General features: G+C 46.5%; 1 protein-coding gene, 1 long non-coding RNA gene and 2 pseudogenes across 4 annotated transcripts; 2 read left to right on the top strand and 2 right to left on the bottom strand.

Annotated features, from left to right (window-relative positions):
* Nucleotides 1–19522: 19522 nt before the first annotated feature.
* Nucleotides 19523–20060, top strand: LOC110546987 (small ribosomal subunit protein eS12-like; annotated as a pseudogene).
* A 1695-nt stretch (nt 20061–21755) lies between these two features.
* Cttnbp2nl (CTTNBP2 N-terminal like) lies at nt 21756–67715 on the bottom strand. 3 transcript variants are annotated; one of them, XM_021634210.2, is made up of 6 exons: nt 67612–67715; nt 53531–53650; nt 48838–48946; nt 30703–30933; nt 27293–27400; nt 21756–26014 (listed from the first exon to the last, which is right to left on the bottom strand). In XM_021634210.2, the coding sequence occupies exons 3-6, from the start codon at nt 48934–48936 to the stop codon at nt 24536–24538; spliced, it is 1917 nt and encodes a 638-aa protein (XP_021489885.1). In that variant the 5' UTR covers nt 48937–48946; nt 53531–53650; nt 67612–67715; the 3' UTR covers nt 21756–24535. The 3 variants fall into 3 exon arrangements, with proteins under 3 accessions (XP_021489885.1, XP_060248918.1, XP_060248917.1); XM_060392935.1 differs by lacking the exon at nt 67612–67715 and adding an exon at nt 66783–66803; XM_060392934.1 differs by lacking the exon at nt 67612–67715 and adding an exon at nt 66354–66375.
* Nucleotides 67716–69988: 2273 nt separating this feature from the next.
* LOC132657068 (uncharacterized) lies at nt 69989–85152 on the top strand. The gene is made up of 4 exons (XR_009594911.1): nt 69989–70163; nt 71929–71999; nt 80518–80587; nt 82402–85152. It is a non-coding gene; the product is annotated as an uncharacterized LOC132657068 (long non-coding RNA).
* Nucleotides 85153–112322: 27170 nt separating this feature from the next.
* On the bottom strand, nt 112323–113102 carry LOC132657067 (large ribosomal subunit protein eL8-like; annotated as a pseudogene).
* Nucleotides 113103–121896: the final 8794 nt, after the last annotated feature.

Genomic DNA, 121896 nt, shown 5'->3' with positions numbered 1-121896 from the left:
CTTGTGGGTGGGAGGTGGTATGGATGGTAATGAGCAGAGAGAGAGAGAGAGAGAGAGAGAGAGAGAGAGAGAGAGAAAGGCCAAGAAGGGGCTGGAGTTGGGGGGGTTGGATGAAAGTCAAGGAATTCCTGAGCTTACTACTTAAAGGAGGGGCCCCCCAGATGCCTTTCCTGAGATTTCTTTGCAGGCTAAGCCAGGTCTCCATTGATCTGAGGCCAGGTTCACACCGGGCTGGTGCCACGCCTCCTGGCCTGCAAAAGATACATGGCGAGAAGAGGGGACCCCCGAGAAGAGCCCAAGGATTTTAAGAGAGAATGGCGTGGGGATCTAGGCTTGCTGCACAGCCTAGCTGGCCTCTGCTCGGTATTTATGAGCTGCCAGGCGAGACATGGATCGTGTCTCAGAGATGATAGGACAATCAGGCTATTGGGGGGGGGGGGCACGGGAGGAAGGAACATCCAGCCCCAAATCAGGGGGCTCTGGGGCACAACATCCCTTTCCTTCCAGTTAGTAAGTGGCTGAACAGAGCAAATGTGTCCACAGAGGACCAAGAAGGGAGCAGGGACATCAGGAAAGGAGGACAAGGGAGATGGGACCTTGGCGGTGGGCTGGAGTCTTTCAGCACTTAGCTGTGAGTAGACTGGATCCAGGCAGCGGGCAGGCTGAGGGACATCTCCGGCAGGTGGCGCAGGGTATGCTGCCGGGGTCCTGGGTGGTCACTGACCAGCCACTCCTCAAAGGAAGGTTCCCATTTTTGCCTTCAACCCCGCTTTCTGATACAATGTGCCTGTATCAGATAGGCTGAGCACTGAACTTTTCTTTCTCGTGGCTTGTTCTGGGTCCCAGAGTGATGTGGATGATAGATTGTTCCCAGTGAGCCAGAATCTGCAGAGCCGTATGTCCCTCCCCAACCCCCAAGCTTGCCTTCTTCAGCTTTCATGCTTTCTACCCATCTCTTCTCTGGGGTGCTAGTCTCTAGGCTGTGTTTCTGTATCCGGTCTTATCCCACTCTCTAGGTTTGTTTCCCTGTCTTCATTTGTCTGGTTTTTCTTTCTGGTGAGATATTTTTCTGCCCCTCTTTCTCAGTTCTGTCACTGGCTACCTCCTGGTTGGCCTCTGTCTGTCTGTCTCCGTCTCCCTGTCCATTGGTCTCTCCCTCCCCGTCCCCTTTCATCTGTTTCCCCACGTCTTTTTAAAAACCAACCAACCAAAAAATGTCTTTGCGGCTTTCTAAATCTCCCTGGGTACCTGCCTGCCTGTCCCTATATGCTCTCTGATATGTGTCTTTCGTCTCTCTTTTGCCTACCACTCTTGCCCTTCAGCTCCTGCACACAAGATCGAGAAAAGATTAAAAAAAAAAAAAAAAAAGGCTTTCTTCCTTCAACTCGATAGTTATGTACTATTTACAAGCCTGTAAGTCAGTTTCCTGCTTTGGGCCTCAGTTTCCCCACAGATGGGACAGGTAGAATGGATGGAGAGCTAGTTTCTTCTGTGCAGCTTCATCCTCCGTCTTTATCTCTTCTTTGTAGCATACCCCATCCTGCTATGCCCTGAGGCCTCCGCTTCTCTGCTTCCTAAATTTGACCCTGAAGCCTGGGCTCTAGTGTCTTTCTAGTGTCTTAAATGCCAGTGGGGAGAGGTCTTGGCTATTGTCAGCTTAGCAAGGCCTGCCCTCAAAGGAAGATTCCTCACTCCTCCACTCCCTTAAACATCAGAGTAGACAGGGTCCCTTTCTGGGGCCATGTCTGGGATACAAACCAGATTAGCTCATCTTTCTAATCCTCTTTGTGCTGGAGCCTCTGCCAGGCAGGGACACCCACAGCGCTGTGTGTGTGTGTGTGTGTGTGTGTGTGTGTGTCCGCGTGTGCGCGTGAATTCTTGGAGAAGCAGGGCACACAGGGTTCTCTCCCTTGGTACACCCCCCTCCCCCCGCCTGTAAAGTCCAAATCAGCAGCCCTCCCTGTGTGAAAAAAAAGTCCGGAGCTTGAGCCAAGCTAGCCTCCCATCTCCATTCCAACCTCTTCTGCAGCCTCTCCAGGACTGGATTCTACCTTTCAGCCATCCCCCTGTTCCCGAACAGTCCCGAGTCCATCCGTCTTCAACACACATCCCACGGTCTAATTGTGTGTATTCTTCAGTCATCTTAGAAGGTCTTGGCAATCCCTTCTGAAAAGCCCAGAACTTCCAGAAGGACATAGGGAACATGGGGGAAGGGCAGGGGCAATCAGGCTGGCCCTCGGCTTTGCACTCCAAATTGGAAGCCTCCAGCCAGTCCCTGAGTTTTCCTTGGAGAGATCTCTCTGGGCTGATAAGATCAAAGCATTCCCTCTGCCAAATCATTACCTTATTTTCGAGGCAATTACAGAACTTATTGTATCAATTAGCCAGGTCTCCAGCTGCAGCTGTTTATCGCTGGCTTTTGGTGCGCTGGCTAACGGTCTGCCCGGCCCAGAAAGTTGGGAGACTTTCTGGACGGGCTCTGAGCCAGGAGCTTCCCGCTGCTGCCTACCGGAATGGGTGGCGGAGGGCAGGAGGGCACCGAGGAGAGTGGAACCCAGCGACCACTTTGGCCGCGATCGCTCTGTTCCGGGCGGCGTCACGCCGTGAGGACGTGGCCAGAGTGACTCCGCAGACCCCCAGGGGTGAGGCAGGCCGCCTGGCCGGGGCTGACCGAACCCATAAGCCCAGCCCTCCGAGATGCCCGCGGCCGCCTGGACCGCACCCCGTATGCAGGGCGCCCCGCCGTGGCGTTTTCTGGAAGGACAAGGAGGGCCGAGCTTCGTTGAGAGGATCTCTCAGTTTCGGACAGGGATAGACGTGGAGAAGGGAGGTGTTCCCAAGAGGGTCAGAGTGTGGTGTCCAAGGATTCCGCCAGGACCACGGCCTCTTCTTGTAGAACCAAATGCACCTAGATCCGGGTTGGTTGAGGGATCCCTGGATCCCTGGAGTCTCACACTTCTTGGTCTTAGAGACACAAATATTACCTAGGTTCCCCGCAAAAGCCTTTGTCTATGTGGGTTACAGTCACTCCCGTTAGATTAGCACGAACACAGGGCCCAACTGATAAAGCTCCGGATGGCCGAAGCGATCACGAGCAACAAAACGAAAACATTTCCGGGTAGTAACTCAAAGAATAAAACAAGCATCCTCAGGTCTGAACTAACAAACAACTGAACAAATAAATGAACAAACGGGGAAAGGACAGATCTCTCGTGTAGAAAGACTTCTAACTAACTTATGTAGACCCTGCGCCCTCAAGGACGCGGAGAACAATCCTAATCCTTAAGTGTGGGCTGCGTATTCTGACATCTTTCCAACGACACAGCTATGGAGTGCGGAGGGGAAAATGAACTTTACCGTGCTAAACGGCCCAGGGACTTGAGAAGCGTCATAGGAAACCGTGTAATCAAGCAATTGCACTCTCATTGGGATGGCCACACAAAAACCTGCACACAGAAGCGGATGGCCGCTCTCTCCGTAACTGCCAAGATTGAGGAGCAACTAACAGGCCACTCGGGCACGAATGGACACTTGAACTGTGCATGCGAAGAACGGAATTTTTTTTTAATATATTTTATTTAAGTTTATTTACTTTACGTCCCAAGGGTGCCCCCTTCTTCCTCTCCTCTCAGTCCCCCTCCCCTTCCTTCCCCTTTCTCCTCTCTCTTCCCCCCCCCAGAAAAGGGGAACACTCCCTCCCCATCCCCCCATCCCTCCCTATCAGCCCTCCCCAGCACATCCAGTCACATCAGGACTGAGCATATCCTAATCCAGGCAAGGCAGCCCTGCCAGGGGGAAGTGATCCAAAAGCAGGCAATAGAGTCCATGTTAGAAACAGCCGCACTCCCCCTCCCCCTCACCAGCCGACCCACATGAAGACCCAGCCACGCTTAGGCCACATCTGTGCAGGGGGCCTAGGTCCAGCCATGCTTGCTCCTTAGCTGACGTCTTATTCTTTATAAGCCCCCATGGGTCTGGGTTAGTTGTCTCTGTTGGTCTTCTTGTGGGGTTGAGCGGAATGTTTTTTAATGATAAAAGAGAATGAGCTATCAATGGGCACGGAAGAGCTTCCAGTGTATGTCAGCAGAAAGAAGCGGATCTGAAAGGCTGTGATTCCAACTGTGCACTTCTGGCAAAAGGCAAAACTCTGGAAATGACAGTGTCAGGATTTCTTCCTCTGTAATCCCAGTGTCATGAGGAATCATGAGAAAAATATCAGACAAATTCCTTCTGAGGACTTTTTTTTTTTTTTTTTTGAGACAGGTTCTTGCCTTTTGGTACAGGCTGGCCTTGAACTCTCAATCCTTCTGCCTCAGTCCACCACATTCTGGGAGTATTGATACACATCATTACATCCTGTTGAAAACACATTTCTTTTGTCTTTTTGTAACATGCTTGGGATATTATTTCCATAATGGAGCCTAGAAAATAAAATAATGAGGACATTAGGAGGAAATAGAGGAAATCTGTTTATGAAAACCTTATTTTTTATTTATTTAAAATTAGCAAGTTGGAGAGATTTCTCAGCAGCTAAAGGTTTCTGCCACCAAGCCCATACGGTAGGAGAGAGAACTGACTCTCAAAAGTTGTCCTTGACTGCCACCTGCACATGATGGCACAGGTGCAACACACATATACACACACACACACACACACACACACACACAAACACATACGCGATGGATAGATAGATAGGTAGATGGATGGATAGATGACACAAAATTACCAATAATAAATGTGTCATGAAGCTGGGTGTAGGGCATGCCTTCAATTCCAGCACTCTGAAGGCAGAGACAGGAGGAGCTCTGTAAGTTTAAGGCCAGTCCTGTCTACAAAGTGAGTTTCAGGAGAGCCAGGGTGCCGCAGAGAGACCCTCTCTCAAAAAAGAAAAATAAACAAATAGATAAATGAAGACCAACCTGGCTTAGTGGTGTGGTCCTATAACCTAGCGCTTGGGAGGTGGGGGCAGAAGGGTCAGCAATTCCAGGACATTCTCAGCTACATAGTGATTCTCACTCCAGCCTGGGTTACATGACGCCCCGTATTGAAATACAAACCAAAAAATTAGTAGTGATAAACTCATCAATATTAATATCCCAGTGTTACGAAAAATAAATATGATTTCCAAAACAAGAATAAGTTATTCTTATACCTATTTGTAGTTGCCATATGTACAAATATCATACTTTAATGTTCTGTTGATGAATGTCTAGGTTTACCATTGATATTGCATATATGTTTTCGATTAAATATACTTAGTGGATCTCCAGAAATGAATCTGCAAGGTCCATGGGCTTGCATATCCTAAGTTTTCACACACATTACAAAGAGGTTCTTTGAAATGACTGTACCGCTTTGCAATTTTAATCAGCCTACATGTCCAGCAGCTGTTGAATGGATAGTGAAAATTACCCATTCAGCTGTAAAAAGCAGTTTGGGGGGGAGAGGGTCACACTGAAACTGAGCACATGTATAAACATTAGGAGCCAGGATCAATATATGAGAGATGACGTGAGGCTCTTGTCTTCCTCAGCCTGGGGAATCTCATTTAACATGGCATCTTCTCCCTCCACCCATTTCCCCGGGGCTTTCGGTTTTCTTTGCTGTAGATGTTGATGGAGATGGCAAGGCAACCATGACGAATTCATACAGATAGTGACTTTAAAATGAAGACCGACTTTTAGCCAGGTGCTGGTGGAACGTGTCTTTAATCCCAGTAACTTGCAAAGCAGAGGCAGGTAGATCTCTGTGTTCGAGGCCATCCTGGTCTACAGAGCAAGTTCCGGGACAGCTAGAACTGCACAGGGAAACCAGGTCTCGAAAAGCCAAACAAACCAACAAAGCAATTACTTTTCCCCTGAAGAAAAATCACAGGGAATCTTTTTCTTTGCTTCTTGAAAAAAAAAAAAAAAAAAAAAAAAAAAAAAAAAAGCTCATTTATTCATTTTGTTTCTAGAGAGCAAAACTGAACGTCAAGGAACTTTCTGTCTCCACCCAGAGAGTGTGTGTATTGGTTGGTGGTCCTGTCCCTTCGGATCAGGGTCTACATCAGTTTTACAGTATAAATACTTGTACTGCCTTAATGATAAGGAGGCACTTAGTGCCCTCCTTAAAGTTCCATTTGCTAATGATTAATGCACTGTTTGGGCTGGCCAGTCTTCCATGCATGTAGCTTGACAATTGAGCACAGTCAGGCATTTGTATTAACATTTGCAAAACGGAAAAACAAAGTCAAAGCCTGTTCATACGGGGTCAGCATGTTAGTATAAATTATCAATAGCAGCCTTAGTGAAAACAAACAGGTTTAAAATTTGTTTACCTGAGGATGATGCCCAGAGAAAGGGGTCAAGGATAAACTAGTTGGCTCCATGCTGCATGCCTTGTACCACAGGGAAACGAATGTCAAGCTGTCAGCAGCCACGCAATGTTTTAATAAAAAATTTCCATCGAGGGAGCATCTTTAGACTCTGTTTTTAACACCCTTTCAACCATCATTCAGAGTTGGCTGTGGCTGTGGACTTCAGCGCTGCTGCTCAAGAAATTACACCCATTCTGGGTTGTAAATGCTAATCATTTTTCCCCAATAAAAAGACCATTAACTTAAAAAAAAAAAGCATTCTGGTTTAAACCATGGAGGGCTGCCACTGCCGAGCCTGGTACTGCCCAAGCCTCTGCCCATGCCAACACTGTAGCTGTGGGCACTTCTGAGTCTAATAAACCACAGGGGCCACTGGCCCATGGGGAAGGACCTTATTTTGTCTTACAACTCCTGTCATACTTCATCATCAAGGGAAGTCATGGGGCAAAAACCTGGAGGCAGGAACTGAAGCCGAAGCCACAGAGGAGTGCTGTTACTGGCTGCTCAGCATGCTTTCTTATTCAACTGCCCAGGGGTGCTACTACCTAGACATGGCCTGGGTCCTGCCACATCATAATCACTAAGAAAAGTAAAAAATACCCTACAGACTCTTCTACAGGCCTATCTGGAGGTATCTTCTTCTTTTTTAAAAAAAAAGATTTATTTATTTTATGTATATGACTGCTGTATCTGCGTGTACACCTGCACGCCAGAAGAGGGCACCAGATCACATTACAGATGGTCGTGAGCCACCATGTGGTTGCCAGGAATTGAATTCAGGACCTCTGGAAGAGCACACAGAGCTCTTACCACCGCTGAGCCTTCTCTCCAGCCCTGAAGGTATTTTCTTAGTTAAAGTCCCTCTTCCCAGCTAACTTTAGCTTGTGTAGAGTTCGCAGAAAAACCAACCAGGATATCTACGTAATCATATTTTTATTATCTAGTCTTCAGTTGACGGACACCTAGGCTAATTCCATATCCTACACGTGTAAGCGTCTCTTACACGTGTAAGAGTGGGATACAGAGTCCTCTGGGAGTATGCCCAGGGGCAGAACAGCTAGGTCATATAGGTAGTTCTATTTTCAGCATTTTGAGAGGCCTTCCCAAGGATTTCCTTGGTGGTTATACCAGGTCCATTCCCACCAACAGTGAGTAGGGGTTCCCCTTTCCTCCATTCTTTGTCAGCATTTGTTGTCATCTGGTCTCTTGATGACAGCCATTCTCATTGGGGTGAATAGAGCCTCAAAGTAGTTTTATTTTGCATTTCCTTGCTGGCTAAGGACATTAAACCATTTTAAAAACATTTATTGGTCTTTTTTTTTTCTGTTGAGAATTTGTTCTTCAGTCAGGGATGTATTTGGGTTTTAAAAAAGTATTTAATTTGTTTGTTTCTATGCAACTGCACGGGCATGTGTGCATTTGAGGCCAGAAGAGGGCACTAGCTGTCTTCCTCTGTCACTCTGTGCTTATTCCTTTGAGGCAGGGTCTCTCCCTAATCCTAGGGCTCATGCCTCGGTTAGGCTAGGCGCCAACAAAACGGTGGCTCTTATGTTTCTGCCCCCGTCTGAGATACAGTTACAGGCATTTGTGGGGTGCATCATGGCACAGCAAGGGCTCTTAACTGTTGAATCATCTTTCTAGCTCTCTCGTTTTGCTTTGTTTTGCTGTAGTTCATTACATGTTCTAGATATTAATCCTTTGACAGATGGATAGCTGGCAAAGATTTGCCCCTATTCTCCAGCCTATGTCTTTGTGTCCCCTAATTATTTTGTTTGCTGTACGGAGCTTTTTAATTTCATGGGGTCTTATTTGTTGGCTGTTGGCCATATTTTGAGAGTGAGTGATGGGTCCTCTTCAGAGGGTCACCACCTATGCTTATATCTTTGAGTGTTTTCTCCACTTTTCCCTCAGTTTCTGAGTTTCAGGTCTCATGTGAATGTCTTTGATCCACTTGGAGCTGTTTCATGGGGCAAAGTGAAAGATAAGACTCTAGTTTGGCCCTTGCACATGTAAATATCCATTTCCCCAGCACCACCTGTTTAAAGATACCGTTTCTCTTTAGTGTGTATTTGTCAAAAACCAGGCGGCCATAGCTGTGTGGGTAACATCTGGGCTTTATTCTATTCCATTGATCTATGTGTCTACTTTAGTGCCAGTATCACTTTTTTTTTTTTAATCACTGTGGCTTTGAATTATAACTTGAAATAAGATGATACCTCTAGCATCGTTTTTTTACATACGTTATGTATGTATTTTTGGCGTGGGCACACGTGCTTGGGTGCCATGGCACACATATGAAGGTTGTCAGAGTTGATTGCCCTTCAACCATGCAGATTCTGGGGACTTAACTCAGGCTGCTTGGCTTGGCAACAAGCACCTTTACCGCTGAGCAGCCTCATTGCCCTTGATAGCTATTATTTTAAATGTGAGCTGTGTTCACGGCCAGATGAGAACACAGGGGAGCTAACTGTTGGTCCAGGAAGATTTCCTAGAAGAGATTCTCTGACGTGGCCAGGAAGAATGGGTGGGATCTGATGTGGCAGAGACCCACCAAGGGAGGAGAAATGCAAGGTCATCCTTGGCTACAGAGTAAGTTCAAGGCTAGCCTGGGATACATGTGACCCTGTCTCAAAATGAAAACAACTGGAACATCCTATATGATTCAGGTTTTGATCCTTGTTTTTTGTTTTGTTTTGGTTTTGGTTTATACTGCTTCATTGTTAGTGTGAATATCTTATAAACTTATACTAATAAAAACAACATGCAATTCATTTATCATACACATAACCATATAAATGCATCGAAACCTACACAATTGACTACTTCGTTGCAATTATTATTTGGAATTAACTTTTGTCTGCTGATCAATCAAGAGTTTAAAAAAAAAGCTTTTTTTTTTTTCCTTTGTTTTTCCCTAGTCCTTTTATGATATTCTTCCTTTCTTGGTGGAGATGGGAGTTTTGGAGCTATATAATTTTACTTCTCTCTAAAGATTTTTTTTTTTTTTTTACTTAAAGGTTTTTAAAAAAACATTTATTTATTTTTATATATGTAAGTATCTTGCCTGCATGTATGTACTGCATCACATGTGTGCCTGGTGCCGTCAGGGGCCAGAAGAGGGTGTTGGATCCCCAGGAACTGGAGTTAGGGATGGTTGTGAGTCACCCACGTGGGTGCTGGGAATCAAACCTGGGTGTTCCAAACAGCTGAGCCATCTCTCCGGCCCCTGCCCGGGGACAGGGACGGTGGCGCTTGCGCTTGCACATCTTTAATCCCAGCACTTCAGAGGCTCAGGCAGGGAGGTTCCTATGAGCTAGAGATCAACACGGATTGCCTCGTGAGTTCCAGTCCAGCCGGGGCTACATAATGACTCCTGTCTAAAACAGACAAACAGGCACCAACCAACCAACCAACAAACAAAAAAACAACCAAACAACAAAATCTCCCTCTCCCCTCACAGCAAGCATAGTTTTGTTTATTCAATTTAACTTTGGGTCAGTTCCAAACATGCACACGCCTTTCACTCCAAGGCCAGCCATCCTGGAGAAGAGTGTTAACACTGGACAAGGAGCTAAAAGGGAAGCAGCGTGAGCGCCCTGTTGAGCTGGCTTTTGCATTTTACAAGGATGTGTTGACCACGTGGTTTGCACGCTTTAGGGTTTGGAAGGAGCTATGCTAGGGATGGACCTCGAGGCCTAATTTAGCTTTATCAGAAGTGCGCTTGCAGTGAGTTTGGATTCTGGGTGTCTCCCCAGCCAAAGCCCGCAGTGGCCCACAAATCCAGACTCTTCCCCCTGGGCAGAGCATGCCCTTCACTGTTCCCACTCAATTCTCCAAGTCCATGCTGCCCTCCCAAGGCTGCGCCGTGCTTACTAGTCTCTTGGTGTGGCGCTTAAGTGTTCCTCTGTCTTGGCGCTGGGATTGCACTCATCGCCTCATCTGGTTCTGCGGTCCTTACTGGCCCTTTACTCCTTGTTCACATCTGGTTCAAGACCAGGCCAAGCAGCATTTCCTCTGCAAGATCTTTGCTAACTTGACTGGCTAAATAAATGCAGCCACAGCTTTTTCCCTCTTCTTCTTTTTTCTTTTTCCTTTGTTTTGTTTTGTTCTCTTGAGACAGGGTTTCTCTGTGTAGGTCTGGCTTTCCTGGGACTCACTCTGTAGACCAGGGTGGCCTTGAACTCACAGAGATCTGCCTGCCTCTGCCTCCCAGGTACCAGGATTAAAGGCATGTGGCACTACCACCCCTAGGCTCTTTTTTTTTTTCTTTTAGCCCCTAGCACCAGAAACAAAAGGAAAAAAAGTTTCTAGGTGGCTTGGAACTTGCTTTGTAGACCAGGTGTGGGCTGTCATGCCTGTGGTCCAAATAACACTATATTTTGTATTTGTCTCATCACCAGTATCTAAAAGCCCCAAAGCATAGAAAGTTATTTATTCTTCCAAATGCCTATGTGGAAGTGCCTATTCTTCCAAGTGCCTGGTACCTAGCAGCAGCTGTGGCACCCACGTCTTCCCGGATGAATTCTTTGTGCTCGGTCCAGAGTGCTAGCTCTCCATTTTTGGCTTGGTTCTTGAAAACTGGGCACAGTGTCTCACGCTTGTAATCCCAGCTCTTGGGAGTAGAAACAGGAGGATTACTGCAAGTTCCAGGCCGGTTTGGGCTACAGAGCGAGAGCCTGTTTCAAAAAACAAAACAAACTAGGCACGGTGTCACGTGCCTGCAATCCCACATCTGGGAGGCTGCAGCAGGAGGATTGCTCTGAGTTTGAGTCCATCTTGGGCTACAGAGTGAGACCCAGTCCCCCAAACAAACACAAACAATAAAACAGAGTCGTGGATTTAGCTCAGTGGTAGAGCACTGGGTGGTGGTTTTAGCCCCTAGCACCAGAAACAAAGAAATAAAAACCCTCACTTTGTTAAGAGCTCTGTATGTGGAGTGTCGACACAGTATTCGTGAGACACCACGCAGTGGACGGATAAATAATAAATGCTGATGGTCACCCTGACGCCTCTAGCAGTAACGGAGCCTCTAAGGTGTTGGGCACTATCCCAGCACTTGGTGAGGGCTCCCTCTTGCCAGGAACTAGTTTCATTCTTAAACGTGCTTTGTTAAGACCCACAGCAAGCCAAGACTCGTGGTGTCGGCAGGCTGTAATCCCAGTTAGTTGGAATGCTTCGGCAGGAGGATCCCAAGTTCAGGGCCAGTCTTCACAACATAGTGCGAATGTGTCTTAAATTAAAAAGTATGTAAAAGGGCCAGGGATGTAGCTCATTGCTCCAGCGTTTGCACTTGCCCCGTGAATGTGAGACCTAGGTTTAACCCCCAGCACAGCGAAAACAAACAACAAAACCACAGTAATCCTGTGAGATGGTTTTATCATTTTCGCCCTTTTCCCCTTTTTTCCTTTTTCGCTTTTTCTGTCCCTCCCTCCTTTCCTCCCTCTTGGAGCTGCTACCTAGCAGAAGGCTGGTTCCCAAAGAAGCCCTCGCTCGCAGGCACAGGGCTCAGGCAGGTCCCACGTCGGCTCAGATGCAGCGCCCCCTCCTGGCCTCAGAGCACGTCGCTCTGGGTCGCTCAGGTTGACGCGCAGTCGCACTTCGTCCCGTCGAGGTTGTCCGTGTCTGAAACACCAGGGGGCGCGAGCAACTCAGCTTTCGGGAGCAGGGTGAGGCTGCCAGCCCGGAGGAGCCTGCTGGGCATTTGCGCCCAAGAGTGGCGTCAGGGCCAGAGTCCTCTAATCCAGACGAGCAAGCTCGTCCTCCCTGCCCCGCAACGCCGATGGACAAGGGCAGATAACCTGCGGAGTAGCTGCTGTGTGCTAGCGAGCAAACGCACATAAGAGTGTGAGCTATCCTTACTCCACGACAAACCAGCCCAGGCTGTCACTTATCAGGGTATGACAACGTCTCTTATGGTCCAAATGTCTCTGTGGTTCAAATGCCTTTTGCACTCTCTTGCTGTATATCATGCAAACCAAGACCCTCCCCCTTTTTTCGATCCCCCCTCCCTCCCCCAGACAACAGGTTTTCTCTGTGTAGCCCTGGCTGTCCTGGATTGGCTCTGTAGACCAGGCTGGCCTCATACTCACAGAGATCTGCCTGCCTCTGCCTCCCTGAGTGCACCCGGGCCGGGCCCCCGCCCTGCCCCTCCTATTTCTGTCTGTGTAAATTGTTTGCCTTTTCTTAGGTCTCAAAGTCCCTTTTAGGCTCTTGGACAGGCCCCACCCCCAGCCTACCTGTGTCTTGTCCTGGCATTACTGTGAGATGTCACTTCTGTGAGACTCATCCCACCACCAAGGTGTAAACTGCAGCTCTTAGCACTTAATAACCATAAACTGAATAAATGAGGGGCAGACACAGAGTGGTGTGAGAGTGTGTGTGTGTGTGTGTGTGTGTGTGTGTGTGTGTGTTTAGATCCGGCTCAGGGTTATGTAAGAACAGAAACAAACACCTGGTTTTCATCTGTGTTTATTTACTTTTTAGACAGTCTCTTGCTTTGTAGCCCAGGCTGGCCTTCAACTGGGGATCATAGACATATGCCAACAAACCAATAAATCCCTATGGGATATGCAAATGAGGAATCCCTAACGTATCATTTCTGTTTTGTTCTGTGTCCTACATGTCAACAGACAGCTGGGATTATCGACTCCCAGAAAGAAAGAGTGAGGAATGTGGACTGGTGTGGGTGCAGGGGAGTGTGGGGGACGTAAGGAGGCCAGGAGCAGGGAGCAGAGTTTTCCCATGGGGAGAATAAGGCTCACATAGAGAATGAGGGAGGGAGAGATGCCAAGATCTGAGTTATAGCAGAAGGAAGCTGAGCCCTGAATGGGAGCCTTGTGTGTGGCCCTGTGGTGCTGACTCACCAGGCTGAGAACAGCGAAAACACGCTAGCGATGAAGAAGGGGCCTGTGTGTGCCCTGTCACCACCTCCAAACCACCCTGCCGCTTTGGTCAGGGGCTTCCTGAGGACACCATCTGCCCTGAGGTACAAAGAGTCCTGGAAGGCTGTGATTTAGTTGGGACAGGCCGGGGGAGTGGGAGGGAGCACACAGCAGTGATAAGAGATGGGAAGTTTGGAGAATGCAAAAGGCTGCTTGAGCGGGAGCTTCATGGTTTAAGTTGCCTTGAAGAAAGGGCATCTCTCCCTAAGCATTTGGCCTCCTCTTCTCACAGGCAGGTGTGGCAATTCAGAGACGGAGCTGGGAGGGGACAGAAGCTTAGAGCTTCTGTGGCTTCCTGGCTCTTCCAGAGGAGCAAGCCTGCCTGTGAGGAAGTACTTGCCAGGGCTGAGGCCAGACAGAGAGGCCCAGCCTGGGAGCGAAAGCTTCTCATTCCTACCCTCACCTGGCTGTCAAACCTGTTCAGAGAAGAGGACAAGATTCTTGTGGCAATCAGGGTGGTAGGCAGAGGCAGCTCAGGTAGGCAAGACCGAAGCCAAGCATTATGGAGAAGCGTGGGGTGGAAGAGATGGAGGACGTGAAGGAGCAGTTAGGGCCAGGCTGGGAATTGCTGGTCCCAGGTCTGCTCAGGGGAAGCTGAGACAGAAGTGGTGGGTGGAGTGGGGCCTACAGAGTTGACTGCGTGGGCTTGCCATGGACCGGCTGTGTGAACTTGGCTAGTCACCTGACCTAAGGACTCATTCTCATTTGTGATTCAAGAGACCTGCAACAGCTTTCCTAAGTTTCTCTCATTTGATTCCATGGGAGTACACAAATTGTCCTTGTGTTGTCTTTCTCCTCATTAAAACCCAGTTTTTCCTGTGGCCTGTTCTCAGCTGAAGAGCTGAAAAGGAAAATAACCAGTGGACTCTGACTTCGGAATATGAATGACAATCAGCTAATGTCCAACTCCCCACATGCATTGCTGGTTTTGCTTGTTCTTGGTGCTGGGGATTTATATCCCAAGACCTTTTTTTTTTTTTTTTTTTTTGTCTTTCTAAGACTGGGTTTCTCTGTGTGTCCCTGGCTATCCTGGAACTGGATATGTAGACCAGGCCGGCTTCCAACTCAGAGATCCGAGCCATCACAGGCAATCCCAGCGCTTTCTAAAAGCTGAGTGTGCTCCATCTGTGAGCTGCAGCCCTTTGGCCTGTTCAGAAATGGTGGAGTGGCCAGTGGAAGGAATGTAGCCTGGAAAACCAATGGGTTTGGATCCCAGCTGCAGGGATGTAGATGGAGCTCAGCGGTGGACCCTAGGAGCACCCAAGCACAGCACAACACCAATCAGGCAAAGATTAGCAGCATTTCTCATCCAAGAGTGATCCACCCCACCCCCAAACCCTTGACTTGGAGCTGTGACTTTACAGCTCAGCCTGGCTCTGCTGTAGGACCTTTGGGGGATTAATTTACTGTTTTTTAGTTACTAGATCTCTTAGGTAGGATGATCACATTCAGTAGCTATGTAGAATAAAAGAAGTAACAAGTGTTGGCTTCTTGACAAACATCCTCTAAACCATATTCCCTCCTTTACAGGGTTTAATCAGGACCAAAAGGGAGATTGCAGCCTTGGCTAGAGAGGTGCTGGAAATTAGCTAGCTAGTTGGAAGCTAATCACACCAGGAAGTGGGAAGGGAAGGGGAGCAGCATGATAAGGGGAGGAACTGAGTTGCTCCCGTGTTTTAGACAGCCGCACTATTTATTGACTTTTGAATGTGTGCTGACGGTCCAATCCAGCGCCTCATGCATGCTAGGCAAAGCACTTTACCACTGAGCTGTACCCACAGCCCTCACGTGGTTTGGAAGCTGGGATGACTCTTCAGAGTTCTCCCTATCTGGGGCAAGGAGACAAGACAGTAAACTTGAGTCAGCACGGATGGGGTCCCAGCACTCGGGAGGCTGAATCATCCAGAGTGCTAGTTTAAGAACAAACTATGCATGTACACACACACACACACCCCTCACACCCAAAAAGTCTTTGGTATGAGCTGAACGTAGGAGAAATGGCCTTGGACGAGTTTTGTTTTTTTTCCTCCCTAGTAAAGGCATCTCCCATGATGCCTTTACAGAGCCTAGCCAACACTCTCTGTACCTAGAGAAGGAGGACATTCTGGTTGTTTAATCACACTGAGGTAGCTGAAGACTATTTTGCCATGCTGGAGGATTAAAGCCGGTGCCCGCGCCTCACATGCGCACTCTCTCCCACTGAGCGCTAAGCCAGCCTGTCAGAGTAAATTGGTGGCTTCCCAGGTTAAGGCCCATCTTAAGATTTCAGGGGGCTGCAGGGATGGCCCAGCAGTTAAACATGCTTGCTGGCCTTTCAGAGGACCTGAGTTCAGCATGCGCATCAGGTGGTTCACAATTACCTGTACCTCCAGCTCCAGGGGGCCCAACTCCCTCTATGGACACCCCTACTGTTGTGACATACACGTCAAGTGAAAATCTTTTAAAATTTCATTTGATGGGGCTGGAGAGTTGGCTTAGAGGTTAAGAGCACTGGCTGCTCTTCCAGAGGTCCTGAGGTTAATTCCTAGCAACCACATGATGGCTCACGACCATCTATAATGAGATCTGGTGTCCTCTTCTGGCGTGCAGGTGTACATGCAGACAGAACACTGTATACATAATAAATAAATAAATAAATAAATAAATAAATAAATAAATAAATAAATTTAAAAATATTCCACTTGAGGGTGGTGGTGCATGCCTTTAATTCCAGTACTCAGGAGGCAGAGGCAGATTGATATCTCTGAGATCCAGGCCAGCATGGTGTACAGAGTGAGTTCCAGGACAGCCAGGGCTATTAAAACAAAACAAAACAAAACCCTGTCTTGAAAAACAAAACAAAACAATCCAGCAGCTTCTTGGTGTCAGACACTCCACAGGGATGTGGAGGAGACAGTCTTTCCTGCCTCCTCTGTCTCAGCAATACGGACAGTAGCACTGAGGGGCAGAGACTTCCATCCTCCGAGCCACTTGCAAGGTCCCAAGAGAGCTCATCTGAGTCTTCACTAAGTCTATTTTTCATTGCTCTCTTTTGCTTAGAGATTTAGAGGTTAAGGATGGGAGATGTATTTTGCAGAACACAGCCTTTTCTGTCTAGCCCTGCCTTCTGCATAATCCTTACAAGTCACAGGACAGTGCTGTGGATTGGAGTCTCTTAAACCGGTCCCCACCCTTGCAAAAATTACACACAGGTGTCTTCCTCAAGCAAGACTGGGCTCTTGGTGCCTTTGGCACCATCTGCCCTCATACTTGAATCAAGGCAGGCTAAAACCTAAATCAAACGTGGGGAGATGAGGCAGAACCTCAGACAACTGCTTTGGAGACAGGCAACTTTACTGGTCTCCTAGTAAACTCCCCCTCTCCCTAATGGGATTTCTGGAGATTGGCAGGGCTTTTGGAGTGCTGAGGCTGCGCTATAGGGAAGTTCTCCTATTAGCACTCAGTAACTAGATGCCTTTATCAACTATTTTTATCCTTTAAGTTGGATGATCTCCATGTAGCCCAAACTGGCCTAGAACTAGATTCTCCTAGAATCAAGTAGCTCTCTCTCCTCTCTCTCTCTCTCTCCCTCCCTCTCTCTCTCTCTCTCTCTGTGTGTGTGTATAAGTGTGTAGGTCTTTTTTTTTTTTTCCCCAGCTAAATTGAGAGTACCCTGAGGGCGGGTAACAGGTTTAAACTTGTGTCTTTAATAGCTACTTTGGTTTCTGGCTCTCCTTGGATCCTTAAGAAACCTGTTGTTTGAGGGGAATTAATTAAGGCCGTTTGTTTTTGTTTCCTTTATCTGGAAGTCTCCAGGCTCTGGTTAGGTCTGATAAGGCCCTTGAGTGGTTTTCAGACTGCGTTCCATCTTCATCACTCAGCTAGAGCCCCATCTTGGCAGACGGAACCAGCAGTGAGCACCTGGCAATCTGTAGGTTTCCTCTGTGGGGATGGTGGCGGCTCTGTTTTTTCGAGACAGAATCTGCTATGCAGTCCATGCAGATACTCGAGTTTGCGGCAGTCCTGTCTCAGCTAGGATAATAGGCCAAGACAACCTCATTTGGGGAACACAGGTGCTTTAAGAGAAAAACATTTTGAGAGAGATTACAAGTGGCTCTTTTGGACGAGGTTCCAAAACCAGGTCCCAAAAGATCAGATTAAAAATCAAAACCACTCACACAGAAGCTCTGGCACCAAGTTAACTGTATCTTAACCATATCAGCCACAGTTTGTCTGATTCTGCCGCCCGGGCTCCTTGAGGCTGATTTGATTTTGTTTTGTCTTAGTCCCCACCTTGCACATAAAGTTACTTTGAAATGACCAAACTACTTCCTGTTTCTTTCAGCTGTGTAACCAACCCTCACAAACTCTTTGCTCCGTGCACTCCAACAACTTATTTTATATTTATGCTTGATTCTACAAGCACAAATAGGGCCAGTGAAGATCTTTAAGTTGTTATAATTTTGATATGAAGTTTTGGCAGGGCATGGTGTGGGGAGTTGGATCTAAGAGCTCATGCCCGATAACCATGAGCTAAAAAAAAGTTTTTATTTTATGTGCGTTGGCATTTTTCCTGCATGTAAATCTGCATAAGGGTGTTGGGTCCCCCAGAACTGAGGTTACAGATGGCTGAGCTGCAATGTGGGTGCTGGAAACTGAACCCAGGTCCTCTGGGGGCGCAGCCAGTGAGTGCTCTTAACCGCTGAGCCATCTCTCCGAGAGTCCCCCTGCCCCCACCCTTCTAAAGACAAGAGTCCCCCTGTGTGGCTGTGGTTGACCTGGAACTCACTCTGTGGACCCGGCCAGGCCTTTTAACGGGTTAAACCCAAACTCCTGGGATTGAGCAAGCTCTGCAACATGCAAGTTTACTGAGCCATTACAGACGCTGGCGGGAAAATATCAGAGACAAGCTCCCCCGGCAGCAGCAGCAGCGCTGGGGAGCAGTAGAAAAGCGGCCACCAGGCCCTGGGCTGAGGGGATTTTTACAGAGTATTCTTGTTCGTTATTGCTTGGTGGGTTTTAGGTTTCTTCTCGTGTGTGTGTGTGTGTGTGTGTGTGTGCATGAATGTCCTCAGAGGCCTCACTGGTCCCTCAGAGCTGGAGTTACAGGAAGACCTGGACCTCTGTAGGAGCAGCAAGCACTGTGAACCATTTCTTCCCCAGACAGATTCTCAAAAAAGCCAAGGCTGGCCTCAGACTCCGTAAGTAGCTGAGGTGACCTGGAACTTTGGATTCTTCTACTTCTTCCCAAGTCCAGTGGCTTTATGAACAGTGTTTCCATGGAACCTGCTTATCTGGTTATCTGATAAGAGGGCGCACTTCCTAGGAAGGCAGTCGATGGATGAAACTGTCAGTTCTGATTGTACTGAGTAGTTCCAAAAGTCTATGTACACGAGGGTGCCATCACCCAGTGGTGAGCCGCGAGACTTTAGCATACCCGAAGACTCTGAAGCCAGCCTACTCTTCATCGTGAGCTCCAGGTCAGCCAAGTCTGTGTAGTGAGACTGTTTTCAGCCTGGAACAGTTTTTAAGATTCTTTTTATGAGTGTTTTGCTGTTATGTATGTAGGTGCACCATATGCATGCGGTGCCTGCACAGGCCAGGAGGGGGCACTGGATCCTTTGGAGATGGTGTTTCAGGGTTAGCCACACTGGAGTGCTCCGAACTCAACCGAGTCCTCTGCAAGAGCTCCGAATGCTCCTAATCACAAGCTATTTCTCCAGCCACAAGCTCAGTTTTAACCTTCTCCTCTCCTTCCTTCCCCCTGCCCATCGTCCTGCAGTTGGTCATCACATTTAGGGCACCTGAGGTTTTCAGCAGCAGGTCGGAAATCCTGGTTGTCACCTAACCGGGAGTCTTTGTACAGATCTCTTGTCCTCAGCCACCTCATCAGCTCACTAGAGAGAAAAGACTCCCAGGAGGACCAGGAGAGTGGTATGCATGTCAAAGCATCACCATGGGGCTTTGGTACCCAAACTGGAATTCCTGACTCGCAACGTCACTGACATTCTGGCATGATTTCCTGAAACTAAGACATCTCCTTACATAATGGGCAAGTAAGTTTCCAGAGAACAAGGGAGGGATAGGAAGCATTACTTACCAGAACGTGGTCCTCAGACCGCACCAACAGTCATTTTTAGCAGGCTTCCCGGGTTATACACAAGTTTGAGGAGCCCCATCTGTTTCCTCCTTTTTCTGACGATTTGTCCACTGATAGGCAAGCAGACAGACGGACTCTCAAAACTTTCTCAACTAGTTCACGGATTAGTTAAAATTTAAAAACCACTCCCTCGGAACACTGCTCACTGCCTGCCTCTGGCTCACCACGCTGAAAACGTGGCCTGCACTGCTTCCCCTGCTGTTGCCTAGCTGCTCACAGGTGGAGGCTCAGCTGCCTCCAAGATCCGGCCTCAACTGTAACCCACCGCTGAGGAAGGGTAACCCACCGCTGAGGAAGGCATTGCTGCTGGAGGTGCAATGGACGTCAACAGTGCTCTACAAGACGTGCTGAAGCCCGCCCTCATGCACGAAGGCCTAGCACGTGGCATAGGAGATGCTACCAAGGCCTCAGACAAGTGCCAGGCCCGTCCTTGTGTGCTTGCATCCAACCGCGATGAGCCCATGTACTTCAGGCCGGTGGAGGCGCACTGTGACGAGCGCCAGATCAACCTGGTTAAGGCTGACCACAAGAAACCAGGGCAATGGGTAGGCTGCTTAAGGACTATGGCGAAGGATCTCAGGCCAAGGATGTCAGCAAGGAGTACTTCCAATGCAAGAAATGAATAAACATTTTGGCTCATTAAAAAAAAAAAGTTTCTCAACACACCCCAAAGCTGTGGATGGTACCCAGGGCTTAATACGTGCTAGGCAAGCATGTTACCAGAGCCACCTCAGCAGCCCTGCATCCCCTATTCCAAAAGTGCATTTCAAGACGCTGGAACTTGTGTTTCAAAGACGACCTACCCATTAGAAACACTGAATTCTCTCCCTCCCACCCTCCCTCCCTCTTTCACACACACACACACACACACACACACACACACACACACACACACGAGAGAGAGAGAGAGAGAGAGAGAGAGAGAGAGAGAGAGAGAGAGAGAGAGAGAGGAGGGGGGAGGCAGCAACTGCCAGAGGCTGTCATGGGAAACTGAATAGAGCCAGTGTTTGTTGAATGGATCATTAATGAGCTTACTTAAGATACGTAAACATCCACGCTGTCTGAGCATCTTTTGCACATCAAAGGCTTTTTGAGTACTTTCGTCTGGCTACAACTGACAATTGCAAACACGGAGCCACAGCAAAGGCATGGACTGGTAAACTTTAAGGGAAGCATTAGTCATTTGTGAAATGAGAGGGCAGGGCGAGGCTGGAACACATGAGTCACTGGTGGCTTCAGGTCTGCCTCCAGGAAGCCATTGGCCACATTTTGCATATAGACTTATCTATTTTCCCGGGAATACAAAACAGAGCTTTTCTAAGATTTTCAGAAGGGTTGTAAAGTTATTAGTAGCTGGTCTGGCAACGAATGCCCACGGGTATGTTAGTGGCAAAAATGTTCTAGTGGTAACTACTGCTTTCTGGTTGGAGTTAAGACCCGTCTCTCAGGAGAACCTATTGTTGTTTTGCTGAGAGGACATAATATCACCCTGCTTCCTAAATACGCATCCTTGCACACGTAGATTAGTGCGGCACCTCGAGGCCCCCATCAGAGGGGCTTCCTTGCATGGGGGGTCAGTGGTTATCACAGAAAACTCACAACTGTAGGAAGAATCGATGCAAGCGCAGTGCTCAGCTGTAAGTGGGACATTATGTCTCACGACTTCTCCCAAAGCTCAGGGGGACATCACAGAAGGGGAGGAAAGATTCTAGGAGTGAGAGGCTAGGGAGGGCGGGAAGAACTGTCTTCTGGGCTGGTGCACTCATAAACACTCCCACAGTGGACAGTGGCTGTGGCTGTCTGCAACACATCGGGCAGATCAACATTGTGGCAGGGGCTCTCAAGGTCTAGAGTACTAGAGAGGGAGTGACAGTTTTCCTTAGGCGTGTGGACTATGCTCCAGTGCACAGCCCTACAAATATACTCATGTGTATGCGGGCTGCATAGACCGGAACCAGCGGGATATTAAGGAGAAAAGAAAAGGCCGGGGTAGAAGTGGATCCAGTAGTGGTGATAAGTGGGGTAAATACGATGAAAATCTATTACATGCATGTATGAGATTCTCAATGAATAAAAAATATATTACAAGTTGTGAAAGACTACATTATTGAGACCTCCCCCCAGCTCAATGCTTCACAAGAAAGCCAGTGTCTAATCTTCTGCAGTTCTAATCTGGATGCCTTCATTGCATCCTTTGGGGTTTCAAACACACAACCAAGCGTTCCTTACATCACCCATTCCCCTCCCTAATCAAACAAGTCCGGACTGTACAACATTCTCCATTTTGAAGACAAGACTTTTTTTTTTCCCCAGATGGTGTGATTCAACTTGGTTTTAATGTAGTCTGCTATAAAAATGAAGACCTCTGCACGGCACATTTGGCCTTACAAATGTTAATGACTTGTTAATGCTTGTGTTACACTTGCACATCTTTAGATTCTGCTGACCAAGAACAGATTTTTCTGACATGGGTTAACACCCAAATTGTGAATCCTGGAACTTTTACTTAGCACACACACTCACAAGCTATTGCAAACTTAAATACTTATCTATAATATCTAGCTGAATTAGTGGATCCATTTCAGGATTTTGCTTGGTATCTCGGAAGATAGGCAACTAGCAAAAATACCCATTTCTTTTTGCATATCCCCACCCCCATATTACACTGTAAAAGAAATATTGTTCAGTGCACCTCCTAAGAAATAAACTTCCTTATAGTATTTCTCTCTTTATATATATCTATATATCTATCTCCAAACAGAGGAAGAGCACAACGCAACTCTTAAGATTACCATTTAAAGCAAGAGTGTGGCAAGTACTCTGGCACTGGAGTCTCCTGATTAGAAGGTTCAGCTTTTGACCATCACTGTTCTGTTTCGGCTCCACAGTAGGAATAAATTCAATGCAGGATTGCTGTGGGCAGTTTCACATGCCTCCACCATTTTGGTAGACGCCCTAGGACATCAGCCATGTCACGCATTTAATCATTCAAACTAGAAGCTGTAGAGTCAACAGCGTACTAAGCTCTTGACTCGCCCACCAAGATTTTTATTACCCGCCTCCTAGCCACTGACTCAACGGGTTAATAAAATATAATTAAAAAGTTACTAACAACTAAATTATTGGGAAGACCCCCCCCCAGCTCTATGGTTCTAAAGAAAACGAATGTTTAATTCCTTGTGAGTTATCAAACCTGGATGGGTTCACTGACTCCTTTGGTTTTTAAAACACACGATCGAGCGGTCACTGTGTCACTCATTCCCCTTCCCGATAAAATGGCTCAGCCCGCCAGTGGCTTCTGGATACAGCCTGGCTAGAACAATGTACGTAAAGATACCAAGGCCTTCCTCTCTCCAACTCTGCATACAAAACTGTAAGCAGTGTCACGAGCTGGTCTGTTTGAAGTTCTGCTTAACAAGAGGGGCCTGTCCTGCTCTGTGGACTTGGTCAGACGTAGCTGACACAGCAGAGAAGCCTGGAAGCTTCTGCCTATACATACTCTCTAGGAGGGAAACAGCGGAAATCCTAGGATGGATGAGGCTGCAGCTGAGTGGCTTGCAAGCTGAACTCGGCTGCAGCCATGTTTGTCTAATCAGAAGTGTTTAAAAACATTTTCCATCAGTTCCTGGTATTTAAAAAATGGAAATATTTTTGAACAAGAATTTTCTTGTGGGAATCTGAATTGCATGAGAGCTTGAGAACTTGTAACTTTGGTCTGGAAGTTTGGCATGGCAGCAGCTGGGCCCTATTGCACGGGCTGGGACATTACAGCTTGCTACAGCTCCTGCTACTCCAAACTAGTAGACAGCACTGGAGGGAGTGTAGTGTGTTGTCTCCCTCACTTATGTGGCCTGCTGAGTTCTGTGTCACTAGGACTAGTTTAGTGGTGCCTGGCTATGGAGCTGATGATTTGGGCTTCATTTGGGATTGGCCACTTCCCGGTGACACGGGTTCCTCTCTGTTGACTAACTGGCTCCAAGCCACATCCAGTTACTTTGGTAGGTAATCTTAACATGCGATTCTATTTGCAGACTCCCAAGATACAATCACACGAATATTTATGTGCTTAAGTGTGTGAATGCTGAACACATAAAAGGGGCATGGATCTATACAGATATAGGTAGGTATACTTCCATCTGGGCAGAAGTTAATTTGGTTCCACAGATACAAGTGCTGGCAGCATGGAGAATAAATGTAACAATTTGGTAAAATCTGTATAATTCTGACTTACAGTATCACAAAGAGTGACTTTTAAGTTATTGCTTTTTGATTACAGAATAAAGAGCTCATTATTCCTATTCAAGTAAAAGCAACCAGAATTGGAAGTTCCCATGGCCGGTGCTTGAAGATGGTTTGGAATGGAGACGTGATTTCACTGTTCAAGAACTGATGCAGGAAACTGAGAATGACTTAATTTTTCAAAAGTACAAGAAAATCAGCACCCAACTGTTTAGTGCTCGGAAGGGCGTCCCAAAGGCTTTAAAGAGCTCAGCCCGACAGAGTCCATGTCCCTTTAGAAGGATTTCTACTTATGCAAACCTCAGTTCAGGACACAAAGCTGGCATTAAACACAGTCAGAGAGGATTAAAAGCAGTGTTGGTTTTTTGACATTCAGATTCACAGGGGATCTCATTTTCTGCAATAAATGCTCTGTCTTTTGTTTCTGCCACAGAATCACACTCACGTGGCGGTCTGATTTCAGGCACTTTTTAAGACATGTTCATCTGGAATAAAAACCTGCGCGAACTGCTTCTGCATACTTTGAAATGGGTGCTGAGTAATTCTAGTTCCCAAATTGACAGCGGACTGCCACCTGGCTCTCAGTTAGCTTTCACGACACTTGGCGACTGCTGGGCTTTTCGACGTATGTCTGTGAGGTCCCCTTCTAGCTTAGTACAAAGAGGCGAGTCTTAAAAATCCGAAGTACTCAGTTTCTACTTAAAAAAAAAAATACAAAAAGGTACATACACTGAATGTATCATACAGACGGCTGTCGCTATTATCAAAATAAATAACATGATCTGGCCCCAAGGTTTAACTCTGAGCTCCTGGACGGAATCTGGTGGAATGTCAAACGTGGAGACCTGTTCTTAGGGACTAGCTGCTGGTAGGCAAAAGTATCTCAACATCTTTGCCGTTAGCCACCGCGGCGCTTGGGGAGCAGCTGCTGGCGAGGTCTTCCGCGGTGCTCAGCGAGGCTGCCTGGGAATGAGACTTGGTCACTGGAGTGGCGGCAGACTGGGAAGGGGCGAGGCCAGGCTTTTTGGGTGGGATCGGTGGCGGGTTTCCCCTCTCGGCTCTGGGGATGGTTGGGGACTTGATTCCCGGAGAGAGGGGGCTCAGGGGGCTGGACACTTTCCCTGGCGTTGGTGAATGGCTGGTGTCACCTCGTGGGTTGGCAGTACTGGCCAGATTTCGGTAGTCTGTCCCGAAGGGAGAGCTGTTGGGAGAGACTGGCTTGATGGGCCCTTGGTTAGTGAATCTGGAGAGCACCTGAGTGACCGTGTTTCGGGCCAGCTGCTTGGCAGCAGAGTTGTCTAACAGGGTAGGGGACAGGTCCCTGGACGGAGGGCTCTGGAGACCACTAGCTTGCTGATCTTGATCAGCTTGGGACTGAAATTTGTGCCGAGCTGCGTGGAACCGCTGGTTGATCCCTACTTGGTAGGAAGACTGGTAGCCGGGGCTGCTGACTGACGACCCCAGGAGACGCTTGGTTAGGACTGGTGAAGAGCAGGGAGATGACGTCAGAGAGGAGGAGGCAGTACTGCTGGGAGACAGTGAGCTGCCGCTGGAAGGGAGGTGACTGCTTATTGTGGCTGGAGTCTCAGTCCCTACAGGACCCCCACCATTCTCCACTGGTTTCTCCTGGGACGACAGCGCAGATTTCTCTCGTGGAGGCCCTTGGTTTTCTGTGCTGCTGCCTGAGGTCAAGTCCCTGGTAGTTTGTGTTTCCGGGTCACAGTGGCCATTAGCTTTTGCATAGGAGTAAGTAGGAGTGGTGGGACCCGGGAGACCAGTGTCTGTCAGCTTGGCTACGACGCTGCCGTGGCCTCTTTCTATCTGAATGCTCTCTGTCTGGCAGGACACGGACACTCGCACGGGGGACTCTGTGGCGGTGCCTCTGAGCGTGCTCACCGGCTCCTTGCACTGCTCCCCAGGGCTGCTGTGCCGCTGCGCTGCCTCCAGGTCTCTCACCAGCTTCTTCAAGCTTTCCATCTCCTCCTTCAGGGCTCTGGTCCGGTTCTCCTCTCGGTTCAGCTTGGCTCTCAGCTGCTCCCTCTCTATATCGAACTCAGACAACTGCTTCTCCACCTGGGCCTCCGTCTGCAGACCCCGCTTCCTCTCAGTGGCCAGCTCTTCCTCCAGCTTGCTCGCCCGGCTCTTCTCCTTCTCCAGTTTGAGGCTCAGCTCTCCTGCCTTCTGCCCTTCCTCGGCCGCCTTGCTGGTGGCCTTCTTGCACTCAAGCACCAGCATGGATGAGAGCTGCTTGTGGCGGGAGCGCTCCTCTTCCAACTGACTACACAGCTTCTTTTGTTCCTTCTCCAACTTTTTCACTTGTGACTTTTCAAATTCCAACTAGGGGGGGGAAAAGAAAAGCTGTCACCATACATCTTGATTAGAGTAGGAAGACGTAAATTATGATCATGTAGAGTGCCCATGCTGGCTGCTTTCTGGCGCATGGTATTAGCATGTATTTCATGGTACTTGGGCTAGTTAGTACTTTTGAAATTACGAGAACACCCCACACACTACGATTTAATCTTTTCGTGATGATTTGGGAGGCGTTTGAGCTCCTAACTGCCTCTGGGCGGGCAGTGGGAATATAAAGCACCGCTGTGTTTTAGGCGTGTGGAGAGGACGTAGAATCAGCCAAAACAATTAACGGAACACTGCGGGAGCTAGATCTGGGCATGGATGCTATTGAAAATCAATCTTAAAAGTTCCAGCAATCACGTTCTCTGATCTTAAAAAAAAAAAAAAACCAACACGCACAAATAGTTGCACTTAAATCCCACTTCTGCCGTTGTTTGCATTAGACAAGATCTTACTCCGAGACTCGATCTGAACTTGAACTCTTCCTTCCAAACGCTCGGAGAGGCATGCGCCACCATCCTTGCAGCTACACAAATGTAGTTGTTTGACTGTGTAGCATTATCATACAGACTCTGAATGAGAGGGAACAGGATGAGTGAACCCTTCTCCTCAGGAGATGCATTACTAGATGGAAAAACCAACTCAGTGAGCCATAATCACATTAAAAAAAAAATTTCTTTTAAAGGGTTCAAGTCTATCCTGATCTACATAGAGAGACTGAGAACATAAATTCATACTATAGGGATAAAGCGTTGTTTCAGGTCCTGTCATCTTTGCTTTAGGCATATTGGATTATGACAGGCCAGGTTGTTACTGTAGGTCATGCAACAACAGAAGAGCTTGAAGATCAGAGACCTCTGAAGTATGTGCTATGAATGCCAGTTCCACTGAGCGATCTATGTTTGTCTTAATTTTAAAATTATATGTACTTGTGGGGGTATGTGTACCTGAATTCGGGTGTTACTGTAGATGAGGGGAGAGGACCAGGTCCTCCCGAGTTTGGGTTACAGGCAGGTATGAACCACCTGATGTGGACGTGGGAACCAAATGTGACCCCTCTGCAAAAATCAGTGCATGCCCTTGACCCCTGGACCACCTCTCCAGCCCCAAGCGTTGTGTTTAAAAAAAGAACTGGCAATAGACGTGATGAACACGGACTGCTCTGGCTTCTTCTTAAAGACTCGTAATTCTGCACACTGAAAGTGAACTAAAAAGCGTCATTCCACTCAAATGCCACCACGCTCCCTCTTCCCGAGTCACCTGTTGGGTCAGTCTCTCCCTCTCCTTCTCCAGCATGTAGGTGACGTCATCTCCTTCGGCTGTGTCCTGCGCATGCCTCTGTCTTTCCTCTTCAAGGTCAAGGATCACCTGGAAAGGATTCGAAAGCATTTACTTCCAAGCATCAAGTAATCACACTTACGCCACTCAACACTCGAGAGCTCCAGGTTAAATAAACAAACAAATGAAATCCAGCCGGAGCGGTCAGGGAGCACGCTGTCTAGCAGGGTGAAAGACATCTAAGTTATGTGCTAGAAAACAAGATATTTACTTTTCTGAAGTATGTGCAGAGGAATGCAAACAGAGACAAGAGAGGAACTAATTAGCGGCGGGGGTGGGGTGGGGTTGAGAAGGTTTGAGGGGAGCTGAAGTCTGGGAAATCACATGCAGTTTGGTATGACTACAGGCCTGGGAGTCGGGGTCGCGATGGAGGTGGGGGACGGGACTGGCATCACACATGGCTGAGGCGTCCCTATGGATGCTGCCACTGGAGGCTCCAAAATGGCAGATGAAATTAAACATCAAATCAAACGAGGCACCCTGTGCCCTGCTTGACTAAGAATCCATATTGTTGTACGATCAGGTAAGACGAGAAAGACTCCTATTTCATGCTAAGTGCAAAAGCCTCAGTTATTGGGATCCTAACTGGTGACTTTTCACAGACTCTTAATGACTTGCTCGTTTATCCTGGTGCTCAAGGATCCAAACCAGCTTCAAGAAAAACACAAGTGTAAATGGACATTTCCCGTGTAATTCTGCCCACGCCGGACAATATCCTACATGAGAATTCATTACTCAGCAGCTTCTGTTTCAGAGGTGGCTCAGCTCAGACCTCCTGGGCGAGGCACCGTCTGCTACCTTGATGGCCACTTCTCATGGTTTTGTCTCATAAAAATGTTTAGGAATGAAGAGAAAATTTTCTGACACGGAACCCTACTTTAAAATTTAAAATGAAAAAAACAAAACAAAAACAAAACAAAACAAAACCCAAAACCAAGCATGGTGACACATGCCTATAATCTCAGCATTAGAAGGCAGAGGCAGGATGAGCTTGATGACTGTGAAGTACTCAGCCTGGTCTACACAGTGAGTTCCAAGCTACACAGGGAGATCCAGCCTCAAAAACAAACACCAAAACCAAAACAAAACAAAGCCCCAAGAAAATGAAAATGTATGAGTGTACTTCCTTTTGAGCTTAACAATCTACTAGAAAGGCGGCCATGTTTTCCCTATCTTCTCCTTCGAGAGTCCTTTAAAAGTACAGAAAGGAATGAAAAGACTATTAAGTCTCAGAGACCGGAGACTTTAGTAGGGGAGAAAGTTTTTTAAAAGATGTGTTTTCTCTCTATGTGCGAGAATGTGTGTGAATGCGTGAACCTGAGTGTGGTTGCACACGGAGGCCGGGGGGCATGGCTTCTATGCTGCTGCAGCCACGGGTAGTTGTGAGCTGCCTGATACCGGTGTGCTAGCCCACTGGCGCTCTTCACTCCTCAGGTGTCTCTCCAGGCTCCGGAAGGTGTAAGAGCACTTGGAAGAGGGAGAGGAGGGAGAAGAGCATGAGGACAGGCAGCTCTCGGGTCCGGGAGATGAGTGAGCCATCTCACCCTGCAGGCTCCTCAAGAGCTAGAAGCTGCAAGTGGCAGGGGCCTCAGGGAGAGTCTTAGTTTTCAGGTGAGATAAAGATGCTTCCTTAAGCTGGGTAAGGGAAGCACCTATCCGAAATCCCAGCGCTCAGGAGGGCGAGTCAAAGGTCACCTTCAGCTACATAGTGAGCTCAAGCCTAGGCCGGGCCACAAGAATCCATGTTTCAAAACAGCAAAGATAAAGCTACCTGTGAGTCCTGGGGGCATGGGCAAGGGGAAGAATGGGACTGAAAAACTCTCCTTCCATTGCAAGCAGCATGACCCAATCTGCTCTTCAGATCCTGATCCATCTGAGAGGTGAAATGGGTTCGACACAGTGAAGGGCAGACCCTGGGAATCTTCAGCAAATTCTGGCCATATATAAGCTTACTCTAATTATAAACCTCTGAGTACTAACTGATTACTTGCAAACTTAGCGCCCTGCTTGGGTAGCACACCCAAGGGCAGAGAGGTACTTTGTTGGGGATGGTAGCACACAGCTTCCCATAAGCAAAGGCATCCTTGTGATACAGTGAGAGCCTAGGGCCAGCCTGGGCTACACGAGACCCTGTCGTAAAAAAAAACAAAAAACAAAAAACAAACAAAACAACAACAAAAAAACCAAACAAACAAAACAGGTGAATTACTTGGTTTCAAAAATTTAATGCTACTTAAAACAGTTTACATTGAAACAAGAGTATGTTAAGGGGTTTTCAATTATTTTTAACTTTCTCCTCTCTCTGGTCACCTAGACTGGCAATCAATACTACACTTTCCATGATACCTAAGGCACGACACCTAGTAGGAAAAAAAAATACACTTTTCATAAAAATGTGTGCTATTTTTTATATTCAGGGACCTTGTGGGACATCTGTGACCTCCCCATGGCTAAGGACTCATCCTCTGGACTCAGTGAAGAGAAACAAAGACAGGCAGGAAGGCCCAGCTCGCTGGAGATGACCTTGAGAACAGACTAGTGTCTACTAAGTTTGCTGAGCTCGCTTTTCTGATTAAAATGTCTCCTACAAACCACGGTTGATGCCTATCTGGTAGGTCCAAACTTAAAATGATAGTTTTTTAAAAAATGCAGATTCTTGCCAAATGTGGTGTGCAGGCCAGAATTGGGTGGCGATGACAAGCTGGGGGTTGAATGTATGCACATTGGAGCACAGGCTTGTCCTTCTTACTCAGGAGTACGCGACAGAACCAGAGTGGCTGCCCCCGACCCCAATCCAGTACAGAAAAACTTAAAAGCAAGGCATCAAAGGAAGATGTTTATGGTCTCCCGAGCGTGCAATGAAACGCCAAACTAGAATGAATGAAAACAATCTCCATGCTTGCTTGCATGGTTATAATCAGGTGGATTTATACTCTCTCTTCCCTAAATACCTGCTAATCTTTTTATTTATCACTTAAATAAGCAAACAGAGAACACTCTGTTCAGCCACAGGCTTGCTTAGACTCCAGCTTGTTGCTGAAGTTTGGAAGACTTGAGATCTGGGAAAAAAAAAAATAAGCCAAGTGCTCTGAGTGATGTACCAAGAAGGAATGTCTTCTTCTGTAATGTCTGGCCTGATCCTTAAACTGAACCCGGGCAATAGGGCAATAGTCTGTATTTCCTTTGTGCTCTCCTGTCTTCTGGGTAACTGGTTGGCCTTTCCATACCTGAGAGCTCACCCGTCCCCTCAGATTCCCCAGAACACTGCTGACAGGGCGCGTTTTGCCCTCTGAGCGTTTCCTTAGCACACAGCTGCCCACGGGCGGGCCTACCTTGCGGTGCCTGCTCTCGGCAGCTGCCAGCTGGGACAGCATGCGCTCCTGCGTGTTCTTGCACTGCTTCATCACCACCTTGAGGATGGAGAGGGGGTTTGTGCACACTGGCTGCTTCTCGCTATCATTCTTCTCCTTTAGTGCTTCAAAGTCTCTCTGAAGAGCCATCAGAGGGTCACTGATGTTGTATTTCCCATAGCGTTCTTCGATGAAAGTATCTCTGTGTTGAGCCTGAGAACAAGAAAACAGCAAAGGAACAGAATAGAACCATTAAAGTGAGGAATGTGGTACAGCAGAAGTTACACACCAACCGTGGTAGCATTCGTGAAAAGCTGACTACAAATCAGGCAGAGACAGACAACAACAGGAAGTGGAACAGTGTGATAATACGAGCAAGCAAAGGATTATAGGGAGCTGACCCAGCATCAGACATTGTCCAAAGCAGGTGTGGCTGCATTAACTTATGTACTTTTATAGTGCCATAAAGCAGTGCAAATGAAGAAACCACTGAAAATGGGCTAGTTACTCAGCCAGCCCACTGTCAGAACTGGGACTTAAACCCTGCTAGCCTGGCTCCAAAGTCCCTGTCTTGAAGCTGCAGGCTCACTGCCTCTGAATACGTCTGCCTGTGTTGCCTTCAGGTTTACCTTATCTTCTTTCTGTTAAGGCATTTACATTTCTGAAGTATTAAGCATGATGGCTTTATCAGTTTATATACTTAGAGACAAACAAGGTGCCAGCAGGTAAGTATGGGCAGAGGAGAATCCAGGACTCCTTGTGATCTTAGAAGAGAGAACTTGACTCCATTGTTGATGGTCAAGAGGAAGGAGACACACACAACCATGGCCCTTCTACCTGCTGCCAAATTCTACCCCCGTTTCTTTCTTTTAAGACAGAGTTTCTCTGTGTTGCCCTGGCTGTCCTGGAACTCGCTCTGTAGAGCAGGTTGGCTTGAACTCAGAGATTTGCCTGCCTCTGCCTCCCAAGTGCTATCATTAAAGGCATGCACCACTACTGCCCGGCTTCTACCTCCCTTTCAAATCTCCAATCAGCCTCTACCTTCTTTAGTCTTCTTCAAGTCCCCTTGGCAACCAGACATCTAAGGATCAACAAATGTCTGGAAAAATACTTGAAAGCTTCCTTCTCGTCTTATATCTGCTCAGGAGACCTTTAGGAACCACACGGTACGAGCAACAAGCACTCTATGTAGGGGAACAGAGTGGCATTAGCAGTTTCTACATGGGCTGGGCACGGTGGCACATGATTTTAACCCCAGTACTCAGGAGGCCAACGCAGGTCTCTTTGGGCTTGAGGCCAGGCTGAGCCAGCCTGAAACCCAGCCTCAAAAACAACTAACAAACGAAAGCAACGACAACCAAGCTATTAAGAAAATGCTGGACATGGTGGCACAAGCCCACAATCCCTGCATCGGAGACGCTGAGATGGGGAGATCTGAACTTGAGGTCAGTTTAAGACCCCGTCTCAAAACAAACAAGCTCCTGTTTTACTTCTGGTTTGACTATAGCCATCCTGTAAACACAGAACTGGAGTAGTTCAGTGACATTCACACACTAGAAACAAACTGACTTAAATTGCAAATATTCTTTCTTTTTAAAAATCCCTGTGTGCACTGGTGTATGCAGGTCCCTGTCAGGGGAGGAGGCTGGCCTTGAATTTTGGCTGGATTTACAAGCATGAGCCACCACCACCACACCTGGCCTAAAAGTAAAGTCCTCTCCACTCTTTTCTTTCCTGGAGTCTTCTATAGCTCCCACCCTCCTCACGCTTCTTGTAAGAGCCTGGTTTTATAGCACAAAAGAAACAGAGTAAGTTGGAGTCTTCTTAATTTTATTTCAATGCCTTTTCTTTTCAAACCATCATGGAGAAAGAGGATGGGCGAGCGGCAGCTAGGGCTTTGACTGTGGCCACAGTACAACTGGGGATGGTGCTCAGCTCTGCTGGGAAGCTGCCTGTCAGGTCTGAGTGTATAGTTAGCCAACCCTAAAAACGCGACTTTGAAAATCCACGTGGTGATTATCCTGTGTGATGGGTAAGCATCAGAGTAGGAGCTTCTTGGCTGAAGCCTCAGCTTGAGCACAGTTGTTAAGCTGTCCGTCTGCTGTCTCTAAGGACTTCAGAATGATTCCATAGGCACCTGCACAGTAATTACAGCCCACACCAACAGACGGCTTCAACCTGAAAATGAGGAGCTGTGGATTGACTCCTCAAAGGCTCTAGTCACCCAGCAATTCTACCACAGAGCCAGACACAGAAAAGGTCAGCTCCAAGGCTGTATTTATGATACTAAACACCTGGAAGATGGGAGAAATAGATTTTTCAACCAATTAATGGGCTACACATTTAACTAAAGTAGCAGTAACAAGCAAAACCAAATGCTGAAATTTAAATATGAAAGTTGACTTTTATGGGTGTGTGTGTAATGCATAACAAGCAGCCCCCCATCAGAGCAGCTTAGGTAATGCTCACTTTATCTCAGGTGGCATCTGATGGTCAGGGATCTCGGGGGAGGGGCTAGCTGGGCAGTTCTGGATCGGGATCTCATGAGGGTCTGACTGCCTGGTGCCACGGCTTAAGCGCCAGCTTGCCAGGGCGCAGCATGCAGGCGATCAAGACCAAGGCCTCTGGTGTGCAGCTAAATCTTGGCTGGGAGCATGCAGGGCCCGAGTATCAGGAGGCAGTGCCTCCTGGGGATCCCCCAGAGGGAGGCAGTGCTTCCTGGGGATCCCCCAGAGGCTGCCCACTGACGAGGGCCAAGAGATGCTGCCACTAACATTACATTTCAGGGTAAAATGTGAAGGCTGAACCTGTCAACGACCAGCTGTAGTATTTTAGTGATTTTTGCAGCTAAAAAAAAATAGTACATGGGAGCTGGCCGTGATCTTGGGTTTGAGCTTTAAAGAAATTCAGTAATAAAGATAGAAATCAATTTCCTATTTCAGGATTTTTGCTTCAGGGACAACATCAACTTTAGCTGAGCAGAAACTCCTACACTGTCAGAGAACACGTTGGTCTTTCATTTCAGAGAAAAGGAAAATCATTGGCTTGCTGGACAGACTCGACGACAGAGGTGTTACCGACAGACGGAACACACTGGCTACCTATTACTCATTTATTTTAGCCTCACGGCCTACAGGAAACACACCACTACAGAAAGCTTAAAAATAACATCACAGAATAACCTTGCAGCCTGCCGTACTTAGCCTCCCAAGTCCCAGCTGTGTTATCTCGGACTTCAAAGGAGCCAGGCACTCAGACTAAGCACAAGAGCTGAGTTTCAAGCCAGGCCAGGCCACATAGGAAGTTTTTGTTTCAGCTAGGCATCCGACCCCAGAGAAATAAAGTCGTTTTCTTTCCCACCTTCCTGGTGTAATGTGTGCAGGGATGCAGGAGTGTAGAGGTATATACCAGTCTTGGGCAGGATGTCAGCCACTACATTCTTTGGATAAGAACCAGTTCCAAATCTAAAGCTGAAGACTTAGTCTAGGATGGCTAAGTTGGCAGAGTGCTTGCCTAGCAAGCCTGGAAGCCCCAGGTTCCAACCCCAGCACAGCATAAAATTGGGTGTGGTGGTGCATGTCTACAGTCCCAGTACTAGGGAGGTGAAGGTGGTGGGTCAGAAGTTCAAGGTCATTTTCAGCTGAATATCAAGTTTGGGGCCGGCGGCGCCACATGAGGCTCTGCCTCAAAACAATGCAGCCCAAGCTAACCACTTGGCAGGCAACACAGCTTAACGGTAGAGGTACCTGTTGCCAAGGTTACTGACCTCAAGTTGATCATCGGGATCTATGTGGTAGAGAAGAGCCGACTCCTGTAAGTTCTCCTCTGACCTCTACAAGAGTGCTGTGGCATGTGACCCCACCCATTAAAAAAAAAGTATTTCAACTGCCTTTGAAGTAGGATGAACTTCAAACATTCCCTCAAAGTAATCTTCAGGCACAGACATTTATAAAGCAATTATTTACATAAGGATAGACTGTTATTTATTATTATTTGACTAAAGCATTCTAAATTCTATTCAGGACCAAGGGTGGATTTAATCCAAGCAGCTCTAAGTGTGGCTGCAAGGAGGGCCATCAACACCCAAATTCCAAAGTCTGTGAAAGGTTTTGATGAAACCGAAATGGAGCCTGTCTGTCCTGCTATCCCTTCCCTGATGCAGGTATGTATGCCTTCTGGCCTGGATCCACATCTTCACCTTTCTGATGTAGAGAAGAAAATGTGTACGGGAATTCAACAGAAAAGAAAGAACAGATAAAAGGCAAATACTTCTGAACATAAATTAAGAATTATTTCAAGGTACGTTAAAAACAAGCAAACAAAAAAAAAAAAACTCTACCTTTCCCAGCAGTTTTAGGTTGACAACAACAAAACTGAGCAAGCTAGAGATTTCGCATGCATTCCTGCGGACACAGGCCGAGGCTCTCTGGCTCCTGACCACCGCCCTCTCATCAGAATGGGTCATGGAGCCCGGGACCTCCTAGGCAAGCAGCAAGGCTACAACTCCAGTTCTTATCTTCCTGCCAGGTGATCACACATCCCTCAAGACACAATGAAAGTCAATGACTGCTTGATAGCACACATTAAAAACAGACACTGAGGCTGGGTGGTGGCAGCGGCAGCTTGGGGAGGCAGAGGCAGGTGGATCTCTAAGTTCAGGGCCAGCCTGGTATACAGAACGAGTTCCAGGACAGCCAGGGCCACAAGAGTAACCATGTCTCAAAAAACCAAAACCAACCACAACAACAAACACCAAAACCAAACCAAACTAAAAAGAACTCTCACACTGACCTCAGACTGAAAGAAAATCCAAATGGCTAAGGAGTTCAGTTCAGGGCTGGGGAGATAGCTTAGGCATGAAGACCTGGGTCCAAATCCCCTATACCCATGCAAAAGAGCTGGGGGCGGCCTCCCATGGGCCTGTAGTCCCTGGCACTGGGGGTGTGAGTGGGTGGAGACAGGGGTCTCTGCCAGCTCACCCTGGGTTCAGGGAGTGATCCTGTCCTGGGGAATAAGGGGAGAGTGGCAGGGCACAACACCCACTCACTGCCCTGTTCCCGCGTGTGTGCAGACACCACACAAACATACACACCGTGTCGCCCACATCTCAGTTGAAGCACAGAAGGTTCTTAATCTCAGCAGGAACTTATTCCGTGCCCCTTTTCGGCCAGAACTCTCCCTCTTCCAGGGACAACCCCTCTTCTGAATTCTTTTGTTTGCAACAAGTTTAGTTTTGTCTGTTCCACAGCTTCATCTAAACAGTTTGGCATACTACAATCCTCTCGTATCTGGCCTTTTCTGGTCTCAGTATAATGACGCTTACGCTCATCGGTGCCAGGTCTGTAATCTGTCCTTTTTATTGCGGCACGGTATGCTACTGTGTGAATGTACTGCATTTATTTATTCCCTTGACTGACGTCTGAATCTGCCAAGTTGGGTTCTTCTATGAGTAAGAGCTGTTTGCGGACGACGGGCTTTGCTTCTTTTACTAGTGTTGACAGTTATCTGTCTAGCTGTGGGAATTTCCTGATCATTTTCCAGTGTGGTCTACATCACCTCCCTCGTCAGCACCATGGGAGTGTTTTGGTCTCATCCTTCCAGCATCCGCTACAGTCACGTCATGTTTCAGCAGCGGCTACAGTAGGATCTCATAGTCCTGACTGGTAGCTGTAGGATTTAGCACCCAGCCCCCTTTGTTAAGTGTACATGAGAAAGAGCAAGCACACATGCACACGTGTGAGTACTCATTCACATGCCACGAAGAACATGTGTGCAGGTCAGAGGACAACCTGCAGGAATCAGTTTTCTCTCTCTCTCTCTTTTTTTTTTTTTTTACCACGTGGATCCCAAGAGTGGGCTGAGGTCATCAGGACTGACGACAAGTGCCTTTAGTTCACTGAGCCATTTTGCTGGGTCCCCAAAGTAATTTAAACAACGGCAGCAGAAAGAACAGGGATGCCAACATCCAAATGCTTGTTACCTGAAAGCGGCGTGCTGGGTGTTCCTATCACCAACTGAACCCTAACAATCTCTCTCTCTTTTATTTGCTTGAGACAGGTCTGGCTATGTGGCTCAGGCTAGAACTGACGGCCTCCTGCCTTGGCCTCTCAAGTGCTGGGGACACAGGTGTGCATCACCAAACCACGCCCAGCACAACATTCCTCTTCAATTAGACATCACCACTGTCTCCATTTCTTCTAGAAGAAGATATTAAATAGCAGCATGCAACTTTCTCAAAGTCACCAAGCTAATTCATGGCAGGAGGAAGCGGCACTGGCCATGTCGGGTGGTAAGCTGACGCTCTCAGAACTTAGCAGGAATGAGCTTGATTAGGCTCTCCTGGTGAATACCGGCACAGGTGGAAGTCTGCAGAGCAGAGAGCAACCGCTGGGCTCTTCTCAGGCCCTCTTCCCTGCCTAAAAACCAGAAGGGAAACCGCTGCGGGGCGCTGAGAGCACTGAGGGTTATTTCAAGCACATTCCTCTTGTGTTACAAGTGTGTGTGTTCCCTCATGTCACAGTGCAAAATCTACTTGCTACTATGTCTCACTGGAACAGGATGACGCCTCTAAAAAGTCTGACTCCTGACTCTGCTTTTCAAGAATTTAAGGTAAAAGAAATATATGCATTTTAATGTAAAAAGCTACAACATTACTATTTTTATTTTCAACTAACAAGTATTATGAAAGTCTACAAACTAGAAGATTTGGCTAGAGATACTATATACAATATACAAAAGAAAAAAAAACACAAAATAAATAACCAAACTATCCAGGAGTCTAGAAACAGTTCCCAGTACACAAACGTTGCATATATTTATTGATTACTTCATGTCTGCTGGGCAGTGCGGATGCTGTGATGTGTGTGGTGATGGAGGGAGACAGATTTGACCACGTGAGACACAGTTTTAGGAATATGACAGACTCAATATCAGCAAGGGGCAGCTGGCCTCTGCCTGTTTAATATTTTCTAAACAGCACCACTCCTGTTTAGAGGAATACCAAGTCTGGTTTATTTGATCAGAATCTTCTAAAACACAGACTTTAAACTCGTAAGGAATAGGAAGGAAAAGGCCAACCCTGGAAGTGGGTGGTTCTGGCAGATGAATGGTACAATCAGTGACTTAATGAATCACAGGAAATACGGCAAAGCTGGTGGTGATGAGGCACATGACCCCTACCTCCTTCTGGGGTGATACACGGTGGGACTAACCCACAGACTCTGTGTGACACCAGAAGTTAATCCTATGAACCGGAAAACCGTCCTACGAGAAACGTACGCAGGCTCTCTTACCGTGTACTGAAAAGGCAGGACTCGGGCACTATCGGCACTTGCAGCCTGGGTTTGATCCCTAAGAAAGAACTGACTCCCGAAAGTGGTCCTCTGTCCTCTGACCAATTCCCACCTGTACTGGCCAAGCCGTGTTGAGTGTGTGTGCATGATTTACGAGTCCTAGTTCAGACAAATTGTAGTTAAAGCCAGGTGTGGTGGCACGCACCTTTAATCCCAGCACTCGAGACCAGGTATTTTTCTTTGAGTTCCAGGCCGGCCAACCCTACATAGTGAGACCCTGCCTCAAAATAAATAAATGGGTAGACAGACAGACAAATAAATAAATAAATAAGATTGCAGCCATGACCCGACTCAGAGCCGCAGTTTCAATCGTCCCTTCTCAGTCACCCAAGGCGCTTCCTTCCCCTCAGGTGCACTCAGTGAGCTTCTTTTTCAGTGCTGCTGACTACCTGTGCCAAGCACACTCAGAGCTACAGGCCTGTGTGAGCTCCGGTTAAAAGAAGAATTTATTTTTATTGTGTGTATGTGTCTTTGTCTGTACACATGGGTGCGTCCTCCAGGAGGCGCCGTGGGGCTGGAGCTACAGGCAGTTGTAGTGCGTGTGAGTTGTGGGTGTTGGGAATTGAACTTGAGTCCTCTGGAAGAGCTGTATGTGCACTAACTGCTGACCTGTCTCTCCAGCCTGAAGTTAGTGTTAACTTTTGTTTTGGATTTATTTGTATGTATGTGTGTACAAATAAATTAAAAATAAAATTAGTAAAACAAATTAAAGTAGTATTAGTTTGGAAAATAGAGAAAAGGAAGATGATGAGCACTTTTAAAAGCTAGCCATAAAAACAAACAAACAAACAAGCAAACAACCCCAAAACCTTGAGAAACAAATCCCCAGTTGGGCAGGGTGGTCCACGCCTTTAATCCCAGCCCTGGGGAGGCAGGGACAGAAGGATCTCTGTGGGCTTGGTCTACAAACTGAGTTCCAGGACAGAGAGAGCTACAAAGTGAGTCTGTCTCAAACCACTCCTCATCCACCAAGTTCCCAACAAAAACAAAACCTACAGGAGAAACGGGGTAGGTAAATGCATTCTAAAAGAGAGTAGAGTATCAGACAGATGCGCATAAGAGCCCTCAGCTGCACATCTGGGAAATATATTTTCTCTAAGTACTTAGAAGGTAGGGACAAACAGCACTGCACTGTTTAATACTGAAGCTTAATGCTGGAGAGGGAGAGGGCCTTGCCTAGCACTGGTGAAGTCTTGGGTTTGATCTCACCATGGGGGAGACAGGGGAGGGACTCCGGGCTTTTATTTTTCTTCTGAGGCAAAGCTCTCACTATTACCCAGTGGGGGAATGCAGATGATTACAGCTCACCCTAATAAGAATGGATACCAAGACAAAATGAAAACTAAAATGGGGTCTGGGCTGGAAAGAAGGCTCAGGCTGCTCTTCTGGAGGATCTGAATTCTACTCCCAGCACCCACATGACAGCTTACAACCTCCCAGTTCCAGGGGATCTGACACCTCTGGCCTCCATGGCCCTGCACACATGTGGTGCACAGACATATGTATGCGAAACACCCATACACATACAAGAAAAACAATTTTTATTAAAAAAAACAAAATATGAAAATTTGTTTCATTTTATGAATACAGCCAGTGGACAAAGGTGCACGGCCAGTCATGTGGTATCCTTTACACAAATATGAACGCAAACACAAAGCCATGACTTCCTGTCTAAAGAACAAGCTGTTCCCGGAGATGTAAATAATGTGAGTGGATGGGAATTATCAACAGTGGAAGTTATGAAACTACGTCATTAGAGTTATGCCTCTCTTCTAAAAACATTAATAAATGGTATCAATTTTTGAAAACTGGAAATATTTAAATAAGACTGAAAAGGCCTGAACTCACTCTTCATGTGACAAATACTTTTGAGAACTTCTGACAATCTCGATACTGGATACTGGGCTTGCAGAGTTAGAGATGATTAAGTAGCAGCTCTCCACGGAACTGACACTTAACGGAGGGGGGTGTGTGTGTGTGTATGTGGTGGAGGTTTACACACAAAATAGAAAGATCCTTGTAATATACAATGCTTACCAGAATTAACAAATTTCCACATTAATACCCAGTGAGGACAACCAGAAAAATCACATTAAGTGCATTCAGGTTTTAAAAAAAATATGTTGGGGTGCTCAGTGGCTAAGCCTGCTCCCTGCTGGTTCCCAGCATGCACACCACACAACTCACTTGCAGCTCCATTTCCAACACAAACAGACACAATAAACAAACAAACAAACAAATGCAATTTTATAAAACAAACAAACGAAAATTCTCCCGAATGCAAGCAACCCATGAAACAAAACAAAACCATCCCCAAAGTCTAGAGGGCGGCTCAAGGGTATTTCATTTAAGAGGCATGTGGAAGAAAGAAAACATGGGCCTGAGAAGGATTAAGACAAGAGTGTCAATGACACCAAGCAAAGGGAAGTTTAAAAAGTAAGGTGAGGGGCTGGAGAGATGGCTCAGCGGTTAAGAGCATTGGCTGCTCTTCCAGAAGACCCAGGTTCGATTCCTAATAGCCACATGGTGGTTCACAACTGTACTTCACAGAATCTAATGCTCTCTTCCGGCCTACACCGGTAGAGGAAATGCTTCCAAGTGGTATACAAGCATAGGTGCTGGCAAAACACCACACACATTAAAAAAAAAAAAAAAAGTAACATGGTCTACAGTCCCAGGACTTGACACTGGTGTCAGTCTCCCCCCCCCCCCCCCCCCCGCAACAAAAGCAACGTATTTATTAGAAAAGGTCATTAAGGGCTGGTACAATGTTTGCCTATGTATTGTCTAGGTTCTGGGTCCAGTCCTCAACACGGGGGTGGGGCTGGGGCATCAGAAACTACATGCGCTTTCAGCAGGTGGAATTTAAATGGAGTGATAGAGGTAAAAAGTAAATGAGAAATGCAAGGACCGGGAGGCAGAGTACAAACGACGCCGTACCGGAGGAGATGAAGGCCGGCCGGCGTGGCACGCACAGTGAAAACCCTGCACCCGGGACTGTTCCGCAGGGGGGTTCACCAGGTTCTGCTGCTTTACCTTCCCGACGGGCTGTGTTAAACAGGGGTGCCAGGAACATCTTCAGGTGTAAATGAAAGAGCAGTTTGTAGCAGAGCTATTTCCTCCTTCCTTCCTTTAAAAAATGCTAATGTTTCTATCCACACGCTCGTGTGTATATCTGCATAAATACATGCCACTCCCATGTGGGTGCCTGAGGCGTCCAGAAGAGGGTGTTGGATCTGGAGCTGGAGTTACAAGTGGTTGTGAGCTACTTACTGTGGGTGCTGGGAACTGATCTCAGGTCCATGAAAGAGCACTAGGTATACTGAACCGCTGACTCATCTCTCTCGTTCCCTAGAAGTGTCTAGCTTTTTTTTTTTAAGAAAATTTATTTATTATTAGTGTGTGTGAGCGCGTGTGTGTGTGTGTGTGCGTGTGTGTGTGTGTGTGTGCGCGCAACCATGCTTTGCTGTGGGTGTGGAGGTCAGGACAACTTTGTGAGCTGGTTTATTCCTTTGTCTTTGACGTGGGATCTGAGAACCGAGCTCAGGTCAGCAGACTTGCATCACTGGGCAGCGAGCACCTTTGCCTGCTGAGAACCATCATCCTCAGTGGCCCTGTCTGTTCCAATCAGTAAAACTCCCAATGCATTCTCCAAGTGTCTCTTTTCCAAACAACTGTCAGCAAGTGGACAAGATGGCTTCCCCCTGTACTAATTTCTACAACTGGCTGAATCAATATGCTGCACGACAGACCGCAGGTTTTACTTTAAGGTAAAACTTCCATAGTTTCCCTTGCTTCCCTCTACAGCAGCAGCTAGAAATAACCTCTGATAAGACCTAAATCACGAGGCCAACTCAGGCAACACAATGACAGGAAGTCAAAATAAAAGGAATAAGCTGCTTCCTTTTTTTTTTTTTTTTATCTCTCTTAGTTTCAGGTTGAGTGGCTGTAATAAAAGCGCAGAGCACGCTGTGGGCTCCCCGACTGCCTGTTCTGGAAAGAAGAGTCACTGCACAAGCAGACCCCTCCCTTCCTGCAAGCCACACTCCCCACCCCCGTCACATACACAGATCCCAGAGTCCACGGGAGACGTCAGCCAGATGAGAAACTCGGCGGCACCTGTAATTACCCCTCACACAATTCACAGCAGGAGCGACAAGTCCCGGAAAGCTGTCTAGCGAGCCGCTGACACCGTGTAATTACTTTTAAGAGCTAGCTGATACAGAGGAGGTTCAATGTCTTCAGGAATGAAATTCAGATGTCTTATCACTTAAGAACACAGGCTTCTTGTTTTCTAAACACCCAGCTTATGAACAATCACCCACACGAATGGCCTTTCCCCTTTCTGCGGCTCTTTCCTGCCAGGGCATCCCACTGGTACTTCCTCCCACCTCCCACTAACTCATTCCTCCTCGGGTGGATGGCGTGAGGAGCTCCTACGGGAATGAGCCGAGGGGGAGAACGGGGAGGCTCCGGGAGGTTTCACCGGTTCCAGCTCTGTATTTTTTCTCTGTTATGGCTCTGTTTCCACATACTGCAGCGTGGACAGTGTTCGTTATGACGCTCAAAGATCATTTCCTTAGTAGTTTGGAGGTACTCCACTCTATGATTATATCTTGATTTTCTTGACCAGACCCCACTAGGAGACGCTAGGCTTTTTCTAGCACTTCTGTTGCTAGGAATCCTGCTGCTGGGAACAGCTTTTCTTGCAACTTAGGAGGTTGAAGTGGGAGGAGGGTGAACTTCAGTCAGACTATCTCAAAAACCAAGAAAGTAAATACTGATTATATCTGAATAATCAGTGAAAATTAAAGTTGAAACAAGAAACCTGGTGATGGCGGCGCACATCTTTAATCCCAGCACCTGGGAGGCAGAAGCAGGCAGATCTCTGAGTTTGAGGTCAGTGAGCCTGGCTTAGAGAATAAGTCGTGAGTTCCAGGACAGCAAGGGCTACACAGTGAGAACCTGTTAAAAGAGAGAGAGAGAGAGAGAGAGAGAGAGAGAGAGAGAGAGAGAGAGAGAGAGAGAGCACGCACACACGTGCAAGAGAGAAACAAGAAAGAAAGGAGAAGCCTGGTGTTGGGGCTGGCCCCTGTGGCTGAGGCAGGACGGCCCGGAGTTCCAAGCTAGCCTGGGTTACAGGGTCTCCAATAATAAGGATGAAACTGAGGTGAGTTCTGACACACCTGGTACAGTGGCTAAAATAAAAAAGTTGGCTGTACCAAACGCTGGTAAAGCTGTCAAGTTATGAGGACTCAACACATATCACACTGGAAAATTACTTTGACAATGTCTTCAAAACTTAAATGTATCTGGCATGGCGGCTAATGTAATCCCAGCATTTACAATGTTCTCTCTCTCTCTCTCTCATTAATATATACACCAATCATTAAAAACAGTCATTGCATCCCTAGGTATCTAACCAAAAGAACGAAAACCAGGTGTCCGTACAAAGCCTTGTATAGGTAAGTGTTCACAGTGGCTTTAACACAGAGCTAGAGATAGCGCAGATACTAGCATGAATGGCTACAACACCCCATGCTGTATGCAGGCAGCAGGGCACCATTCAGCCATACAAGACATCAACCATCAACACATACAGAGTCATAAACGACACATATACAATCACACGCATAGTAACAGGCTGCCTCCAAGTTCTCATCTTCATGTGTGTGGGTTAGGGCGCCTCTCAGCCACCATCACAGAAGCTTCTTTTGCAGAGCACGGCAGTCAATACAGAGACCAACTCTGGCCAACGTGCAGAGACTAAGGGAGACTGTGGCATGCTCAGCTAAACGGGACGTCTATGGAAAAGGGCCTGGGAAGTCTTTAAGAGACAGAGTAACGGTAATGAACGTGTACAGAGAAACTGTCGCTGCTGAACATGGCAGAACACCTGTTACACATGTGAACTCACGGGGCCAGGGTCTGCATGCTTAAGACCCACACGAGACTGAGCCAGAAGCCAGTCCAAGCCCAAGTGTGGATGTGTGAGGGGCTCATGAAGCCCACCCCTAGCTGAGAAGCTGTTGACAACTGATGGCCGATGGGGGGTAGGGGCTTTTCCAGGAATGTGGCCTAGGCTCCAGTAGGTAGTCCTGTGGCCACGCACATACAGTCAGTACTACGTGCACTAAGTGGGTTTTAAAACAAAGCACAGGAACCTTTGAGAAAAAAGTGGTAGGGGCAGACAACAGGGAAACTGGAGGGGAGAGAACCAGGGGGATTTGATCAAAACAAGTCACTTACATATATATGTATACATAAAACCCTCAAACAGTTAAATAATGATGTAGCTGAAGAAGTCTACTCTCCCACAAAGAGAATATATTCAGTTTGATTCTGTAAAACCACGATGTAACATGTCTGGGGACAGAAAGCAGACCAGGGACTCAGGAGCAGGGCTGGGAAGGTTAGGCAGGGTGGATTAAAAGGATACACAGATCTTAGGGGTGGTGGACACCTGTCCCTGTGACTGTGGAAATGGCCTCACAGGGTTCATACATCAAAACAGCCCAGAGCACACTTGTGACCCCAGCACTCTGATGGATGGCTCTGAAGCTCAAGGCCAGCTAGACTGTCTCAAAAGTGAAAAATGTGGAGGGGCTTGGGTCGGAGAGCTATAACAGACCATCTGTTCCAAGCCACAAAGTCAACCCTAACGTCTGTCAGCTGTTCCAAAAGACATAATTTGGCTATCAGGGCAGGGATGGAGTAATTCCCAACAAGCACTAGGTGATGACAGGGAACGCCATTGAACAGTAAAAGCTCTTATCTCCCTTGCAGAGGACAGCATTCCATCAGCCTGCTCGCTTCATGAGCATAGTTTGGTCCTAAACCAATGAACTTTGTAGCTCAGACTGTAATGATGGTAACCGCTGGTAAAGCAGTAAACACCTGTCTAGTATCTCTCTCATTTTTCATCCGGACAAGAGTCACAACATTTGTGTTTGTGTACATATGTGCTTGTGTACGCACGTGTGTGCTAAAGACGGACGGCAGATGTCTTCCTTGATTATTTTCCATCTTGTTCTGAGATAGAGACTATGTGGATACAGCTAAGGGTGGTTTTGCAGCAGAGGAAGACTCGTGGGTGGAATGAAGAGCGCGCCCAGTAAAAGCAAAGCATGGGCTCTAAAGTTGCTTGGCAGTCAATTCTGTTTCTCTGTGTAAGAACCCAGGTTGTCCTGCACTCACTTTGTAGACCAGGCTGCTCCTGAACTCTGCCTGATTCTTCCTCCCAAGTGCTATGACCAGAGGTGTGTGCCACTATGCCTAGCTGTTTCCAGATTTTTTTAGATGGCTACTGAGCTCAGTCCCTTGTCGTCCTCTGCGGCAGGCTCAGACCCCTCAGCAAGCCACTTTTAGATCTGCATGGCATGACGGAATTGGGCTTTCCTGCTGCGCTGTGTAGCTCTGCCCCCGCTTCTGAGCAATGTAAGTTTTCTTCTACCCTTGAGGGGGCTCCTATAGTATTCCCAATCAAAATAAAAATTTATGTGACTTCCACAAAGATTGTTTTCCCCTGACACATGCCTCTAGAGTAGAAAAACAGGTTTATATAAGGTTCAATTAGGGCCAAATACAGTATAAATGTTCTCAATAACCACTAATGCTCACATACAGGAAAATTGGACACTACATTGTAGAAACACCACCTTTCATGGTCTTACTGCAACAGACAAGGGCAGGGTGGCTTTTCTGGGGGCAGGAGAAGCTCAGCACCTGGAGGCTAGAGGAGGTGCAGTGCGATCTGGCCCGTGGCAACAACTCTGGAGAATGAATAAAGCTCTTTTATAATCCCACCTCCACAGTTGGATCCCCTTGATGAACGGTAGGAAGTTTATAATCTTTCCCTAAAGAAACAAAACCTGCCGATGTGACCTGATATTCACCGAGAAGCAACAGGCAGACATATGGTTTTTGTTCAGAAAACAAAAACTTAAAACAGTTAAGTAGAAAAAGATTTCCCTTCCTCTTTCAAAGCAAACAGAACAGACCAATCAAAGCTCTTTAAGACAAAGACCAAGCTCGACATGATCTGGAACACAACTTTACTCCCAGCACTTGGGAGGCAGAGGCAGAAAGATCTCTTTGAGGCCCGAGGTCCAGGACGGACGCTCTGTGTCAAACCGTAGGGGTGGGAGGGAGTAGCCTGGAGAGATAAGAGATGGCTCAGTGGTTAACTGGGCACATTGTTCTTACAGAGGACCCAAGTTTGGTTCCCAGCATCCTTTTCAGACAGCTCACAATGACCTGTAGCCCCAGCTGGAAGGGATCCAATGCCTCTGGCCTCCCAGAGAACCTCCACTCATTTGTATGTGCTCATGCACACAAGCACATAATTAAGAATAAAACAAATCTTAAAACAACCACAACAAAGACCAAAGCCTTTCAACTCACTGAGTATGAATTAGGAACTAATAAGAAAAAGAAAAACATTGTTAGTCCAAAAGTCCAACAGGTATTTGTTGCTGAGCAAAGACTGTAAGGAAATAACATCTTCGTATTGTTACAGAACCCAGAACCCAACACACACACACACACACACACACACACACACACACACACTGAGATTTCTTTTTAATGTAAAGAATCTGGCTGGAGAGATGGTGTAGTGGTGGCTCACAACTGTCTGTAACTCCAGCTACAGGGAACTCCAGGTTCCAGGAGGGAACCTGGTTCCCTCCTCTGGCTTCCCAGGACCCAAGTACACACAAGTATGCATACATACATGAAGGCAAAACACCCAAACACGTCAGTAAAAATAAATCCAAAAGAGCAACAACGAGAATCTCGGTGAGGCTGAGATGACTCCAACCCCAACTGTGAGGCACTCTGTGCCAGCAGATGTTTAAAGCTGCGTGTCTGTGGCAGAACCTGACTGGACGGGGGCTGAGCTTATCACCTACAGGCCACAAATAGGCTCAGTCCAACACTTGGCCAGATCCTGAATGCCACGGGCCATCAACACAGCTCCCTTGCACAGCTCCTGTTTCTCTGGTTCTTTTCAACTCCTCAGACGACTCCTATGATAAATAGAACTAGATGCGTGCAGAAAAAAACATTGCGAGACCCGTATAACAGCAGCCAAGACAGCCTGGGGCAGAGTACAGAGAACCGTCTTTGCTGACTCCAGACACTTGTCTTCACGTACTGTGGCAGTCTTTAAGGCGACGCGTCACAACGGCTGTCATTTTATTTGTTCAACAAATATTTGGTGCTAGGGATGTGGCTTAGTGATTAAACATGTATCCAGCATGGCCACAGGCCTGAGTTAATCTTCAACAACAACAATATTTACCGAGGATCTACATCAGGCTCTGTTGGGCTTAGGGGGGAGGGAACAGCGAAGTGATGCTTGCAGCAGGTCGTGCGCTCCGACCTCTCGGGCTGAGGAAACTGTCAAAGCAGAAGGCATGCTCTCAGGGCACACTGGCTCTTTTCCTTTACGGGCGTCGCCTCCCCCATCAGTTCCGAGGGGATGAAGGCAAATGAAGAGCAGGGGCCGGAAAACAGGAGCAGCAACAGGTCCCATGAGGGTTAAAAATGGGCTCTAACCATCCGTCCCTGGTGCTTTCTCTGTTCTTATCATTGTCAGAAAAGCAAGAAATAGCAAGGTGTCCTGAGGGAAGTCTAACTAGTAAAGCTGGTCTTTTTAGCCAGCACTGAAAGAAATCAACTAGCATCACTCTAAATGTGACAATTACAGAAACGATGGGTTTGGATGCTTTGTTTTACTTAATTGCACTTTGTTGTAGGGATTCATGTGTTTCAGCAGGCTCAAATTTCACCTTTTTTTTTTGGTTATTGTCTTTTGAGAATATCACCTATCTGAAAAGTCTTTTCTCTTCCTATCTAAATCTGCTCAGACAGAAAGGGAAAAATCCCTGTAAAAAGCTCTAACCTAGAGGAGTTGTGTCTTTTTAAAGGCTTTGCAGTGTTTCCAATAAACCAACCTGTCCCACTAACACACCTCTCCCATCCTTTTAACAGATAACAGAGTAGGTAACAAAAGAATTTTGTTGTTGTTTTTGAGACAGGGTTTTCTCTGTGTAACCCTGGCTGTCCTGGAACTCACTCTGGAGTCCAGGCTGTCCTTGAACTCAGAGATCTGCCTGTCTCTGCCTCCCTGTTAAAGGTGTGCACCACCACACCAGGGCGAACAACTGAATTTGTAATTGTGTTGGTGGCACACATAGGTTTATGGAAACCTTGATGTCCTGGACATTATACCTTGAACTTTGGTATATGAATACACACACACACATAATATATATGTATGTATACACATACATATCTATATATACATTATAAAGTAGATCTCAGCAAGTTCTCAAAAAGTCAGCATTTCAAAACACAGCCGAAATACAGTAATGATACAAGGTTCAAGGTTTAGAAACCTTGTAGAGACTAAAGGAGCTATTCTGAGGGCAGAAAAGTGTCGATGCCATTTTTCCCCCTCTTGGTTTGTTTCTTGACACAAGATCTATGTAGCCTTGGCTGAGCTGTAAACTGCTATGTAGACCAACACGGACTCAAACTCAGTGAGATCCACCTGTCTCTGCCTCCCAAGCGCTGGAATTAAAGGTGCGTGCCACATTAGACCCAAAATTCTTGCCACTTAGGCAGGTGCCTAAAGGAACTGTCAATATGTCCCACTGCTACTTCAACAGTTACAGCAACACCCTCTTAAAGTAAAGAGAGAAATGACTCCCAACACAGGACAGCCAATCAGTCAAAACCAGCCAGTCTCTACACATACCTTTAACGCTTCTATCACAAGGTCCCTTGCTTCAAGTTCTCCTTCAAGAATACTGAACAGTGTCAGGAGTTCAGGCTTGCTGAGTTTTTCCAGATTCATCCTGAAAGTCCTAAACAAAGGCAACAATCTTGATCAGAGCAAAGGCAAAAGATAACGAGGCCCAAGAGCAAAATGTACAGTATGAAACCCTAAGCGCTGCAATTCAAATCAATTTCCGATGTTACTCATAAACTGAGCAGGAAGAGAAAATTAAAATACACCATAGATTATTGATCCCATCACCAAGATTAATTACTCATCATCTTCTCCAGGCTGGTTTGCAACCCGGGTCTCAGAAAGGATTAGGAGCTAATTTTGTCTGCTGGAGCCTGAGGTAGAACTGAGTTCCACTGGGCACCGTTTCACTAAAGAACCACTGGACCACCTGCGGGACATAACCGAGTGCCTCGCCGCGCCTCTCCAGTGCGTTTCCCTCCTCCTTTAGGTCAGCTTTCTTAGCTTTGTCTCCTTTCTCTCTGCTCACTCTTTCCCTTCGGTGCCTCCACACAGTTACGGCTGGCCTTGAATTTACACAATCTTCCTGCTTCGGCTTCCCGAGTCCTAGAACTGCAGGGATGCGCCGCCATCACACTTGGCCCTGTTATTAGCTTGATACTGGCTCTGGCAGGTGAGATGAAATCTCAGTGCATTCATCTGCCAGCTGAGGATAGCAATCCCCCCCTTTTTTTCATGTTTATTGGCCATTTGCACTTCTTCTTTTGAAAAGTGTCTGTTTCATTACCTCACTTATGGATGAGGTGGTTTTGGCTTTAGTTATCTTTATTTTACACCTATTTACTTCTGTGGGTTGGGTGTGTATGCGTACACACACATGTACCATGGCATACGCATGGAGGTCAGAGGACAGCCTGTGAGGGCTGGGTCTCATTCCACTATGCAGGTTGCAGTGATCCAGCTCAGGCTGCCGGGCTTGGAAGGACGCTCCTTTTTACCCTCTGAGCTCTCTTGCCGGCCCAAGTTCTTGTACTTTAACATTACTCTTCAGTCATGTGCAGCTGGTGAAGTTTTCTCCCGTTGTAGCTGTCTCTTTTACTTGCTTCCTTTGCTGAGTAAACTTTCTAACTTCACACCATCCCATCTGGGAGTTACTGGTTTACTTCCTGAGCTAACCAGAGTCCTCAGAAATGCCTGTAGCTTGCAATGCTCCCTCTACTCGTTTTAGGTCTATACACTGAGGTCTTTGATGCACCCTATTCAACTGACTCTGGACAGGGTCAGCTAGTTCGCCTAGCACCATTTCTTGAGGAGGATGTCTTTTCTCCAACGTCTGTCTTTGGCATTAAAGCGGCCACAGGGGTGTGGTTTTATATCCGGGCTCTCTATTCTCTTCCTTGAGCCACATGTTAGTGGCTTGTAGCATGCCATTTTTATTACTGTGGCTCTCTAGTGTGACTGAGTCCTACGGTACAGGTATACAGTGTGTTGCTGTCTAGCTGGAGGCACTGTGACAGCTCCGGCATTACTCTTTTCACTCGGGGTTGCCGGGCTGTTCCAGGTCAACGTAGGTACCGTTGCTTTTCCTATTTACACAGTGAGGACTGTTACTGGAATCTGGATGGGGACTGCAATGACTCTGCACATTGCTTTTAATAAGAAAATTATTTTCATGGTATTAATTCTCCTGACCCATGAATACAGAAGATCTTCCCATCTTCCGGAGTTTTCTTCAATTCTTCCTCTCTGTTCTCAAGTTTCCACTGTAGAGGTCGTTTACTTCCTGGTTAGGTTTATTCCTAGGCATTTTAGTTTGTACTTATTTTTTTGAAACTACCGTGAACAGGACTGCTTTGCTGAGTCCCTCCTCATGGCGTTTGCTACTGGCATACAGGAAAGGCCCTGAGTTTTCTATGTTGATTTTGTATTCTACCACTTGGCTCACAGTGTTTACTAGCTACTGTACTGAAGCGAAGGAGAACATGCAAAGATGTGTACTTCCATGTGTCATCAAAGCGTGTTGTGGCATGTAACCTGAAAATTTACCACATAGTAAAATGTCCTTAACGCAACCTCAGCTCCAGCTGCTGACTTTCCAGTTAGTAAATTCCAGCCTCTAGTCCGTCTCACAGCGGGATTAAAGATAATGTGCCATAACTTATTGTGAAAATAAACAACAAAGACAACAATCCCAATTAGAAGCTCCCCAGTCACTCCTGCCGCAAAGCTGTACAGGGCACAACAAGAAACACAAGCCTTAGCGGCCAGGTCTGAAGCTTTCTGAGTGACTGGGAGACTTCCTCTTACAGATGAATTTGAGGAACACAGCTTTAGCCATCTTGGCCATCCAGGGCTGTTTCAAGGACTGACTGACTTCCTCTTGTTGTGTTCAGTTTTTTGAGATAGGGTCTTACTCTGTAGTCCAGGCTAGACTAGCCTTAACTCAGAGCAATCCTCTCGTGCTGAGGTTATAAGTAAAAGCCAATACACCTGGCTCAATCACTTTAAAAACGATTTCACTCATCTACTTCTAATTTTGTGCGGGTGGTGGGGGGAGGGCAATGTGTGTGCTGTGGCATTGCTACTGAGGTCAGATGTCAACTTTTACAAGTCAGTTCTTTCCTTTAGCTTGTTCCAGGAATTGAACTTCAGTCATCAGGCTTGAGCAGCAAGTAGTATTATCCAATGAGCCATCTCACTGGTCCTGATTTATTATTACATTTATTTTATTATTTCTTTATGTATGTATGGACATCTGTGTATGCACACGAGTGCAGGTGCCCATAGAGACAGAAGAGAGCTTCAAATCCCCTGAAGCCAGAGTTGCAGTTAGGTATGAGCCACCCTACATGGATGCTGGGAACCAAACTCAGGTTCTCTGAAAGAGCAACATGTTCTCTCTGTTCTCTTTTGGTTTTGGTTTTTTGATTTTTCAAGACAAGGTTTCTCGTGTAGCCCTGGATGTCCTGGAACTGTAGACCAGGCTGGCCTCAAACTCACAGATATCCACCTGCTTCTGCCTCTCCAGTGCTACCACTGCTGAGGTTCTTTTTCTTTTTTGAAACAGGGTATCTCTCTGTAGTTCTGGCTAGCCTTGAACTCACAGAGATCTACCTGGCCCTGCCTCCTGAGTGCTTGGATTAAAGGCCTGTGCGCTACCACGCCAGGCCACGCAACAAGCACTCTTCACCACTGAACTATATCTCCCAGCTCCCTGCTTTAGTAGTAACTACTGTTCTTTTGTTTTCTAAAGTAATTCCATGGAAGCATTAGAAAAGCTGTCACTCCGCAGTCACGACCACACCCAGAAGACATAGCATCGGAAGTGAAACGTGGTGAGGACTTAAATATCAGGTGACTCACGCTGTTTCCTTACCATAGGTTCATGCTTTTATTTCCCTCACCAAGATCAGAGGTGGAGGGGCTATCCTATCATGCTCCTCTCTCTTTCCAAGATGCTAAGCAGAAAAAGGAGCCTACGGGAAAGGCAATCCACAAATACCAACGGAGCAGAGTAAATCAACTGGCCGTATAAGAACCAAGTCAAGAAGGCAGAAACAATGCTAAAAATGACTGTTCATATTACTCCCTTTTCTTCAATATTTTTAAAGTTTTAAAACATTTTTTGGTTAGAGGTTCGAAACTATGACTGAAAGCAGCAGTGCCATTCAGTAGAACACAGAAGATTACTGAGCAGTGCAAAACGCCAGTCCTGGCTTGGACAGGAACAACTAGATAGCCCCGAGGAACACATACCTAGTTGCTTTGGCCCTTCGTTTCTTAACACTTAAACAGAACAACCTAGGTGCTTTCCAAAGAATTTAGTTCCACTCTAAAGAAGTGTAAGGACTGGAGGTAAAGCCCTGTGGTAGACTGTTAGCCTAGCAGGTCCTGGGTTTTAACCCTACTACCCAAATTTAACCGTACCCAAATCCAAGTCTCTGACATGCTGTGAAAAACAGACATCTCCATGAAAGAATAAATTTGCTATCATCTTCAGTCACTTAAATCATAAAGCAGTCTAGCCTACACAAGAGAAAAAAAATCCGTTCTTTATCCGTGACATGAAGAAAATAGTCTTGGGGCTGGAAAGGTAGCTCATTGGGTAAACTGTTTGCTGTGCAAATCTACAGACCTGAGTTCAAATGCTCAGTACCCATGGCGGCATGCACCTCCAGTCAGTACTGGAGATGGCAGAGATGGGCAGACAGATCCCTACAGCCCACTCATCAGCCAATCTAGCAAACCAGGGAGCACTAGGTTGCTCTCAGAAAATAAGGTGAAGAGCAATAGAGGAAGACATTGTCTGACCTCTATATATGCATGCAGAAGGGCATGTATTCATCACACACACACCACACCACACAGAAATTGTCTACAAATCACTTCTACACAGAAATTTTAATATCTGGAATATTTTATTAATAATAACTCATTTGGCTTTTTGTTTAGAATGTAATACAAACAGCTGATAATAGCAGGGGGAAAGCCACTGCTGTGTAACATATCCTGGTAACCCTTCTGCATAATTGTTAAAACTTAGCAGTGCTTTCCTATTCCATACATTTGAATCTACTCTCAACGCACATTATAATACTTCTTACAATAAGATCTTATCTGAATTACAGAGACGTTCAAACCTCATTAGGATTTGGCGTGGCAGTGGCGTTCCTGTGGGTGGAAAGGAGGTGACACTGACCTGGTAATTGGTGGCTGCACTTTAGTCGTCAGGCACAAAGTATCAGGGGTTTCCTTCCGTTAAAATGTTAGGAAGTTGACAGATATTTAAAATGCCAGCATGGTGGAGAAATGTCCAGCACTGCAAAACAGGAAAGAAAGTCACTGTCCTCGTGCCGTTCTATCAACGATGCGGCGAGCCCCATTCCTGTCACTGGGGCCAGCGCTCTAAGGCCTGACAGTGGTCCTGCTGCTGCACCGGAGGAAAATCACCAGCTCCTCAGGCTCAAGCTGAGCAATAGACATCCGAAACGCCAGGCTCCGACTTCCCTTTCACAAGGGTAACTGGGGATGGTGGAAGCTACAGATTTTCTTTTCCTTTTAAGACAGGGGCTTGCTATAGAGCCTAGGTTGGTCTCAAACTCAAAGAGTGATCCCCCTGCCTCAGCCTCAGGAGTAATGGAATCTCCTCTGATGTCAAGGACTGACTTCTCAAGGGCGCTAGGTATGGACTTTCCCGGAATTTCCAAAAGCCTGCCTGCACGAGACAACGTGGCTCACCCACAATGCCCCAATGCCACGGTGCCACAATGCCCCTCTAAACGTAATCACAACCAAAAGTCCCCCCCCCCCCCGCCAAATCTGCGTAAGGAAACGTCTCACCTCACTTTCCTGATAACAGCAAAGAAACACATCAGTCTGTGACCTTTTTCACTGTTTACAAGGATGACCAAATACTGCCAACTTCTATTTTCCCCATCATGTTTACACAACACATGCTGGCCTATAAACAAATGCTTTTGCTTATATTTTTTCAACAGTATTAAGCTACAGTTAAAACAACCCTCCCCCACTCCCCACCCCAACATGAAAGAAGAAATGGACAAAAGAAAAAAGGCAGGCATTGGGAAAAAAGTGGGGCAAGAAAAGGGAGGGTAGGATGGTTTGGGGCTGGGAACAGGGGTCGGGGAGTCAAACTTGAAACACAATATATGTGTGTATGTGTATGTGTGTGTGTGTGTATGAACACTTGAAAGAATGAAATTTAAAAAACTAAAGAAAAAAAGAAAGGGAATCTTTACCTTTGTTTGATTTATTTCAATTTACCGACTCAACAGTTAAACTCTGAGCCTCCCAATTCAGGGAGGAAGCGTGGGTCATCACACAGTCGGGAGTAGGGGACCAACAGCATGCAGCAGACCACTAAGTAAGGAATTCCAGCAATTTCTGCCAGCATACGGGCAGATTCACACCAACGGGGGTTCTCAGCAAAAGGCTGGGCCTAAGCCCCTCACTGGAACCATCACTGCCAGGTTTCAGGCATGCCACGCTACACTGGGCCCCAGACTCCTGTTTTCTGAGTGAGCTGTTACTTGTCACTGACACCATCCATTAAGTGACTCTGAAAGACAGGATCATTCCAACCAGATGCCCAGCTTACTCTTTCCAGCAGAACCCTCCAAGACCCGGTCTCCCCCAGACACTTCTGTCTGAGGAATGCTACAGTCTATAAATCTGAAAGAAAAACCACTTGTGGACAAGCTGTCTGGATGTGTTCTCATTACCAGCTGATGGTGTGGTAAGTGTTCTTTTTTCTCTCTGTGTAGTTCTGGCTGTCCTGGAACTCACTCAGTAGACCAGGCTGCCCTCGGACTCATAGAAATCCACCTGCCTCTGCCTCCCGAGTGCTGGGATTAAAGGTGTGTGCCACCACCACCTGACCAGAGGTTTCTTAATAAAAATACATATAAACACGTACAATAAAAAGTTACATATATTTCAATGCCCTGAAAAATAAGGCCACTTAAAGGCTAAGCATGAGATGTTTTTACATTATAGTATGTGATTTCAAACAAGTTTGCTCAGCCTACCACTGAGCCTGTCACAGGACCCTCCCCCCCTTTTTTCCAGCTGACTGCAGGAGACTGCCAGTCTTCACTAAACGAACTTCTCTTCTCCTCCCCCCCCCCCCCCGTTTTGTCTGTCTTTTGAGGCAGTTTTACTATGCAGCTCTGGCCGGCCCGGCACTCCCTACATAGAACAGGTTAATCTTGAACTCAGACAAATCCACCTGCTCTGAGCCCTGTGTACATACAGCTCTGTCTTTCCCTTTTTGAGACAGGGTTTTGCTGTACAGCCCAGGCTGGCTTTGAATTTATCCATTTGCCCCCACCTCTCAAGTGCTGAGATTACAGCTGTAATCCACCATGCCATGCCTAACTGTCACAACAATCAGAGGAATTACAGGGAGCAGGGAGGGAGGGAATGACATGCACACACACAGGCCACACCCCACCCCCTCCTACACATCCACCCACGCAGCACCTAACTGCCTGGCTGATGAGCCTGGGAGATGGGACCCACTCAGTTTGCTCTCAGCCTTCCTGTCTCTGAATAACACCCAAGCCCCACTCACTCTGGCCCTCACTGTGCCTCTCAACAAAGCCCATGCCCTGGAACTGAACTAAGTCTACAGGACAACAGGCAGGAAAAGAAACACCCCAAACAGCTTCTCCAGCCATGTAAGTAAGAGGGCAGGGCAGGGCAGGGCAGGGCAGGGCGGAGCACAGGTAAAATGTTTGTGTCTAGTATCTGGGCGTGAGTATCTGGGTGCAAGGGAAGGTTTACTTTCTAAGTAGTTAGTAATGAGGAACATGGAGGAAAAAAAATAACATTTTAGATGAGTCTCAGTTCTTGACAGAGTAACCTCAAAAACAAATATATATACATAACTTCCATTTAAAAAAATCAACTCAATTCCAGGACAGCCAAGGCTGTTACCCAGAGAAACCCTGTTTTGAAACCAGACCCCCCCCCCCAGCAAAAAAAAATTCAGTTATTTTACTATGAGATCATCGAATGTAATTAACTTATACTTGGGCTAAAATTGGCTAACAGGCTATTCAGTGAGGTCTTAGAATCAGGAGTTAGATATGACCAGAAATATAAATTGAGTTTGTTCAATTCTGTAGCCCTACATAAATCTACATAAAACCACAATATGGGTCAATAACTTAAAACTCAAAGAGATAATACACAAAATAGACATTTTGACATCTCTCCACTAAATAGTGCACTATCTTAAAAAACCAGGGATACCTGGACATAGTGGTGCAGACCTGTTATCCCAGCACTTGGGACGGGGAGGCAGGTGGATTAAAAAGTTCAAGGCTAGCCCGGACATGAAATGTCTCCTGGATTCAAGGCCTGCTTGGGTTATATGAGACCTTTTCTCAAAAAACCATCAAACCCAAACCAGACCAAACCAAATGAAAGAAAACCAGTATACATGAGATAGTAAGAAAATAAACAGGAGACACTGTGTTTCAAGCTACTAAATGTACATAGGGAGACAGATGCACTGTTACAAAATGAATCCAGAGGCCCCATCTTAGGCGGTGGAAAGTACTAGATGATCTTGAGGGAGGAAACAACTCTCGAATCCCGGGCATGTCTGGGTCAGAGGGGCTGTGTGTCCTTCTGGGGTTAAGACAGTGCTGCAAACGTCCACCTCCTCTTCCCCCTTTTTAGGATCAGGCCAGGGAAGGAGACCATGTCCACAGGCTGTAACGAAATGACTTTTGATCTGTCTTAGAGAGCCGTTTTCAGCCACATGTGCTGGTGCACAGCTGTGAGCCCTGCATTCGGGAGAACAAGGCACGGGGGGCTCGGGAGAGGCCGGGCGCACTACTCGGTAATACCCGGGGAATCTTTTTACTACTACTACTACTCCTTACAAAAAATCCTAAAGTCAGGGTACAAAACACAATTTCATTTTATGGAATTTTATAATATTAAGAAACATAAACTGAATTAAAATACTTTTAAATCAAGCAGTGCTCAGCTGAAGATGTTACAAGACTATTTACATTCCTATAGCAGGTCAATGGGCTGAGCCCTTACCCCAAATTCATGTTGAATCAGTCCTAGCATTTCAGAATGTGACCGACTCTGAAGGCACACGGAGTGTCATGTGTCCCTCCCTGCTCCCACACACGCCGTCTCTTTTGGCAGTATTTGGCCACTGAACCCAGGGCCTTGAGCTTGTTAGGCAAGTGTTCTACCACAGAGCTAACTCCCAGCCCCAGAGACTTTTAAGAGGCAAGCACATTAAAATGAGGTCAACACACAACACGCGTAATAGACTTCTTTGCAGTACTCAGCTGTAAGTGAGCTATCGGACCCCTCCCCCACCACGGCTCAGGGATCTACGGGAAAAGCGGGTGGGAGGGCCGAAGGTGGTGAATGACTCCAAGGAAACCGTTATCCAGATCCCACGGGACTGATAATAAACATATGAACTACCAGGGACAATGACAGCACCCCCAGGACCTGCACAGGACACGATTCCAGCACAGAGAAAGACAACTGGACACAAGGTCCCATTCCTAATCTTTTTAGCTACTTGCAACTGATACCTGACAGGAAAAGGAAAATCAGTTTTCTTTAACCAAGTGCCATGGGCAAATCCCAATACAAAATGGACTCCGTGGTTTCATTTTGTGTTTGGGTGTGTGTGTGTGTGTGTGTGATTTTTTCTTTTCTTTTTCTCATTGGGTTTATGAGAGAATGAACATGAAGTTGCACGGCAGGGAAGGGAGGAAGGGAAATGATATGACCAAAATACTTTGTATAAGTAAAATCTTAATAAAAATCTGTTCAATTCAATCCTTAATCCAGTAAGACTGGGATCCTTATGAGAGAAAATGAGAATGCAGACCAGTTTTACTTTTTTTTTTGGGGGGGGGGGGGAGGCAGGGGGTGTTATTTACTTATGTATTTTACGTACACAGGTGCTTTGTCTGGATGTATGTCTGTACACCAGAAGAGGGCATCGGATTGTGAGCTGGGAATTGAACCCGGGTCTTCTGGAAGAGCACCCAGTGCTCTTAGCTGCTGAGCTGGTCTCTCCAGCACTCACTTTCTGCTCTTAAAGTACATCTGGATCTGAGCCTTCCCCCTACCAGTGAGGACATACCATAACACACCTTTTCTCAGACAGCTTTAACTTTTTCCTAGCCATGCAATAAACAGCGTTACAATAAAAAGAATGGTCTAGAAAAACATTTTAGAGAGTGTACATTTCAAGACCCTTTGAATTATCCTGGAAGGCAGTCTGAGCAATGCACTCGGGGAGAAGTTACGATGGTGTTGAGGGATCAAGACATTTATTTATCTAACACTGTGGGTGTCTCTAGGGAGCAGCTCCTCAGGGTCAGCATTAAGACACTGGAGTACTCAATTTAAGGCAGACTTTGCAGGCTTACACTGACTATAAAAATGCTTGCTGCAAACAATGAAAATGTTAATCACCACCACTTTAGCATTCTGGAGCATAACTTTCTAAGAATTCAGACAAGAAGTGGTGAAAAAAAAAAGACACACATTTATTGGGCTAAACATAGATATGTGCCAGTTATTTCTAAGCACCCGACATACATTCACGAAGACTTGGGTGACAGATGTCACACCCCTCAACAACAGATCACTACAATTTCGGTTAAAAAACAGCGAAGCTGCCACACAGTAGCAACTTGCTCAAAGTCTTGTAGCTGGTACAGGAAAGAAACCGAATTTGAACCCAGTAACCCAGAGGCTTCCTTGAAACCACCGTTCGTTCATGGCTGATCTAACTTCATCAGCCCTAGGTGATGGAACAACCTCAGAAATAATTTAACTTGGCCCCCTCATTTTACAAACGCGCGCAATGGTACCTGTGCAGTGTTGTTCAGAAGACAACTTGCCAGTGCTAGTACTCTCCTTCTATCATGTGGGTCCTAGGACTGAACTCAGGACATGAAGCTTGGCCACAAATGTCCTTAATCACCACTTACTCATTTCTAAAATCTAGTCTAATTTGCTGTTTCGGACACCAAGATCAAGCTTTGGTTTGGTTCGGTTCTTAAGGTCTTCCGTGCATCTGTCTCTCTCATTCTCTCTCTTACAATCTGTAAGGTTTACACGTGTACTGAAGAACAGTGGAAGCAGCCTTAGGCCTATACACAAACCAGTGTGTCTCCCTCTATATGAGGATACCAAGACAAAGCTATCAAAAAAACAGGCCTGCTAACCAGGCATGGTGGTGCGTATCTATAATTCCAGCACTCAGGAGGCCAAGGCAAGAGGTTCAAGTCAAGCCAGTACTACACAGCTTCGCAAACAAAACCAGACCAGGTCTGTCTACCCTGACACCTGCTTACACCTTTCCAGTGTTCTCACCGACATATGACCACACCAGAAGAACTGCATAGTTTTAGCTTTTGGAATGGTGTGAATGAAAAATAATAATAGTGTTTTGTTTTGTTTCTCTGTGTAGCGTTGGCTGTCCTGGACTCGCCTGGTAGACCAGCCTGGCCTCGAACTCACAGAGCTCCACCTGCCTCTGCCTCCCCAAGTGCTGGGATTAAAGGTATGTGCCACTGTGCCCAGCTGAAAATAAATGTTAGTTTTAACAAAACATCATTCACTACAATTTTAAGAAGACACGTCTCTTTAAACATCAGATTATCTGAAGTCTGAGCTTTTTTAGTACTTGCTAGTTAATTTAAATGAAATTATAACAAGATTTCAACCTAACATGTCTGTCTGTTTGCCTAACTTACCTACCAAAGCCCCTGAAACTGCTTTTCTGAAACAAAACCAGAGCAATGGTCATGTAGGTTGATTTCATTTTCAGTAAAATGCTTCATAGGTCACAATTCTTGAGGCCAGCTGAACAGAAAACCCTTCACCTGCTACAGAGGATGAAGTCACTGATTCCAGTGACTGAAAAGACACAATCCCAGTCTGGAGGATTAACCGCAATAGCCAAAGTATCAGTGTCTTTCTTAACTATGCTCACAACCTCTTTCCCTGAACTGCAAAAACCTTCACACAAGCTTCTAAGGCAGTGGTGCTCAGCCTCCCCAGTGCTTCTGACCCTTTAATACAGTTATTCATGTAGTGGTGACCCCCAACCATAAAATTATTTTGTTGCTACTTCATAACTGTGATTTTGCTACTTATGAGTTGCAATATAAATGGCTGCATTTTCCGATGGTCTTAGGTGACCCCTGTGAAAGGATTGTTTGACAGCCACCCCTCCCCCCAGGTCAAGACTCACAGGTTGAAAAACATTGTTCTAACATCAGATTAGTTTTAAAATAGTTTGTTGCCAGCTGAATATTACCAACAAACAGTTCTGCTGCAAGTGCCTCAGGGGAAATCACCCTCATGGGAGATGGTGTGTTGTGTTGAAAGCGCATGGACGTTGGAGCCTGACACTGGGTTTTCAAGCTGCCTCGGGTCCATCTAACAGCCAAGCTGTAAAATGGGATGACATCTATTCCAGCAGGAGGCTGTGTGGACTCAATGAGCTTGTTACTGCGAATGGTCAGCTCTCACTGGGCATGCCTGAGGAGCAGCCATTTGAGTCCACCCATAAGGACAGGACATTATTTTTTGTTTATTTTCTTTTTCAATGGAGCATCACTGTCTATCATTCAGGTGTCTAATCTATAAATCAAAATAAACTTATTCCTTTCTTATCCCAACCCAGCAGGTTGACCTGATCCAAGGAGAAGATGGGGGTCTCCATAAAAAAGTCGTTTATGGATATGTTCAAAACACATCCAAGCCAATGATAGCTGCAGACCACTTGGGAACAGAAAAGGACACTCTTCTCCCTACATCAGCCCTCTGTGCCTTTTGCAACATAAATGAAAAGCAAAAGCATGTCTCTGTTTCTAGTAAAAAAAAATTTTTTTTAAACAGCTTTTAATCAAGTTACAACTTTTAACATGTAATAGAGTTGCTAAAAATATCACAGCTAATTTTGACATTAGACGCGGGACAGAAATGAGCCCAGCTCTGAACTCGAGAGCAGTGATCCCATTCTTTTTCATCAATTCATCCATTCACATGCCTGCTTGGTGTTTCACAAGATTCGGAACTCTCCGGGCAGCTACTGTGTCTGGTAGAAAGAGGAGGAAGAAGTGGGAGGGATTTGCTCACAGTAACTTGGAGACTGATTCTATTTAGGGAGGTAGATAGGAGAACTAGTCCAAACTCAGCAGAGGTTTGGAGACTCAGTGACGAATGACAATGTGGTCAATTGAAACAGGGATGTTAGAACAGGAACTGGGTCTAGCGCTGAGACATGCTGAGTAAGAACTAAGCAGACCCCAAGAGGAACCTGTGGGAGTCAGCTGGGGTAAGGAGGGGCAAGGGCTTAGGAGATGGGATCTTTTTAAAAAGTAATTTATTTTGGTGTCTTCAACTTAAAGAGGTAACACTGATATACAGGACCAGATTTGTACCCTCAAATACTAAGCCAGACTATAGCCTCATCTGCTAGCAAAGACTCATGATCCCCAGCTACCTGGAAGTCTGAGGCAGGAGGATCTCAAGTTCAAGGCCTGTCTGGACTACAGAATGAGTTCAAGCTTGGACAATTATTTAGTGAGACCTGGTCTCTCTCTCTCTCTCAAGGAAGAAATGAGAGGTGGGGACAGAGCTCAGGGGCAGTGTTCACCTTCAGGTACATACAAGACCCTTGTGGGTAGGGGGTGATAAAGAACTAGATGGGCTCTTCTCCCGCAGCTCCTGCTAACACGAAGGAACCTAAGTAACAGCCCACAACTTCCCTGTCTTTATTTCTATATTCTTCTTTCCTTAGGACCTGCAAGCCCTATCGCTTTTTCTTTTCTTTTCTGGTGCGTGTATCATGTCTAGCTGTGTGTAGACGTGAATGTGGAGGCCAAAGGTCAGTAACAGGTATCTCCTAAACTGCTCTCCACCTTATTTTGTGAGACAGCCTGTCCCTGAATCTGGAACTTCCTGATTGGCTGGCTAGTCTCGGGCGGGCTCCGCGGCGTTGAGCCCATAGCTGCGCTGGCTGGCTGTGAGGCTGCTGCAGAGCAGAACTCGGGTGTTCAAGTGTAACTCCCAGCCCTTGTTAAAGCAATTTATCCTCCTCCCCCCCAATCTCCCAGGCTCCACATGAGGTCCCATGCATTTATATGCTCACTAGGCTCAGAGTTGGAAGTTTTATTTATTTATTTAGTCTGTAAACTCCATCATCTTGTCCTCACTAATTTTCCTTTCTACTTTCAATTAAATTCACTAACAATTATAGGTTATGTTCTTTGTGGCTCTAACAGTTAAGATTCCTTTAACAGCAAAGACACATTTAGATAGAGAGCTCTGGCTTTGCATTTGACACAAAGAGTCAAATTTTTGCAAGGAGGGGCCATATGTTTGCACTCTTCAAGGCTGTCTTTAGTCCTGGCTTCAAGCCCCAAACCCTTGCCTTTGCCACCCTCCACATCCATTCTCAAGTCACCTATCCCTATTTCCTTCCCATCCATTCTCAGTTGCTCTTAAAAGTATTCCTTACATTTGGATTAACATGGGAGGTAGTCTTCAAAAATAAGAAAAAAAAATGCTTCAAATAAATTTTTTTTTCCTTTTCTGTTTTTTTTTTTTTTTTTTTTTTTCTTTTCTTCGAAACAGGGTTTCTCTGTGTAGCCTTGGCTGTCCTGGAACTCATTTTGTAGACCAGGCTGGCCTCCAACTCATAAAGATCCGCCTATTTCTGCCTCTCAGCGCTGGGATTAAGGATATACACCACCACTGCCTGGCTGCTCAAATCAAAATTATCATGGAAAAATCGCTTAAATCTTATAGAAGATACAACCCACACAGGAAGCACAATACCCACAAAACTATAAAAGATACAGGATGGTGGTATTTAAAAGCAGAGCTTGGAGTGAAACAACAGGTAACCTGAATCTCTTGCCTTTGTTTTACACACACACACACACACACACGTGGGAGAGGAATGTGCATGATACAACAATATACTCTCAGAAAACACCGTTGGCTCAGGTGTGTTGCATTATGACCTGTTCAAGTTTCCCTCAACTCACTAATCTCAGCTACTTAGATTTCTTTTATTTTACTATGTGTACCAGTGTTTTGCCTGCATGTACTTATGTACACACCACTTGGGTGCCTGGTGCCAGGGGAAGTCAGAAGAAGGTGCTGGAGCCTCTGGGGCTGGGGTCACATGTGTGCTGACCCTGAAGCTGGGCGCTCTTAACCACTGAGCATCTCTCCAGCCCAAACCAGACAAATTTAAAAAACAACCAACCAGCAAATACTACTTCACTTTTGCTGAAGTAGACTACTTAGTGTCTTCTTTCCTCTTTCATTTGGACTATGGCAGTCTCAAAGGGGAACCTCCTGCCTCAGCCTCCAGAGGGCAGAAAGGGGTGTGCATTTCAACTTCCTTAACGCACTTACCAAGTGCTAATAACAACGAAGAATACAGTAATAGCATCTCTCAATGACCGGTTCCTATGAGGCACTTTGCTTAACAGGGCAATCTGATGGGGGCATTTTCTACACACACACACACACACACACACACACACACACACACACACACAGTGAGTTTACACAATCTTTAAAAACAGAAAAATTCTCTAGCTCACACCTGAGGGGCTTCGAACTAGAAATAACCTCTCTTCACCTCACACCACTCAACATCAGTCAACTGTAGCCTCTAAGAAACACCACAGGGAAGCCAAGAATTCAAATTCCTGTAGCAAAGTAACCCGTACAACTGTAAATGTGATTCTGACTTGGCAAAATCTGTAACAGAGCAGGGATATGGCGCTCACCACAAGAGTCTGACGATTACTGTTAGGGAACTGTGAAGTCCTGTGCGAATTACTACATTTAGTGATAAATTAAACACTGGGGTTGGAGGTATATATAGCTCTGGCAGAAGGTTTGAGGTCAAGTCTCAGCAGAGGGTTAAGAGAAACACACACATACACATACACACACACTGAAAAAAATCCACTAAAACAAAACCCATAAAACCTTAAAGGAGAACAACTGTCGGGGCTGGAGAGATGGCTCAGAGGTTAAGAGCACTATCTGCTCTTCCAAAGGTCCTGAGTTCAGTTCCCAGCAACCACACGGTGGCTCACGACCATCTATAAGATCTGGTGCTCTCTTCTGGCATGCAGGTGTACACTATATACACAATAAACCTTTTTTTTTTTTTTTAAAGGAAAACAATTGTCTTAGTGTGTATTTCTATTGAAATAATAAAACGCCACAACCTGAAGCAACTTGGGGAGAAAAAGGTTTATCTCATCTTAGAGTTCTCGTGTCACACACCATCTCTGTGGGGAAGTCAGGGCAGGAATCTGGACTGAGGAAATGAAGCAGAGGCCACAGAGGAATTGGAATGCTGCTCACTGGCTGGTTCAGCCTGCTTTCTTATAGCACTGAGGCTCCAAGCCTGGGGCGAGGGTGGGGGCAGGTGGGGGGAGGACCTCACCCACAGTGAGCTGGGTCCTCTCACATCAATGGCAATCAAGAAAATGCCCCTACGGGCCAATCTGGTGGGGCCATTTCCTCAGCTGAGGTTCCCTCTTCCCAGAGGAGGCAGGCTTGTGGAAAGATGACATGACAAGCTAGCCAGGAGTACACCAGTGTCGAACTAAATACTCAGAACTCCATCCCCTTCAGATCGGATTTTCGTACACACATAACTTTAACATTACTACAACTGACCATGTCCATAAATCTGGCTCAAAATTCATGACAGAGAAAAAAAAAATACTACCTAGCCAGAGATATTTTCTCATAGGGAAGTCAATATTTTAGTCACTTCATATATTGCAATTTCCAATCATGTCAGGTACGGAAAAATCAAATTACATGAAGACAGATGGTTTAAACCAACAAGATACAACATATTTTATCTGTTATTTGTCTAGTCTGACTCTTCCTTAAGAGCTTTAAACTAAATTCAGTGTCCACATTAGGCACTGTGGAAGCTATAAAGACAAGACTTTATGACCTCAAAGGGTGATTTAATGAAACGCACTAAACACACACACAAACTCTCTGCACACGTTTCCTTCATCTAACATGACCAAAAAAACCTTTGTAAAAGGTTAAAGGAAAGACACCAGAGCTGCACAGTACATGCTGTAATCCCAAAAGGCAGGGTTACACAGTTTTCAGAAACAGGGTGAGACCAAGCCCCTACTCTAAATTAAAAACAAAACCTTCAAGATCCAAAGGTGCATTAAACAGGTCTAGTTTGTTGTGTCAGAACATCAATGGACATTATTTTCTTTTTCCTCTCTGTTTATCAAGGCTCTGGCAACCACCATTCCTTCGGTTTCCTGACCTCTCCTACCTTAGCTTATTTTCTGTTCTCTACTCATGTAATAAGATACATCTTTTGGGGATTTCCTGTTCTGCTTCTAGTTTTTTCCCCCCACTGTTGCTATTTCTGGGATAATGTATCTCTCCCTCCTATGGCAATAAACTTTATGTTTGCTAGAAAGAGCCTGCATACAGTTTCTTCTTTGTGCTTCCTTTCCCTACATATCTGGAAACAATCACGAGGGAGAGCCTAGAGTGGTTCTGAAACCTTGGAACCTGACTATTGAAAAATAATTACTTTCAGGAAGTCTGCTCAGAAAGGTTAGGGACAACAGGCCTCTACAATCACCCTCTGTGATCGCAACTCTGCATCTTACAGCTAGCAGCTATAAATAGCCAGTAGCAAAATGAACTTGAGATAAAAAATTTTAAGATGCTCAAAATCTGGGAAATGTTAATAGGTAGTACTGATAGCCACAGATGATTAGTGGAGATTCTATGACATTTTAACATCAGGATAAACTCATTTGTACTTTGCAAATGCTGAAATCCTGAAGACTTGAGCAAATCTTTACAAGTGCTCTACAGAGACATTTCAGTAGTTTTACACGAGAACAGAATTACACGAGATCAGGCCTTTATTTATCCTTCTCCCCGATACTGAAAACTACCTTTTATTTTAATGATTTACATTTCGGTTGATGATGCTGGTTCGGTAGGAACGATCACATCACACTTCTGTTCATTTCCTCCGAGGTTAAAATCCCACTATAAAAGAGGGGTGAGACGGTATTCCAGAGGCCACAGGACCAGATTAATCATAAACCTAGCCAACTGAACCTGAATTTTGTTCAAATACTTCCTGTCTTTTGTTTCAACCTGCCATACACCTTTTCAAGGTTAACTGCAGTCTCCCTGAGCAACGGACCTGCCCACTCCAAACCGGGAGACGGAGACGGGGGTTTCCTAGTGCAAAGCCATTTACTGACTCCTCGACACCGGTTCATTCGAAAATATGCTATTACCCGCTGACTGTCAAACAATGCACACTGCATTCCTGCCCACAGCAGGCCAACTCTGCAGATAGCTAACACACCCACCTTGCAAAAAACATGCGGATCCGTTTCTATCAAGTTCTTAGGGAAGAAACCGGTTGGAAAGCAGAACCGAAAGGCGACTCACAGCTAAAAAGCCCCTAAGACCTGGCTTCTCCCACAAGAAACAGAAAAGATGAGGAAGGTACAAAGGGCGATGGGAAGAAGGTAATGTAGGATTTCTCTTGCCAGAGTCTAAAAATGTTCCGAAGCCGGGGGGGGGGGGGGGGCTCTCAACACTCAGTTAGAGACCACAGGATTCGAGGGGCTGTAGCAGCAATAAGGCTGGGGGATGGGAAGGCTAAAGACGGGGTAAGGCCGCTTTGGCTGTTGGATGTGTCTGGCTGGGTCCTTTTTTTTTTTTTTTTTTTCTCCGCCCATCCCTCATCAGGAAAAACGATGTCTTTATCTTACGCAGGACTATAGTTCTGGTCTCAGGCTTGCAAGAAGGAGACAGGTGTGGGAAGGGATGCCTGGATTTGCGGGGAGTACAACACAGGGGTGGGGGCTGCAACCTAGGAGACTAAACCCACTAGTCCCTCTCCGAGGCTGGGGCTGGGCACAAGGCGACGTGGAGGGAGCCGGGTCAGGAGGGGACCCCTGCTGAGGGGCGGAGGCTGGCGAGAGACAATGAACAGCCGCGAAGACCCCCGAGGATGCCGCGGCGCCTCCTCGGGGGATTCCCGGGATCTGGAGGCGGCGGCCCCGCCCCCTAGGGGACCAGCCCTACCGCGACAGGGATCGCCGCTGGAAGCCACCCCCGCTACCGGACAGGAGGCGCTCTCGGGGACCCGGTCCCCCCAGCACCACCGCGCCCCGAGCCCGCGCTCCGTACCTGGCCTCGGCGCTCCGGGATCCGTCCCCGCCGCCGCCTCCGCCGCCCGCTCCCCATCCCCAGCCTCCCAGGACCCGCCCCCTTATCGGCCGGCGGCGGTGACCGGCAGACACCACGGCCAATCACAGTCTTGCCCTCGCGCCCCTGCCTCCAATCCGCGCCGGCTGAAGGCGGGGCTTCTCCAAAATCATCCCGGCTCCTCCCGGGGCCCCAAGATCCCTTTTGTTTGGGAGAGCTAGGCTGGGATTGAGCTGGCGTCACTTCCGAGAGGAAGTACCCTCCTCCGGTCGTGTCGTCTGGAGTCTGGGTTTTCTCTTGTCCTGGCCCGGGTTCTGCAACTTTCCACCTGCCTCCTGGGAGCCTGCGGGCCAGGACCCTGGGAACACCTTCTAGTGGCCTAATTGGGATTTTATCCTAAATGTGAATAAAAGAAGTGTCCATTATAGAATTACTGAAAATCTAGTAAGTTAGCTTCTTTGCTCGCTCTCTGTCTCTGTCTCTCCTCTCTCTCCTTCTCCCCCCACCCCCTCCTTGCAAGGGCGCAAAGATGAAGCACCCGGAGTCCACCCTTTTAACCACATCACACTAGGTGCACCGGAGGGTTCTGGCTATGGAGCCTCTAGGGTAGAACAAACCGGATTGCACCCGGTAGGTCCTGCCGATCTGCCTTTCAGGGCAAAGTCACATTAATTGCAAACTTCGGTGTTTTCCCACGCTGTGCTCGCCTTTCGTGTGTGTGGAACACTGTTTTGTATGTTTGGGTTGGGTCATACTGTGGACAATGGCGTTTGTAACTAAGCCGAAAGAAAGAGCAGTTGGATGGGAGGGAACGGCTGTCCTTGTGAACACAGGAATGCAGATCCTAGTGATAGAAATAAGACCAGATAGATAACCTGGAGGGACAGGAATGCATTCTACCTGAGATCTGAGCGTTTGGTTTCCTTTTTTTAAAGCCTGCATTTCAGCCCACAAGTGATTGAGCTGCATGAATAGCCACATTGTTTTACAGGACGTTTAACAAGTTCACACAAGAAGACAAGTGTTTACGTGCACAAGTAATGTATTACTCTGAATACATTATTCCTAATCTTCACAATTAATTACTAGCAAGAGAATATTAGGGACTAGGCTAGTGGTTCTCAACCTGTGTTGTGGAACCCCTTGGCAAATTTCTATCTCCATTTTCATTACAATTCATAACAGTAGCAAAATTACAGTTGCAAAGTAGCAACAAAAATAATTTTATGGTTGGGGTCACCACAACATAGGGCACTGTATGCATTAGGAAGGTTGAGAACCACTGCCCTAGGCAGACATAGGCCTCAAGACAGGTGCAGTTTACAGTCTGGTAGAGAGATGCCATCCTGAGTAATCACGGTTTAGAGGAAGTAAAACAGTATTTCCTGTCAACATTGCTATGTTCATCCACATAATATCTATGTCAGTGTTGTGTGAGAGGTCTGTTTTGCCCTGTGAGGTGGACATCACTGTGACCAATTACGATGAGAAGATAGAGGGTCAAAGACTAAGAGAACCGGAAGGTTATAGAGTTAGTAAATGGTAAAAAAAAAAAAAACAAAAAAAACAAAAAACAATTACAAGAATGAGTAACTCCAAACCTGTGCCATATTGCTAACCATCCACCGGGTCTCAACAGATGGACCTGTTCAGAGGAGAAGGAGAGTCATTAAGAGCACCCCAGAGCAAAGCCAACAGCTCCATACCTTCCCCTAGCCATTGCGGGCTTTGGGAAGGTCAGGGAGAGAGCATGGAGATGCTCCCGCACAGGTGCTTTGGGAACAATGGCGTAGAGCGAGGAGAACTTCACGATATATGCGTTTAGGAAGATAATCTGGTTGGAGAAGGCAGTGCACACCAATGATCCCATGATGTGGGGGGTGGAGGCAGAGGAGAATCAGGAATTCAAGGTCCCTCTGGCCACCCAGTGAGTTGTAGACCACTGTGGGCTCCAGGAGCTCTCTCAGAACAGAGCACAGTGTCTGCAGTGGTTTAAAGACACAGTATTAGGCACAGGAGCGGCACTGCAGGCTTGACTCCATTTCCTTCTCCTTCCTTTTGCTCTGCCTGTGGGTATGCGTGGAGGAAGTGTCTCATTGCCGGACAATGAGGCAGATATGGGACAACAGGCTATTTTTCTGCTGGATTCTGACTCACTCTAAGATTTGCTCCAGTGAATCAGCGCTCCCAGCCTCCCTCTCCCTCCCTTTGCAGCTATTAATCCACCACCACCCATTCTACTCCAAAGCTGACCTAATGGAAACAGTACCACGTGGCCCACATCCTTCACAGCAACGAGCCAGTCCTCCGACTCTCTGGGTTCCTTTGGCCCATTCCCGAGCAAGTGTGGAAGGGTTCAGCAAGGATGAGATCATCCCTGCCTCATAAGATTCAGAGTCCTGAGAATGTTTAGATGGCTTTCAACTTATCACCCCTGAGGTGGCCAACAGTCGGGACTTTTGAGCTTCAGATAAACTCCAGCCTTCCACAGTGGCACTGAGTTCTGGAATCTTGTGATTCAATGTAGAAAACTTGTAAGTAAGTTTATGGTCTTGGTACATAGAGGGTGAAAATAGGCTCATGATATCTTGAATAGGTATAACACAAAACATCATGTTTTATCAACCTGTCCATTAATATTTTTTAAGGGGTCCCTGTGTGTCAGGCAATAACTTAATGTCATTTTAAGTGCTAAAAGATTGCAGTTTGGGTCAAGCAGTTTTTGTTTTTTGTTTTTTGTTTTTGTTTTTTCCTTTTAAATGACAGGAAGATGGTCTAAGTGTTTGTTTCTGGCTTGAAAGTCAACAGTAGAGTAAAAGAGGTTAGACTGGAAATGAAAAAACTAATCATAGTCTGATCACCACTCTGTCACAAGCTCTTGTAACAAATCATCGTGGAGTGGGTAGCTTAGAACAGGACACGTTCTTTCTCTGTCTGGAGGTCAGAAGTCTGCAAGCAAGCTGTTGACAGGTCGTGTTCTTCTGGGGGCTGTGAAGACAACCCAGTCCCTGACTGACTCCTAGTTTGTGGCTCCTGGCAGTCCTTGGCTACAGTTGCACCACTGCAGTGTCTACTTCCATCACCACCTGGCTGCCTTCCCTTTTCTCTCAGTATTTTATATGTCCTCTTTATGAGAATGAAGATACCAGATATACGGGATTTAGAGACTACTGTGACTTTTTTCTTTTTTGAGAAGGAGTCTCCCTATATAGGCCATGCTGGCCTGGAAATCACAAATAGCTGGATTTATAAGTGTGTGCTACTATGCTTGGCTTATTTTCATCTTAGCTATGCTTAGCTTATCTTCTTCCTACTTCATGACATTCACAAAGACCCTATTTCCAAACTAGCCAACATCCTGAGATTCCTGGTGGACAGTTAGAGGACCAGCTCAGTACAAATCTAGTTGACAATCTCCCCATTTAATTCTAACTCCACTTTGATAAATGGCATGAAATAAGTAAATATATATTAAATGGTTCCTGTGTGTCAGGCAATACTTTTTTGCCATTTAAGTGGTAAAAGGTTGCAGTTTGGGTCAAGTATTTTTCTAAAATGGCAGACTTTGTAGGTAGATATTCTAAGTGTTTGTTGCTGGCTGTGATTGTAAAACTATTACACATGATTCTGCATCTATGCCTTATACAGTAAAACATATTTATACAGTAAAACCATTATATGTATGTATAGATAACATATATATAATGCAACAGTTAACTATTAAATTATGTGCCAGACATAATTTGCTCAATTGAGCACAAAGAAAGGTCCACAATCAAGGAACCAGGTCAAGTTTTTTTTTTTTTTTTTTTTTTTTTTAATGGCAAACTTCGTCGGTAGATGTTCTAAGTGTTTGGCTTGGGAGGCGCTGATAGCGTGAAGGAGGTTAGGCTGGGTAAGGACAGAGTGCACCCTCGTAATTACTACATTGTATTGTCTCACCACCACACTCGATGGCTTAGGAAAACAGGATGTAGCAATATCATTTTGGTTTATGGGGCCAGCAAGATGGCCCAGTGGGTTAAGGCACCTGCTGCCAAGCCCAGTGACCTGGGTTCTGTTCTTGGAACCCACGGGGCGGAAGGAGAGGATGACAGATCGGCCCTTACCTTCCACGCTCAGGTCATGGCGGTGCATGCACACAAATACATGAATAAACGTAGTAATTTTTTTTTTTTTTTTTTAATTATGGGACGTGGAGAGATGGCTCAATAGTTTAGAGCACCGACTGCCTACATTCCCAGAGGCCCAGGAGTCCATTTCTAGCGCCCACATGCTAACTCACAACTCCATTTACAGGGTTCCAGGTCCACACTCTTCCCGTCTCCCGCGACACCAGGCACGCGCATGGGGCACAGACATACACGAAGGTAAAATATTCACACACATGAAAAGGAAAATAAAACCAAAATTTTTGAAACGATTTATGGGCTACTTGGAGCGGGGTAGTTTTCTTGCAGTTGTGTGTGTAGTTTGAACTAATTTGAAAAAGGGGCATTGGATCCCCGGCGCCGCATAAAAACAAAACAAGATCAACAAGAGACGAACCAATAGTGAGTGGTGATGAAGGGAGTTGCCAGAGCGCGGGCGGTTACCTGAACCTCGGTTTCTTCATTACTTTTAAAACAAGCTTGACAGCCTCTGCCTCTAACTCCAAGCTGCAAAGATCATCAGTGAGATGATGTGTATTAAAGTGGCCCATCAATTCCGCATGAGGTTTTGTAAACCAGCCGGAGACCTTTCTGAAGTCCTTTCTCCCTGTGGGTTCCTGCTCTCCAACTAAACACCCGGGACTCTATAATATTCTCCAGTAGTGTTTTAGCTGTGACCCAGGGCACGTAGGGCGAAGCTGGGCTAGATGAAGCCGGAGAGGACTGCGAGGAGTGACGTGTCCCACCCACTCTCAAAGACCCACTCTCTAGGCCGCTGCCGAAAGGAGGGTGTTCCATCTCTGCTCCCTGCGTTCGCCTCGCTTGCATTCCCCAACTCCTAACCTGAGAGGCCTGGCGAATTCTTAGATTGTTGGGTGTGGTCCTCACCGCTTTCCCGGGCTTGTTGCTCCCTCTAGTGTCAACCGGTGAATCCTGCAACTGTCTGCTTCTTTCCAGGCGACCGTGGGGCGCTGACAGCTTTTCCTTTTATGGGTGTAGGCAGAAAGCCCATCAGGTGGGGGATTCGGCAGTTCAAAGAGCCAGCTCCAGGAACAGACTGTTTTTTGGCCGAACGTGGGAACCAGCGTGGCTATGATTGGAGCCCCAAAACCCTTCCTTATCCTAGGTTTCAGTGGAGGTCGGAAAGAAAATCTCAGAGGAGGAAGGAAAGAAACCTAACATACAGTGCCTACTGTCTATAAGACACGGGGCCAGACACTATGCATATACACCTGGTAATCTTCACCTATGTAATTCCCGTAACCACCGGACAGGTAATTATTACTACTTATAGCTTTTCAAGAGAAGGAGCAAGTGCAGAGAGGCTGCCTGGCTCCAGGTTACGTGATAACGATGCCAACGCTTATAGCAGTTACTGTCTGCGCCCCACGACTCACAGCAAAGCTCTTGAAGTCCGTTTTGCTGATGATAATGTAAAAGATTTCCATATTTTAAGAAACGAATAGCTAAGCAGCTTGCATGGAGTCAGAGCGGGGTCTCCCCGTCTTTTACTTTTGCCTCACAGTGCTGGTGGGTGATAGAAGTTGAGTCCCTAGACTAGGACAATGTGACTTGGAGGATCTTTTTGCATCACTTTCTAAGGTCCCTTATGAGGAACAGATAATCAGGGCCGTGTGTTTCCGTAGATCTCCAGACCTGAGGTGGTATGGCAATGAAAAAGTCAGGCAAGAAGTCTATGGGACCCCGAGAATTCACTACCACATTGGTGTCAGGAAGAGCACACAGACGACTCTGATTCCTGTCTCCCTTGAGTCATTCTGTGTGAAACCCACATGTTCCCCTGAGGTTGATGCGCCAGGGTGCAGAATTCAGGGCTCACAGGCCTGAAAGAAATGGTAGAGAGAAAATTCCTGGAAATAGATAAATTACAGGGTTCTGAAACCATCCAGCGAGGTTCCCAAGAATCAGAATTATTTTTAACTCCTCCTCTCACCCTCCAAATACTCATTAGTCACAAATCTCCTGAATAATGCTCTGTGTGTCTGAGTGAGTCACACATTTTCCTTTTCACTGTCATCTTTGAAATTTTGAAACAACCATCACACATTCTGAGCAATGAGCTAGGAAATTGCAATTGCTCTGTTCCATTTCTTTTGACAGGGTCTCACTACAGCCTTGCCTGACCTAGAACTTGTTCTGTAGACCAGGCTGGCCTCAAACACACAGAGATCAGCCTGCCTCTAACTTTTTAGTATTGAGTTTAAAGGTGGGCACTTTCCCCCTGCTCATTATTTATAATAATGAATAATATTATAAATATGTTTTAATTATATTATATATAAGCATAATATAATATCAAATATATTATAAGTATATTTAGTAAATTATAAAATTTTAAAGAATAATTAGAATATAGAATTAGAATATAATTAGAATAAATTATAAATATATTTGTAAATAAGAAATTTACTATTTTTAAATAAAATTTTTGTAAGCCAGACAGGTAGGAGATGGCAGAAGGTATTAGTTGACTTAATTTTGTTTTGTTTTGTTTGGGAAGGAGTCTTTCTACATAGCCCCTGGCTGTACTAGAACTCACTATGTAGACCAGGCTGGCTTTGAACTAAACAGACGTCCACCTGCCTCTGCTTCTTGAGTGCAGGGATTAAAGGCACGTATCATCACATCTAACATATATATATTTAAGCAGTTCCCCTTTGGTGTGTGTGTTGGTGTGTGTGTGTGTAGGACAAAGGATAACTTCAGGTAGCATCCTCTGGTCCATTGCCTGCCTCCTCTGAGACCGGGTCTCTTGCTGACATGGAGCTAATCAATCAGGCTAGACTGTCTAGGTGGTGGGTCCCAGGGAGCCCCCAGTCTCTCTCTTTCTCTCTTGAGCAGAGGAATTACAAGCCACCATCTGTGAACACAGATCCTCATGCTTGCAAGGCAGGAATTTTTCTAATGAAGCTGTCTTCCCAGCCCTCTCTTGCCTTTCCCCCTCTGCTTTTCTTCTTCCCATGCCTAGGCTAATCCCTTCCTGTCCCTGATGGGCTATGGCCTTACCAAGGGGTTAATGATGGTCCAAAGGCTGGTCTTCTTTTTCGTTCCTCTTTATTCTCCTCTACACACAGCCTGACATTAGGCAGAAAATAATTTCCACGCTAGGGCCAGAGACAGAGCTATGGTTGGACCAGGCTGCTCCACAGTTTTGGTTTGATGAAAGCCAATTAGGCATTTCCTCTGGTCTGTTGTTTCAGCTGAAGCACCACACAGTTGGCTGAATGGGTCCTTGTGGCTCACAAAAGGGAGGCGTGTTTATAGGGAAAGTAGTGGGCCAGTTACGGCTGTTGGCTGTACTGCCATTTCTAGGCAATTTCCTGGGAAGCGCCCTTTGGAGCAAGCACACGCTGGAACCATCTATGCCCTCAGTTGCTGCTTCACTGCTCCTGCTGGGTCCTACGGAGGCCCCATCAGTCCTGAACAATGTGACCAGGATTTCTGTTTCTTCGAAAAGAGTTTGTATATTACATGCCCCCTTTTCTTTTGGCCACCATTCACTCAATTTTTTTTTTTTTTTGTCTTCTTTAAATCTTAAAGTGATTGTTTGATGCCAATTTCCTTTACAGCAATAACCATACCCCCTCTCAGTTTGGGACCTGGAATACCCAGGGCCTTGAACTAGACTTGTGTAACTCACTGACCCCAAGAAGTCTTGTTTTCTTGCAGTCACACGTTCCAACTAAAATAACTCAAACCACTATCTTCCACCATAATCGGGACTCATGCTTCCCAAATAAAATAACTGAAATCATTATCTTACATCACGATCAGACCTCCTCCATTCGCAAGGGACAGAGAGCTCCAGCCAAACTGGCCGTAAGGAAAAAAGGTTTTTATTGGCTCATTCGATGGAAAAGTCTGTGAAATCTGACTTCAGATGTGGCTTGATCTAGCTTCTCAGAAATTTAGCAGGGTCCAGTTTCTCTTTGTGTATCTTGCAGCTCTGTGTCGCCTGTGCGTTGGTTGGTTCTGTTCTCAGTCACACTCAGTCACATTCCACAGGCGACAGGCCCCCGTGAATCCCATTTCATGACCCGACACATTCAATGGGAAGGATGGTCCACTCTTTCCCAGACTGAGCAAACTCTCACTGTGTCTTTGGTGGGCTTCGTCCACGTGCTCATTCTTTTTCATTTGTTTGTTTCAGATAGAGTTTCACTATGTTAGCCCAGGTTGGCACAGAACTTGTAGCTCAGGCTTATCTTTCACTCACAACCTCCCACTTCCATTTCCTAAGTGCTGGGCTTATAGGCATGTCTTGTGCCCAGCATCTATATATTCATGCTTGTCCTGGGGATTGTGGCCAGGGGAAGGACAGCTTTCACGGTTTGGCATATGCCATGGGCTCCACTAAGAGATGTGGATCCAGAGTGGTGAAAAACCACAACCTCAAATGAAAAATAAAGATAACTATCTGTAATCATAACCATCTATCTATAGACTATGTTTCTATATACCTACCTATTGCCTGCCCGTCCTCTACCTCTCTGTCAACTCTATTTGTCACTAGAAAAAGCAAGCGTAAATGTTTTGAAAAGCAAATTGTGTCTGCCGCACATCTGAGTATTTGCTGTGCATTTGTTCTCATGTCAGTTTGAGGAGCAGTCCGCTACCCAGGTGTCACCTGACTCCTTACCTTGCCTTGACTCTGCCTTGGCCTGGAGTTTTCTTGCTGCTGATCACTGTCATGATGTTTAGCTTTGCTGCCCAGAGACCCATTAATAAGACTTGTGTAGAGCTGACTTTTGTGGAGGATTTGGGGGCCCAAAATGGAATGTTGGATCTCCAATTTAAAGCCCGCCTTCCGTTTCCTGTGAGTCGCTGTCATTATTAAAGGACCTGGTTATCTAAAAATATGTTTTAAAGACTAGAGGTTTTTAAAGCTGAGGGTGTGTACCAGCTTCTTTTCTCCTACCTGATCAAAGCGACTAAAGGGTGGAAGGGTTTGTTTTGGCTCATAATTTGAGGGTGCAGGGCTTCAGAGTGGGAAAGCTATACTGGCAAGAGGGTGGTTGCATAGAGTCGGGAAACAGAAAGGATGCTGGTGTTCGGCAGTGTGGTAGTCTGAACGAAAACGGCCCCTTGGGTCCATAGGGAGTGGCACCATAGTAGCTGTGACCCTGCTGGAGTAGGTGTGGCCTTGTTGAAGGTAAGTGTGTTACTGCGGGGTGTGAACTTTGAGGTTTCAGAAGTGTCACTGTCACTTTCCGCTGCTTGCCAACCCAGATGTACAGCCCTCAGCTACCTCCCCAGCACCATGTCTGCCTGTGTGCCACCACGCTTCCTGCCATGACAATAATGGACTGAACCTCTGAGCTGCAAGCCAGCTCCAATGAAATGTGTTTTAAAATAAGAGTTGCTGTGGTCATGGTGTCTCTTCACAGTAACAGGAACTACGACAAAGCGTCTTTCTTCTCTTTCCCCTTTCATTCAGTCCAGACTCCCAGCCTATGGAATGGTGGCACCTGCCTCCAAGATGAGTCTTCCTTCCTCCTTTAAACACCTTTGGAAATCACTTTAAAAAAAATCACACCTAGAGGTATGTCACCTAGGTGATTTCAAATCCAGTCACGTTAACAATGAAGATCAATCATCACAATTCTTCCCCCAAACACATCACTTTTACCTGCATCACTCCACTCTAATCCTCAGAGGGTCATACTCATCTCAAGGCAAATAGATTTAGTCAATCTATAAGGATCTCCCAAAATCTTAACAGTCACAACACTGTTCAAAAGGCCTCCAACTCAGTCTCCTGTGAGACTGAAGGCAATTTTCCTACTGTAAGCCCCCATTAAATAAAACCAGAGCAAAACAAACCACATACTTCAAATATCTGATAGCACAGAAGTAAATATTCTCATCCTGAAAGGAAAGAGTACAAACAGAGTAAGGAAATTATCAGGCCAAAGCAAGACCAAAACCAGGTAGGGCAAACACCAAGCCTTACAGCTCCATATTTGGCATCTAGGTCTCATGATGGAATCATTTGGGATCCAATGGCCTCGATTATCCTACCCTTCCAATGAAAGCACATGAAGCCTCTCTCTTAGGCCTGTCCTCCTCCGTGTCTGAAGCTTTCCTGTCAGCCATCTCATGGTCCCGACACCTGCAATATTCTGGGGTCTCCATTGCAACTTAGGTTTCACTGTCCTAGTGTCAAGCAACGGCCCATCAGGGTGTCCTTGCAGGGAATCTTAACAGCTGGACAGTGCCTGGCCTTGGCAACTTCCTGAGGCCTTGGTTGAAGCTTTCAGAATGCCTAATTATTGCATTTTGCATTTTGTCTGCGAAACTACATGCACAATGCTGCTAAGTTCTGCTGGCAACTCATGACAAAGTCTGGCCCCCTTCTATGGTGCCTTATATGAGCCTTGGAGTCTAATCCTGAGAAAACACTTCCCCAGGTGTTTTTTTAATTTTAATTTTTTCCTGTTCTGGCTCTCCCCTTTGGGGTGAATTTGTATTTCCACAAGGGTTGAGGCTTTCCTTTCTCATTAGTCCCGTGAACAGAAGGCGGTTTCTCTTAACTTTCCCCATAAAAGCCTCATCTGCAACTTTAAACTTGCTCATGTTTTTCCTCACCTAACTGTACATTTAAAATTTTATTTATTTACTTATTTTTATGTGTGTGGGTGTTTTGCCTGCATTGTATGTCTGTACGCTCTTTGTGTGTCTGGTGCCACCGAAGGTAAGGAGGAGGCACCTGATCCCCAAGACTGGAGTTACAGATAGATGTGAGCTGCCAGGTGGGTGCTGGGAACTGAACCCGGGTCCTTTACAAGAGCTGCCAGGACTCTTAACCACTGAGCCATCTCTCCAGCCCCACAAACTGTACACTCTTCATATATCCCTGCTCTCTCTTTATTGTATATCTCACTAAGAGTTGTAAGCAGGAGCTATGCCCTGGCTGGATGCTATTCTGTCTTGAAGTTTCCTCCACCAAACAGCTTAGTCCATTATCTTTTAATTGAGCCTCACACAAGTTGTCAGCACACAGACTGAAAGCAGCCAGCCCCTCTCCCCCAGACTGGTAGTGTTCAGCCCAGTTCCCACTAGTCTTGATTCCCCTCTGAGACCTTGTAAGTGTAGTCTTTGCTGTCTGCCTTCCTGCGTGCAGTTTGGTCTCCCAAATCCCTTCCAGAAAAGCCCACCAAGCCCTGCTTACAGTATTTTAGGGATTCTCTCTATCAAAGCCCCAACCTTTCCGCAAACCCTTTCTAAAGGCCTACGGACCACACAGCCAGTTTTGTTACAGTAACAACCCCACTCCTTGCTACTAATTTAGTTACTTTTCTCACTGATGGGATGAAATACCTGACAAGAGCAAGAGGAAGGGCATTTAAGAAAAAAAAAAAATTAAATCCGTGTATGTGTTTTGTCTGCATGATTTTGTGTGTATGCATCATATGAATGTTTGGAACCTGTGGGGGTCAGAAGAGGGCATCAGAGTCCCTGGAATTGGAATCATTGGCAGTTGTGGGGTACCACGTGGCTGCTGGGAATCAAACCGAGGTCTTCTAGAAGAACAGCTAATGCTCTCAATCACTGAGCCATCTCTCCAGCTCCCTTTCTCTTTTTCTCCTTTTTATTCAGTATGGGTCCCTAGACCACAGTATGGCACCAGCCACATTTAGGGTGTGTGTATTCTCTTCTCTGTTAGGCATTCCTGAGAAAGACTCTCACAGACACACACACAGAGGTGATTCTAAACCCAGACAGGTTGACAGTGAGGACTAAACACCATCAGACCTACCATAATGCAAGAACATTGAAGCCAGAAGTTCAAATCCTGGTTCAGACACTTCCTGGTAGTGTTGGGCAAGCTACAAAAGATGTCTCCATCCCTTGGTTTTGTTATTCTAGAAATATTACTTACCTCATGGGATTGCTTTGGAGATTAATTGTGTTTGTGCCTATAATCTTGGGATAAAGTAAGTGCTGTATGAATAAAATAACTTATTTTATGTTATGATCTACATGAATACTTCTGAAAGCGAAAGGATGCTATTAGCCGTATGGCAGGAGAGCAGGTGTAAGCCAGGGCTGTCCTTGGAAAAGAGGGACATTTGGTCACACACATATAAAGGGTCATTAGGTAAGAAAGTGTCTTCATCTTTGTTGGCCTTCATCCCCATTTCCCTTGAGTGATTAGCAGTAAACTCTTCCAGCCGTAAAAGCCCATGTATTTATTGTGAGGGATAACAGTGGAAGAAAGAAAGAACTGGGCAGGAAAGTCCAACGGATCGGAGCACTAGAGCATCAAAACAGGAACCGAAATGAAGGTGCATGTTTAGGCGTTGGGTACAAAGGAGGTGGGGAGCCCTCCCCTGTCCCACAGGAGCAGGGTAGCCTGTGTGTCCAACAACGGAGGGCAGATGGCAGCCCCTGGCGTGGTCCCTGAGGCCTCATCTGGAAAGGATCCCTGAGGGATTCTGGGCTGATCCTGTTTGACATGCATTTGCCATCTGCTTCCTGGGTTTGCTGCTTTCTCTCGAACTGTTCAGAGCCATGTGGTTCCATTTGCTTCCCCAACAGGGAGTGGTTTTTCATTACTTTCAAATAGTTGTTTTTATGGACTAGGATAAACACCTGGTGGGAAGAAGTTTTATCACATGGTCATTCCAATTTGAATTCCATTATTTCTCCTGCTTACCTGGAGAGCGAGAAAATATACCTTCTAAACACAGTTTTCCTTTTTCTGGCTTCCCAGAGAGAGGCACCGTCAGATAACAGCACCTCTGCAGCTGGACACATCTGCCTGAAATACCAATTGCCAGCAGGTATGGTGGTAGCCGTGTTGTCCAAGGAAAAGCGGAGGGAGAAAGCCTTTTATGTGCCATTCAGAAATGTGTATCAACTTCATTCTCACTCTTTCTCCTGGAAACAGCTAGAGATGGCAGTAGGGGAGAGAAAGAAACAAGGGAACAAGATGGAAAAAAATTTTTTTAAGTCCAAGGTTTGAACCCAGAGCTTTGAGTGTGCTAAGTAAGTACTAGCCATAGTCTCTAGCCATAGCTCAGCTGTAAAAGGAACTTTTATTCTTCTTTTTTAGTTGTTGTCTCCAACACTTATTGGCTCTGTCTGCTAACCTAGGCTTAGTCCTGGAAGCTTCTAGTGCTCATACTATATAACCTAGGCCTAGGATGTTTTCAGTCTCTGAGAATTATTGCTTAATAAGCTCACCCTGTCTTGTTCTTATTGAGTTCTTGGATGGCTGGTTCAACTCAGCTGTTCTGTCTCAAACTCCTCTAACTAACTTATTCAGTCTGGCTTTTCTTTTGGCCCCTAAATTACTCTGCTTGGCCTCAAACTATCTCCAGCAATCTGCTCTAATTTGACTCCTTTTCATTCTCTGGCTCATTCAGTCATCACCAGAGTTCTTATACTGCAGCCTGTCTATTATTGTTCTGGTTGAAATACCTCTCTTCATTGCCCCTTAAGTAGCTTCCCTTTTCTTTCTCTTCTGTAGCTGGATGTATCCTATTCTGTCAGTCTTTCTCTGATTCATCACTGTTTCTGTCACTCAATTAGACTTCACTTTCAAACATGAATGCTTCCTACAAACTAACTTTATCTTCATTGTTTGGGATTAAAAGTGCGTACCACCATGCCTGGATCTAAGCTTTTCTTTACCGGATACTTGCTCTGTACTGTCTGGCCTTGAGCTCAGATCTGCTCGCCTCTGTCTCCTGAATTAAAGGCGTGTTTGTATTCCAGCCAGATCACAGAGACCTAGAAGGTCTTTGGACGAGATCTCTTGCCAGAACAGCTATGTTCTGAGTTAACATTCCTCTGCATTCAGCTTAATAACAACATTATTATTATTATTATTTGTCGTGCTGTAGATTTGCCTCCATTATACCTTTAAAAATGTATTCTTGAGACTGGAGAGATGGTTAAGTGGTTAAACACAGTAGTTGCTCTTCCAGAGGATTCAAGTTTGGTTCCCAGAACCCACATGGAAGTTCACAACTGCCTGTAACTCCAGCTCTGGGGGACCTGATGCCCTCTTCTGGCCTCGGTGGACTCCGGGTTTGCACATGGTGCATATACAAACACAACAGGCACATAAAAACAAAACAACGTTCTGTGCTTTTAGTTACCGTGTTCAATTGTTTCTGCTATTTTTCTTAAATATATGGAATATAGTTTTAGCATCTACTTTAACATCCTCGTCTACTATTTCTACCCCTTATATCCAGTTCAGTTCAGTTTTCATTGCTCTTTCTCTCTATTATGATGGATCACATATTTTCCTGTTTATTTGTGTGTACTATAATTCTTGTGTCTCAGTTACTGTTCTATTGCTGTGAAGAGACACCATGACCAAGGCGGCTTATAAAAGAAAGCATTTAACTGGGGGCTTGCTTATAGTTTCAGAGGGTTAGCCTAGTCTATCATCTTCATGGCAGGGTGGTGGCACACAGGCAGGTGTGGTTCTGGAGCAGTAGCTGCGAGCTTACATCCTGATCGGCAGGTAAGAGGAGAAAGAGAGACTCTTTTTAATGCTTCAAATGGAAACACTGTTTGAGGCCAGTTGTTTTGACGCCGTGCTTGGCGGCTGACAGATTCTTCCTTTACACCTGGCTACCAGGAGTGAGGAGTAGCAACCAGCTGGCTATTTTGAACACGGCTCTAGCGGCAAAGGATCACGGCAGTGGTGACTCCTGCTCCGCAAGCTTTGCTGTAGTCAGAGCCACCTCAGGAAACTTGCACCAACTTCAGTGGACGTCCTTCGAAACAAGACAATCCCAGGTGGACTTAAGGTGATCGTGTTCACCTAGCAGCTCTTCTCAGCTCAGGACAGGAGGGCAGCACTTCCCCAAGGCCTCCGCAAAAAAGGCGGTGATTGGTGAAATGTACGGCTTCTGATTGGCTCTCAATCAAGGCTTGTGATTGGCTCGCAGGCAAGGCTCGTGCCTGATCCACCTGTAAGGCTTGTGATTGGTGGAGTTGGAAGGTAGTCTTTAAAAGCGTGGCCAGTTTTATACATCCTGATACAGAAAACTTATAGGTTTGTTTGCTGTCCTAATTTTAACAGTTATCCGTGATGCCCACACATTTTGCACAAGCTTCTCTTAGCTGTGCTATACAGTATAGAACTTTAGGTGACGTAATCAATTCAAGCACGTTTCAGTCACTTTATCCGCTCCCCGTATGCTTCCTAAAGTGCTGTTGTTGAGTGTAATTTCTTTGTCCGATCAGTTAGGAGTATTGCTTGATTACATAATATCTTGTCTTCAAACTGATTGCATGTTTGATGTGTACTTTTAAGTTAGAGAAAAGGCAAAAATAAAATACCTGTTTGAAGAATTAAAAAAAAAAAAAGAAAAAGAAAGTGGGGCTGTGAATGATGAAATTATAGTCTGTGTGCAAGCATGCCATGTTCTTCCCCATACAGTTCCCAGCTTAGTCTGGGAGGCTTCTCTCCTGGGCACGAACCACCCTCCCACACCGGTGACACCTCCATTGTCCCCCCCCCCCCTCCCCGCGCAGTTCTGCAATATCAGGTCTTAGAAAGGGCTTCCTCCGAGTGGTCTTTTGACTCCCTGTGGGTAAAACAGGCTGAACATGAAGACTGACAAACACCGGGACTTTTCTAGCCACAGCGATGGCGCAGAACTTCGCCCCCCCCCGCCCCCAAGAATTCTAAGTCACCAGGGATGAAAGGGCTTTATAACAAAAGCTCAAAACTATGAAACCAAGAGGAAGCTAAGAGTCCCAGAAAGCCAGTGTGAGCTAAGTGTTGGGATGCCCGCAGCCCTGAGCCGCAGCAGACTCTGAAAACCATGTCTCTGAAGGACCTTGGATGTGCTGAGAAGGTAAGAGACAATGGAGAAGCCGAGGTTACGGAAGATGAGGGGCTGTGAGGAGCTGAAGGGAGGAGCCGAGGCTATGAGGGTTGCAAGCCCCAGATGCCAGAAGAGTTTGAGAGAGCTGCGGAGGGCTAAAGAGCTGGGAGTCCCCTATGCCTAAAGCTCAGGGCTCTGCTGATTGCTGTCAAGTGTTAGTACTCGGAGCAGCGAACCTGTGCCTTGAGCACCTGCAGCGATCAACCTCCAGCTTGGAAAGCGTGGAGCTGTAAACCTCTCATCCCTGAGGCTTAGAGCCTTAAGCCTCTGGATTTGGGAGCTTAGCTGTGAGACTCTGGAACTCAGGCCCTTCAACATTTAGGGAGCTGCTCCTTGGCTATTTTTGATATCTCTCCAGATTGGTTGAAAGAATGCCCAGGCAGCCATCTGCCACAGCTTCTTCATGTGACTGTGGGTCAGCACTGATGGAGACCTTCCCCACGTTCTTGCATGTTTATCTGTTTATCCCCATCCCTGAATTCTGACCTGGGCTGTTTGATATCGTGAATGGAGGGAGGTTTGGTGGCCCTTCTTCTTAGATGAACACCTGGAAACTTGCTCCGTCACAGCCTGAGGAAGCTGCCACGCCTCTGCCTGTCCCTCAGGATTCAGACCTGAGCTGCTTGCTGCTAAAAGTCTGAAAACTTGCTTCATGCATTTTGCCTGGAGTTTTAGCTGTTTCAGGTGAGAGTGTACATCTAGTCCCTGTTACTCCATCTTGGCCAGGATTAGAAGTCCTGGTGCTATTTTAAGTGATATTAAAGTTTTAAAATTCCAATTATTCAATTACAGTAAAAACAAGAGATTTTGACATTTGACCTTGTACTGTGCAATCTTGGTGGCAGATTCCTTAGGAGTTTCTACAAGTACAGCCGTGCTGTGAGTGCAGGGAGTTCAGTTCTTCCAGTCCCTTTGGGTCTCTGCCACCCTTTCTGTCTCTTTCCCTCCTAACTGTTCTAGGGACTTTATGCAGTGTTGAACAGAAGTGTAAGGAAAGGGCTTTCCTGCCTTGTTCTTGCTGTTAAAATGGAGAGTATTCAGTCCCTAACCATTGTGTGTGGTGTGACCACTAGGCCTTAGCATGTTAGACGACTAACATGAATAGTCGTCAATTTTTTTAAAATCAAATTTCCTGCATCTGTTCAGATAATCACATGATTTGTCTCCTTCATTCTCTTGACGAAGCAAACCTTGGTGATTATTTGACTAAATATTGTACTCTTGAGAAACTCTACTTAATCAGAATAAATTCTTTCAAAGGCCTCCTTTTATATATTTCTTCTTCTAGTTAATGTTTTATTAGGGATATTGTATCAATATTCCTGGGAGTACTGAATCAGTTTTGCTTTCTGTTATGAGTTTGTTAGGTTCTAACAGCAGTGTAAGACCACTAACTAACTAACTAAATGACCTCTTCCTCTGCTGTAAGACGTAGAATTCATCAATGAAGCTGTTTGACTTAGAGATTTTTGTGTGGAAAAATTTTTGTTTTGAGGGGCTAGGGATTGAGCCAAGAGCTTTGTATCTTAAGTGTTTACCCCAGCCTTGCATAAAAGCTTTTTTTAAAAAAAATAAAAAATTCAATATACTTTGTGATAAAGGGCTCCTCATATTTTTTATTTCTCTTGTGTCAGCTTTGGTAATTTGTCTTTCAAGGAATCTGTATATATCATTTGAAGATTGACTGGTTCTTCTTTTCATTCCTGATATCTGTGATTTGTATCCCCCTCCATTAAAAAACAATTCCCCAACCTCCCCCCCCCCAATGGGCAAAAAGACAGCTTGCTGTTGGTGGTGGTATTCTTATGTCAGTCAGGGGCAGAGCAGATGTCAGTCCTTTCTTCATCCTAGCTTGATGCCTGGCTCGGTGGCCAAAGCTGTCTTATGCCTACGACTCATAAAAACCAAACCAAATCAAATCCAGGCAGCGAAGCACAGGAGGAGGAAGACAGACAGGGACCTGTGGACCACCCTGCCCTCCATAGACCTGCCCTCCTGGGCATGGAGCAGGTTAGCCATAGACACCCATCGTAGCACTGATGGAGGATGTCGCCCAGGCACCCACCAGCCTCGTGGCCAGCCTGCAGAGGGAGCCACCACAGTGTGCGAGTATGTGGTGGTCAAATGGGAGAGAAAGAGAAGTGAAATGGGTCCTGGGCCATGTCCAGGAACCACAGTGGAGCTGGGCCTGGTGTCAGGTGTGTGGGTGAGCTGGCTCCAAGAGCTTGAGTGTGGGAGAGCTGACCCTGCCACTTGTTGGCAGTGTGTGGTACAGGTGGTACAGAAGCGGTCACATCCCCCCCCTCCCTTGCCTCCAGCAGTAAGGATAGCTGCCCATAGGGTCAGAGGGCTAGCCTCGCCCCTCACTAGTTGCAGCAGTGGGCAGCACAGTAGAGCTAGCCCTGGTGGAGGTGGCACAGGTGAGCCAACCTTAAGGGCAAGGGCGTGGGAGAGCTGGCCCCACCACCCCTCTGCCGTGTGTGTGTGTGGGGGGGGGGATGTCCTCCACCCTTGCCTCTCGACACCAGAAGCAGTTGGGAGAGCTGACCACGGAGTCATGAGATGGGGGAGAGCTGGCCCTGCCTTTTGTGGGCTGCAGCACTCAGGAGAGCAGGCTCTGGTGGAGAGGGCTCAGGTGAGCTAAACTGAGGGTAAGAGCACAGGAGAGCACGCCCTGGGCAGCACAGTAGAACTGGCCCTGGTGGAGGGGCTCAGAATAGCCGGCCTGAGGGTAGGACACAGGCGAGCCGGTCCAGCCACTCACAGGTTGCAGTATTTGGGAGAGTAGGCCATGAGTCTTGAGTGGGCAGCACAGCGGAGCTGGCTCTGAAGGTGTGTGTAGGGGGGGGTGAGCCAGCCCAGGGGCATGAGAGCAGGAGAGCTGACCTTGTTTCCTGCCAATGGCAGCATTGGGTGGCCTAGTCAAAGCAACGCTGGAGAGCTCAACCTGGTGGCGCAGATAAGGGAGAACCGGTGGGATGACCAGCTCAGCTACCACCCAGGACCAGATCCAGGGCTCTGAATTGGCCTACTCAAAAAATCTATATTATCTGTGAAAGGTTGGGATGAGTGAAAGGGCTGGTCCTGCTGACCCAAAGCTGCAGGATCTCCATGACACGGGGCAACAACAGGACAACTGGGAGGAGTCCCAGTGAGGATGGTGCCACAGAAGCCAGAGATCTCAAACCAGACCAATGACTCATTACAACGAACATTTGCAACTGAAGATGTGTGGACAGAGGGAGATAGTGTGGGACGCACTGTGACACACTATAGCTTCCACGATGAGATGCTTTCTTTGCCTTTTTTTTGTTTGTTTGTTCTTTGTGCTTTGTGTGTGTTTTATTTTGTGGGGGAGGTTCCAAGAGCGAAGGTTAGGCATGAGGGGATGGGGAGATGAATGGGATTGGGGTGCATGATGTGAAACTCAAAATGAATCAATACAAAGTTAAAAAAATTATCTAGCTGTGGGTCTTTTTTTTTCTTCTTCTTTGCTGAATCCTACTGTCTTAATGACGTAAGCAGTGGCCACTGGCTTTGTGTTTATGGTGGCTCCGGCTGTGGGTTTGTTTAGATCTGATGTGTGTGACTCATTCTGGACTCGGGCCTTGCAGAGAAGCAGCTACTTGACAATTTGCTTTCTGCTGCTGAAGGCTGGGGGTGCAAGGAGGTGACAAGAATTTGAAATTGTCTTATAGACTCTTTTGGGGACTAACCACATTGTTACTTCAATTCATATGTCACCTGCTAGCTGATACGAGTCCCATATGGAGATCGAATGTCAGGGAGGATGGTGTCCCCTAACAAACCATACCAAAAAGAGGAGAATTTTGAGCAAACGATACAGTTTATCATGAGGAGTGCCATAGGATCCAAAGAAAGACTATAGTTACTCTCAGAGCAAAATCCTTTCCTTTAAAAGTATCAAATAAAAAACGGTAAGGATAAAAAGGACTGGGGCCAGGGAGCTGGCTCGAAGGCCAAGAACACTGCCTGCTTTTCCAGAGAACACAGGATTGATTCCTAGAGCCCTCGTGGTGGCTCACACCCACCTGTAACTCCAGTTCTAGGGAATCTGATACCCTTTTCGGGCCTCTGTGGGTACCAGGTATATGTGTGGCAGATGTGCATACAGGCAAAGCACCCATAGACGTGAAATAAAAAATTAAAAAAAATTCAAAGTTAATATATGCTATGCAGCAGCCGCCTGGCACAGGCAGGCCATAGACACACAGAGGTCCCTCCTGCAGCCACGCCACACAGGTGGGCTAGAGACACCTAGAGACCAGCTTTCCACCATGCCGTGCGGTGGCAGAGGAGATCACCCAGAGGCCCGCCGGCCATGTGGCTTGCTTGCATCGGGAAGCACTACAAAGTGCAAGTATGTGGTGGGCAGATGGGAGAGAAAGAGAAGCAGAACCGTTCGAGCACTGTGAAGAGAGATGGACCCGGAGACGCCAGGCTGGAGAGGGATAGCCTGTGTGGTTAGCCAGCCCCGCCACCTGAGGCCATGATGAAGTCCCAGGCTGGGCTGCCACTGAGGGTCATGTCTGGGTCCCTAACCGTGCCGCGGCAGGGGTCTGTGTTGATGTCTATGATTCCTATCACCACTAGAGACCATACGGATGGCCCTGGTCTGAGCAGCTGCCTGGGATCATGTAGATATCCAAGAGCTGTGCAGACTAGACTGTGCTTGAGCCTCAGGGGCTGTGGCACTCTAGAGAGCTGGGCCCATGTCTTATTGGTTGCAGCACTTGGGAGAGCAGGCTCAGTGCCTTGCCTGGGCAGTAGAGCTGGTCCTGATGGTGGGGGTGGAGGTGGGGATGGAGGTGAGCCGCCCGGAGGGTGTGAGCATGGGAGAGCTGATCCTGCCACCCCTCTGTCGTGAGGTGGCTTGGGAGGAGGTGATGCCCTCTACCCCTTGCTTCTCACCACATGAGGCAGTCAGAAGAGCTGGGTCAGCTTCTTGCTGGCTGCAGCATTTGGGAAAGTGGGCCTCGACTGGGATGCACACTGGAGCTGGCCCCAAGGGCATGAGGGCAGGAAAGCAGACCCTGCCCTCTCCCGGTGGCAGCATTGGGCAGGCTAGCGGGGGCAGTGCTGGAGAGCTTGTCCTGGTGGTGCAGATGCACGAGAGCCAGACCCAGGCTCAGATCCACGGCTTTGAGGCGCCTCACCCCAAAATCTACATCCTCTGCGAACTGTTGGGGCACATGACAGGGCTGGTTCTGCAGATCCAAAGCTGCAGGATCTCCATGACACAGGGCAGCAATAGGACAACCAGGAGGAGACGCGGGGAGGATCTAATACTGATGGTGTAGCAGAAGCCAGAGGCCTCAAACCGGACCAACGCCTCACTGTGATGAACATTCGCAAGTAGAGATGTGTGGACAGACAGGTACACTGTGGGACACACTGTGACACGCTACAGCGCCTGTGACCAGATGTCTTCTGGGCTCTGTTTTGCTTTCTTTAATTTTTTTGTTCATTTTTAATTTTCTTTCCGGAGGGAGGTTGCAAGGGTGGAGGGTGAGTGTGAGGGATAGGAGATGAGGGATACTGGGGTGCATGATGTGAAACTCACAAAGGGTCAGTAAGGAGCTGAAAAACTATGCCCTACATCTCACCGAAGAGCTTGACTATGGAAGTTTCTGTGGGTAGTGGTGGTTAGAGCTGCGCCAGGCCGTAAAAAGGGACGTCTGGGAAGAGAGAAAACAGTGGCGGGCGTTTTCTGGCAGCGTGGCTTAAAATGAAAAGGGGCTGGGGAACACAGCACAGACATTGAGGTGCTGCACAAAGATAAGGACCGGAGTTCACATAAAAAGTCGGCCATAGTGGCACATGGCTACGAACGGTGTGTGTGTGTGTGTGTGTGTGTGTGTGTGTAGTGGGTGGGTGGGATGGTGAGCGGAGGTAGGCTGACCTTTGAAGCTTATTGCCCAGTCAGCCTGGTTGAGTCAGTGAACTTCAGGCTCCACGAGAGAACTTGTCTCAAAAAACAAAACAAAACAAAACAAAACAAAACAAAACAAAACAGAAAGAGGCAAGTAATACGGAAGGACGCCCAGTGTGGACCTCTGGTCTCCATTTGTGCATGTGTAATGAAGCTGGACCCTGGCACCATTTCTCCCTTGCTGTCTGGTTCAATGTTAAGCTTTGTCAGTGGAGGGCACTAAAGGAACACGGGCAGGAAAAGCTTTCCAGTGTTCCTCTTGGCAGATTCCTGAAGCTGACACAGCACGCCCTGGCTAGCAACACATGGTGACCAGTAGCATCTGGCCCTCCCTGAAGGCTGTCTATTCTACACCCAGAACATTGATTCCCAATGCACAGTCCTTACAGGCTTTTAAAAAGTTTTTATCTATCTATCTATCTATCTATCTATCTATCTATCTATCTATCTATCTATCCCATCCATCAATCTATCTAGTAAGCTTAGCATGGTAACATCTCTTCAAGGTCTGAATCTTAGGCAGGAGAACCTTGAATTCAAGGCTCATTTGGGCCACGTAGTGAGACCTTGAACATGCTAGGCAAACGTTCTGTCACTGATTTACATCTCTGGCATGGAAGGGGAGGATTTAGGCCAAAGCTGAAAGGCTGACCCTGAGCAGAGGGTCATTTTCTGAGAGTAGAGACTGAGGTGAGGACAAGAACAAAGAACAAAGCTCTTGGCTTTATCATCATCACCACAATCATCATCATCATTATCATCATCATCATCATCATCATCATCATCTTATGTGTAGTAGTGTTTTGCTTAAGGGGATATCTGTGTATCACATGTGTCCTGGAACTGGGGTTATGGATGGTTGTGAATCGCTTTGAGGGTGTCGGAAATTGAATGTGGGTCCTGTGCAACAGGTGCTCTGAACTTCTGAGCTGTATCTCCAACCACCCTTGACTTTTAATTTTCCTCAGCAAGGTAAAGGCCAGACAGCCTGGTGAGAGGCAGGAGAGTCAGGTGGAGTTGTAATGGCCTTTCTAGAAAATTACAAGTGACCACTTTGTGCAAGAATATAGGATCTTTCTACCAGGAGCCCAAAGTCCACGGGTAAGCACAAACAGTGGTAGAAATGACAAGGGTCAAGGTTTTCCAGGGCTCGTGAATGGAAGAAAAAGGGAGCAAGAGAAATTAGGGAGAGAATGAGGGGCCATTTACAACACTGATCAGAAGTTTGGATTTTTATTTGCTTGTCTTAGACTGGGTCTCACTGTGTAGTCTGGGCTGGCCTTGAATTTAACATCAATCTGCCTGACTCTGCTTCCCAAGAACTGGGATTACAGGCATGTGCTACCGTACCTGGCTTTTAGATTGGGTTTTGAAAGACAGACCTGGGGGTGTGGGTGAGGGTGGGGAAGAGAGGATAAACTGGGAGATGGGGAAAGGTTTGAAGTGCTGGAATTCTGTGAGGTCAGGGGTGAGAAAGTGTGAGGAAGAGGAGCGTGGGTATCACTGTTATCTAAGCTGAGATGTTAATACTTAGCGTTTGAGAGGTGGGAGCCATTTGTGGTCTTTGGAGGAGGAACAGGGGGTGGGGAGTGGGAAGGAGGGCGACACTGAGAAACGAAGGTGGCCGGGCTTCAGCACGTTGCCTTTGGATGATGGTGACAGTTAATACTCGGAGGTCAACGGGGAGGTTGTCAGCTGATGTGGGCCAGGGTCAGTTGCAAGAAGCAAATCTAAGAACCATTTAGTACACAGAGAGCTTTGAGTGATGGGTAGGAGAGGCTGTGTAGCTCTGGAAGAGGTGGGAGGTGAGCTAGGAGGATGCAGACCCTGAACATTCCCTTCCTGGCAGGAGAACAGAACTCAAGTGGGAGAAAGAACAGCCTTCTGAAGAGGACTCTGAGGGCACCAGTGTCCTTGGGTGGGGACGTCAGGACTCAGCAATGGGAGGGAGAGGAAGGAGAGAAAGTTCTTGGAGGGTGCTGTGGCTGAAGGCATGTTCTCTTCTGCTGGAATGAGGTTGCCAAGGGCATAGAAGATGGTCAGGAGAAAGGCAATGGGTGACTCTGCAAAGGTCTGAAGGTGTAGAGGCTGAGCTTTGTCTGTGGTGGTCCTCCGTATCTGTCCACACTGGAAGCTGCGTCAGCCCCTGTGAAGGATGGGAGAAATCAGGTCTCTTTCCTATGGATGGCTCCTTTGATGTTCTGGGCCTTCCCTTCTCCATCTGTTTACTGGGGACGCCTCTGCTTAAAGAAATAAAGGGATAAATCCCCTTCGTTATGAAGCTTACAGCAGCTCCCTGTCCAACGTCTCAAGTCTTTCCATCTGGCTGAGTGGGTAGTTTGTTATTGGGTCCCACTCCATCCAGGGAGAGCAAGGCAAGCCAAGGGCTGTGTCTCCCTGGTTACTAGTTGGGAGGATCTAAAGTTCCGAGTGTGCAGCACTCACAAAACAGCGTAGATCGAGACTCAAGTAAGGTTAAGAGACCATTCCAGCCTGCGCTGTGGCTCCCAAAGAAGCAGTCAGAGCAGGCTGTGAAAGGCCCAGCTGTGCAAGGCAGCTTCCAGCAGGTGGGAGTGTGGAGTTGTGGAAGGCTGGTGAGCTCTTGGCAGAATGGGTTGCTGGGACAGTGTGCTATTGCTTAGAGCTGAGTTTAAGGAGACCAACTCTAGACACTCCTCCTCACTCCTCAGCTGTTATCCCAGAGCCCTAATGGCTCAGCGCAGGAGAGGGAGCAGCAGAGTAACGCGGCCTCTGCTTCTCTCTCCTCTGTCCTCAAGCTTGGAGTCCCAAGGTCCTGATGATGGGGACCCACCCGTTTGCTAATGGAAGCTGCACACTGTGGTCCCTGACTCCAGATGCAGTAATATTCTCCCAGACAGACCTCTCACTGCGAGGGCTAAGGCGGTCCAGGCTGGCACCTTCTCAAGACTCTAAAAATATATGGATTTATTATTCATGATCAATGGTAGTTAAGAGCAAAACGTGTTTCCAGTTTCTTCTCCGGAGGAGCGAAGAGGTACTCTAGGGAGGGGTGCAAGAGGGCTTTCTAGTTGCAGAATAGGCTCTTTGTACTATATGTTTTCAGCTCTGTGATGCCACTGTGTGTGTGAGAGAGAGAGAGAGAGAGAAAGAGAGAGAGAGAGAGAACATTTTATAATTTTATAGAGGTTTTTTTTTTTTTTTTTTTTTTTTAAGCACTCAGAAAATATAGAGGCTACAAAAACTAGTAATAGTGGGCTGGCAAGATGGCTTGGCAGGTAAAGGCGTTTGCTGCACAAACAACCTGAGACTGATCCCCAGGACCCGTATAAAGTTGGAAGGAGAGAAGTGACTCCACCCACAGACTAATAATAAACAATATAAATAAATAATAACAAGTTGCCTTTATTAAGTGCTTGCTATGTTCCAGGTACACTTTGTACTTATTTAATCATCTCAGTATCCTAGTAGAATCTGCACAGCTTTCTACTTTAACTAGAAATGGATCTCAGGATCTCAGGAATAAGTAATAGTGGAATTCTATATATACAATAAGTAGTGACAACAGGATTTGAACCCAGGCCCATTTCGCTGTAATAGCTCATGGCTTTCCCATTTTAATGCCTAGTTTCATACTGTAGTAGGATTCTAAGATTCTTTCCAAGACTCTTCTCTTCTTAAGCTGGTAGAAAGAGCTGCCTGAAGTTGGATACAGTGGTGCATGCCTGTCAGCTGAGCTCCTAGGAGGCAGAGACAGGAGAACTGTGAGTTCAAGGACAGCCTGGGCTACTTAGTAAAAATCCTGTTTTAAAACAAAACTAAAAGAACAACAATTACCTGAGGACTTTGTTTAAAATGCATATTCCAAGGAAGGCCTCATTAATGATCCAGGTTCAACTTTCAGCCCTTGGGCCACGGGAGTCCCAAGAATGTGGCCAGGTATGGTGGCACATACTTTTAGTCCTAGAGTGTGGAAAACAGAGGTAGGTGGATCTCTGTGAGTTAAAGGACACCCTGATCTATACAGAGAGTTTCAGGTTAGCCCAGGGTTATATAGTGAGACCCTGTCTCAAAAAACAAAATGGGACACAGGAATGGGTACTGAATTAAAACCGATGCTGGGGAGATGGCTCAGTGGTTAAGAGCATCTAGTGCTCTTGCAGAGGACCTGGGCTCCCAGCACCCACATGGTGACTTACAGCAGTCTGTAACTCCAGACTCAGGGGATCTCACAATGTCTTTTGAACTCTGACGGCATGCCGGGCATATAGACTGCAAAACACTCATACACATAAAATCATAAAACAAATAAATCTATAACAGAAAAAATGTGGCCCAACACATTTGTTGGCGATGGTGTCATATTTCAGTGTCAAAAGGTTAAAACACCCCTCTACAACAGGTTTTCCCTCCCTTCCTCCCTCTCTCTCTCTCTCTTTCTTTTTTCTCTCTTTCTTTAATTCTGTGTCTGCTTTGACTATACTTGTTTAATGAAGTCATGTAATGGGTATTTAGGTTTCTTGGACACTGACTCATTTTACCTTGCCTTGGAAATACTGACAAACACACTTTATTGGGCTATGCCAGGGTCCTTCAATTTTTCTAGCAGCGAATTCTAGTCAGCTGCTCCTCTTTGCTCCAATGGTTTGTTTTCACGTCCCTTGTTCTGCTTCAGGTCTAGGCTCACTACCGGAGAAGCCTCACCTTGGAGAGGGCTTAGCCTTGGAAGGGTACAAGCCGGAAACAAGTGAACCTTGGGCTTTGATTCGCTTAATCAGTGGCTAAGCAGTCAGTGACCCTGCTGTGTCACACGCCGGGCTAGCTGCTGGGATGGAGGAAGGCACTCAGTGAAGTCCTCACTCTCATGGCATTTCAGACAAGTGGGCAGAAAAGGCCTCTCTGACGAGATGGTCTCTAAACAGAGCATTGATGAATTTCCGGGAAAAAGCACAGCAGGCAGAGGGAAGGGTAGGTGTGAAGACTCCAAGCAAGGGCCCTTTGGGAATGTTTGAGCTGCAGCAAGGCTAGTTCTGACCCGCTGGAGCAGCAGGCACAAGAAGACACAAGGTAAGGGGTGAATTGGGAGAGGGTGAATTGGGAGAGGGTGAATTGGGAGAGGGTGGGCACGACCCACTGGGCTGCCGTGAGAATTCTGGGGTTTGCTCCCTGCAGGAGGAGATGCCAGTGGAGGGGGATTTGTGCAGAGAAGTGACATGACCCAATAGATTTCAGCAGGATCATTCTGAGTGCTGGCTTGAGGACTGATTCCACCTGAATCTCGAGGCAGCTGTCTGTCTGCTTCTCGCTTCGACAGCTTTGTCAGATTCTAGCCCTCATCTGGGCATCAGGATGGCAAGATGCGGTAGAGAGAGGTAAGGACCTCGCTCTGTCAGGCCTCTGCCTCTCCGCTCATAGTCATTGCACCGGGACCTTCAACACCTGCAAACTGATTGCAGCAGTGGGTGTGGTCACGGTGGGCGTGGTCACGGTGGGAAGGAGGGCCATGTTAGCAGTGCCAAGACACCAGGCGTGCCAAGGTGAAATGCCGCCACCACACTAGCAATAAAGCAATTCAGACGCTAGGAACAAAATGGCAGGCCTCTAATTTACTGATTCATTCATCCGTCCTGCTCTTTGTGAGGCCATACCAAGTGCCAAACCCTTCATGTGCCGCTGGAGAGCTAGAAACCGCCTCTGAGACTTAAACTCTGCCCCAGGGGGAATTCTCAAGCTAATTACTGGAATTTATCAATCAATTTTGATGGGTCCGACATTGATTGAAGTGCTTTTTATGTATTGCCATATTTAATCACGGAGACTAACTCCGTCAGTCAGGTAAGGGAATCGTGACCCACGGAGGTAAAATAGCGCGTTCAAGCTCACCCTGCTGTTAAGCGAACTGAGATCTGACCCCAGATAATCTAGTACTGGGTCCGAATGACTGCTTCTGAGTCGGGAAGGGAGGTAGCTAAACACACGACTGTAATGCAATCCAAACAAAGTTCGCCAGAGCTACTGTGCGCTTTTGCTACTACGGAGGAACCAGGCCCAAAGCCTTTTCCAGTTTTCAATCCTGTTAATCCTGCCGTACCGTAAGTCTTCTCCCCATAAAGGGCTATAAAGCACAACTAAGATTTTTAACTGATGCTTCCAGAGCCTTAATAAGAGATTAATGTAATTTATAAAGCTGCTCTCTGGCTGAGGCCCATCCTTTCTTGGACTGCCACTTGCCCACGTTCCCATCGCCAGCTCACAGCGCTTCTGCGGACAGTTCATTCTTCCTAATGGGAAACAACGAGAAGTTTTTACGTTGAGAAGGGGCCACCCAAGCTACTCTCCGTGACCCCTTCACGCCTTCACAAGGAGTCCCACCTTGGAAGCTCACAGCGGTCTTTCTGCTCAGTCCCTTGGGTGCCGAGGCTCTTGTGTATGAGCATGCGTGCTTGGTGTGCAAGTGTGTAAATGTGTGTGGAGGCGAAAGGTCAACCTCGAGTGCCCTTCCTCAGGACCCAGTGTTTGCTTGTTTGTTTTAGAAGAATCTCTCGCTGACCTGAAGCTGGTCCAGGTGGCTAGGCTGGGTAGCCAGTGGCCCCTGGTCGTCTCTGCCTCCCTGGTGCTGGGTTATAGGTGTGGGCCACCACAGCTCTTCCGTGTGGGTGCTGGGCATCAAACTCAAGTCCTTATCCCTGCCCGGCAAGAGCTTTACAGGCTGAGCTGAGCTCCCTATTTATAACTTTTGAGGAACTGTTTTCAGACTGTACTATGAAAATCCCAGCTGCTCCAACGCCCATCAGCACACGTGCGGCCCGTAAAAACTGTAAGCATTCTGTTGGTTTGCGGTGGTTCCTCGTGGTGGGCCAATTCGTGTTTCTAGCAGCTCGTTGTATCGATCACCTTCTCCTGCGCTTATTTTGCGTCTATTTTCCCTGTTAAGGTGTTCGTTTGAGCCTATCTTACTTTAGAAATTGTACGTTTGCTTTCTTATTGCTGAGTTTTTAGTTTGGTGTGTCTTCTATAAATAAGCCTTTATCAGATAGATGCTTATCAAAGCGTTCCTCCCAGTGTGTGGCATATCTGCTCATTTAGTCTGGTGGTATTTTTTGTTTGGTTTGGTTTGGTTTGGTTTGGTTTGGTTTGTTTCGGTTTTTCAACACAGGGTTTCTTTGTGTAGCCCTGGCTGTCCTAGAATTCACTCTGTAGGCCAGGCTGGCCTCAGACTCACAGACTTCCCTGCCTTTGCCTCTCCAGTGCTGGGGTTAAAGGTGGGCACCACCCCTGTCTGGCTCTAGTAGCGTTTACAAAGCAAATATCTTGATTTTTTGGTAAAGCCCAATTTATCAACTTTTCCTTTTATAGGATGGATTTTGATAACACATCTAAGACATATTTGTTAGAAAAATTTTTCTTTTATATATTTTTAGAAGGTTTTTGTTTGCATGCTGTTTGCATGTTTTTAGTTTTAGATTTTGATGCAGATCTGTGGTCAATTTTAATTTTTATCATTATAAATGTATATATTACTGGGACCAGGATTAAAATTCATTTTAGTTTTTGCATATGAATATCCAATTATTTGAGCACCCTTTATTGAAAATTCTATCTTTTCTTCTTCATCAGAATTCAGTAACACACACATACAAACACATATTCACATATACATATATAGAGATGTTTAATATATATAGGCCATTAATTTTCTTGCTTTTTAAAAACAGGAGACAGCCAGGTATGATAGCCCAGGCCTGTAATCCCAGCACTTGGGGAGGTAGAGGCAGGCAGATCTCTGTGAGTTCGAGGCCAGCCTGGGCTACAAAGCAAGTCTAGGACAACTGAGGCTACACAGAGAAACCCTGTCTTGAAAAACCAAAACCAAAACCACCACCACCAAAATAGGAGACACGCGGCCATCTTATAAACGCAATGAACTACACCCAGTACTTGCTATGAAGCCTTTATCTTAGCTTTACAACTTCACACCTTGGGGTTTGTGTTTAAGTTCACTTACCGCTTGGCCTGGGCATCAATTTAGGATCAGGATGGAATTTTCCCAGAAGGCCTTTGTCTCATGGGTTACCTATTGGCGAGCTGCCCTCCTGTGACATGGTGGACACTTCTGGAACTTCTGTTTCTGGCTGAGTGATCTGTTCTAATTGTCACACCTGGCTTTTCATCAGGTCTCATTAGTTTTCTTCTTTGATCTCCTAAACTAAAGCCTTAATGACTTTAGTCAATCTAGCCCTTGTCCTGAGGTTTGAGCCTGCCTGAAATATGACCCTCTTAGAGCAAGGATGGGTCTTTTGTCAAAGACCATCCACCTGGCGGGAGGAAATCAGTCAAAGGTCACATCTTAAAACACCAAATTTGAAGTGGTTTGGGCTCCTTAGAGAAATATAAAATACTTAACTTATTGGCTTAAATTTTTCTATTACGATATAATTCACATACCATAAAATTTACCCTTTAAAAGTGCACATTCCAGTGATTTTTAGTGTATTCAGAAAGCTGTGACCCCATCACCATTATGTAACTTCAGAACATTTTCACCACCCGAAAAGAAACCCCAGGCCCTCTGAGCAGTCACTCTCCATATCTTTCCTCCCCTAGTCCCTGGCAACCCCATGAACCCACCGTCTGTATCTCAGGACTGGCCATTCTGGACATTTACTGTAGATGGACTCACACAGTGTGTGGCCTTTTGTGTCTGGCCTCTTCACTTTACTTTTGAGTTTCACCACGTTGTTTAATGCATAAGAACTCCATTTCTGTTTCTGGCTGAATAACGCTCAATTGGTTTAACTTTTTGTCTAGTTATCAATGGCCGGGCAAGAATTAATGCTTGGAATGCTTGTTCCCTAGCTGGTGATTGTCGTGATTTTGAAAGGCTATGCACAGTTTGGGAGGTGGGGCCTTGCTGGCGACAGTAGGTCGCTAGGGACAGGCCTTTGAAGGGTACATCTAAATTACGGCTCCTGTGTTTTTGTTTGTTTCCTGGTCGACCGTGGCATGAACAGCCTCCGTGCCCACCAGACTTGCCAGCTGCCATGACGTGAACTTCTCTGCCACGTGTTCCTTATCTTGACAGAGTCCTCCGAAGTCATGAGCTACAATACATCTTCGCCCACTTAAGATGCATCTGACAAATATTTTTGATCACGGCAACACAAAAGTAACCAGTAAAAACAACTCTGTTGGTAACTGTCTGCTCAGTTGCCTGAAGTGTTTTCCAAAGTGGCCACCCTGCTTTATAATTGGTTCCAATTTCCTCCCATGCTCTCTAATACCTTAATGCCTGTTGTTATTATTATTAAAAAAAAAAAAAAAAACAAAAAAAAACGGAACCCGAGTTTCAGTTTGTTGCCCTGGCAGGCCTGGAACTTGCTATGTAGTCCAGATGTGCCCCAAACTCAGGGATCTGCCTACATCTGCCTCCCAAATGCTGAAATTGAAGAAATAAGGCACCATGCCTGGTCTTTAAAAAAATATAGCCACACTAATGGATACATCATCATAGTTTCTTCTTCTTTTTAAACATACGTTTATTTATTCTTTCTTTTTTTCCCTGTGTGGATGCATACAGAGGTCAGAGGACAACCTGCAGGAATTGGTTCTCTCCTTTCATCCTGTGTGTGCTTTACCACGCAGCTGTAGGCCCCGCCCCTCACTGTGGTTTTGATTTGCATTTCCACCACAATGAATACAGCCAAATATTAATCTTTTCACGCTTATATTGGCCATTTTTGTATTTTCTTCAGAAAAGTGTACACATTCTTTGCTCATTTTTAATCGAATTTCTTATTCTTTTATTGTTGAGTGTGGAAGCTAATTGCATATTGCAGATACTAATTTCTTATCAAATGCAGTTTGCAAACACAGCTCCCATTCTTTTCACTCTCCTGATGGGATCCTTTAAAGCACGAAAAGCTTTTCTTTTGACAAAGCTTTAGTTATGTAGACTCTCTTTTGTGGCTTATGACCATCTGCTTTCTACAGCCAAACCCAGGCATTAAAAAGCTCCCCCATGAAGTACAACATATAATGAAACTACACACAGCTCAATTCTTTGCTGTTGAAATTTAAGGAGTGGAACAGGTAAGGAAGGAAGAAAGTGGGGGACACGCTTCACCTGGAACTTAGATTTCTAAGTGTGGTGGCTTGTTAGTCATTATCTTGTTCAATTAAAATGAAAAAAAAATCATTTTATGCCTGTGAGTGTTTTTCCTGCATGCCTGCATGCCACTTGTGTGCATGATAGCTGAGAGGGTCAGAAGATGGAATTGGATCACCTTGAACTGGAGTTACAGATGGTTGAGCCACAGACTGGGAATTGAACCTGGGTCCTCTCGAAGAGCAACTAGTGCTCTTAACTACTGAGCCATCTCTCCGGCCCCACTGTTCGATCTTTAAAAATGTTTAACGAAGGAGGCATTTATAGTTTAAGAGGATCCAGCCCACCATGGTTGGAAGATATGGCAGCAGGTGGCTCCAGCAAGAGCAAGTAGCTGGGCCTCTGCCTCCCCACACCTTAGTGACCCAGGAAGCAGAGACGAGATGGGAAGTTAGGCTGGGACGTGAACCTTCAACGCCAGCTCTCAGCCACTCGCTTTCCCCAGGAAGCCTCTGTGTCGGAAAATTCCCACAGCTAATTCAAATTAGCACCGCTGGCAGGGACCCAAGCTTTCAAACCCATGAACATACAGGTGACATTTCACTTTCAACCTGTAACTTTCTGCCCTTGGCGTCTGCAGGCTCATTAGCCACTGTCTTTGGGTATTAGCATCTAATCACCAAGATTAAGTTATTTTTTTGGGAACTGCCCTAATTCTTTCTAGTTTAGTAGCTTTGGACCAAGTGAAGCTGCAGCTGTGGCTAGAACACCCAGGCTCTGACTGTAGCACCCGAAGATGAGTGAGAAGGAGGAAGAAATGTCAGAAAGAGAATTCTGGATCCAGATTTTTTTTTTGGGGGGGACACTAGCTGAGGCCACCGAAGCAGGTGCTGAGTAAGACAGACTTAGGTGCATACAGGGGCATGGCAGCTCTGGAAGGAAGGAGGGAAACTGAGGCATCAGATTGGCTCTCAGTGGGTAAGGCGGGTCCAAGGAGGCCCCTGCCAGTCACTTAACAGAGTAATTCCTGGTTGGTAGGAAAGGACTAGGATCTCACACTACCACCTTGCTCAGCCGCTAAGAGCAAGTCCCATTGAGCAAGTCTCACCTCAGGAGCTGAGGTGGCCTCTGAAGAGACTAAAACCAATAGTGTTAGAAGTAGACCCGTCAGTGCTTTGATACCTCATAAGCACAGAATCACCATGTGTGCCACATAGACCCGAGGTTCAAATTCTAGCAACAGGTGACTTCAGGCAACTGCTGTGCTTCACTTTCCCTATCTGTAAGATGGAGAAACATCTCCGAAGAGGGCTGCGGGGAGGAGGAGGCAGGGTGATTGATGTTGGGTGTTGGGTGGTGACTCATGCCTGTAAGCCCAGCACTGGGAAGCTGAAGCAGGGGCTTCAGGCGTGGGAGGTCAGGCTGGGCTACAGTGAGAGCCTGTCTCAAGAACCAAATAAACGGAAGGACAGACCAGGCTGAGCACATTCTCTGCTATAGTGAGGTCACTAATCAGCGTCCCTCCCCCTTTCTAGGTGGAAGTAAACCCAGCAAGCATTGTGTTCTCTAAACCAGCTTCTGCTCTGCTCCCGTAAAGCCCCGCTTCCTCCCCAGCACCCATGACAGTTTCCCCATCGTCTGAATGTGTGTCCCAGGACCTGTGGTGTCCTCTGATCTCAGCTTGGAGACTCAGGATCTCCTTGGCTTTTGGACCTCCCAGATGGGCCCACCAGCTCCTGTTCCCATCATGTGAGGTCAGTGTTTTCTAGAATATACCAGACAGAGGAAGACCAGACTTCATCCCTTACAGCTATCTGTAAGCACATCCCACCAAGGATCCTTGTAAGGAGAGAACATTGCGTTCCCTTTCTAAGTGCCTCCTTAAAAGATTGTGGAAGAGTCTCCTGTCTTCTGTACCCTGGGAGGTAGGACAATGCCAGGATGGCTAAGACAGGGGCGTTTTCCATGTGAATCATTATTCTTCCGTAGGGCGCTGACCATAGTGGGGACACGGGTCTCCAGGGCCCTGTTACTTCTCACATGTGTGCTTTTGAGCTTGATTTATTGGATAGTCTCGATCCTTGGGGCATGAATATGGAAGCAGTTTTGTTATTCCGGTAGCTGCTGCTCGCGCTCGGCCTGTATGGTGCCAGGTTGCTCTCTTGCTTAGGGGCAGCTCCCTTAACCATCTCTGTGTTTCCATAACTTCTCAGCCACGTTCACCTACTACCATGGTCTTATTAGGCTAATCAAGACAGTCTTTTAAATATAATTAAAAAATTTGCATTTCAGGTTTAAGTTTTTTGTCTTTCCCTTTCAACGCATGCTGGAGTTGGTCCACGGCTGTTTGGGGCGGTAGTTGAGAAAGGGGGTTTGCTTTGGAGGTGCTCTGTCACCTCCTTTTTGAGGCCTCAGTGACTCTGTGAAGAGGAGGATGGGGATGATAGGCCTCTTTACATGACTTACAGGAAGGGGCAAGCATCCTTCCTGGTCCGGTGTGGCTCTGCTGGAGAGTCCATAGCAGAATCACCCCTTCCTCTCCTCACCCGCTAGCAGCATCTATCGTTAGCTGCACCCATGGAACAGGCTCCCAGTGGCTCCATCTCTGCTCTGTGTATCCAACTCTTAATTTAGAAGCTGCCACGCAAGCCTGGGCTCTGGTCATTCCGCTGACTTCTGCGCATCACCACAGGGTCTTCAGGGTGCTCTGTGAGCCACACGCAGGTTTGGATGGGAAAGGTGACCTGGCTTCTGCCCGGGCATGTTGCAGCAGGCCTGTCTGTTGCTCCTGGATGGGAATCAGTGGACTGCCTGCTTTCAGAACCTCCAGGCCTCACGTGAGTGCCAGTTTCAATGTCGGAGTGCCTGCTCAGGGCCTGGGGAGAAGGCCCAATGGGTGAGAGCACAAGTGTGAGGAACTATGTTTGTCCCCAGAACACCCAGAGTCGATGTAAAGAGGGGCAGAGTAGTGTGTGTTTGTAGTCCTGACCCTCCTCTGTCCAGGTGGGTGGTGGAGGGAGGAGATTCCTCGGAAGCCTGTGGGCTAGGCAGTCTGGCTTTTTACAGGAGCCAAAAGGAGAGTCTGTCTCAGACAAGGTAGAAGCCAAAGACTGACCTGAGTGTGTCCTGTGGCCTCCACAGGTGCAGTGTGACATGGGTGTACCTGCGCTCACACACAAACATGCATGGGCCTGTGTACACGCACACAGTTCTGATTTAGGTGTTCTTGCTTTGTATGTGGAAGGTCCTGGGTTCAATCTCTGGCAACATAAAATGAAAAAAAGGATTACTAAAGCAATGTCTATAGTTAAGTGTCTTAGTCAGGGTTTCTATTGCTGCGATGAAAACACTATGGCCAAGAAGCAACATGGAGAAGACAGGGTTTATTCAGCTTATACTTCCAGGTCACAGTCCATCACTGGAGGAAGTCAGGACAGGAACTAAAGGAGGGCAGGAACCTGGAGGCAGGAGCTGATGCAGAGGCCATGGAGGAATGCTGCTCACTGGCTTGTTTAGCCTGCTTTCTTATAGAACTCAGGACCACCAGCCCAGGATGACACCAACTGCCATGGGCTGGGCCCTCCCCCACTGATCACTAATTGAGAAAATGCCTGACAGCTGGGTCTCATGAAGACATTTCCTCAACGGAGGCTTCTTCGTCTCTGATGGCTCTAGCTGTGTCGAGTTGACACACAAAACCAGCCAGTACATCAAGTGTAGCTTCAGACCCAGGCCAGGGGCATCAAGTAATCTGCTCTGTTTTCTCACAGTGGGGGAGTAGAGCAGAACTCACAGTGGGCTGTACCGCAAACCTCCAGGCTCCTGAGGGAGCTCTGGGGCCTCTGTGGCCATCTGTTAGTCTGCATTCTCTCTCCCTTCACCTTGGATAGAAATCACCTCTGTCAGTTTCTCAACAGGGCAGAGAGGTCCTTACCTTTCGGTACCATTGAGTCACCTGTTCCTGTTTATGGAGCTGGATTGGATGCTGCTTCTTGGGGAGTGGTGTGCTTGAGGTCCCTTAGCCCTGTGTGGTGGTGACTGGCTCCATCTGCTGGCGACTCCCGGTAACTCTGGTGCTGCCTGGCTCTTGGCTTTAATTAAGCACAGTGGGGAGAACCTGGGAGGCAAATCCAGCACTCTGCAGGAAACCCTGTTTTTTCTGCCCATCATGATGATCATCGTCATTTTGAGACAGGGTCTCACTCACTCACCGAGGCCAGTCTGGACTCACTGTGTAGCCCAGGCTTGAACCCATGACAGTCTTCCTGCGTCAGCCCTGGAAGTGCAGGTAGAACCGTGCATAGTTTGTTTCTTTGGTTTTATTTGGTTTTTTGAGACAGGCTTTCTCTGTGTAGGCCTGGCTGTCCTTGAACTCACTCTGTAGACCAGACTGGCCTTGAACCTCCTGCCTCTGTCTCCTGAGCACTGAGATTTAAAGGTGTGTGCCACCACTGCTGAGCATGCATTTGTATATCTATACATGCACGGTTACCATGGATAGTTTTGTGCCTTCCTTTTAAGACTGTTTAGTTTGCTCTTCCTCTGTAAGAATTCTTCTGTTAAAGCCTATACCTCCGGAATTTACCTTTACTGCGTGCCACAGGCTCTTGCTTGGCAGCAAGTTTATATCTATGTCTTTGCATGTATCTTGGGTAGTTTCTGTGCATTGTGAGGACAGCTAGCGTTTATTAAGCGCAAGCCCTTGCTATGTGCCCTAACATGTTCGGAGCACACCCTACACTTCATTTCACCCAGTTTTCACACCACAACCCAGTGAGCTAGCTCCCATCATTCTCCCCATTTTACAGACGAAGAAGCAAACTCGGACAGAAACATTGAACACTGCTTCCCTAAAACGTTGTAGTTAGAGAGCAGCACAAAGAGATGTTCTGGCTCCTGGGCTCCCTCTACCCATAGCTAGGACAGTGTGCTGGTTGTTGCTGTTTTCCGTTTGATACAAGCTACAGTCATCTGGGAAGAGGGAATGTCAACTGAAAAACAATGTCTCCATCAGATTGGCCAGTAAACTCATGGAGCATCTTCTTGATCATTTATGTGAGAGGGCCCAGGCCACTGTGGTGGTGTCACCCATGAAAGCAGTCTATGTGCTGACCAAGAAGAGCAGGCCCACAGGAGGCATTTCTCCATGGCGTCTGCTTCAGAGCCTGCCTCCGGGTTCCTGCCTTGAGTTCCTGCCCTGACTTCCCTCAGTGTTGTACTGTGACCTGGATTATAAGATGAAATAACCCTTTTTCTTCCCAAGCTGATTTCAGTCAATGTTTTTAACAGCAACAGAAGCCAAACTAGGACAGACTGCCTGCTTGGTTTTATGCTGCACCCTTCTGCCCTCCTATCTTTCTTCTCAGAGGCCTGTTGAATCAGAGCGAGGCACACACAACATTCCTTTGTTTGGAATGCTAGAATCTTCCCAGCTAGGGCTTATGCAAGTGCTGGTTGAGGCTTGGGAGGGCTCCGTAGACTATGCCGTTAGGTCGGTCGTCAGCACAAACCCTGTGGACAGAGGCTGAAGCTCTCTCTTCAAGCCCCCTTTTAATGTGCTTTTAAAAAAATTGGCTCCCCCCCCCCAGGGAGACTTAGAATCCTGACTATATGAGGCAAGTCCACCTGAGAACTTCTCATCTGAAACTGAGTCTAGTGTTTCCGTAGGACTTTTACTTCCATCGTCTCCTTGATGTATTTGCGAGCAGAATGGCGTGGTTATCATTCTCGTGTTTGTGTGGAGGAGCCCGAGGGGAAGGGGTGAGAAGCTGAGGTGGCACGGCTTATGCTTGGTAGAGCTGGGGCTAGAGACCCGTGTTCATGCTGCAGATTCATCCTTACACCCTTTCCAGAGACTGTCGGGTACCCAACCCCTTGCTGTGGCTGCTTCCCCAGCGGGCATCTCCTTATATGTCCATGCTCTTGATCTTGCCACTTCCTGCAGCTTCCTCCTTCAGCTGTGGCCTGTCCACTTCTCCCAAGGGTTAGAGAGAGCCTTCAGGGTAAGGGGACCAGACCAGGAAACCTTCTAAATGTGACTTCTCCAAGCCCCTGGGAAAGGCTGTTCATTGTCTTTATCAGCTCTAGTCATGGTGGATGTTATTTATTGTCAGATAAATGTATTTTCAAATAAAACAGAAAACAAACAAATAAATGCGGTGACAGAGCTCTTAAAAAAAAAATCCTGCTGGCTCGCTTGCTTGAAGAAAAGCCTGTGCAATTAATTAACCCGGGCAGGCTTCCTTGGTGTTTGAAAACAAGCTTGGAATTAATATTGCTCTTCTCAGCTGCTGGAGCCAGCCTCTAAATCTTTATTGGGCAGTAGCAAGAGCAAGACATGGACAGTTAGAGAGAGAGCAAAAGGCCAAGATGGAAGAAGATAGAAAGACAGGGGAAGATGAATACAGTTTTCCACCTCTCTCCATTCTCACACATACCAGCTTTGCTAGAGTCTGGATTCTAGTCTGTTCGTCCGTCCGTCAGTCAGTCAGTCAGTCAGTCAGACAGACAGACAGATAAACTTTCTTTATATGAGCAAGAGCCTTTGTCTAGCCCAGAGAATGTTTTGATTCCTGTACCACTGAAGTCAGGGCATCAGAGGCTCCAGGACAGGAAGGGCCATGGAAGAGGTCATCTAATTCAGTGGTTTTCACATTATTTTTAGCAGCAAAGCTTTTTCTTGAAATGAAATTGCACACAGAAACATCATGTCTAAAACAGATAAAAGCGGAGTTGTGCCAGTTGAAGCTGATTGCTCCCTGGGGCCCCCTCTCTCCCTCCACAGGGTTGTCAGGACAGGAAGGACCCAGCTGGGAAGCTAACACTGCCTAGCTGCCTGTGTGTCTGCATCATCTCTGGATTCAGGCTCAGCTCAGACTCGCCTAGATGGGGAGTGGAGGACACCTGGCCCTAGACATGGGTTTCAGTAGAAAACATGGACTCATTTGCTTTTGAACCTCTTGGGCTCTTGAACTCTGACAATCTTATCCCCAGGCACCTTTGTTGGCAGATCTTGGAACCTGGCTTGCTGGATTTCAGGCAAAGCTTTCTCATAGGATGAACTCCATCAGTTGATCACCTGATCCAGACTTTGCTTAGAGAGCCATGGTTCTCAACCTGTGGGTCATGAACCCTTTCACAGGGATTGCCCAAGACCATCAAAAAACAGATACTTGCATTATTGTTTAGAACAGTTATGAAGTAGCAATGAAAATAATTTTATGATTGGGGGTCACCACAACACGAGGAACTGTATTAAATGGTTGAAGCAATAAGGAAGGTTGAAAACCACTGCTCGAGTGTTTTGGAAGTTCAGGAGAGGGAACCCAGAGAATGGGAAGGACCTCCTTTCTCTCTGAGAGTGTGGACACTAGCTGGAGGTAGAGACATCTCTAGATATACCTTGTAAGGGCCACTGGAAGGATGGTACACATTTGATTTCTCATGTGGAGGAAGAAAAGGCTGTGGCCCAAGTCTAGAAACTGTCCACTGAGTGGCGCTGTGGAGATTGTGTGGTCACCTCCGGGGAGATGGTCACCTGCTTCTGGAGTTCCTGACCTTGGCACCAAGAATAGAGGCCCTCGAGGCTGATAGAAGAGCTTTTGTGGAGTCAGCATGGATAAGGCAAGGTGGAGAGAGCAATCTCAGACCCTGGCTGGAGTCAGTGTGGATAAGGGAGGGGAGATGGAGGGGTCCCAGGCTTAGGACCCCTTAGGTTTGGAGTCTTCTTGTTCCCATTAACCCTGAATGTCCTTGGCTCAGGTCTAGACAACAAGGGGGCACAGCAAGGAGGAGAAAACACAAATCAAGAAGTAACACTTTTTTTTTTCTGAAGGAGAAATTATAAATTGCAATTTAATCACATAATCACTTTGACACTCTCAAGCAAGCTAATTTCTTCCCTTGCCTCATTTCATCCACTCGGTGAGATGAATCTTAATGAATAATGTCCTATGAATATTTAATTTTTGATCAATTTGAATTTTCTCTGGAATACCTGCTGGAGATATAAATCAGTTTCTCTTCTATTCAGCAGAGAGAATTTGGACAGCAGCCTGTGTGGATCTCTGCCCAGGACCATAGAAATGACCAGTGGCAGCTTTGAGGTTCTGATGGGCTATACCACCTCATACTATGACCTGGATCTCTCTAGGTATGGTCTGTAAGCTCCGTTTTCTAATCCTACTCTGCCAGCAGATGCCTGAGGCCAGTGGCTGTCTAGGCAGAGGAGACGCGTACCCCCTCTGGTGCTACACTTTTCCGATAAAGACGTAAAGAAGATACCTTCTGACCCTAAGGTTCTCCTTCCTCGCCCCTGGGACTAATGTTATCACAAAGGCAAGTATATAGAGGGGCAAAAGAGAGAAAAGTGCCATTTTCTCAGCTTCTTTCGTGAGATAATACTTAGTAGTTAGGTAGTGCATGACAATTTGCAAAGTGACTTCTCATATGTAATTTCTTAGTGTGACTTAGAATGTACCTGCATTTGACTTCTCCTTCCTTAGAAAATGGAGCCAGAAAGAATCCTTTCTTATTCTGTGTTCAAAGGGTAAGTACTGGAGATCACAGTTTGGGAGAATTGCAAGTTCAAAACCAGGAAAATGGGTCCAACTGAGCTGTTCAAAAAAGGGGGGAAATTAAGCATTCGGGATTGAGTTTTGAAAGAAGAGAAGGTGGTGTAATTAACAGGCAAGATGCTGGTGGTCGCCACAAAGAATTGACGGCAACGAGGTCATTTCCGAGAAAACATCTTGTGTATTCCAAGGGGACAGACTGAGTGCAATTTGTGTGAATATCCATATTGTTCTGCTTTACTCCCACGAGAGCAAAGGGGTCTTAGTGCTTAAGGAGGTCAGTAAGCACCTTTAAAAGGAATCTGATTTTTATTTCAAATCTCCAGCCCAACTCCTTGTTTTGTGGCTCACTTGGGCAAAAGTCTTGAAAGTCAGGTTTTATGTGGAGAGATATTTCTAAATTCAGTAATCTCCTCATAGTGGGGGAAGACAGTTTCCATGAAGAATAGAGGTGCTGGAGATGTCTTCCATAGCCCCTTCCTGGCATGCATAAAGCCCCCTATTCCATCCCCAGTACCACATGAACTGGAACAGAGGCAGAAGAAGGTTAAAAGAGTCAAACTTCCCTACTCTCCCCCTCCCCGCTTCTTATGAAGTGTCAAATGACTACACCACAGAGCTCTGCAGAAACACCCACGAAACTATGAAGGAACTCAAGAACTCGGGGATTATTGCCTCCAGGATTATAGGAGAATGATACGTGTTCTCTTTAAGGAGGCGCGGGAGCTAAAGGAAGGGAGGTGGGGAGTTAGATGAGGCTCTGGCAGATCTTACCCGTGGCCTAGGAAGTTTGTGCAGTTGGACTCAGAAGTCTTTCGTGCTTTGCTGGGGTACCAGCACTCCCACAGGGGGGTGGGAAGGAACACAGACATCACAGGTCAGTAGACTTTGTACCTGGAGCAGAAGGGCTGGAACTGCAGGCTTTAGCTGTGGCTGCTGCTGTGTTATCCTGAAAAGTAAGCATCACCTGTGGGGAAGTCTGGAAACCAGACAAGATGAATAATCTAGACCGAGATCAGAGCTGACTTCTTCCCTGCAATTGTCTCCAGGTGAAGGAAGCTCCCCACAGACCAGTTAGCATTAAGGAAGAGTCAGAGTGATGGTGAAGTGTCCAGGAAGAAAGTTTGGAAATCTAAATAGTTATTACAGATAGACGGAGCCGTCAAAAAGCTGTATTCACTCATGTTAGTAATTTCAAGGTTTTAAGTTCATGTCTTGAGCCAGGTGTGGTGCTCCTACCTGGGATTTCAGCCCTCACAAGGCTGAGACAGGAGGATTGCTTCATGTTTGAGGCTAGTCTAGGATATTGAGTGAGTTATAGGCTAGCCTGGGATGTAAGAGACTTTCTCTCAGAGATACATTTTTCTCTTAGGTCAAGTTTCTGAGCACATGACCTTGAGATGAAGATATACTAAAAGGTTTCTGTGGTCCAATATGAGGGTATCAAGGATAAAGAAAAAAATAAAAGGAAAAAAGGAAAGTGAGGCAGGTAAGGAGATCAGGGAGCAACAGCCTCATGGGAATACTCACTGAGATGTCCAGCCATTTAGCCACATGGTACTTCTTCCAGATGGGCCACACTAAAACACCACACTCCAATCTCTCCCCCATCTCCCCTTCTCCTTTTCTTTGAAGGAGGTGAGTTAACTTGGCTGAATCTTGTACTCACATGGTCCCTTTAGGAAGATCAAAGATGTTGGGTGACCTCAGGCCTCTGTCATGGTCCCTGTGTAAGCTCACAAGTGCTTTCCCACTTCATTTTTCAGGAAGTGGAGCCCAGTGCCCTACACCTGTGTAGACTGGTCTCCGTGACTTCCAACAATAAAGCGATAGAGATGCTGTGTGAGATGAGAAGTTAGGTCCCAGAAGGCCCTGCGCCCATCCCCTTCTCTACTCTTACATTGCCTGCTCCTGGAGAAGCCATCTTCTATGTGGTGAGGAGGCTGAAGCAGCCAGTGACCAGGTCTACACGGTGTAGGGTACTACACCGTGTAGTGTGAGGATCAAAGTTCCTGGGAACTGCTTTGGGGCCAGCCATCGTGGAGGACGTTGTCTGGTCCATCAGCTCTCAGCTGACTGTGATTTTTGTTTACCTCTGGACAATTGTCTCCAGAGAAAGCCCTGGGCCAGAGAACCCAGCTATGCTGCCCCCAGATTCGTGACTTTCATGTTACGTAGAAAACTGGAAGACAAAGAGAGGATCCTAAAAATAAGCAGAGTGCAAAGATTTGCCCACACAGCAGTGAGAATTCTAACTACAGCTCCTTTTCCAACAGAAACAGTGGACGCCAAGGAGACTATGGGATGGCAACTTTGTACCATGATGTGAAAAGGACTGTCATGCTAAATTCTGACCCCCTCAAAAGTATGTGCCCAGTGTGACGGTAAAGTAAAGACAATGAGAATGTTTTAAAATGGTAAAACAACTGGGGGCTGAGAACAGTCACTGAAAGAATTTATTAAGATGCACACCAGGAAGGAAGAAAATATTCCCAGAAGATTCAAAGTACAAAAATAAACAACAAAGACAACAAGTGGCAGATGTTTAAATACTGGTTGTCTAAAATGATAATAAATGAATTTGTTGTTAAATTAAAAATCATTACTTGGAGAAGGGCATGAGAGGAGATGAGGGAGGGAGGGTGGGATTGGGGAGAATGAGGAAAGGAGCTACAGTTGGGATACAAAGTGAATAAACTATAATTAATATATAAAAAATAATGTCACCTCAAAAAACATTAATTTTAAATATTTTTATCTTTGTGTTATATATGTATATATATAAACACAAGCATTTTTCAATTGAGTTCCCTCCTTCTGAATGACTCTAGCTTGGGTCAAATTGACATAAAACTAGCCAGGGCACTGCAGATTGACAAGCGAAACCAACGTTCTACCATTGAGACATAACTAATCCCTAACTGCTTCCAGGCTGGCCTTGAATTTACAATCTTTCTGGTTTAGCTTTCCGAGTAGCTGGGATTATAGGCAGGTCTGACTTGTAAGGAGAAGTTGGTTATTTGGCTGATTTTTTTAAAGTTATGGTCATTCTTTGAAGTGTAAGCATTATAATATATATATATATGATAAAAATGGAAAGTTTTGTCATTTATGATGATCATTGTAGTGTGTATTTCTTCATGTGCAAAGTAAATTTCTGTAAAGAAATTCTTTGAAAGAAACCATGAGTATAAGCTTGTTCACACCTGCCAAAAGGGTACACCATCTTAGAATTCTCCAAACAGTATGAAAAAGGGCCCATACTTCACACTTTTTCATGGACATTTTAGAAAATGTATTTTTGATGATAAATTTGTAATTATATTTATGTACAGAAAACTTAGCAGTGTACATTTAACCCAGTTTATTTATTATTACTATTATTATTATTTACAATTTATTCACCTTGTATCCTGATTGTAACCCCCTTTCTTATCTCCTTCCGGTCCACCCTTCCTTCATCTTAACCCTCTATCCCCCACCACTAGCCCACTGATACCGGAATCCTCCTTCCCTACTATCTGATCCTAGCCTATCAGATCTCATCAGGACTACCTGGATCTTCTTTCTCTATGGCCTAGTAAGGCCACCCTGTCACGGGGAGGTGATCAAAGAACAGGCAACTGAGTTCATGTCAGAGTCTGCCCCTGTTCCCCTTACTAGGGTACCCACATGGAAACTGAGCTGCCTATGGGCTACATCTGAGCAGGGGGTCTAAGTCCTCTCCATGCATGGTCCTTGGTTGATGTATCAGTCTTTGCAGGCCCCCCTGGGCCCAGGTTATTATTATTATTATTATTTTTTGGCTCTATTGGTCTTCTTGTAGAGCTCCTGTCCACTCCAGGTCTTGCTATCTCCCCCTTCTTCCATAAGAAGAAGTATGGCTTTGTGTCTCTGCATCTGCTTCAATCCCCTGCTGCGTGGAGTCTTTCAGAGGACCCTCTATAGTAGGCTCCCATCCTGTTCTGTCTCTTCTACCACTTCTGGTGTCTATCCTGTTTGCCCTTCTGAATGAGCATTAAGCATCTTCCCCAGGGTCCTCCTTGTTGTCATTTAACCCAGTTTAGTGGCGGCGAGTTCTTTGGCCTTTGCCTTTTCCAGGTTGGCAATGCGAGCCACAGATTTAGGACCCAGGACGTTGCCTCCCCAGTGGCGGCAAATCTCATCGTAGCTATTAGTCCTAATAGCCTCCACCAGCTTGGCCAGAGCACCCTTGTCTTCCAAGTTAACCTTGTGAAGGCGACAGTGGTGCAGGTCTTCCTGTGGACCAGCCGCCTAGCCTGGCCTCTCCCTTGATGCTGCAGTAGGGACCCCATCTTTCTGCACAGGGCAGGTAGGAAAACCACCAGCTCAATGGGATCTACATGATGGCAGTCACCACCAGCTGAGCCTTCTTGTTCTCCACCAAGATGGTGACTGTTGTTGGCCCCTGCTGGAAGGACAGATGCTCTCTCAGTGGGGACGTCCCCTTCCCCAGCAGCTTTCTTCTCAGTGCAGCCAGGGGCCTCTGCTTCTTCTCCTGCTGTGTCTCTGGCCTGCACTTATGGACAAGCTTAAGCTGCTGGGTAGCGGTTTGCCGGTCCAGGGCCTAGGTGAACTGGTTAATGGCAGGAGGTACTCTGAGCTGCTTGTAAATGGCCTTTTGCCACTGCAGCCTAAAGTAGCAGGGCCATTTGACAAAGCGTATGAGATCTCTTTTCGGCTGGATATCCTGCCCCAAGTTCTTGGGCCTTTTCTCAAACAAAGGATTGACCACTTTTTTGGCTTCCTCTTTCTTCAAGACCGCGGGGTCGAGGCCACCTTCTTCCCCTTGGCCTTCTTTCTTTTGGGCATCTTGCTGGGCTAGGGGAGAGAGCTAGAAAATGTATTTTTGTTGAGTACAGAAACATGGTGAAGAGATTGGAAAGGAATGAACATTCATAAATTACATGGTATACTAAATCCCACTTTATAAAAAAAATCTGCGACTCATTGAGTTTGAGTGACTTCCCAGGCTCATATTAAGACCCAGTCCAGAGCTGGGAAGTTTGGAACCTCCACTCTCCCCAAAGACCCAGTCCAATGCCAGTGCAGTAGCACACACGTATAATCCTAGCACTTGAGAGATGGAAGCAGGAAGCTTGTGACTTTAAGGTCATCCTGAGCTGCATAGTGAGACCCCGTATTAAAACCAAACCAAACATAACTGACTCACCAATTGTAGTTTAAAGAATTATTGTTGTTGGTGCTGGTGGTGGTAGTGGTGTGCATGTTTACACGCACATGACTGTATGCCATGACACCTTTGTGGAGGCCAGAGGACAACTTGGTGGAGGTGTGTCTCTCCTACCTTTATTCAGGCTCTTGGTTGCTAGGTATGTGTGGCGAGCGCCATTACCTGCTGAGCCATGTTATTGACCCCAATTTCAATGTGGTTTTCTTGACAACCAACCTAGTTGGAACTCTATGGCTATTTACTATACCTGCCACTGTCTGAACTCCATAGAACCTCCACGGAAAAGGTTCTGCACAGACAAAACCATCCCTAAGTCAGCCAGGCTGGGAGAGAAGGAAGGGCAGGGTGGGGGTGCTGGAATGGGAGCGGGAGAGGGTCAGCCAATCTTCTGATCTGAGGAGCATGTCTTCCTTGGCCCGTGCTGCTTAAGCTTCTGCTTATAAACCGTGGAGACAAAATGAGGACCTATTTAATCAGCCTGGTAGAAAGTACTCATGGAATATCTGCCGGCTTTTGAATAAACTCTGGTTGATATCTCTGTCGCCAAATATGGAGAGAGAAACATCCCTCTGGCCGTGCCAGGCCTCTTTTACTGCATGAAGTGAGTCAGAGCCAGGGCAGGAGAAGGGACACACTGACCTTCCAAGGTCCCTTCCTGCTGGAAAGACAAGGGCTTCTCAGCAGGCAGTGCTGTTGAGAGCAAGCCCGGCTCAGGCTCCCTTTGAGGTGCACTGGCTTTCTTTTCTCCAAGTGATTAGCCCTGAGATTGGCAGGCAGCAGTGGCAGTGGAAGTTTAATGTTGTGGAAACCCCCAGCCTCTTTTCTCTGCTTCCAAGGTTTTCCCTGGTGAGCCGGGAAAAGGTCTTGCAGCTTAACAGGCAGTCAGGGATGGGGCCTGGGAGGGTTGCCATCAGAGACAGGAATCTATCACTGTGACATCAAGCCCAGGCAGGGCGGCGTTTGTAAAGAAGTGGCAGGTTAGGAGAGGGTACTGGAGTGACCCTGCAACTCTGAGCTGGTGCCTAGCACCTGGTTGGTCACGTGCCCTTGAGCCTATCGGAGACTTGCTGGGGAGAGGTAACAGCTCTGTTAATGCCCGGTATCAGTTCTCTGTCGGCTGACTGATGTCGGGAACTTCTCTCATCCTCAGCTTTCTTTCCCCGGGTAGGAGAGGCAATCATAACTACCCTCCCTGCAGAGTCGAATGACATGTGTGTATGTACAACTGGCTGGCACCGGCAAGGGGGAAGATGAAATGGTAAAGACTGTGTGTCTAGAGCCAGGTCTCCCGGGCTCAAGCCTGGTTTGGACAACTTTAAAACAAATTTATTTTGTATTTATGAGTGTGTGTGTTTCTGTGTGTGTGCCACATTTGTGCAGGTGTCCCCAGGGGGCAGAGGAAACCATTGGATCCTGTGGAGTTTGAATTGCTGGCCTCTATGAGCCATCTGATGTAAATGCAGAGATCCAAACTTGGGTCTTCTGGAAGAGCAGGAAGTGGTTTTAGCTGTTGAGCCATTTTTCCAACCTCCCTTCACTCTCATCCCCCTACACTTTTTTTTTTTTTTTTTTTGAGACAGGGTTTCTTTTGTGTAACCTTGGCTGTCTTGGACTTGCTTTGTAGACCAGGCTAGCCTTGAAACCATAGATATCCACCTGCCTCTGCCTCCCTGAGTGCTGGGATTACAGGTATGTGTCACCACACGTGGCTCCCATCTTTCTTTGTGATACAGGGTTTTATACAGCCCAGGATGGCCTTCTTTGTAGCCAAGGATGGCCTTGAGCTTCTGGTCCTCCTGAATCCAACTTCTTAGTGCTGGAGTTGTAGATGTGAGCCACTGTGCTTGTTATGTGATTCTGGGAATAAACCCCAGGGCTTCCTGCATGTTAGGTAAACACTCAACCAAGTTGCATCCCCGGCCTCCACAATTCCACAGCTTTGGAGCTGTGGGTATGTGGACAATTAAATTAGTATTTCTGAAATGGTTTCTTTACACTTAAGGTGGGGGGGAGGGGAGACAGTTGACAATACTTTATAGGAGCATCATGCTGCTTAAACTAGTGCATTCACGGAATACTTAAACCATCCCTGAACGTGGCACGCACTGCACAAAATGCTCAAGTAATTAGAGGTCCAACATTTCTCCACTTCTGCTTTTCTTTCCTTTCTTCCTTTTCGCTCCTGTGTTCTTTGCTGACCTGAGACTTAGCTTCTTGACTTGTAATCAGTAATTCTTGGGGGGTCACCCTTCCTTATGGGGGTCCCAACTCCTAACCTACCATGTGCTTCTCTTGGGGATTACAGGAGCCATGCCTAGGTTAATCTGCTTTAGATGGATGTTTCTGGAACTGAGCTGACATCTTTCTGACTCTGACCACTGCTGGTGACCCGTGCTGCCTCAACCACGCTCCTCAAGGGTCTAGTGCTGAGCCTGTAGCTTGGACTTCCCTGGTCTCCTTCTGTTGTTCCCTAGCCACAGTTCTGCCACACTCTCAGGGAGACACTAAGACTGCTTTAGAAGGACAATGATCTGTCTTAAAAGCTGGGACTTCAGACTTCATCTTGGGTGGGCCAAGTGGGGCAAAGGCTCAAAGTATTGTGTCCAACATTCATTTCATTCAGATAGTTCTAGTGGCAAGTATAAATTTATCTCCTGTATACCCACCTTGTTTTTGGAAACATTTGTGTTTCGTTTTTGAAAAAAAAAAGTGTGCGTGTGTGTGTGTGTGTGTGTGTGTGTGTGTGTGTGTGTGTGTGTATGCTCTTGAAAGTGTGCACGCATGGGGAGGTTAGGGGTGCAAATGCTGTGACGTTTCTGTGGAGGTCAAGGGACACCTCTGTGGAGTTGCTTCTTTCCTTCCACCTTTATGTGAGTTCCAGGAATTGAACTCATGTCAGGCAAGCCCTCAGCCATTGAGCCATTTCACCAGTCCTGGCATGTTTGCTTTTGCAAGCATGCCCTCCTCCTCATCTTGCTGTTCAGTAGCGCTGATGCACAGCAGCAGTTTACCAGTGTTTACTGGGAGCTGGGGGAGGGGCTGTACACACACCATCTCTAATTTTTAGAGCAACTCTACCCGTCTCTTACAGCATTTAAAATTTGATGAAACGCACACAACGTAAAATGTACTGTCTTAACCATTTTCTTTAGGCAGTGGGTTTGATTCCATGTGCTCTACATGTCCCCAGCCGCATAGTAGCCATTTTCCAGGGTGCGGTTTAGTGATGGTAAGTACAGTTATCCCGCTGGGAACCATTTACCTAACTCTAGAACTCTTTTCACATTGCAAAACACTAATGTGGCTTATCTCAGTTCAAACAACATCTCCAAGGTTTATCCTTGGGTGCGTGCATCCGCATTCCTTTCCCTTTTAAGGCTGACTGTTACTCCACATTGTGCTTATGCATTTGCTCACTGGTAGACCCCCACGCTGCATCTCCAGTGAGGTGACTGTGACTAGCACTGCTATGAATATAAATATACAAGTTACTGAGACCTTGAGTTCAATGGCAGGATCAAACTGATTACCGCATGGCGGATGTGGACCATGAGGCCCAGAGTAGACAGGTGAGTTGCTGATGGCTGCAGTTAGTAAGTCCAAAGTCAGTGTCAGGCCACCTGCACCAAACCGCGTCAAGGCTGGGACTTGCCACCCCGTGTCTTTATCTGTTAGAGCCTGCAAGACTTGTCTTTCTTGGCATTTGAAGAAAGATGTCATGCCTCTTTTAAGGTTTCTTTTTTTCTTTAGGCTAAATACTCTCAACTGTTTGTTAAATTATACGATGCTGTTCTGTCCCAGCATCTCAATACCCCAGCCTCCCGTTCTAGGGCGCACTTATTGTTTAATGTCTCTCTGATGCACTGTGTTCTCCATCACAGACTAGAGCTTGGGGTGTTATGAATCTGCCTTGGCAGTATACTCTCTTGGTTTAAGAGCACAAGCTTGCTGATATGCAAGTGGGGGGCTGTAATGCCGGCACCCAGGAGTCTGAGTCACAGTGCCAGCCCGAGCCACACAGTGAGGTGCTGTTTCTAATAAACCACAAAAAAAACAAACCAAAACAAAGCATCCGCCCAACTAAACACGCAACGAAAAACCCCAGCAAGCAAAGGACAGGCCTATACGTTAGGCCAAATTAGGTTCAAATGCTGGCTCTGCCTAAGCTTTTAGCCATGTGATTGTAGCAGATTGCGCATTCTAAAGATGGCCACCACAATATGTCACCCTCAGTATGTTCTTCTTGCAGTGTGATAATGTTCCTTTTACCGTTTGGGGGAGTCTATGTTCTTTCCCCTGAAACCTGGGCAGACCTTTGAGAAATGCTGCGTGTGACTTCAAAGGGTTAGTCAGAAGGATGCCTGCACTTCGTTGTGTTTCCTTTGGATGCTGACTTGGCTCACTGTTGCTGCTAACACAATGCCTGCTATATATAAAGAGGCTTCCTGGACTTATGATTTTTGTGTGGCTGGAAAGTCTGATACCATGGTGCTCCGTCTGGCTGTGTCACGTAGTGAAGAAGTAGGAAGGGAGCCAGCCATTAAAGGGCAGGGCGGCTGAGGGTCTTCCTTTATAACCCACACTCATAAGAACTTACTTGGTCCTTCAAGAATGACATTAATTGCTTCTGAAGATGATAACCTCATGGCCCAATCATCTTCCATTAGACCCTACCTTTTAAAGAGCCATTACTTAAAAACAAAAACAAAATAAGAAAACATTACATTGGGGGATAAAATCTCACCATGAGATCGACAGGGATAGACTTCATGTAAACCACAGATCATGTATACTCTTAGAACTCAGCCATCATGCTGTGGACTCAAATGGAAGATGCCATGGTGAAGCTATGTATGGGTGCTTTGTTGGAAACCTCAGCTGAAGTCCTGGTTCATACTCAGTGTCAGCCTCTATCTATGTAAGAAAAATGATGAAAACAGGGCACAGTAGGGGCATGCCTATAATCCCAGCACTGGGATACCTGAGGGAAGAGGATTGTAGGCTCAGGGCCAGCCTGGCCTACATATTGAGTTCTAGGTTAGCCTGGGATACTTAGTAAGAGCCTGTCTAATAGAAAAAAAGACAGTCTTTAAGGTAATTGTATGTATTGTAAGAAAGCCCCCCAGGTGTTTGACTTCAGCCATTTAAACTGCAAAACATGAAAATCTCAGGTAAGGACCACTCACCTGAGCCTGGTCGACCTGTGAATGAAATGGTTGTCTTTAGCTTCTAAGTTTGGGGTGATTCAATACGTACCAGAAGGTAATTGGATGGTTTTGTTAGAGCTCTTTGGGTTTCAGTTTCCTTATCTGTGAAATGAAGCCTGTGAAGTCTACCTCACAGGATTATCATGGGCATCAAAAGACAGTGCACAGGTCTGGGGCTGTGGCTAGAGTGCTTGCCTAGCAAGCACAAAGTCATAGGTTCAGTCTACAGCATGCCACAAGCCAAACATGGAGCACATGCCTGTCATCTCGGCATTTAGGGGGTAGAAGCTGGATGGTTAGAAGTTCAAGGTCATCCTCTGATACACAGTGAGTTTGAGACCAGCCTAGAACACATGAGACCCCGGAAGAAGAAAAAAAAAATGACCATATGATGGTGTCTAAAGCAAGACCATATGGGACCTGGGTTGAGACCTTAGAATGAGATCAAGACAGAAGAATGGGAAGCTGAGCTTGCAGTGGGGGCATCTTTGGGAATAAGAAGAGGACCAGTCCAGAAGTTCAAAATGTCTACTGCGTATGGCAAACTTCAGCCAGCATCCATCTTGAGGACAATCAGTCCAATGTGGGGAACTCTTTACAGGATATGTATGAATCACGTGTGTTAAGAATGATGTTGGGAAGGCAAGGTCTTGGTAGACTGGAGTTGACAGCTGGGACAGTATAGGCAGGAGACGGAAACCTTCGGCTGTAAAATCAAACACTGTTGGGGAATAGGCCGCTGAATTAACGCACAGCACATTCTGAAGTGGAGAGGAGTTTGTACAGTATCCCAGAAATCCCAGGTCACCCCTGGAAGTGGTAACAAAGTGGGGAGCCAGGGAGACTGTAGACTCCCATGCACCGTGGTTTTCTGTGCTTGGTTCCCCCTGCATCAGGGGGAAATGGTTTCAGCTTTTAAAGGACAGGCCTGGCGAAGAAGTGTCTAAATAATTCAGGTGGCTTTTAACTCTTGAACCTTAAAAAAGCAAAACTAATAGCCCATCAGAGTGACTCATGCGTGTAATCCTAGCATTGAGGCAGGGGGATTGTTCGAGTTAGAGGCTAGCTTGGGCTATATAGTGAGTTCTATGTCAGTCTAGGGGACAATGGGAAGTCCTGTCTCAAAAAATCCAAAACAAAGACAGGAGATGGCTGAGCAGTTGAGCGCACTTTCTGCTCTTCCAGGGGACTGGAAGAGTTCAGTTCCCACTACCCAGGTCAGGTTGTTTATAACCTGTACCTCCAGCTCCAAGGGATTCAACACACGCTTCCAGTGTCCGTGGGCACCCACACCCATATGGCACCCCCCCACACACAAATAAAATAAAATTTAAAAAACTTAAAAATCTTAAAAAACCCTAAACAGCAACAAAATCCCAAGCAAAACTAACCACCTTTTCCCCAAAACTCACAACAAATTGCATAATGTCTCCATATGCTCATAGTAGAAAAATAATGTGGCAAAATCAGAAAAAGGAGCAAAATAAAGCCTCTCATATTTGTATAGACCAGATGTATAATCTCTGTGAACTTTTTAGTATACATACATAGACAATGCAGCCTTTCAGGCATCTAAAATATAATGCTTGGTAACCTGCTTTTTATCTCTCGGTGATATGCCCTGGACTTGTCACCGTGTTATGAAATATGCACCTGTAGCTCTGAGCTCTTCAGACCGGGGCTGTTTAACAGTATGCCGGAGTCATACGAAGCAGCAGGGATGGTTCATCTCACTTGGAGCATCAATTTTATATAGTGCTAAATTGCTTAAAACACTATCGTTATGTTAAAACAAAGCTAGATGTAATACAGAGTAGAGTACAAAACATTCATACATTTTTAGAAGAGCTGAGGCATTTGGTTCCATCATTTAAAAGATGTTTGCTAGAATGTATTAATTGTGACTAGTTAACAGCCTTCATTATGATACTTTCATGTATGAATACAATGTGTTTATATCATATGTACTCCATTTCCTTCTCTTGTCCTCCCCTCACTTTGGCTAGTCCCCTTTCTCTGCTTAACTAGCTCCCTTCCTATTTTCATGTCTTTATTTTTCCCTCTGTGACCCAATGAATTTCCTGAGGGCTTGATTACAGGATTATGAGCCTCTTAACAGTGGCTATACCACGGGAGAAAATATCTCTTTTTTTTATTGATCACTGACTGCATATAAATCTTTGGAGGATATGAGCTCTCTCTCCCTTTGGTCAATTTTTTAAATGTTTTTTTTTTTCCTTCGGAGTGGGGAAAGGTTGTTAGGGCAGAGGGCAGGTATATTTTTATTTTGTGTGCATTGGTGTTTTGTCTGCACGTGTGCCTGTGTGAGGGCGAAAGATCCCCTGGAACTAAAGTTGCAGACAGTTCTGAGCTGCCATGTGGGTGCTAGAAATTGAACCCAGGTCCTCTGGAGGAGCAGCCAGTGCTTTTAACCAGTGAGCCATCTCTCCAGCCCCGGTAACATCATTTTTAATGGCAGGTAGGTAGCTATTAGTGTCCAGGGTTCAGTTAAGTTGGTTGACGGGAGCTGGGGGAAGAGAGAAGTGACAATTTAGGAGCAATACAGTATTCATAGATATTTATTGAGGCACAGAGTCCCTTGCCCAACAGTGAGGTGCAGAGCTCTGTGGGGATCTTAAAGTCAAGGCTTGGCCTTTGAACCTAGTGTTGGGGGAGGAGCTGAACTTCTGGGGCGGCATGGGAACTGTAGGTAGCTGTGCCTTGACACATACCCAGCACTTAATAAACCTAAAAGAACTGTTCACGGAGGGAAATCAAGTCTGTCCCAGCCCTGCCATTAGCAAACTCCATGACCACAGGCAGTTTCTTTCATGCACTCTGCCCAGTTTTGTCATCTATAAACTGGTGATAAAAGCAGCATCTCATTGGGTTTCTGAGGGCATTGAATAAGTAAAGTACAGCACTTAAAGTAGCACTTGGGACACAGTAAGTGCTCACTGTATGTGAATTATCATTACACAATCTACCATTGCATGAGCGTCTCGTTTCAAACTGAGCTTGTGGCTAATTGAAACTCCTGAGTCTTTTTCACTGGAATTGTTATCAAGCTCATATTTAGTCTCCACACTGTTATTGGTTTTTAATTGCATGGCTTATTAATGTCCTTTGTCTTAATTCTGATCTATTAGTTGAGTGCATGGTAGTTATCCAGTAATTAAGTCCTCTTTTCTGGAGCCAGTTGGGT

This window comes from Meriones unguiculatus, chromosome 10 (genome assembly GCF_030254825.1).
Source record: "Meriones unguiculatus strain TT.TT164.6M chromosome 10, Bangor_MerUng_6.1, whole genome shotgun sequence".
In the NCBI taxonomy this organism is placed as follows: domain Eukaryota; kingdom Metazoa; phylum Chordata; class Mammalia; order Rodentia; family Muridae; genus Meriones; species Meriones unguiculatus.
The sequence above is the reverse complement of the archived record's forward strand: the minus strand, read 5'-3'. Positions and strand labels throughout refer to the sequence as shown.

Excerpts from the sequence above, each read along its gene's own strand:
- Cttnbp2nl (XM_021634210.2), bottom strand. The coding sequence starts at position 48,936 with ATGAATCTGGAAAAACTCAGCAAGCCTGAACTCCTGACACTGTTCAGT. Across the intron at positions 27,401-30,702 it reads CCGAGAGCAGGCACCGCAAG|GTGATCCTTGACCTTGAAGA; the intron begins GTAGGCCCGCCC and ends AATCCTTTCCAG. Across the intron at positions 26,015-27,292 it reads GGGAGAGACTGACCCAACAG|TTGGAATTTGAAAAGTCACA; the intron begins GTGACTCGGGAA and ends TCCCCCCCCTAG.